Consider the following 144,179-nt stretch of genomic DNA (forward strand, 5'->3'; position numbering starts at 1 on the left):
CAGGCTTAGAAATAACCTCTAGGAAAAAATGAATTTGCCCTCATAATTCAGACTTCAGACAGATCTTGCACTTTTCTTTGACTTGGGTCATGGCACATCCTTCCTCTAATAAGGAGACCAGCATGTTTAATAGAAGAGTTTGACTGTTTATTACAAAATCATAAATAAAAAATGGCTTTTAAGCCTCACTGACTTTGGTGACAATTCATCTACCACATAGCGCTTCTCCTCTTTTATGCATTTATGATAGTTGTTCATAAAAGAACTCATTTTCACAGTACCATGAAAGATGAATCCGTAGGACAGTTATTTATTTTGTGGTGTCTTTTTTTTTTTTGATAGCCTTGTGAAAGAAATAGTGAAACAATCTCCTGAAAGCTACATTAATAATGGCTTGTCATGAAGGACAAGTAGTTTAGTATGAAAAGGTATCACTGGTGACAAATGCAAAAATTTTGAAAATTAAATTTAAGCTTAAAAAAAGAGATATTATTTTTAAAATAGTTGTAGTCCTTCTAGATTTTCTACCCTTAAGGTCTGTGTCCTCAGACTCAATACACATTTATTTATATATATGCAGTAATGTAATGGCTCAGAATAATATTTCCTTTTTTAATTTTTTTAAGGTTTTAGCCAAGATCTGTATTTGTATTATATATTTGCATCAGTCAAGGGGCACAACAGCATTAATCAAGCACCACTAACCTGAAGTAGGAAGACCATGCTGGCCTCTCTAAATGCAAGCACTGTCATGTTACTGTCTAACACAGCACTTCCGATAACAGAATGCTGGGATAGACGTTTTCAAATTCATGAAGTGTGTTGTAATCATACAGCATTCAAGTATGCCTGCTGTATTGTGAGCCCGTGAAACAGTCCTGCAGGACAGGAATGGAGGTAGACACTATGGATTGCCAGCCCCAGCTTATTACTGTGCTCAAAGGCCAATGGTCACTGTCTAGGAGTGGATTTCAGAGGCAATAGACATAATATATATCAAAAACCCCAGCTCACTGCATTTACCTTTGGCTGGAGTGCTCACCTATAGGTGATCAAATATTCCAGTGACTGTTGGCCTGTTGCAAGCTCTGCCCAAGTTGCAGAGGCCCAGGAGACATTTCCTGTCATCGGTCACAACATTCTTTATCCCTTTTCTCTCTTCAAGGCCAGAGTAGCAGTGTGTGTAATAGTTGGGGCGTTTTTACTGCACACAAGGGTAATAGATACCACGTTTGGGAGCGGGGAAATGCGTGGCTTAAGGAAACAAGAAGAAGTCAAGCAACAGGAAGGGAGATGCCTCCCTGTAAGAAACAGCTGCTCTCCCTATCAGCCGTCTGCTCGGAAGCGGAACAGACTCGCCGGCTTTACCAGGGCAACAGCTTTTGTTTCTGCTATTCGCAGCCATTTAGCTAACATGTTTGTAAACACCAATGTGTATTTTGTAAAAACTTGGCGTTTCACAAAACAACGTTCATAAACAGCGGAACCCCCCACCGCTCGCAGCAGCGCTCTCCGCAGGCCCAGCGGCCTCCCAGCAAGGCGGGACCTGCCCGGCCCTCGCCGCGCTGCCGCCGCAAAGCCTCTCGGGAGCTGAAGTCCCGCACCCTGCCTTTTCCATGGCTGGCCCGCGGCTTGTGGACTCCGTGTCCCATGGAGCGCTGCGGGGGGCTCGGCGGCCGGCCCGCGGCCCCGGCAGCTGGCGGCAGGGCGGCTAGTTCAAGTTGCCATAGCGGCGAGGTGAGGCGGGCGGAAGGTGCCCGGGACGGGGCGGTCTCGCCTCGGAGCGCTGTGCGGTGCGGGCTGGGGGTGCGGGAAGGGCCGCGGCCAGGGCGGTGTGCGGGAGGCGGCTGTCCGGCTCGGAGCGCCGCGGGCGGGCGGGCGCGGATGGCAGCGGCGGCGGGAGGCGCCGGGTGCGGCGGCCGCGGGTTCCTCGGGACGCTCCGGAGGCCCGGCCGGCGGCGAGCCCGGCCCCGTTCTGGGCCAAAGAGCCAGGAGGCTCTCAGAGCTGGAGTCGGGTGTTAGTGACGTTCCCTGCGTGCCCGGCAGGAGGGGGGTTTGCAGAGGGCATTCCTTGGTTATGAACGGTGCGAAGGAGCCGTTTTCTGTGTTGTGCTGCTGAAGAGCGCTGGGAGCGCGGTGTGACAAATTGATAATAACATGTGCTACTGATCCCTGAAAGCACGATGGTGCAATGTCACCATATGGGATCACCTTGCTGTGTTTTCCAGACTCAAATACAAACACTGAAGGAAAGGGACTTTCAGGTGTCATGTTGTTCCTTTCTGAAATTATTATAATTTTTATTTTTTTTTGTCGTGCTCAGTCTTAACTATGAGGCTTCAACCATTCCTTTAACACTAAGTTAGTTACCTAGTGATAGATTAGCCTGTGTGGAGCTGAACAAATAAAACACTTGAGGAATAATCAGATTGTGTACACTTTATCTTTTGTTTACTTGAGCTGAAGAGCTTGACATTGAGATTGTCAGCTCTACTTCTTACCTGACAGATTTCTTAAAAAGTCATCAGTGAAACTGAAATGCCCTGCTTCCTACAGGAAAGGAAAATACTGAGTATTGATGCTTTTCATCAGTTCAACAAAGGTTGTGATCTGCTTGGGTAGAACTAAAAACCAGTAAGAGCCAAATGATTCTTACTGTCAAGTAGGTCATATGTGCTGAAATTAGTGTAGCTTTTTGGAAAAAGTGATAAGCTTTTTTTTTGTTTGTTTCAGTTGATAGGCAGTTTGTTTGTTTTAGTTGTATATGGAACATTTCTGTAAATTTCTACTTCTTTGTGATTTTTATTTTTTTGACCTAAAGTGAAACTTGCACAGTTCCTTTAAAAATGAGGATATTGCCTTATGTGAAACAACTTCTTCACCTTAAAAGTTCTTGTGGTTCCTTTTAGGTTGCTCATGAGAACAAAGAGGAATGCTTAACCATAAATAGTAAGTTTTCTTCTGACAAAATGTCCTCCTTATCCCGTGCTTTCTTTTATTTTTACCTTGATTACTGACCTTTCTTCTGTGCTTTGGCTAGTATATATCTTAATGAGCCTATTTTTGGACAGCTGAAAATAAACCCATTAATCTTTCCTGCTGCAAATCTTTATTTCCCTTTTTTCCCTTCAGTCGTTGCTTTTCAGTAGTTGGGCCTCTTATGGTTGAGTCTACTTCTTTATTACATTTTGTTGATTTTTTTTTACTAAATTACAGTAAAACAAATATTATTCCATGTTATTTGTACCAGTGTTTTATTTATTTTATTTTTGTCTCTGAAAATATTCCATAATTTCTGTTTCCCAATGGTTAGTGTTTAGTCTTTTTCGGTCTTATTACGACTTCATTGCAGCTGATTGGAGTGAGGCACTGGAATAACAAATTCTGATACTGTTAGTAAAAATGTGTCTTAGTAAGATGAGGTTTAGAAAATATAAGGAATACTGATGTACTTGAGCACAAACTGAGCACGATGATTTGCTGTTCTTTCATATTTGAAAGGTTTTTATCCAAGTCTGGGGGACACAAATTTGCAACCTTTTGAAAATTAAATATTAAGACTTGGAAAAACATCAAGTTGCCTCCATATAAAATATAAGATTTTAATCCATCTATGGTTTGTTTTGGCAATTTCAGCTCTCATGGGTAGAAGAATGTCATCTTTACTGTGACTTTTTTTTTTGTTGTTGTTGACTACAGAGGTTCAAGAATTTGCCAGTCTATTTCTCCTTTCACCAAGTCATTCCATGACCTTAAGGCAAACTGCTGCAGCATGTAATAGTTTAAGAAAAAAATTCAATTTAACCTACCTTTTGAAGGTTGTTATCTTAATCAGTTACTATGTGACTTTACTATACTAGGCACAGCTGTCTGTAGTTCTTAATAATTTCACCCATCTGATGATTGTTGACCTATTTTCCTTCTATCTTGCCATCCTTGAGATTTAGCAATCCCCATTCTGAAGACAGCTTAGTGAGTAGTGTGAGATAAAGGAGGGTGGTTCTGCAGACCAGGAAGATGGATAAAACATTGATGTATCCACTCTCTGTTTGGGGAGGAGAATTTGCTTTGGGCAGTGATTTGATCATGAGTACTGAACATTTGGAAGCAGTGAGATTGCGTATTTTGAATTAATTTGTTCCAAAGAGGCTCTGCCTTCTGCATCTTGACCCTGCTTCGTAGTGTGAGCAAAGGTAATAACTGAGGAGCAGCTGGAAGATCTGCTTCAAAAGTACATCCTGCTGACCCACACCAGAAAGGCAAATGTAATCTGAGTTTATGAAGTTGCTTTGGGAATGTTGTGCAAGACTTCAGTTACAGACAGGAATTAACACATATTACTTTTTCTGGTCTTCCTGCCTAGGCTTCAAGATACTGATGGCAGATTCATCCAGTGATTCAGACAACTTATTTACGGGTCGGACTGGAAGGCGGCCCTTGAGAGCATCCCACAGCAGAGCTCAGAACTATGGTGCTGAAGAAGTTACAGAGAAGATCCATACTTTAGCAAGCACTTTGCAGGTTGTTAACAAAATACAGTTTTCAAGTATTTGTAGAGCCTACATTTCTGTAACACAGGGTCAAATTTTCATTTCTAAAGTTGGGGAGTGTATTGTACAGTTGGGAAACATTGCTGTCTGTGCAAACCAAAGATGGTTTTGGGAAATAATTCATACTGCTTTTGAGCTGAAAGTGTGTGGCTTGTTGCATTTTTATACAGCTGCTATTTCAGACAGTAATAGAATGTTGTTAGAAACAATGATGTGGTGGGGAATACTATTTATAAAGTTAGTAAACTGAGTAAGGGCAAATCAGTTTTGTTAGATTCTCACAAAAGGCATGAAATTTTATAGCAGAAAGTTTCAGCCTTGTCTTGGTTGTCTTTGTACTGTGTAAAATTTCAAAATTCCTGATAAATATGTAAGTGGTCAATTCCTTCAGGAGAGAGCTTACATTTCAAATATTTTCTAGATGTGAAAAAGCACTGTGAGAAGCATTAAGAGAGCAAGAAAAAGTGGAGGAGGCAGAGGGAATATCTGTTTTGCAAATGGGAGGAGATATTTAGCTATCCTGACACCATTAGTGCTGGAGAATTTATTCCCATTCTTCTCTAGTTGACAGTTCTGAATACCTAGAGTGAGTGGGTGGGTGTTTTATTACTTATTGTTTGGCTAGCAACTTTTTTTTTCCTTTTAATATATGAGAAGGGAAAAATCAATATAGAATGGTAAATTTAAAATTCAAAACTTCTTACCTGGAAAATAATAATAAATCTAGAAAATAATATAATAAGAATACAGTCTGACTACTTCTTAAAAGGGATTCTTTGGTATTCTGATTATGTCCAACGTCTTTCTAGCTGCTCTTCTGAAATTCCAATTTTAAGCTAATTGCTTTTTATGGACTGCTTTTTAGCACATCTTCCATGTGATCCAGGCATTTATCTGGTCAGAAAATATTCATGCAGTGACCTTACCTAGTGTGTTCACCTTCAAAAACTTGTTATTTCTCAGATAACTATTCTGTTCTACAAGCAGGTAATGTTAAGATTATTGGATTAAAAAGATTTTTCTACAGAAACTTGAAAAAATTTTGTATTTTATGCTGAGGTCTTACTGTTGTACTGAAATTATAGAATTTGGTTTGTTTTTTTTTCTTCTTCATTTTGCTCCCTGTAGCCATACTGTAGCCCTTCAGATTCTGGTTACTTGAATAGGATTTTGAATGTTTAGACCCTTTAGAAAACATTTGTGTTTTTAATTTAATTTTAGAAATTAATAAGAATAAAGACAACACTAATGTTTGATTAGAGGAGGTTTCTGTTTTGACTTTTTTACTAAAACTTTTTTTATTTAAGGATACCAACAGAAATCTAAGACACGTTGACCATTTGCTAGGACAATACAGAGAATACAACAAGGAACAAACCAAAGCAATAACAACTGTAAGCAACTTTCAGTTTATCTTAACTTTTAGGTCTTTTCCATTAGTAGAACTCATAGCTGAAAATGTGGTATTAATGGATAGAATACATAAGCATTTAAGTAGCTTTAAACAGAAACTTTTAATATTTATTTGAGCATACTAAATCATAACTAATGTGTTATATAATGAAACTCTGACAGGTTTTGTAAGCTCATTACTTCTCTGGTTTATAAGCACCCAGTAGATTATGTTAAGGTACTATTCAAAGTACAAGATGTGTAGCTGAAATAGAGTATTAGGGAACATGTTTCTTCTGCAGGAAGAAGTGGTAAGATAAAAGCTGAATTACAGCAGGGAATGCGATTGTGATCATGCTGGTGTAGCTTTTTTTCCTGTCATTCTGCAGCAGTTTCTGGATGTTGACCAGCTTGCTCTAAACTGCAGAAAGGATGAAAATTCTAAAATTATTCTTCTCATTTTAGAAACTCAAAACTCAAACTTCTACAAACTTGAAAACAGGTGTCTTAGAGAAAACAAAACAAATTAGTGCTGCTAGGGTAAGAGAGGTTTACAATTTGCTTACAAACAAGCTGCAGCAGGTGCTGCTTTAAAACAATACATATGAAATGTTGAATATTTTACACGTGAAGGTAGAGAGAGTGAAGAAGCAAATGTGTAGAAAAGAAAGCTTGGTTTTTTTTAGAGAAAGAGATCCAACACTATATAATTCTTCAGGAGTAAAGCATCAATTTAACCATGGTTTACAAGCTTCTCTTAGAAAAAGGAGAACCTTTAGCAACTGATGTTTTGTGGATTGTCAAATAAAGGTGTAACAAGGCAAGTGGCTAAGATCCAAAGTTAACAAATGCAATTGTAAAATACGAGATGTAAGTTTGAAAAATGAAGAATTAAGTTTTGAATGTAGCTAGTTCTGTACTCTTAAATTGGGAATGGCTTCCTTTTCCTGGAAGTGAAACTTCTAAAAATAGGGGTTTCTGTAAAGCTGTTTAGGGAAATTTGATAGCCATGTAAAATTGATTCCAGGCAGGGCTGGTGGAAGAATTCCAGGAAAAAATAATTTCTTTGAAGTTATTTTCTGAATTTTGCAGAACTGTTAATGAGCATTGCTGGCAAATAGTTCTTATTTTGGTTGTAGGAGATAAACTTTTGAGTTTTCATGGTGGTACACCATGTGGTGCACCAATGTTTTAAGAAACTTGATATTTGAAGCTGCCAATGTTGGAAGCATGTTTTGCTATAATTACAGGAACGTGATATATGAGATATTGAAGAAAAGCTGTTATTAATTCATAGTTGTACTTGGCTTAAAAATAGCTTTTATTCTCTTAATGACTTTTAAATAAATAATATTTTCCATGCTTTTTAGATAACAAGTTTGTGTTCATATTTCAATAAATTACAACTCTTCTACAGTTAAAAGAAACACTGGAGCAATCTATAGGTCAATTGAGGAGCCAGCGACTAACACGAAACTCTGGAATGAGAAGTGCATCTCTCTCAAGCTTATATCCCAGTGACCTGGATGGAGAAGGACCATCAGGTAAAATACTTGAAGGGCTTGAGTATGCTTGGATAATGTCATATGGATGTGTTATGCAAAGAGGACATTAGGAAAAATGTGTAGAGATAGCCTTATGGAAAGTCATCATTGATGACTTCAAAGAAACTGAGTTTAAAAATCTGGGAGACGTGCATTAAGTTATGCAGTTTATTTTTCCAGCTTTGTGTTTCTGTTAGTATTTTCTGCTGATATCCCAGGAGATCTAAATGAAATGTTGATTCTTTCAGCTGAGGAAATTAATTTTCCACTGCATGAGTTGTAGGTACATACAAGTTAAAGCTAAATCCAAAAGATATTGCAGCTTCTGAAGCTTGTTTCACAGCAAAAAGGGAATTTAAATTTTAAATGCATGAGATTAAGGATGTTTGGAAACAGTGGAAAAGAAAAAAATCAGAAATTATTTATGACACACAAAAGAGTAGCTTTTTTCCTTGTATGTCTCACAAAATTCATTGTGTTTTGGGAAAAGGTATGTTTGGGAGGAGTATTCCTTTGAGAGGTAGTATTTAATGTATTTTTGTAGAAAGCTCTAAAAATTTAATTTCTGTGTAAAAGCTGTGAAATATAATAGTTTGAAGCTCTGATAGATTCACATGGAGGAAAAAGCAGTTGGTTGGGCAAATAAAACTTGAGGAAAAACTACTCCTTGGAGAAACAATTCCTCTTTCTGGAATACTTGTATGTCATGGGTAAGAAATGTGAAGAAGAATCCTGGGAAGAGCTAAGAGTTATAAGCATGATATGTAATTCAGTAGTTGTTTTGTTCATAGTGTAACCTAGGAGGACATTGTCAAGAGGAAATAAGCATTTTTCGTGAAGCAAAATGAAAAATTTCCCATACAAAATTTTGTTTTCTTTTTTTTAATCATATCTTCTGCAGGCAACCGCCACTTTGTGCCCACTTCTCCTCTCAGGGATTATGGAGACTCCCAGGGCAATAAACACCGAAGGTCTAGATCTGCAAGTGTTCGGTTTGTCAGTGAGGCAGATAATGTGGAGCAGGTACAGAGCACTAATGGGAGTTGCTGTTCCAAACAGACAGTATGTTTGCTCTTTGAGGGTCAAAGAGTCTCAAAGACTCTTTGCTTGTACATTAAATGAGGTGATTGTGAACATGCAGCTAAGAATGTTTCAGTTATGATTTGTGCTTTCAGTTGTTACCTGCTTTTTTCATTAGGTAGTCACCTCTTGTATCTGTCATGAAATTTCATGCAAATCATTATAGAGAAAAAGCTGCAGATGGTCGTGATATCAAAAGTAAAATATTAAAAAGATCTCCCTACTTTTTAGGCTGTCTAATGACAAAGAAAAATAATCTCTGAATAGCTTGTTTAGTCTGGAGAAGACTGAGAGGGAATCTCAGTAATGCATATTAATATCTCTAACATGGATGTCAAGAGGATGATGCCAGACTGTTCAGTGATGCCCAGTCACAGGACAGGGAGCAATGGCCATAAACTAAAACTCAAGGAGTTCTACCTCAGTGTGAGGAAGAGCTTTACAGTGAGTATGGCAGAGCACTGGCACAGGCTTCCCAGGGAGGTTATGGAGTCTCCCTGTCTGGAGACATTCAGAACCCACCTGGACAAATTCTTGTGTCACCTTTTCTAGGTGACCCTCTCTTGGGAGGGTGTCACCATTGTGTCAGGAATGGATGAATGAGTGATACTCCAGATCTCTTCAGGAGGCTAATAATAATTTTATTAGGAATCCATTCCTTTTTATACATTGTTCAGACACATGTGGACCTGATTGGTCCTTTAATCAACACACCTCACATAACTGGCTAATAGAGACACCTTTTGGTAACCATCTTATGGGAAAACAACTTTTCAAAACACCAGCTGCAAGATTGTCTTAATTCTTTCTCTCAGCCTTCTCAAAACTCCCTAGAACAATTATTGGGAAAGTTTATCTGGCTTTCTCTCTCTGGCCAGGTTGTCAGTATCCACAGCAGGGGGCTTAGATGGGATGACCTCCAGAGGTCCTTTCCAGCCAGTTAACATTCACCTTCAGTGAGGCTGTGAAGGGGATTATTCTGCTTTAGTTAATGGTGTAGGGTCTTAGTGCTTTTGCTTTTAGTTTAGTGTAGCTTGACTTGATTTTACATCCAGTCGTTCTTCCTCTTAGTTCTTGGTCTCACCTGTGAGTGGGATAATTTGATCCTGTATTTCAGGGAGATGATGGGAGAAGATGTGTGTGCCACAGGTAATTCATATCCCTTAACATGCTTGCAGACTTCAGAAAAAATAAATTAATTACCTTAATTGATAAGATTGTAGTGTTTCTGTTATCCTACAGGTAGAAAGGAGATTTCACTACCTGTTTTTACTTCTTTCAGACAGGGTGGCTAGACTTGCTTGAGTGAATCTGTGTAGACTAATATTAATGAAGCTGATTGTAACGTATTCATATTGACTTTATTAAATCAGTCTCAGCTTCCATATAATTTTATACTTAACTACAGCAAGTTTTCTCAGATTACTTTTTGGGAAACTAGAAATTTTAGACTTTTATTTAGCCCTGTTTCATTGTCTTTTCAATCTAGTTCTCCCCCCATTCCTTCCTCTCCCAAGATAAGTGTAGAAAATAATCCTTGGAAGGAAATAATATTATATGGAAGTCTTTCCTCCCAACCATCCAAAATGCTTAGGACTATTTTAGATTATTTCTAGATATTCTATAAATATCTTGGAAATTTTATTCAAGGGAATTCCTGCAATGCATGCAGAGTTCTTCATATTAAGTAACTGTATAGGCAAATAGCTTTTTTTTTTTCTGGTTTTGATGATAACTGCTGGTTTATTCCTTATTCTTGCTTTTCAGTGAGTGAATGTGGCTTTTTCTTTTCATTAACTATTTTTTAAGAAGAGTATAGTGCTTTGAGGAATGATGAACTAGAAGTAGCCATTGATCATGATTATAGGTAGAAATTACACCAGAGATAAAGCTGTACTGCTTAAGTAAAGTTGTGGCTTTTTCTTTTTTCTGCAACCACTGTCTGTTTATTTCCATTCTGACTTTTTCTGGCTGAAGTAATTTTTCAGCCAAATGGTCTTTTAACACATTTAAATCCCTCTTCTTAGCACATACGTTTTGAAAATACAATTTGTTATTTCAAAGTCTCTTGGCTCAGGTTAGAATTTCTGGTTAATCACACGGGGGAGGTAGTAGTGCCTGTGTCTGAATGTTGAGGGCAGTCAGCCTGGTTGTGGAAGATCCAGGTTTAAGTCTAGGGCACAGAAGAAAGGAATATTATAAATTAGGGTTTTTCATAATGATAATCCTGGCCATGGAATTGTTGACAGCAGTAGGTTGCATTAGGATGTATTAACTTTCTGTCCCATGAACAATGAATGACCTATTCATTTTTTTATTTGCTCCCTAAAACTTCAATGATAAATTGGGAGCCTGCTGAATGGGGAAGATGGGAGGTTTTTAAAAAAAAACAAACTCCTTTTTCAGAAAGTAGATGTGTGGTGGTTTGTGTGGTTTTTTTTTTTTGTTTTGGGTTTTTTTTTTTTTTGTGTTTTTTTTTTCCCCCGCAAGCTCTGAAAAAAGTTAATTCTCGGTAGTTCCTGAATATATTATACTGTTCTGCTTGTTTCATTTCAATTTCCTATGTAATCTATTTGTAGTAGCATATATAGCTGGGCAGAACTTTGTTTTACCAATACTAGTACCTATTAACATGAAATATGTCTCTCCTGAACATTCATTTGCAGCTGCATTCTTTCCACCAGTCTCTTCGAGATCTCAGCAGTGAACAAGTTCGCCTGGGAGATGACATCAGTCGCGAGCTTTCAAGAAGAAATCGGTATAAACAGAATGTAACTCCATGTGGAGAACAGTGTGGAAAAAAATTCTTAAACTCTTTTATTTCAAAAATAATTTTGGGGAGAATGAGTAATTGTGCAACATGTAGATGAAAGCAGGACTATGAACTGCTTTTTTTATGTCAACTGCTGCAGTATTTATAAATGTAAATAACACCTACTGGTTCCAATTTGTATAATATATTGGGCTTTCCTCAGTTTTATCAAATATATACACAAAATGACAAGGTATAGAGGATTTCTTTTATTATAGCTTTGATCCTAGTTTGCTCTTGTTACTGAGTCCCTTCAGGGCAAGCTCTCCTGCAGGCCATAATGTATAGACTTTCTCAACATGTGGTGCTTTCTTCAATACCAATAACAGGAGTTAGACTGTTAATTCCTAGTAGGAAAGGACTGTTTGAAAGGACTGCATAGATGTGCCCATAGTTTTTTACTTGTTGAGCTGATACCTGGCTGATACTGAGATGCTCTGTTTCTTCACTTGAGGAATGGGAATGCTTTTTACCATGAATTTTCCACTTGAAGCTTGTTTGTCATTATGCTATAAATTATTATGAATGGGCTGTAGTACAGAAAATACTGGGGGGGTTGTTGCTGCTTAAAATTATCATGGGTGTTACTTAGCTTTTGCACTGTAGAATATTGTCTTATTTATATTTTTCTATGAAGGACTGATGCTGAATTAAGAAAGACTCTAGAAGAGTTGTCTGAAAAGCTCACTGAGTCCCAAAGACAAGAAACGGTGAGTGTGACTAACATGAAAAGGATTATTTAAATCTAGTATTTTAAACAAGATGTGAGCTTCTAGTCTAACATAGGTGTTGGTGATTGGTATGACATTCTGATATGTATATCTGAACATGGTCTTATTTGGGCTGTTATAGGTTGTTGAAATGTTACCCTTCGATAATGAAATCAGCAAGACATGTTGTATATTTCAGGTGTTTGAAATATACAAGTTGTATATTTCAAGTGTTTTGCAGGTGTGTGTATTGTGAATTTTTCTGTTACAAAATTTACAGCCTTGGAGAAAGCTGCTCTTTAACTTTGAGCATTGGTTTGAATGCTGTTATAATTGTTGAAGGTACCTTTGGAAAGATACAAGCTTTCCCATGTTGTGATGATAAATACTATTGTTTCTTCTCCCTCCCTCCCTCCCTCCCTCCCTCCCTTCCTTCCTTCCTTCCTGTTCTTTTCAATCCTTATCATCTGTGTAGCAAAATGGGAGGAGTCTGTTTGGGCTGTACACTTCTCTAAAGTCTTCCTGACAAAATGTAGCAAAGGAGGCAGGACAGCCATGACAGTCTTTTCTTTCTTGTCTTCTGTATTTGCTGGAAGTAGATTGACTGCACTCTGTATTACTTAAATCTGAAAGAGATCTGCTACTGAGATCAAACTCAAACTGTAGGAACAGGGGAAGATGAGAATCACCCCAGTGATTAGTAGGTGAGAATTCTGTATGTAGTTCTTGACACACAAGACTTGAGTGTATGATTAATGTAAGCATTTACTGTGGTACTAGTAGCAAAGCTGACTTTTCAGAGCAAGTGTTATATGTGCATAGTTACCTGTAGGTGGTTCATCTTGCTCTAAAATTGCATGAATTGGTACTAAATTCTCTGTCAAGGGCCGTACTGATATGTTTGTCACCGATAACAATATCGTTGGCATGGACCAACGTTGGTATCCAACAATGCTGCTTGGTACCAGCAAACTTAATAAATGTACTTGTGTAAATTCGTGTTTCTAGATTAAATTGGACATTGATTCAAGAGACACTATCTGTACCAGTTCTTGATGTGATAAGGTCCATCAGGGAAAGAAGACTTGCCTTGTCATCCTTTGTAGAAAAATATGATGGAGTTGTCTTTGTTAGAATGTTAATTTTGATTTCTCCTAGTGGCCTGGTAGGATAAAGTAAATTTATCTGATAAAGAATTCTTGATACTTGGAAAATGCTGTGTTTTTCCTGTAGCAGACTTCTCAGTATACTTATTTTTTTTCTCTTTCATGTACTAGGAAATTAGCAAACTCAGTTTTAACCAAGGTGGTTCTCAAGAAAGTAGCTGCTACAGCTGTCTACATTACAACTGTTCAGTGCCATTGTGTGAGAGAAACAAACCTTCCTCAATCCTCTGGAATGGAGGCATCCACTGTCTGTTCATTAATGAAAGAAATAACTAGCTCTTTGACCTCCTACAGTAGGGTTTCAAGATATTAAATTGAAGGTTACAACTTCTGACCTGAAAGAAGCAAAAAATGAGAGAGGTGAGGTATAACAAGGAAGTCTCCTGTAGTATATTAATGGTAAGGGCAATATCAGAAGAGTAAGTTTCTTATTGGGAGGGAACATTATAATGCAATAAAGCTATGAAAATTGAAATATTTACTGATATTCTTTTAGTGAAGACACAAATGCTGCAGTAAGCTGCAGTGAGATGATTTTTATTTGTAGCACTAGTAAGAACTCACCTGTGATATTCTGCTCATTGATGATTTCTGACTTTATGAAGAACATCATAAAGCCAGATGGAAAGAAGATTGGAAAGAGGAGAGGTGAAAAAAAGAAAGAGGGGAAAAATAAAAAAGGCCACTAATTCAAAGGCTTCCTGGAAAAGATAGAAGAATAGCTCGGGTTCAGTTTGCAGAAGAAATAGGTCATTAGGAAGGATCTAGCCATGTATGATGAATAGGCAAAAAGTGGAAAGTTACTGTACGATATAAGAACAGAAAGTCATCTAATGATAATTTTGTCCAATAAGAAGTCTAATCACTTGTGAGGAGCTTCTTAGTCTGGAAGTGATCTGTCTGCTTTCTGTACTGAGAAATATTCACTCTGTGGATTTATTTTTTGGAACTTGTCCAGTCTTTGTTATAACTTGCATATCTTTATGCTCTTATCTTATAGCAAGGGGTTCTCAAAATAGATTCGCTTTGTTGGTGATCTGCTTTTTTGGTTATTTTGTGTATATGTGTTTTGGTTGATGTGTTTTGTCTTGGGTTTTTTTGTTAGTTGTTGTAGGGTGTTTATTTGTTTGGATTTTAAATCTAATTTTTCATCCCTAATTTTAATTTGGGAGGTTGTTCAATTTCTTCAGAGGCTTTTCAGAGTGTTACTTTTCAGGCCGAAAAATTCTGACTTAATGGACTGTTGTGTCCAGCCAATTCCCCATCACTTGAATAGCCCAGTGGTAGCATCATTGTGTACTGCTGCTTTACCAGGGCTCTCTGATCCTAGGTGTGGATCCCTTGCCCTTGTTCAAAGCCTAGTGATCTCCTATTACTTGATGAGGCTGGCAAAATCAGTGAGATGAGGTAAATGCAAAAAAGAGGGATTTAGTATGGATATTACAAATAAAAATAACTCTCATGGTATGCATAGCAAAGCGTGTGATTAGAGTGCATGTAGAAACTAGAGTCTGTTATTGTAGATATTTGACATCCTTTAGTATGTGTATGTATTTAGGAATTCTTCTAATGAGATTGAATAAGGAAGTTTTGAGAAAAAAGGTATTATGTCCTATTCAACTCACTTGCACCAATGACTATCAATTCTGAATTAAGCAAAGTTGTTCAGGAACTTTTGTCCTTAGTGCCTTTGGGCTTGGGATTGTTTATCACCTCAAGCATTGCCATCCTTGTATTTATATTCTGCTGTATGATTCTTGGCAATAAATTGTCAACTTGAAATCTTGATAATGTCATGGGATGAGCTCATGGTAGAAACATTTTTTTCGGTTTAGTGTCCTTAAGTCTTTTATTTTTTAGAGACATATGTCTAAATTCTTACAGTTTGGTATATTTGGGGCTGTTTGAAAATTGTCTGTTTGTAGATTTGTGATGATAATGGTCTAAGTCACTACAGTTCTTCTGAGTCACTACTTCAGAATTTATTTTTGTAAGGGTTTATGATTCTTAGAGCTTTTTTGATGCTGCATTTGAGTACTTTAGGATTCACACATCACAATCAAAGCACCATTTTTTACGTGTAAAGAGAGCTTTTCCATGCCAATATAAAAAACAGATGACATTGAAGGTTGCATAGTTGGATGCCTGTTTCTAGTCAAGTACTCTTCATGGCCTTTATGCTGTTATAAAATGATGGTAGAACTGTCTCTGAAAGAAGACAACAAAGTCAAGTGAAATGGGTCTTACGTGGAGTTACTGTGGTTATGATACCTCAGAGGCTGGGATTATTGTCAGATAATGAACTGTCCCTCAGAAGATCTGGTATAAGGAATTTTGGTGCTGCGCAGGTGACTTGTAAAAGGTATAACACATATTATCATTTACCATGAGGGAAAAGTTTAACATTATTTAAGGATATATCTCTGAAAAAATTATGTTTTTTTGTGATTTTAATACTCCTGTTTTGAGTATGCATTGATGATAAAACGGGTCATAGCAAGAACAGCAGAAAATATCTGTTGAAATAGATTTCTATTAGCAGGACTTTTGCACTAGAAATTACAAAAAGCTGAAAAACAGGGCAGAAATTCAATAAGTAGGATGGTGCTTTTTGTACAGTAAGCATGCAGCATCTTCCACGAGATTATATTTAGCTGCATGACTTAAATGTCACCCTAGTTTTAAAAAGGACATTCTGTTCTTTTTATTTAATTGTGGGGGAGGGGTGGAACTTTTTGATAGCAGCAAAATCTATGAAAACAGATTAAGCTGCCTGAAACCTGTATGTAGAGACACAGTTCTAGTGTCATTATTATTTTTCAGATAGTCTGTGTTGCTAGAAATGCATGCTTGAAATCACATTCTGATATGTTCCAAATGCAGTAATTTAGTGCTAGCATTTAATGTCATTGTGTAGAGCCTCTATATTCTTTGTACTGTCCTTTGGTGAAGCATTTGTCTACACTAAGATTTTTGATAACAGTCAGAGGTGAATACTTTCATGTATTCTGAGTCAAGGTCATTTGGGACAAAGGAAGACAAGTATGTTTTTAAGTTTCATGTACTACTTAATAAATTAATTGTTACTAATTTTTTTTTTTAATCCCTACTGTTGTATGCCACAGGCTCTGTGACAATCTTAGAAGGGTCAGGCAGGCTACAAAAACAGGGAACATAATTCTTGTGGGTGGTTAAAGCCTTGCTGAAATGCCAAGGTGTTACCAATACCATACCAATGTACAAAGTATGGGAAGCAAATAGGAACTTTAAGTAGCATCAAACTGTTTGGCAGTTTGTGTTGCTTGTGGGGTTTTTTTTGGTTAGTTTCTTAAAGAGAATTATGTCTGTAACTGAAATTTCCATACCTTGTTAGAAATAGTACAACTATTGTGTTCTGGAATGAGTTGACAAGTCACAGGCAAGGCAAATCACCTCATAAAGTTACTTTCTTACTTGTTCTGAGTTAATGATAATTTGTAATGAAATCTGAACTTTGCAGGAATCTAAAGCCTGTCTAGTGATGCCTTTATGTCATATTATCTTCTGTGCATGCTAGACCCATGACAGTGAAAAAGTTACTGAACTCTCCTTTGGAATGTCATCTTTGGGGGTGATGTTACTTTTAAATCTTCTGTGAAGTCGAAATTGTATTTTTCTTTCTTAATAGTGCATTATAATTAGTGCACTAAATTAGTGCTTAATAGCGCTAAAGCTATTAAGGCAGTGCTTCATTGAAAAAAGGTGCATGAGAGAGCTGAGAATGCTTCTGAAGACAGAAGCTCATAGTCAAAACTTTAAAAAAAATGTTAAAAGATAACTATTTCATTTCTTTATTTTAGATATGTATGGGGGAAAAGATGACTTATTTCCTTGGTTTCAGCAAAGATATAACAAGTTTAATGACAGTGTTGTTTTCTGTTCCTACTACATGGTAACATTGTTTCTGCTAGCTGGAGTATTTTATGAATTCTGAGAAGTAACGCTAAGCGGTACTTGTCCAAACAAACATTGCGATGTGGTCTTTATCTTTTTTTATACATTAGTTTTTAGTAGGTAATTTTTCTGGATTATGGCTGCCGAGCTTTCATATCTTCATGAAGTGTGTGGTTTGACGCAGTATCAGTCATCTCCTGATGGTTTTAGGAAAAAAATACAATATTCCTGTAAGCTGACTGTTCATCTGGCTGCACAAACAAAAAGTGTTTTCAGAGAGATGTATTCTGTTGTAAAGAAAACCAGTGTTTTGTTCATTAAGCCTTGTGAAGCCCTGATCATAAGTGTAGCCTTAATTGTGTTTGTGTTACTACTTCTCTTACCATTAAGAAAGCTTGATGTATAAAACTTGCTACATAAGTTGTGTTGCTCATGGCAAAATTTTCTATCTGGGCATATGCCTAGTGCTAATAGAAGTGTGCTTAGCAGAGAAAGATGAGAACTTACTCAACTCCACATACATCAAAAGCTAATGGTTGAATGGTATTTTATTTTTTTATCTCTTTTTATCTCCATCTTTCTCTTTTTATCTGATTATAATTTGGTAATGGATATATTGCTTTCTAGTGGTTTAAAGTAATTAGTTTTAAGGTAGGGAGGAAATGATACATAAGTATTTATCTTACTAATCTTTAACAAAATAAATTTAATTTGCTGCCTCAAGAGGGTGCTGTCTGCTAGCAGCTTGAGTTGCAAAAGTGAAGTAATTCCAGTATTCTAGTCTGATTGAGCTTTTATGTTCATAATAAACACCTGTTGTTGTTTGTATTAGTTTCTACATGAATTCACAAAATACTGGGAGAAAAGCTTAAAGTGATGTAATTATTTTGTGTTATTACAGTCATTCTCAGTTATTTAGTTCTTGTTTACTACTTCTTACTCACAGATTTTGGATCATGAAAGAGGCAAACATTGGTCTGTTTTGCAGGCTGGAGATGTGAAAGAAATGTCCTTCCAGAGGTTCATCAGGCTTGTGACAGGGAAGCTAAGACTTTTGTGTTGCAACTTCACATTAGGCTGCTCTAACCTTGATAGCGAGATATTTAACCCTTGAGTAGAACCACCACTGTAGAGAAAAATATGCATTCACATAAAGGAGAATACTGCTGGCAAGATAACAGTTTGGTTCCCTGCCTGATACTTCTGGAGTACTGACTTCTATAACTAGTTATTTTCTCTACCATTCTAGATCTTCTTTAATAAAAATACAAATTATGTTCTGTTTTCATTTTGCCCCATAATCTGGTTACGTTTTTGCCATTGATATTTTCACATGTATTAAAAGGCACGCTAATTTCCTACAGCATGTATTTTTTTCCTTTTGAAGGTATCAGAACGGGTAGAGAGAAGACTTCAGGAGATAGAAGAAGAAATGCGTGCTGAAAGACAGCTCGTAGAAAGGCGCCAGGACCAGCTGGGCCATGTGTCTCTTCAATTACAGGAGGTATGCAAACAAAAGCTTCCCTTGTATTTAGGATTTAGTTGCGTTTGTGAGCCTTTGTCTGTCAAATTGGCAAAAGTGCTCATATCTTGGGCACGTGTTTTAACTTTCAGTCCAGCTCACATTGATTTGATGACCAGATAATACCAAGCACAGTCTCAGTCCTTCATTATATTGTCTTGACTATGTTTCAACCTTTTTGGTAACTGCCACAAATCTTCTAAGAACTTGACCCCTATGCCCTTCCTGAAATCCTAAGCAAACAAAAGCAAGTTGTTAGCTGGGCTTTTTCAATTAAAAGGTTTTTATTTTCTAAAAGGTAAACTTTGGTTGCTCAGGCAAATGAGCACTTTAATTTATTTCAACAAGGAGTCTAAAGCTCTGTAGTGGCCAGACAACTTTTCATTGCTTTTCAGTTTTATTCAACAAATACCTGATGAAATAAAAAATACTGTTTAGAAGACAAATAGAAATGTTAAGAATATAAGTTAAAATTTGAGACAGGTATTAGCTTTTTTTTTCTTGTTTTAGAAAACATATGAAAAATACTTATTTCTTTTTGATTTGACTTCTGCTTGGAAAATCTGTGTCTTAACATAGTGTGACTTATTTCACTCCACTTAAGATTTGCAATGTTAACTCTATCTGTGCAATAGGTTACCATACTTGAGAAGAAATATTAAATTCCTTGGTTTTCACTCTTAGTGTTTGCAACATAATTTTTTGGAAGGCTTTATACTGTGCAGTGATACTGAGGAACCTTGCTCATGATGCTACGTATTTCATGTAAAGCTATAGTCTGTTCAAAGATGTCATTTTTTAGAAGATGAGATGCTTTTGTTCTATATAGATAAAAAGTAACATTTATCAAAAGGCTTGGAATCCTTTTGCCAGTATTTTAGAAAGACTTATTGTTTCATTTTCTCTCCAGTTCATGCCCTAGTGGGTGAAAAGAACTAGAGTACTGAATTTCAGTTTTCATTGCTCTTTAATATGCCTATGTCCACTTCTAGATTCTTCAGTTGTGTCTTCAGACTGGGGAAAGGATGCCTAATGCAATGTATAGGTGTGATTTGATAATGTTATCCGCAGAATGGAACAATCTTATTTTATCTTTTTAAAGGGATGATACCTTGTATTCTCTAAAGATACATTGACACTGCCATAGTTTCCTTAGAAAGAAAATGTGATGAGTTCAAATGTAGTTCAAAGAATTTTCATATGATCTTTCATAGGTCATATGAATGATCATAGTCTATGTGATCATGAGCCTCCAGGCTGGGTGCCTTTGTTCTTGATAGCTCATCTTCTGAATTTCATGCAAAAAGAATATGAAATACTAAGTACATCCTAGACCTTCTATTCCCCTAAGATGTCCAGCTGTGAACTAAAATGGTTTAGTAGTTTCTTCTGTAAGTTCTACTTTATTTTTGTAAGTTATTTTTCCTGAGGAGCCCCTTTTTAAAATACAGTTTAAGTTGCAGTGTTTTAAAAAGCATGTACTTGAACTGCCTTGTGTACTTCTGCGTAGCCTTGTGAGAATAAAGTAAATAAATATTTTGCTACAATTGTTACTTGGATGAAATGTTTCTGTATAATTTTGAGCTTGTTATTTTGTTATTCTGTTTCTTGTCTTTGTAATTCAAATTGTGAGTGAGATGGACTCTAAAATCTGACAGTGGCCTCAGTCTTGCAGTAATCATTGCACAGGCATAATGTTCTATTGAAGTCTACTTCTGTTTTCATTTATTTCTCCAAGATGCTTCCCAGGTACCATTTCTGGAAAGGAGGGTAGGGTTTGGACTGAGTTTTGAAATCTTGTCATTAATATGGTCTGAATGATTTACAAAGAAATACTATTTAAAGCATTTGTGGCTGTTTAATGATATAATTTTTTCATTGGTTTGCATGTTGCACATTTCAAACAAAAACAAATTTTACTTTTGTGTGTTATCAGTAGTTGCTCTAATTAAGAAATTGTGTGACATTTGTGAGGATTAACTGCTTTTTTTTCAGTGAAGTGCAGTGCCTGTAACTGACCACTGCTTGTCAGTGTTTTACCATCTTAAGCGAATCACCTTCCTAAATTACAATTATTAAATTATATATTTTTAGGATCTAACACAACATGATGATACATTTATTTTGGCCTTTCTCTTGTCTGTCTTTTCTTTCTCTCAGTTTTTTGTATAATGTGCAAACTTATTTGTACTGTAGTATTACATATAACTATAATCATAGACTGATTATGAATCAGGAAGATATCTACATGTATACTGACCATTAAGAAATATTGACGTATAAAATGTTGTATCTTTAAGTTTTGAATTTGCATATTTGTTTTGAATCTTTAACCTGTCTGTGCTGTGTGTAGTTGTAGAAAAACTTTTCTGCACACTTTATGTCTGTTTTACCTTAGTGTGTATTGGTACGTTTAATCAGCAATTACTGCAAATTAGAAAATAGCAATTAGCGAACAAATTCATGCAAATTGTATATCTTAATTTTTTCTATATTCCTGATATAAGCATGTTTCTGGTTAGAAAGAAGAACAAATATTCTTTTCTTGCTGAGGGTATTGACATGTATATGTGAATTGCTTTAACAACTGCATTTGTTGTGTAAATGGAAACTATTTAGAGATACTTCAGTGCTTCTTTTTCTTTGAATATAAAGACACCATCACCTCTTACTTTTTGTTTGCATTTTTATATCTATTTTCTAAAACAAGATCAAGTATCATTCTTAAAAATGTTTTCTTTGCATTCTTTTCTGTGTGTTGGATGTCCTGGATGGCTTTACAAAATTCTGTGCTTGGCTTCCAGGGTTTTGGTGAAATGTGTCCATGTGTTCATGCTTGGCATGCTTTAGGTAAACGGAATCATCATTTTTGAACCTTTTGAATCCACTGACTGTGGTGAGGCAGTGACTGCAGTTATGTCTTAAGCTAGCAACTTGGGTAGGCCAGGAAGCGTTTTATAACTTTCTCCTTGTGCAACTGTACACTTAGATTCTCTTTGCCTCCTACTACAAATAGCGTGAACTGCAAGAAGCTGGTGGACAGAGAGTGGGGTAAACTGATGGTCAAAACTGTTATTGAATATTGTTTTTTGCATATCGTTATCACTAATCTCTTTAGACAAACATAAACTTGATCTGTGCTCTGAGCCACCTGGATATTTTAGTGCATTGTTGATACTTGCTCTTTGGCTCTGTGCTATGCCACCTGTGGCCAATGGTTTCTGTTTTGATTGTAGTTTGAATCTGACTCTTGCTTGGAGCATGAGCAAGTCTCATACATATCTGTCACTGAAATAGCTAAGTAGTCCCTTGTTAAATGCCTGGCTGGTATGTTTAGGTAGCATACTTGGAGCCATGCTAATCACTAATGTAGTAAGTTAGGGAAAGTATTTTCATTCAGATTAGGATGTGGTACATTTTTGCCTTACTTTAAATTATAGCTTGAGGCTTTTCTGCTTGTATGTTTGTGATAGTATGAAAAACTTACTGATCAGTCTCACTGAAAGAGCAAGTTTCAGTTTGTGGTCTGTACACAGCTTTCAAAAAGTCTGGTTTTATTTAAAAAGAAAAAACAACACAGCAAAACCAAACTGAGACCAAAACCCAAACCCTAAGAAAGTTAGTAGGCTTAAGTTGCTGTAAAAGTTATGATTTGCTCTTGAAAGATTATCATATGTTGGAAAGATTGAGTTGTTTGAACTTGAGTTGTTTCACAATCATTCCCATAGTTTTCGTCATGTATAAGAAAAATTAGTCTATGAAGCAGTAAGTTATGATTTTGAAGTTTTGGGGTTCAATAGATGCTCTGTGTATGTGGATGAGGTATGCCAGTTACATTTGTATTCTAATGCTGTCTTATGCTAGTGAACTCTTTATAAAGACCTGTAAGAATTGCTCTCCTTGGTCGAATCAGAAGTTCATCTAGGCTGACCACCCAGCAGGCAGTGGAACGTGTAGCTGGTCCTTCCCAAATCCATGCTGTGATGACCTCTGTACATGGAAGTTCTCTGTCTTCTTGTGGCCTCCTATATACCTGCCTCCTTCAAGGCCTCATCAACCTTGTCAGTCTCTTCCAGACCAACCCAGACACTAATGCTTTCAGAGGAGGATCTTGGTAGGAGAATCCTGTTGACTGTAGGCCTGTTCCCATTCCTTGGTCCTTCATCTTCTCAGGGCAGTGTCTGCCTGCTCTTTGGGAGCCATCAGGGAAGAGTGTGTGCTTGAACTGTTGTCCTTAGCATGCTTTTCCTAGTTCCCATTTTTGACATTTGACTTCCTCAACCCCTTCTTTGGGGACAACAAATGAAATCAAAGAATCAGTTGGATCTTTACTTGTTTTGTTTGGTTTTTTCTTTTACCCCTCCCAAGAGAAAGCTTATATAGTGATCTTTAGTGGAGAAAAAACGAGTGTCGCCCAAAACAATATGAGAATATTATTTAAAAAGGAGTACAGAAAGGAGGCGAGACACAGAATTAGCTTTTACCTGTACAATTTCTGAATTGTTAGTAACAGTTGACATTTGTCTGGGCTGTGGATGACCTGGTGTTTCCATTTCCTTATGACATTTTGATTAACTGCTTACCTGGCACCTACTGGTACAGTGCATGTTTCATGGTCTGAGTAGTGCACATGTAGTATGTTTCATTTACTGTAACATTACTTCTTTTTTGCAGTATTTTAACACTGGGGTATCTGTCTATATCTCTCTCTATATATGAGCTGTTATTTTCCTTAAAATGAGATGGCTACGGGCTATTTTTACAATATGCAGAAAATAAAACTGAAGGTTATATTTATAGTATCAGTTACAGTAAAGGATGCATTTCTGTTTGAAATTATTCCTATTTAATAGCCTGAATATCAGTCAGTGAAGTTGAAATGGCATATTTATTTCCATGGTTTCTTTTGGGAATTAGGATTACTGATGCAGAGACATTTTTTGGTTTCAGCAGGAATAATCTTTGAAAATTTTACTGGTATTCCTGAATCCAGCCCAGCTGTAATATTTTCTTTAGGATTCTGACCTCTCTAGCCAAATTTGTACATGAAAACATGCGTGTTTGGTACTATGTTAATTATTAATTTAGTGCCAAGAGTAAAGTTGGCCTAAAGTTGACTGTCTATAACAAAGCTTCTATTTTTGCTAGTAAAACTGATGGTCGATTTCAGTTAATAGACATCATATATTCCAAGTAGGCTGTTCTGAACCAATACTTCTGGTCATTGAAAATAAACAAAGAAAAAAACACAATCCAAAACAAAAACCCAATGAACTTGGGTAATGCAAAAAACAGCATTAGCTGAAGAGACGTTCTTAGGCTTTTGTTCATGTTGCTTTTTGGGACTTCTCCCAGGAGCCTTTTTGAGTAAAATGTGTACATTGTTGAGTTTTATAGTTGACTGGAATGATATATTTAAATCTCTGAATACTTAGGAAACTACCTTAAATGTGTTACAGTATTCTATTATCTGATTAGGGATCAGTATGACTAAAAGTATAACTCTTTATGTGGCATAATATTTTCATTGGCATAGTTATGATTAATGTCTTCCATGGTCTCAGATTTTAATGTAAGCTGTTCAGGCAGAAGAGTAATCCAAACTGTACTGAAACCCTTAGGTTTTCTGAGGTGAGATTGTAAGAGGGAGGTAAGTATATAAAGCCATTTATTTTCTCCAGAAAGCTACTTTTAAAGCCAAAACTTGTAAAGCTGAATGCCTGGCTTCACTGAAGTTGATTAATATGTTGTATTCTGTTTTCATACACTGAAATTGCTCTTCAGTGTACAGTGAGGAGAAAATGTTCAAAAATTGAATGAAATAGCACAATTTATAGGGACAGATTTCAAGGAAGATAGGAGGAGATTCTCCTATAAATGTAAAATGAAAATGTTGCTTGGTAATGACAGACTGGGAAAAAGAACTTTATTTCTAGAAAGGCTATGTGTTTTTGTTGTTGTTCTTTTGTTGTTTTAGTGAGTAATTATGGAAAGAATAGATGTACTTATGCTTCAAAATATGGGATGAAAGTAAAAGATTTGTGCTCAGGTACCTAATTAATTGATTTGTGATTAGTGTGAAAAATGCTTGGTCATGTTGCGCAGATAAAAACTGTGATTTATAAACAGTTACAGAAATTCATGGCAAATTATCAGTATATGGCTACTGATCTCTTTCAGCTGATGTTTCCAAGTGATATTTAAAATGACCCAATGATGTTACCATAGCTTGAGATATCTAAACTTGGTATGTCTGTCATGTCTAATACTTCCTTTGCCAGTGATTAGCTGTGTTTTGCAAATAGTGTTGGTTTGCAGAGGGACAAGATTTTGAAAGTGATATTTAATGCATTTTATTTTTGTAAGATGGTTTATAAAGTGTACACATGTGATTTTAGATACCTCAGTCTGAGAGGGAATGGGAAAAGTCCCCATGGATTTGTTTTATTTTTTTGTTATTGTTGTCATGAAAGGCACATCAGTGTTGGTAGTTTTTGATCAGGCAAGTTTCAGTTGATTCAGTTGTAGTTCTACGGCTTTAAGCTTCTGTCCAGATTCAGAAGAAATAACCTTTTCCTTTTTTTTCTTTTGACTTCTCACACAACCCTATGGTAGTGTTTTCTTGACTACAGTGCATTGAATTTCATAACATGCACACTTTATGTTAGAGAGTATATTCTTTTTCTCTATATGTGCACAACTAATCTGTAGGGGATCTCTTGAGCCTTTTAGACCTTAATCTAAAGGTGTTTGGGGTCAGCTTGAGAGTCTGGAGCTCTATACATCGGAAGGATGTTAGTGCTGCTTTAGACTTTGTGTTTGTCCCTGTTCTCTGCATGGGTGTGTTTATGTATGCATGAACTTATATTTATCTTTTCATAACAATATACATTGGCTTTACATGGAAATGTATTAGATGCAGACAGAAAGCATTTGTCTAGATCTTCTTTCTTAAATGCATCAACAGATTCTTTATTTTAACAACCTTGGAATGATGGCTTCTGTAAATTTTGTGATGAAGTTTGCAATATATTTTTCTCCTCTAAAGGTTTTAAGGAAGCAAGATGTTAAAGCAGATGAAACAGAACTCATGAGAAACAAACTTGTGAAATATGAAAGCGAAAAGCACCAGGTAAGACTTAATTTTTTCCTTTTTGTTTGGTTTTAAATGAGTGTAGTATAGTGTCATCTGTTACAGTATATGCTTCTTTTTTCTGAGAAACCAGCAGAACAAAACTTACATTACTCTTTAAGAATTCAAGTTGTGGGATTATTTTCTGCATCAGAGGAACTGTGAATATAGCTATGCTCCGCTTGTGTCTCTCCTTCAAAGCTCTTCAGTTATAGTATGTTACTTCTAATGACTCTTCCATCCTTCCAGGCAGACAAATTTATAACTTGGGCATTATCCTCAATTTCTTTATATATTTTGTCTCTGAATTTGTATGTAGTCTGCTGTTGCTTATTTGCAGCAGCTCAAAGCAGCTTTTCTTCATCCCTGCAACTAACTCACGCTGGCTATTTTACACCTTAGTTATTATTAATACTCTTACTGAACTGTTGCCATATTTCACTCTTTCTTTTCAAAGAAAACAAAATTTCTTGTATTTCTATTCTAGTAGGATGCTAGGGTTGTGTTACGCTTTCCCTGTTTTTTTTTTTTCCACTTGCATCAAGTTTAGCATCTTTCAAAGGTATCTCCCTTTATTCTAAGTCTTCATGTAGTGTAGTGTTTTATGTTATGTTGTTCTCTTCATTCCCTTAATGTTGGTCCTGTTTACTTTGCCCATTTGCCAGGCTTTCAACATCCTCCTTGAGATTGCTATCTCTACAATAACAATTTCTTCTGTCAAAACCTCTATTTATTTCCAAGTGGATCTTTGAACTATTTATAGAAGAAGTCAAAAAATATTTTAAAGCTTTTGCTTTCGTGTTTTTTTTTTTGTTTTGTTTTGTTTTTCATGGTCATCAGTTTGATGACTGTTTCTGGTTACACATTTTGAATATTATGTTTTTAGGAAAACTTTCAGTTTTATGAAATTTAGGGCGCTTCCAGTTTTTAGTCATCTTGTTTCCAGAATAATTGAAATACATCCTCTTGCACAACACAGAAACCCCACAGATTTTACCAATTACAGTTCTGCCAATGCATGTCATCTTTAACACTTCTAGGAATAAACTATTTACCAAAGGTGGCTTAAAATGTTAAGTCATTATTAATTTTGAGTTTGAAACTGTGTTTCAAATCCAGGGACAATGTTTTTGAAACTTTGTTAAAACTTATCTTCCATTTTTTTACTTTAAACCCAGTAAAAATTTGCTTTTGTGATTTTTGTTTTGGGTGATATAAATTATTTTATATCTTTATATGACCTAGAATATTGTACAAAAATTATAGCCTGTAAGTAAAATTCTCTTTATGTAATTTAAATAAATATTGCAGGCATTTAGTACAAATGAAGGTTTGCTTGAAATTTTGGACAAAAATACTGTTTTTATACCACATTTTAGATAGATGCTTATAGATGAATTTGTGTCAAAATTAAATATTAAAATACGCTTTTATATTATGATACCTACATTGCTTTTTTTTTCTTCATCATCCTCTGAAATGAAAGCTTGAGCAGGAATTGGAGCAGTCCCGGAAAAAGTTGAGTGAATCTGAAGGCAGTAGAGAAGCTCTTTTGCATCAGGTAACTGCTTTAGTGTGGTAAAAATCCTAAGGTTTTCATATTAGGTTGTGTATGAGTCTTTTTATTTAATATTCTTATCTCATACTCTGATAAAATTGTTTCATGAAGGAAGACATGAGGTATAGGAAGACAGGTTTGAGTGTGTGCAATATGTGGATTGAGCTCGTTATACTTTTTCTGCTTTCCAAACTTTTATGACTATATGTTCCTGTGTATTAATTATAGTAGTAATAATAATGGTATATTTTCAGTACATAAACACATTATGTGAAATTTCCTTTCATAATATGCTTTAGAACTACTCCTGTATTAGTAATCATTGTTCTGCAAAGCATGTGCTATAATTGGTGTAATCAGATAAATCAATGACCTAGAAGTATTTGCTACTTTGTAACATGCAATAAAAGCAAATAAATACCTGAAAAAGTATCTAAAGTATGCTTAAAATAATAGCTATTGATGTATGTATGATTAAACTTAAAATTTGTAGGAATTTGGATTATAACTTTAGAAAAAAAGTCCTTTCTCCTAAACATCTTTCCTTTAGAGGGGTTGGAAAAAAATACTAAAATGACTAGGGAGGGGGCAATTGTCATTCTCATCTTTCAGCATTAGTTGTTTGACTTGTGTATCTAACAGAAGTTTGAGTTAGCTATATTACTGCTTTGAATTAAATAATTGTGAATGGAATAGAGAGTAATATGAATTAGAGGTATTTTTCTTCAATTCAACTTGAGCATGTTGGATTTTCTCTATTTTCTTACACTGTCATCTTTCTAATAGTATAGTATAGTGCTACATATGATAGAAAGGAAAAACATGAATAGCCCCTGTGTTTCTTATGAATATATACATTCTATTTTTAAGGAGTACAAGTTAAATAAAACATACTGTTTATTAAATTTGTACAGACATTTTCACTAGCTATGTAAAAAGACAATTGCAGCATATAATATGGTGGCATTTTGTTTGGTCTAGAGAAATTAATGCTCATCGGTGGTCAACATAAATTTTTTCCTTTAATTTTGAATAATCAAATTGTGGCCTGTAGGAAGTAGTTTGTCTTTTTGTTTACCATCTGCAGTACTCTCAAGATGTATTTTTATAAATGTTTTTTTGTGTGTAGTATTTTTTTTAGCATTTAATAGAAGTATGGTATTTATTATTTTTGTTGTGTTTTTCATTAAACTTTTGATGTTTATGCATATATTAGATTGAGGATCTTCGATCTCAGCTTTTGAGAGCAGAAGAAGACCGTGTAGAATTGCAACATCAAATCTCATATGCTGCTATGCGTCGCCAGAGCTATCAGGATGTACAAGATGATGACAGGAGAATTAGAGCAGGTACAACTAATATTTTGCACTGGAGACCTTCAAGCTAGTTCGTAGGCATGGACATTAGTTTTATCTTAGAGCTGCAGTCTAATTCTTCTATTGCTTTGACAAAACCAGCCAATTAATTCCTCAGATTTAAGTTAATATGTATTGGCACCTGAATATTAATAGACAAATAGCAATGACATTATGTGCATTATGGTACAATGTTTTAATTTGCATGGTTAAAACAAATGAGACAATTTTAGCAAACTGAATAGTGTTTTTACAGAAGAAAATTGTGTATTATTTTTAAGTAAAAATTTTCCAGAAAAGTTGCATTTCAGTCCATTTGCAATTTGATTTCTGCCATCTTGAAAATCATAATAGGAATCATTTATTAGGTAGTTAATAAGGCTGATGACTTCCTGGTAGAATTTCTAAGCCACCTGTCCCTGAATGGTTAAGAAAATTTTTCTGTATGATACAGTCAGGGCTTCTGTTTGCACTATGTTAGAGTTTTAGAGTTGGAATACTTTTATTTAAAAGATGAATGCTTTAAACAATTTCAAGATATAATTGCATATTAAATTACCACTTTAGCAAGGTCTGCAATTAATTGCGTTATCTATCTGTATTTAAACTTTTCAAACATAATCAAGTAGATACAGACTTTCTCTAATGACTTTCTTCTTATTACCATAGCACTGTATTACTTAAGGTAATAGAGAAATAGTGACTCTACTCTAGAGTCCAGTGTCTATGGGACTATTTAATTGCTTTGGCTAATGACATATTGTCGTATTCTTGTACTTCACCTTCTGAATTACTCGGTTTTTAAAACACACCCCTGACTCTGTGTTTTACAAACCTCATACAGAGCACTGGAAATGTGCTTAACTTCAGAAGTATAATGCAAAATAATAATCTCAATAGTTTTTTCTCCAATCATGTTAATGTATCTGCTTAGTAGTTTATTTGAAACAATATGCCTTTCATATTAATAAAAGCATATTTTAACTTTCCTATTGATCTTATAAATCAAAACAGTTTTAAAAATATGAAGAAAACAAAAATGTGAGGTAACTGTTAAAATACGTGCATACATTTATATAATTTGGTTGTTTCACCTTGCTGTGTTATTCCTGTTTTGTCAAAGAGATATATGTAGAAGACAAGTAGAGATTTTTTTTTCCTTTTGCCTGTAGTAGTTATTTATGACTTAAGACCTTTGAATTTCTGATTGAGAGAATTTATAGCTTACTCTTATCAAAATCTTTGGTTGTAGTTTCAGGATTCAGACATAAAATTCGCAGATAATGTGACTTTCAAATTGGGAGGTATTACTCTGGTGAGGCAAAAACTTGGCCTTGAAGCTGATGGCCAAATTTCATTTACACCAGAACTTGCCCACTGTTTCTTCCATCCTATTTGATTTTATTCAGTTTTGCTGCAGCTTTGGTTGTTTTGGTTGGCTTTTTATTTGAGGAGAGCAGCTGTGTGCAGGGGGAAGAGTGGAAACCCCTATAAAAAGATGAAAAGTATTGTTTTATTCTGTTATTAAAATGTTATTAGTTTATGATACAGGTATACAGTTTTTTCACAGATGTTTTGATGAAAATCAGTAGTTGTAGAATAGTCTCAAGTGGAGAAACAAATTGCCAGAAATTGAGATAAAATTAATATACCATGAGTTTGTATTTCTACTGAATGTGTTGCTCTCTTCTTACTGTTTTACAGTAGCTGAAAAATATGAGAGAGAGAAGCAAGATCTAGAGAAACATATTTTGGACCTTAAAGCAAAGCTGAATCACAGTGCTGTAATGTCAGAGGTAGAAGACCTGAAGAGATGTATAGAGCGTAAGGACAAGGAGAAAGCACAGCTTGTAATGCACATACAGGTAAGGTGGGTTTTGTTGGTTTTTGCTTGATAGTGTTTTATTTTTTAGATAATTTTTCATCTGTTTAACTTTAGGTGATATATCATGGATTAAACTTTGAAGCTAAGAGTAACTGTCATGCTCATTATTTATTGTGTAAAAACTTTGAAAAATTATTTGAGTATGCCAACTTTTTTCTGTCCCATGTAATACCAAAAAATGTATTTGCTATTGCCTATGGTTTCATGGTTTGGATTACTTCTCTTTCCCACATGGAAAGAAAAGTTGATCTGATCTTATCAGCACTTACTGTTAATAATGGTTTTTGGAACTACTTTTATAAGGTAGTACTTACTTTCTTATTCCCCATTTCATCATTCCTCAGAACTGAAGTTCAACTTTAAAACTTGAAATACCTTGTTCTCTGAGAGAGTGTAGTAGAATAACAAAAGTAGGTCACAATTTTCCTTTTTTTAGTAATTAAATTCAATATAGTAATATAATCATAAGTAATAGTAGTCTTCCTTATGGTAAGCATATCATAATGTTTAATGTGATTATCTATGAGAAGGATAGCAGAAGCCATTTGTACTGAAATTTTAGTTAGAAGACTTTGACCATAAAATGAGATCTAAGTAGGCAGTAGCATTCTTATTTAAGATGGGAAGTTTCTATATTTCTTGTTCTTGTCTAGATTTGTCATTGATAGTAGAATGCCTGAACAGTACCAATTTTCTTCTGTCTTCTGTAACTGTCAGGAGAAAAGAGTTTGTTTGCAAAACCATGTGTATTAATTCAGTAGTCAAGGACTTCACTTTTAGTATTTTGGCGTTCTGTAAGCAAGGGATTTTGTATTTATTTTCCTGATGAAGATACTTATCTATGAAATGATACTGCATCACTTTGGAAATTCAAATGTAGGAATTTATTTTTTTGTCTTCATGGATTTTCATAGATTTACAGGACTATACTCCTCAGTTTACTTCTGTTGCCCCTTTACCTTGTCAGTTTCTCTGCTGATTTAAATCAAACTAATATATCAAATTACATTTGGAAAAAAATGGCCATCTCAAACTAAGTTCCTACATGCTTTATGAAATTTGGTCACTGAATAAGCTTAGAAAGACCTAAAGTGTTTCTGCAGAGGGTAAGATGAGCAGAACTCATTTCCTGGTGTTCATCAGCATTTGTATTCTAGCTGGTCAATAAAACCCATGACTAACTGAAAACATTCTGGATTTTTATTTTGTTGTGCCTGAGAAACTATTTTGGTGACAGGAATTAATGGGGTAAGAACCCACATAAAACAAATTATTTTAAACTTCTGCTTGTAGAACATGCTTTCTTAAGGGTCAGAATGATTTTATAATACTAATTTCCTGCCCTGAAAATACTCATGCAATAGTGCTCAGCTGGGGTCATTGTCATTTCTCTGAGTTAGAAATCTTTGACTTCCCTCATTTTCTCAACAGAAAATACTTTGTACTTCTTATCTGCTTCCCACTGCCTTTCTCCTACAGGGACAGTAACAGGAAAATAACTAGTGTGTTTTTCTTTTAATGAGACATCAAGGAATGCAAGGATGTGAATTTCTAAACTTGTGTACTAACAAAGCATTTTGTCAAGCTTGTTCTAACAGCTGCTCCTGTCAGATAGTCTGATTCCCAGTTGGAAGTGACCAGTCATGTTTGACTTGGGTGTGATTTATCTTTGTTTAGTGGGGAGAATCTAACTTGCCTCTGATGTACATGTGATACTAGAAATTTCTTTTGATTTATTAAAATGTCATTGTTTGCAACAATTTGAGTTGTGTGAATTGTACATTTAGCCTCCAACAGTTGCCATAAAATCACAGTGTGATCTAAAATGGACAGGATGAAAAAGGTTAAAACGTATTCTTAAGCTCATGTTTAGAAGTGAATTCAATCTTAAGTTAGTTTTAAAATCGAATATTTATTTCAGCTACTCTAGTTTATGTAAGGGAGTGGTTGTGAGATCTTCCAAATGTATATAACTGCCTTAAATACATTTTTCTGCATGAAGCCAAATAGATACGGGGCTGTTATGGCTAACTATTAAGATTGAACTATTACAACTAAGAAATAAGCAGAGTACACAAATCATAAAGATGCAATACCCTACTTTCTCCATAAGTGTTTTTGGACTCTTTGGAGTGTTTTTGACTCTTTTAGCCTGGGAACTTGTTTGATTTACTAATTACTCTTCATTTGGATTTGGTGTTAGTATTCTTACAGTATTGCCCAGTACAGCAGTCAGTTTGTCAAAATATTTCAGTTTTTCTGAGGGAAAATTATTGATATGTTTAATTATTGTTAGAATTCTTCAGTAATATAAGTCTTTCTGTTTTATAAATATTGATTCATATTCTCACTAAAATTTACTTCTACTTTTTCTTCTAAAAATGATGCTGTTAGCCAATTAAATGCCAGTAGCGGAAGCCCTTTTAGATCAGAAAGAATTTTGGCAACTGCACTCATGCTTAACGCAGAGATTCACATTTATCATACATAACTAGGAATTCAAAAGCACAGATCACTACACTTGGGTCTCCTGTTTTGATACAGAAACAGAGTGTGGAGATAGTTCCTCTGTTCACTTGCTTTACAGGGTTGGCTTAATGAAATGTTGACTTGCTGTGAAGCTGTTTTCTACCTGATTTCAGCTGTTGGGTCTGTGCTGGCTTAACTCTTTTAAGAAAAGTGCAAACTCTTTGTTAAGGTTTATCTAATTTACACATATGGTAAAAATAAAATATTAAAAGTAATTTCATATTGGTACATCTATGTCAAAATCCAGTTTTCCTCCCCATGCAAATAGCTCATGTTGATACATTAGTTGTGCTTCAAGGTAACTATCTAAAACAAATGTTCCTTTTTTTATTATACTGTAAATCAATAAATTGGAGGTTGATTTACTTCTACACAATAAGAGGAATGTTTACAGTTAATTGAACATTATTTTCTGTGTTTAAAATCAGACTCATATTTCATTAAAAAGTTTGTGGGAATAGCAGTTTTGTTAATGAAGTGTGTACTCTGGGGAACTTATAGATAACTATTAAATAGTTATAACTATATAAATATTTTTTAATGGTGCAACATTGAGTACTACATCAATTTAGTCTGACATCCTCTATGGTGTCTCCAGAAAGACATAAAATAGGAAGGGATAATAGCATGTGTAATCACATGACTGAAAAAATGATGACCCATTTTAGAAAATCTGTGGAACAGTAAATGTAATATCTGATTGTATTTTACGAGGCTATTTTTAATTTCTGCTATACTCAATTTAAATCTTTGTCTTTAAAGAAATATTGTAATCTGTTTTCATTGGAAATTAAGCTTGTTTTGATTAAAATTTTTCTAGTTATAGCTTATGAGCTTGATTTGGTTATCTTTTTAGCACAGCAAACACTATCTTGAAGAGATTGGTACAGTTTACTGCCTCCTAGGAGATGTTGGCCTGGTTTGGAAGGAGAAAAAAAACCCCAAACTGACAAGGAGAGAACCCTTACCAACAAACCCAACTCTCCCTCCTTTCCCCAGCCTTGTGGAAGTATCTTTGTCTAAATTGTCGTTCTATATCTATCGTTAAAGTTGTTCATTTTTTCACAGATTCCCTTGTCCATTTTGCATTGCAGTCTGTTTATTTCAGGCTGCATTTGCTGGGTTTTTTTCAGTCATTCTGAAATGTAATCCTCTTTAAAATATTTCAATCCCCTGAGGCTTGATAATATGTTTGACTGGCTATAGATCAGGTCTGTCAAATTTATCTTTCATTAATGAAAAGGCTGAATGGTATGAAAACAGTCTAAATAGGCCCAAAATGCAAAATATTAATGTGAATTTCTGTGTGATGATCTCAGTAAAATACATTTTTGCTAGTGTACCTTCAAAAACTGGTTTCTGAGCATGTCATTTCAGAAGGTGTATGGTCAATATTATTCCTGAGTTTCTTATGAGACTGTTCAGAGAAATATGATTTGAGAAATGCAGCATCTTTTATCTTTAAAAGGTGTGTTTTGAATTCAGTTTTGAAAGGCTTATGTGTGCCTCCTACGTTTTCAAACGTCTTTGTTCTAGAAGCATTTACTGAGCTGCTGTATTTTCTTTGTATTTAGTGCTATCAAGTATACCTTTATTTAGCACATTATTTTCATAAAGGGAACCAGCATAAAACTGGGTAACAACTAGCTCATAAACTATAAATTCCAGTGGTTGTGGTGAATGTTGTTTTGTCCTTTCTGGTTCTCCTTTTCCTCTCATCTGTTTACATTAATCACCTTATGTCTTACTATTGGGTTTATTTCCTATTTGTGTAGTGTGTAATGTATGGCCAATGATTGATCTCAAACTTACAGTACAGAAAAGTAACAAGAACAACCAGAGGAGGAACAAATGCAGAAAAAATTGATTAGTATGTATTTTATGTCTTGTGTTGGCATTCTTTACCATTCCAGAGGGAGAGATTCTCTGGGCTAAGAGGACTTCCCTTGATAGTCAAGAAGATCTTTATGCTGTTCATATTTAATAAAAATGTGATTTAATGTTGCTGTATGTTGTTTGATAAAGTTTCATACTGCATATCTTTAGAGAATGTTTGTATTTTGCTATGATGATTCCAGGTGTTAACTTCTGACCTGGAAAACAGGGAGAAGCAGCAGGAAAAAATGCTGGACCAGCTAAAGGAGATACAGAACTGCTACAAGGCTTGTGAGAATGGGCGCAGACAAACTGAACTCCAGGCTGCTGAGTTAGCTCAACAGGTTGAAGAGAGTACCAAGGAAGCAGAACGGTATCTCACTGAATTCAAGCACTCAGAGGCACTCAGGCTGGACATTGAGAAAAAAAGAGAAGATTTGAAGGTGAGAGCCCAGGAAACCATCCGCCAATGGAAACTGAAGTGTAAGAAGTTGGATCGTGAGAATGAAAAGCAAAATCAAACTATCAGTGAACTGACGGACAAGAATAGTCAGGTAAGATTGGTTGATGTTTTTTGGTACCCTTTCCCTTTGTTTTAAAAATGAAGAGAAGGAGTTTGTTTATGCTAAGTGTGACTTAAACTGCTTTCTGCTTTAAGTTCTGGACCTCTTCTCTATAATTTGCAGAACTTTTTCTTTGAAAAATCAATTTGAAAATTCATTGTGTAACATTTTTGGGTTTTTCGTTTGTCTTTGTTCTGTATGGCAGACCATTTATTCCTCTCTTTTTTCTCCTCTAGAATTTCTTAGGAAAAAACATAGGTTTTTTTGGGTTTTGACTTAGAACTATTCCTTTATTTGTTCAGCTGCTGACACTGTTTTAAAGACAAGCACTCACATCAGTGCTAATGTTTATCATCCTGTATTGGAATAATAGTAGAAACCACCATTCTGTTGGCAATGAGTCTGTGGGTCCGTATTTTCCAGTGGCTGGATCAAACGTTGCTTGTTTCCATAGTGGCTGATATAGTGCTTAACTCTATGCGGTGAGCTTTTATCTTGACTTACATGCCCTGCTGGTGCAGTCTATCATATTGTATGGCTTTTGTTTTACAGTGCTGTACCCTCTTTTCATGTGTTTTCTTATGGCATCCATCCGGTTTAGGTTATTGAATATGATGGGCTTGAGATGGCTCCATCCTCTGCTTTGTCTTGCTCAAAGGCTGAGGTTCTCAAGGGCTAAATGGGATGCAGTATGGGATGTCTATTAATCCTGTGTTGTTTTTGATCCAATGATCTGTTCTGAGATTGGTACATGAATACGAGCATGGTCAAAACACAGGAGAAGTCACAATGGGGCTATTACTGAAATTAATAAACTCTAGAAAATCTAAACTGTGATTGCTGGTGTTGCTGTTTCTCTCCTATTGCCTATCATATTCCTTACTTTTTATTATTATTTCCTCTATCCAAGTTGCAACACTTCATTCTATAGTAATCGTGTATTTGTTAGCCCTAGCACTTGTCTGGAAAAGTAAGATTCTCAAACATTTATGAAGTTGGTCACTCTGGCCTAAGAAAATGGAGGTTGTAAGGAGAGGAAGAAAACCTGAATAATTTCAAAATCATGGATGTCTGTCAAATGGACAAATGAGAAGCAAAAAGTAGAGACAAATTGTGAATAAGAAGCAGTAGCTCCTGAAAAGGTTCTGGAATCACTGTTCTTGTAAACACATAGGTTGGTCTTTATAGAAGCACTTGATAACACTGCCCACGTTGAAGTTTTCTTTGTTATGTAAGATTCCTTGATATGGATTTTACCTCTTTTTATGTGGCAAGTATGTTCACATGCTAAATGCAGTGGTTAAACTTTGGCTTAAGCTCCATTTAAGAAATGCTGTCAGAATTTGTTCTTACTTTTAAAGTTGTGACCATCCTGCCAACAGATTTGTGGTAATTGTCACTGGTGAAGAAAGTTTCTTTATTTTAAGTTATAGAAGAACAAAGAAGCTGTTTGTCATTGTGAAGGAGAAAAAAGTGCAAATCTAGATACAGCATTTAGTATAAGCTTGAGGTAACTAGATGAACATAATTTAACTAGCTTTGAAATACAGACAATTAACATCTGAGACAAAAATCTGTAAAAACAATAAAGGAAGAAATGGCAATTTTGTTGTCTTTGATTTCTGTTAGAAGACTTCAAAGGGTTGATGGAAAAATTTCAAAATAGGGTTGCAGTCATAGCTTGCAATTTTGAGATTTTTGAAATATTGGCAGACAATGGATGTGCTATAGAAGGATTGTTTAGGTTTCATTCTTTTGAAGTTACTGGGATAATTTGGTTGAAGTTTTGCCCATGTAGTTGTCCTTAATATTGTTTGACAGTGGAGTTTCTGACATCTTTTGAAACATATGTTCTTTAAAGTATGTAATGTAGAAAACATACACAAAACAAATAACTTATGGGTTGTAGTTTGAAATTTTACTGGAGTTTTGTTTTTGTTTGGTTTTTGGTGGTGTTTTGGGTTTTTTAAGCCAAATCCTTTGAGTAGAATTACAAGATAGGTTTAGGAGGGTCTTTTTGTCTGGTGGGTTTTTTTTCTGGAAAAACCCATGATGGTCATCAGTCCGTGTCCTCAGTTTATTGTATTTGCAATTTGCGTTGTGTTGCTTGTTCTTGATGTAATTGCAAATTGTTTTATTATTTTTAACTGTACACTTTTAACCCTAATTGCCTTTTTTTTCCTGGATTGTTTCAAGTAATTTTGCTATATCCATAAGAAATGTGCATTGCTTGTGGAATTGGTGAAAATGCTCAGTAAAATTTAGTATAAGATTGAAGTCAGTATAAAGAATCTGATATATTGGAACAGATTGCCCAAATTTGTTGCATAGTTTCCCTCACTGAAGTTATTCAAGAACCATCTGGATGCCATCCTGTGCCTGTGTTCTAGGATAAGTCTGCTTGAGCAGGTTGGACCAGATGACCCACTGTGGTCCTTTCAAACTTACATATTCTGTGATTCTGTGTTAATTTTAACATGAAATATATCAATCTTGGAAAAAACACCCAAGCCCTGAAGATCCCAGGAAAACTCTGGAATTTTTGTTGCTTTATTTCACTTGATTGATTTCTGTTTGGGAGATGATGTCATTATTTCTTGGCTTTGATGCATAAGTGAACCAAGATTTCAACTGCTACTAATTCATCTACTGGGCATAATTTCAAAAATAAGTTAAAGTTAGTATACTTTCTGGGTAATATTTTAGAAAATAAACAAAATAAGTCAGCATATGGAATGGACTGTAGGCACGGTGTATATGTACAGTAGTCATCCCTGTATGCTGCTGCATTACTCTATTACCTCATTTTCTCCATCTTGCTATTTGGAGGAACCAGTAAGGAAACACTTGTCAGTCTGCAAAGAGAGAATATGAGAAGCAGAGAATTAACCAGAACTATCCTTATTTAGAAGGTTATATAATTTAAGTCCAAGTTTGAGATTGCACATGATCTGTGTGTAAATTTAAAGAAACACTTGAACTTGAGTACATTTGAACTGAGTTCGTAGCAAGCAAAATTTTTATATTTTTGCTTACATATGTTAATTGTTCCATAGACATTCCTGATGTCTAAGGATATCCTTCCAACAATTGTCTTTAATTACTTCAGCTCAGAATAGATTTTTTTTTTCCTTTTCTAGGCCCTTAAAGAAAAAGATGATCTTAAAAGTCAGCTTCTCTCAGCTATAAACCAGATAGAAAACCTGCGGAAAGAGCTGAATGATGTGCTTACAAAGAGAGCCCAGCAGGAAGAACTTCTCCACTGTAAAGAGGTAAAACTGAATGAAATGGAGTCACACCGGGTATCTCTTGAAGAAGAGATCAAAGAAGTTCAAGGTACTGTAAAAAAATTGGAGAATGAGTTGAAAAATCAAGTCTTTCTACAAAATCAAATGCAAGCTGAGAAGGAACACTTGAAGACAGAACTTGTGAATATTAACTTGTTTCATAAAAAAGACCAAGAACGACTCCTGGAAATGCAAGCAGATGTAAAACATTTAAGCACCGTACGTGTGGAACTAACAAACAGAATTGCAGAAGAGGAGAAAGCCAAAAAGGAATTACTTAAGAGGCTCTCAGACCTCCAGAAACAGCAGGAATCTAGTCATGAAGAGATGATTTCAGCTAGCAGGCAGCTGAAGATGGAAAGAGAAATTCACCAACAGGAGTTGGCAGATCTTAGATCAGAATTACAGAATGTGAAAATCAAACATGAACAAAATGTTCAAGAACTCACGAAAATCCTTAAACAAGAAAAAGATGATGCAGAGGCTCAAATTAGAATGCTAAAGGTACTCATTGTGAAGAATTCCATTGTCAGACTTTCCCCCTCCTCCCACACACTCCACACACAGCCCCTGCCCTTGAATGATGAAGGTAATAAAGCATGGGCTTTAAAGCACTTAACACATGTTATTGAAAGCCATTGTAAGAGTTTAAAGTTCAGGGTAAAAGTATTACAGTACCAGTTTTAGGTTAAAATCTTTGTTCAAAAATGTTAAAATACATATGAACAAAATAAAAGGAAATTAGGGTGCTGTAATGTTTTAATGTGGCAGACAGGTGAATTCCCAAGTGACTAGAAAGGGGGAAGCATTGTACCATAGAGTTACTCCAGGACACCATCTTTTAAAAGAGTAGAAAGGAGGACTGTGGGAGCTCTGACCTGTCAGCCTTCTCTCTTCTCCTGGGGAGATCATGGAACAAAACCTTTTGGAAGCTATGCTAAGCCACATGGAGGACAGGGAGATGATTTGAGACAGTCAGCACAGCTTCACCGAGGGCAAGTCCTGTCTGACCAACACAGTGGCCTTCTCTGATGGAGTGACTACATCAGGGGATAAGAGAAGGGCTGCAGTTGTCATTTATCTGGCCTTCTGTAGTGTTTGACACAGTGCCCCACGACATCCTTCTCTAAATTGGAGAGGGATGGATTTGATGGGTGGGCTGTTAGATAGATAATAAATTGGCTCAATGGTCACATTCAGAGGATTGTGGTCAGTGGCTCAGAGTCCAGATGGAGTCCTGATGTACAGCAGTGATGAGTGGTGTCCCTCAGGGATCTGTGTTGGGAGCAGTGTTTAGTTATGTAATGTATCATTCATGACTTGATAATAATTCTTAAGCAATTGGTAACATAGAAACCTTTAAGTGAAGAAAGCAATAAAAACCCCCTAGGTGGTTGTTAGTAGACGGATCATTAAAATCAAATGTTTTGACAGCAGTGCTTAACTTTGGAGACCTAATTTTTAGTGTGTATATCATTATTTAAGTGGTCTGTCCAAAAGTGTTTTTTTCTTTGGCAATGACATTGAAATTAAGAGTATACATTTGATATCAAGTGGAAAGAAGGAAAGTATATTCTGGATGCTAATAAGAAAAAATAAGTTGATTGTGACTTTGTTTTTCTATGAAACAGCAAATCCTATAGTTAGGACCTTTTTATTTTTACTGATTGTTGAACCTAAACAGAGTATTAAAAAAATTCACTTTGATATTTCATTTATAGTCCCATGACTTCCCCAGAATCGTAAACTGGCATATATTTAAGAGCAGAAGGTTTGAGGGAGGTGAATTTTCCAAGATACTAGGGTAGGCAAATTTTTTATAAGTATACACAATGATAATGCACAAGATTCTCTTGATATAAGAGATTGTAGATGAAACAAAATAGAAAATCATATGCATCTTTAGGAAGATCTGATGAGAACATGTCATCCTGCAGGTGATTTGGTTACTTTTTGTCTGAACTCATCATTACATTGCATTTGGATTTCAATTTTATGGACATACTTTTCTTCCAAAGTAAGGTAAACTTAACATGCATTTTATCTTCCCCCCCCCTTTTTTAAAGTATTGTATTGTTAGAATAGCGTTTAGGGAAATCCAACAGAAAAAATTGGGGTTTTTTAACCTTTTTTTTTCAAGCTGCTAAGATTTTGTGTCTAGCAACCATCTGTCTTTTACTGTTACAGTAATAATTGATCTTATTTATGCCTCAGCTGTGTCCAACCTTTGTAACTGTTTTTGGAAAGGAATATACATATCCTGTCCAAAGATAGTTAAAGATTTAAAAATAAAGGTCAGTTGAGAGAGACTTGAAGGAGTGAAGGGAAATTTAATATCTTTGTAGAATCCAAAGCCTTAAACTTAGAGGATGCATTTATGAGTTACTTCCAGGAAATCAAGGGTAGAGAGTCCTGTGTTTAGAGAACTAACTTCTGCATAGACTGTAAAAAGAAGTGACTTCCGATTTTAGTTGTTCTTTCCTCTCTTACCTCCTGTGTATGGTACTTTCTGCCTGATTTTTGCCTTGTTTTCTGTAGTGCAGCACTGGATTGAAAAATTATTAAGTAGTTAAGGATTTTTCTGGGTAGTAGGGAAGGTACCATAAAAATATTGTATGATGCAAGAGAACTGGAGAAGAACATAGAGTTTTTTGAGATACCAGTGTTAAGAACGTTTACTGTTTCATTACTGAGGTTCTGATGCTTAAACTTTTAATTTGGTTTCTGTTAGAACATCCTAGATCATTCCAAACCAATGCCTCTTTGATGTCCTATTTGGTATTTAAAAAGGTTGATACACTAGGTATAGGAATTCACTAAGGTTTGCTTAGTGATCCCCATTTGGCTTTGTGCTCAGAAACTCTGGATCTGTCGCCTAATTTTAACACATACCCTAATTTGCTTTAAAAACATGCTTGTTTTCTTAGAATGATGACACAAAATTTCTTGCTGCCTGACAGTATGGAAGTATTTGAATTATTAATCTTTAATCTAAACTTATATAGAGATATGTATCTATACATATAAAATTGTGTATATGTGTATATTTATTTTTACATTATTTTCTATACATTTTCCAATTGTGCCGTCCATTTTTTCCTGAAGATTATTAAATGTTGAATTTGGGTTCAATAAATATCAATTAAATTATAGTCATATCTACCTTGTCTGTACTGGAAGTTCAGTATTAACTTTCTCTTCTGTGTCTCAAGGATAATATAGGTGAGGAATTTTTTCTTGGATTGTCTCCATCTGCATAGATATTATAACGCAATTACCTTTAGTAGGAACTGAAAACTTGATTTGTATTCACAGAAAATGTTTTGGGCATTGCAGGCTTGTCTTTGTGGTCTTAAGACTTTGTAGACTGTGGATGCCAAAGTTCTTTCTCAAATTGTCCTTTGGAAGAATTTTTGTAATCCATTTAGTGTCTAAATTAGCATCTAGATCTAGTGTCTAAATTAGTTCATAAAACTTCTCTCCTTACCCTTCTTCCTCATAGAAGTTGCATTTGTAGTGTAATAGGGAAATAGAATTGTTGCTTTTCCTCAGAAAGAAATATACTTTGCAAGTTTATTTTTGTGTTTAACTGCATCCCACACTTCATCTAATATGAAACTGGTTTTGAGGAATGTGTGTGTTAATTTTCTTCTTTGTTGTGTTTTTTAAAATTTTCTAGATATTGTAGAGCATTTCTCAAATCTTTCATTTTCAGTAAATTATTTTTTTCACTGGCAGCACATAAACATTATTTTACTGATTGTTTTGGGGCTTTTGAGTTCATTACATGTTTTCTTCATTTTTCTCTGCAAAGTTTCATGAGTAGCATTAATCGTACAAAGTAATAGCACTAAACCCACACAAATCTAGAGCTCAAAAATACTAAATCTTTGCTGTTGTTTCCTTACAGATATAAATTTAGCATTGGTTCCTGAAATTAAATGAGTTTTAGACTTTCTGATTCCAAATTATTTTAGTAATGGAAAAGCTGCATAAATACTAGGCTTCTCGGGATGATGTAAGCTGATGAGTGTAGCAGAGCTGAAATGAAGAACCTGAGACTTCTATTTTCTGCTTTTAGAACACTGTATGGTTCTGCAACTCTGTGATGTGTTTTTCCATGTTCAGATAAGTAATAGCACTTAGTAGAGCTTAATTTAATTTTTTACATTTATCATTTGGCAATAGTGTTCAACTATATAAACTCTAAAGTTTTAGAGTTTGGGTGTGTTTTAAAATAACCCATACAGTGACTTTGTAATCTTTCTTCCCTTTACCATCAGATGGAACTTTTGGAAGAGAAAAACATAGTCAAGGCTCAGTGTCGACAACTGGAAAAAATAAAAGTTGAGTGTGATAAATTGACAGAAGAATTAACACAGAATGAGGAAGAAAATATAAAACTAAAACGGAAATGTGAGTTTGTAAAACAAGAACTGGAGAAAAAGGTAAAATTAACTGATTTTAACCATGATTTGTTTCTCTGCTGATAATAAATACCTAAAATAAATGCTGGATCATAGAAATAGATGGTAAACCTAAAAAACCCCAGCATACATGTATTAAAGAATACACCCAGTTGTGCCACAGTACATGGTTTCTTTATGAATGAAAGATGACAAAAATGCTTTGGCTGGATCATGAACTGAATCCCTCCAAAGACTTGCTAACATTATTTAGGACTAGAAATACAAAATCTTGTTGTTTGCTGATCTCTAATATAGCTAACTAACAAATGTTTAATCAGCCACTTCTAGTTTTCTTCATATTTTTCTTCAAGATGCAGGGAACTATGAATTATTTAGAGGTAATTTTAAGTAAATATGCAATGTAAGCATAGTAAAAGAAATTTTAACTAATGTTGGGGTGGAGGATTTTTGGTTTTTTGGGGTTTTCTTTTATAGTGTAGGGTTAGAAAAATGTTAAATCTGGCATTTCTTTAGCTTGCTAAACTATCAGGAAGTGGTTTAAAAGCTCAACTTAGACTAGTAAAAAGTACTTGAAATGAAAATTCAAAAATGTGGTTTTTCTATGTTGGCATTTTAGTTGTATAATATCTGTTATTAAGAAAATGTGTTTATAGGAATGCACATGGGCTTCTGTAGTCTGTATTAGCTTCAACCTTACCTAATATTGGGAAGGCACTCTTTTTCCATCAAAATAATCTTTTATCTCTAAATTGAAAAAGATCAGAGAAGGTTTTAAGCATGTGATCCTGTGGTCTCAACTTTTGAAGGTAAAGGCAGATAGCTTGCATTAATGGTTAACTCAAGAGACTATTTGCTATTTTGGTTTTGTGGATTGTCAAAAGGGATGTTAGGATGGGGGAAATAAAACTACCTCTTGGGAAATCTCATGCTGGCATACAGTTGTGGCAACACAGCAGAAGCTTATTATGTTACAATGTATTTTATTTATTTTCCATGCTTTTTATACTTTTAATATTCTGTTCTTAATGCAAATACTAATTCAAAGGGGCATAGGTATTATAGCTAGCCTAGATTTATTTCTTTTCATGAAAGGTGAAGGAGCAGAGCATAATGGTTGGTTTCTTTCCTTTTCTTTCTGTGCACTTCTGAGTCATTAGTGACTTTTTTTCTCCTGTAGTCTCTGGATGTAGAATGATAAGGAATGTTGGCACGTTCAGAAAATCAAGCAGATAAGAAATAAAAAAATAAATTATGTGTTCTGTTTTAGTCATGATGTTTAGGAATGAACTTTGACATGATGGAATGCATTCAGTGAATAATGAGGTAACAATACGGATACTGGAAATATATACAATGCAATCTTATTGCTTTCAGAATACTAGTCTAGGTCAAAACTGTTATTTCAACTCCCATCTTTCAACTCCCATCTTTATAGTACAGAAATACTGTAACCTGTCCATCTTAAAAAATCTTCTGATTTCTTCAGTTTGAAATAACTACTGTCCCAAGTATTTTTGTATTAAGTGAAAAAATCAGACTGCTTATCAAGTGTTGGTATTTCACATTTGTAGGCCACCTGCATTAAAAACGCCTGTTTTGCTAGTAGAAATAAACACCTATACATATATATGTATACAACCTCCTCTAAGGAGGTAGCAAGGTGGATGTTGGTCTTGTCTCCCACTTAGCAAGTGATACGACAAGAGCAAATAGTCTTAAGCTGTGTTAGGGGAGATTTAGATTGGATATTAGGAAAAATTTATTCAGACATTGGAACAGGGATTGCTTAGAGAAGTGGTTGAGACACCAGCCATGGAGGTGTTCAAAAGACATGTACATGTGATGTTCAGGGATATGGTTTAGTGGTGGACTTGGCAATATGGGGTTTTTAGTTGGACTCTATGATAACTGAGTTCTTTTCCAACATAAATCATTCTGTGATTCCATATATATCCCATTCATGGAACTTGGGTGTTAGCATTACGTAACTCTGCATTGGTGTCTCATAAGAGCAGTGTATGAAGATTTCCAACAAGTAGACTTCAGACAGTTGTACCTTGTCATTGTAGAGGTCCACAATTAATAAATTTTTGAAATATTTGCTCTTTACACCATTCTTTTTGCAACTCACATACATTGGAATTTGCCTGTTAAAGTGTTTGCCCTTTGTTGCATTATGTCCTCCTGATCTCAGCAGCAGACAGGTGTGTTTCAATTTCTCTTATTCTCACAAGATAGTTTTTTCTGTATTATTTATGATGCATAATTCAATACTTTGTGTAATCTAGCAGCAGGTTTGTTTTTTGGTTTTATGGCAGCTCTATGATAGATATAAAAGAAGAGAATCTGCATTTTAAAAACATGTAAGAAATTTAATCAACTTTTTGACATTAGCTGATAACCTAAAATACTTTCCTCTGTGCCACTCACTCTCCTATGAGATATCCTTTGAGTAGTTTTCCTTGAGGGTATACTGACTGCCAATAAAAGTTTTCTTCTGGGATCTCTTTTCTGATGATAGAAATTAGATGCCTAGAACAGATTCAGGGTAAAAGATAATAATGGGAGTATTTACTCAGGGCTCTTTTTCTACTCATGAGGAAATTTGTAATAGAACATCTGTTTTTGACTTTGAAAAGAGGCTTTATGATTGTTGAGTTTGGATTTGGTAGCAGTTTCTTCATAACTGATTTACGGGATAATAAGGAGAACCAAGGGAGGAACTTAGAAGTGCTATTAGAAGGTATTGTTTTCCATGGCAAGGAGTTGAACTTAACACGACTGAGTATGGTCTGATTATGAGATTGAATGATACATGGCTGATGACATATGTTATATTATTAATGCAATTACGTATCTTTGGTTTGTTTTTCCTTTTTCACTCCAGGAAAAACAGATCAGCAATGAAGAAGATCATTTGAGAAAGATGAATGAGGCCAGACTGCAGTTTAAAGATCAACTGCGTCAATTAGAAATGGAACAGCAATCCATTCTCTCCATGATAGGAAGTGAAATTGATGCTGCTTGTGAAATCTTTTCTCGTGACTCCATGGAGAAATTAAAAGTAATTCTAAGTTTTAAGTATGCTGCAGGTTTTGTTCTTTTCTTGATGAAAGTTAGTAGTGGAACTTGTATGCATGGTTTTTGCTGTTGCCTAGGTAATCATTCTAATATAATTATGGATATTTAACTGGTACAGAAGGACATTGCTGTGTATAAGAATGGGATACTGTGAAGGACTGCCATGCATTAATTGATACTGCTTTCTTTTTTTTTTTTTTCTTTTTTTGAGAAATGGTTCTCTTGCTTGTGTGAAAGGACCTTTTATTATCCAAAATTTTGAGGTAGGTTTTCTTAGGCCATGTTCCTAGAATTGGAAAATACTTAAAAAGGACCTAAAATGCTTTTAAAATTGGGAGAAAATGAAAGAAATTTTTTTGTTAAAAAATCACTTGGATGCTTTGGTTCTTATGTAGAGAACTGAATACTGAAAATGAAAAGAGTTTATAACCTCCTCTTTTGAGGAGCAGGTCCTTGTATCCAGAAAACTCAGACTCAAATTTTCAGGAAACTGGTAGCTTGCTGTAACTTTTTTTTTACAATTTTAATACTTCTCTTGCAACCTCTGTCTCCCTGTAGCTTTTCTTCTGAGCATGTTCATTTGCTCGCCTCTTCCTCCCTTGATATGATTCTACGTGACTGATTCTCTTAAATCAACATTGTACATTTCTGAGAATATAGAGAACAGACTGTCTGACTCAGCTTGTCGCCACACTTACAAGTGCTTGACCTAGTGGCTTTTTAGCCTTAGCTGCAACCTGGAGTATGCTCAGATTACATCTTTTTTTTTGTGTTGCTGTTTAAACAGAAAATACTTTATAGCTCTTCGTCATTTGACTGGGCTGGGATGCTTTTGAAATAAATTTTTTTTCACCATTGACACCATTTCTCCACTTACATGTGGAGTAGGGGTGTTGCAGCACAAAACTAGATGAGAATTTGAAGAGAATGTATTTGACAAACAAGCTTCCTCCTCTGTATCCTTACAGATAGGTCTTTTTGTTTTATTGAGTTCTATAATCTGCTGTAGTTGCCAGATTTTTGATCATTGAGCCATGCCTTCTTGGACTTGTTCCTCACCTTGTGAAGGTTTTTTGGTTTCTGGATAAGGTTTTGCAGATCCCTGTTTATACAATTCTCTTTGGTTTTTTATCACAGGCCAACTTAAACCAGTTATGAATGTGAATTTTTGACTAGACAGTTAATGTGAAAGAGAAAGTTAGCTTTGTGGTCCTGGTATGAATTTTTTTTATAAGGTAAGAATCTTCCTTTATAATATTGTTCCTCTGCCCAGTACTTCAGGTATTGCTAAGGTTTCTAAAACCTTTCTTTACTTCAAGAACTTACTGCTGCAGCTTGGGTAAGCAGGAGGAATTTGATGGATAAATAATTGTATTGAGAGAAGTCAAGCACTAGGCTTAATCTTCCTTGATAAGAAATGCATTTCTTTGATGAATTTCCAGTAAGCAGAAAAGACTTTCTTCCTTCTATGCCTAATTCCCATTTTATGTCTCTTTCTTTGTCGCCTGCTTTTTCATAGGCAATATCCCTTACACCAACAGTACTGAACGATCCTCATCGCTGGTTAGCAGAAACAAAGGTAATGGTGAAACCTCCTGAAATTTTACTGAGTAAGCTAATATTCAGCATTTGATGGTGTAGTGGGAGGTGTCCCTGCACAGGTAGGGGCTTGGAACTAGATGATCTTTAAGGTCCTTTTCAGCCCTAACCCTATATTATGGTTAATCAGGGGGTGAGTCTGTGAAAGGATCTGATTTAGTTAAAAGCCTATTTAAAGTGGCACTTCAAGGGTAAAAGGAAAAATATAAAAGCATACCTTTGGCAATTATACTGATATTTCCAGACTGTTCTCCAAATGTTTCTATCAGCAAGAAATAGCCATCTTTATGGCAAAATAAGTAGCAATGTTGTTTTCACAAAAAAAAAAGCCATTGAAGTAAGAGCAGTGATAGCGTTTAGATCTGGTTCACATTTTTTCAGACAAGTAAAGCAGAGGATGTAGTCAGCAGGTTAAGTTTCTCTTATAGCATTATCACAAGGCTAGAAATGATTTTAAATAAGGCTGATATTTATCAATCTAAAATATATTAGATTGGATTATTGAAAAATGAACGATTTTTCTTTTCCCCGTTGAAGCTTTCAAATCCTCTCTTGTGGGGGCACACATGCTTGAGAACATCTTCAAGGTGATGACTGTAACTCATAAATCTTGCCTTTCATTTTGCAGCTTTCCTCCAGCTCCCTCAGCTCACACACTTAGCATGCTTCTTACCCAGTATCTTCTAAAAGAAGTAAATTTCTCATAATCAAAATAGATTGCAAACTGTGGAAAGCAACTGGTGTTTTTTTCATATAGAAAGGTCAAAGCCACAGGAGAACTGACTTAAGGAAAAGTAATTGCAAATGTTTGCATATAAGAGAAGGTTATTCCTGGTGTGTGGTCTATGTAAGACTTGTAGACCAAGAAAGACTTACACTATACATAACAGAGGTAGGATTGGAATCAAAGAAGAAATGTTATGGAGGAAGTGTTTTCTTCATTTGAAAAAGTGACACTGACATATTATTAAAAAGAACTTTCAAAGAGCACCTAATAATACTTTGCAAATCTAAGTTTGTTTAGCTGCTAGAGGGAAGTTTGGAGTGAATGACTGCTTAAAATGCCACTTTTGTTTTCTTTTGTTTTAAATAGGCTGTGTGAAAGTTTCCATATCATATTCCATTTGATCACTTCTAGATTTACTAAATTGATCACAACCAAAAGATCTCAATGAGATCTTTTTCTCCTCTGAGTGAAGATCTTTTTCTCCTCTCTTTTTCAGAAAGGGGAAATATTTTAAATTCTGCCAACATAAAATAGAAAAAGGTACTCTGAAAGGAAGGCCTGTCTCTTGGTGTCTGTGTGCACTAATTCAATGTGAATTTCCATATCTACCCTAGCAAATTCATGCCTCTGATTTAAAAGAAATAAAATAATATTAAATGAAATAACTTTTCACATATAATTATCAACCAAGATATGTCTTTTTGATCTCTTGAAAATCGACTTATATTCTCTTAATATATCTGAATGCCCTCTATTATTATTTTTCAGATAGTTACAAATGAGTAATCTGTGACTCCAAAGATAATTTGGTCAGTGAACATTTATGTTCTCTTATTTTTATTAGAATTCTTTACTTTTTATTGTACCTTTTGTTTTAAATGTAGACTAAGCTTCAGTGGCTGTGTGAGGAGGTAAAGGAAAGAGAAAGTAAGGAAAAAAAGCTGCGATGCTACTTGCTGCAAAGCCGAGAACAGCTCAAGCACTTGACACAGATAAAGGAGACTGAACATCAGTCTCTCTTTAAACAGATAAAAACCCAAGAAAAGCTTTTGGAAGAAGTTCACAGAGAAAAAAGAGGTATGTTATGGATTCCAGTTTTGTTAATAAAAGGGAGAAAGAATGTAAAATTATATTAATTATAATTTATATGGCACGTACATTTTATCAACTAGTTACTGCCATGGGCTATTGCTAACCAAGAATAATGTTTCATTTGTGGTTTTTTTGTTTTCCCTTGCTGACAAAAAAGGCAAATGCAATCAGCCATGTTTCAGACCAATACAGTGACTGAGTAACACACGAGTTTACATCATGCACAGTGGATATAGAAGCTATTTCCCAGCTGTACCATCTGGGACATTGCATGACCTGGGCAAAAAGGGATTATACAAGAGTCTGAGGCGGTCTGAGTTAGATTTCTATTGCACAGCTCACTGTGTCATGGTACAATCTTTCATTGTTTTCTGTTCCCTCCGTTTTGCAAGAAGGGTGTCACCTTTTAGATTGTCTTCAGAAATCTTGTTCCGGCCTTTATTCAGGACTCCATACTGATATAACTGGGCAGAATAAGTATTCTCTTTCTCTATTTTGTTCATTGTCACTTTGTCCTGATTGACGTAGATTCAGATAAGAGTAAACTTTTAGTAAGTGTAGTTAAAGCTTCTAGTAGTTAACTTATTGAAAATGTTTTGTGAATTGCATCAAAAAACAAAATTGCTTGGTTTTGGCAAGGACAAAGTTAATTCTCTTCCTAGTAGCTGAAATGTGCTGTGTTTTGGATTTAATATGGATACTAATGTTGATAACACACTGATGATTTAGTTGTTGTATCCTTAGTCAAGGACTTTTCAATTTTCCGTGCTCTAATAGTGAGACGGTGTGCAAATAGATGCAAGGAAGCATGGCCAGGCCAGGGGAATTGGCAAAGGGATATTCCATACATTAGAACATGATTCCCAGTGCACAAACACAGGAGAGTTGTCTGGGAGGAGCCAATCACAGCTAGAGAAGGGGCTTGGTGGTGAGCAGTGATACTGTACATCACTTGGGCTATTTTTGGTTATACTTCTGTTTCTTTTGGCATGTGCATGTCATGACAGCGCATGTGACAGTGTATGCAAGATTACAGTCTCCCCATGAATTTAATTGGTTTGTTTTACAGTCATGTCAACTTAGATTTTTCTTTTTAATTTTGAAATTATTACTTTCATTATATCAAATCAGTTATTTTCTAAAAGTTGTAGAAGGTAGAGAAATTTTTTATTAAAAAGGGTGCAAGACAAAGTCTGACTGTTTTTATATCTTGAACAAATACTCTTACATACTGAGTGAAAAGCCCAGCCTTGATTATGATGCAAGTAATACAAGAATGTACATGTAAATAGTTTAATGAATAAATGACTTGAACATGAAAATTGGAAAAGCTACTTTCCCAGAGGGAAAAAAGAAAACACAGATAAAAGCATAAAAAAGGTGTTAAGCCAAAAGGAGAAAGCAATCCATCAAAATGACAAAAAATTTAAATTAAGGACAGAGAATGCTGGTTGGCTTTTCTTAAACATAAGAAATGGAAGGATTTACACAGTCCTCAGGCACCCAGTAATGAAATTATGGGCAAATCCCAGATATAGGAATAAAGCAAATGAAGGCAGAATGTATTTAATTGATAAAAAAAACCCTTCACTTTTTTTTTTTTTAACATCAAAGTATCCTTAAAGATACTGCTAAATAAAGTAGATATTTAGTCAAATTTGATCAAACGGATGAAAATATTTCCTGCTGGAATGATGCAGATTTTAGATGGAGTATTTTATGAGATTCTGTGAATAACCATGAGTATCCATGGATGTGGTTGACTGTCCCTACTGACACAAACCACTTGTCTGAGTACCTGATATAGTCTGAAAATACTACATTGATTTAAGTTCACATAAATCAAAACTTATGCAAATGAAACAGAGAAATTGTATTATCAAGAAATTGATTTGTTAATTTCCTTTCTGTGGATCTGTTAATGTAATTTACTCATGGGTTTTTTTGGGGAGAAAGAATAAAAATAGAGATATATGGTGGACATATCAAAAGTAGGTGGCATAAATATTTAAAGTGCTTTGTTGATGACTGTGATTAAAGACGTTTTATTAGCTTAAACAGGTCTACTACAACTTTTAACTATGTATTTTTTTGTCTTTTCCCTTCGCCAAGGCATTTGTAAATACCTGGGATATTGTAGGCTTTTGAAACCTCCTTATGATTTCTGTAGAAGCGTTAACATTATCACAGTGGTACCTGTGGTGGTACAAACTGGCTGTCCACATGGTATAATCCTGACAAACACAAGTAAGCTAACATGGAGATTCATCCATGGGAGAATAGAGAATGAAGCAAAATACCGTTGCGAAGCGCAGAGTTTCAGGATTGTTTACAGAACAGCAGAAGTTTCATAGTTATCTGGTGGTCCTTCAAGATCAGCTACATTTGTCTTCCATTGTTGATGAGAGTTTAGAAATTCAGAAGTTTAGCAATATTTATGAATATAGAACTGAAGAGGATGTGACTTCTGATTTCAGGTTTGCAGATTGGATGCAGTTCACTACTGAACAAGGTATTTATGTAGCATGCTACACAATGGGATATTTCAGTAACAACTTGGATTCTGTGTTTTATCTTAGAGTGATTTTGGTCTTAGAATCAAATTTATTGCACTAGATATTCATTATGTTAGCAAAATAGACAACGGTCTGAGGAAATAAAATGCATAAGTTCCAGTTTCTTAACTATGAATTTAATTTGCATTCCAGAATCACTGAGCATGCCATGGTGTTCTTAAGATCAATTTAAAAATTAGTTTAGGTAACAAGAATTTTATTTTTATTATTTTTTAATGCCATTGTCAGCAATTGTACCTGGCACGAAATTTCTTTCATTTATTTTATTTCCATATGATCTAGCCTGACTGTGTATTTTGAAAAACTCATCATTCAAATCAGTGAAAGTCTATATTTGATCCTGGGTGGACCCAATGGTTTTATAAACTAAGATTTACTTTAATTACCTTTCCAAGAAAATCTTGGAATGTACTGACATGTATATAAGCTGGGCATAATATGTTATATAGTGGTGGAAATGAAGTCTGCACAGTTCTTTTGTTTGAGGATAATATACTGCTACTTCAGAGAAGACACGGAGAGTCAACAAATAAATGTTTAGCAAAATGAGACCTGACATATTTGCCAACACCATATCTGTTCTTTTTTTTAATGAAACGATGTTAGTATGGCTGTAGTGATGTAAGAAGAGGAGGTGCATTGCTTCTGTTTACAAGACTGGTTTAATTTATCTCAAAATATTCTGCAAATATTGCTTTACACCAAGTCCCAGGTGATGAATTCTGTATCAATTCTCAGTGTCTACTGAAATAATGCTCTACAATCACATTTGAATTATTACATATTTAGAATCTCTTACATAGGCATATACTGCTATATATACTTATACTGCTAAGTAAAGCTTAGGAAGGTAACAGTTGTAGTCCTGAGATACGATAGACTAATGCTAGATGCTTTTGTCAGAGGCACAAAACTCTTCTGGGCAAATGTGTGGTGTTTTTCTTTATGTATTAAGTTTATCACTCATGCCTTTATTATTGTGCATTGTCTTGTATTTGAGGATACAAAAGTCAAATTTTGAAAGACATTTTAGCTGGTTTTAGTGGCAGTGTCAGCTCTATCAATCATACAAGTTTCCTCTAGTTTCATCACTTTAAACAAGTAAAATTTACAAAGATTTTGGGATGCGATTCCTGAAGCAAGACATCAGTTTATTTTAATTTCTATTTTTTCTGTTAGGTTCAGTCAGGATTATCTGTTATTCAACTGCTGTGGATAACATAGACTCAAAAGAGCCTGGTATATTAAATTAGATTAAAAATGTAGGTAAAATTTTGCTTTGGCGAAAGTTAGTCTTTCAAATTATATTTCTGTTTTTTCTATTTTAAAGTCAGGAAGTCCAATTTTTGTTTGAGTCAGGAACACTAAAGCAGAAAGAGTAGAGATGTAAAATAAGAAACATAGAGTACATTGAATGTAAATATACTGACACTGAGCAATCTCTGCTATTAAACTGAGGAAAAGGATGAGATTGGAAGCCAGTGAAAATCAAAACTGTAAAATCTTTCTATTGTGACCTATTATGTTTCATTACATAGTAAAGTACATATGCTGTTTTGAAGACAACTTTAAGCCTTATTCTGCCCTTTCAGCTTTGATTCTTTCTTTTTCATTACTTTTTTTTTCTCATATATTGCATGATATTGCCCTTGTATCAACAAGAGTCCTTTCTGTGGCAGCAAGCATCATCACAAGGTATTTTCAGGTCATCTTTTATTGAACAGTGAATGGGAGCATCAACTAGAGAAAACACTCTTTTAAGCATACATACAGGAAGGAATCTGAAGGATTTCAGAGAAGCTTTTCATAGTACTTGGTTTTCATAATGAGCTTCAAAATGCATAAAGTTGAAATATCATTGCTATTAAAATAATTTATTTCTTCTTAATAGTGTTCTTGCCCTTTAAATAATGCTTGGTTTTTTTAATGTGATGGGGGAAGGAGGAGGGAGGACTTCTAAGTTATTTTAAACTTTGCCAAAATGAACCTGCGTTCAGAGTCTTAGAAGAATGGAAATAAACCCAAATCATTCAGAAATCTTGCCCTGTGGATTTTTTTAAATCAGAAAACTGGAAATATCTGACTGGACATGCATTGCTGTAATTATTTAGTAGTTTTCTGGAACCATTTTCATTTGACATTATCTTTTTATGCACTCATAAAAATATGGCTGCCATTGTAAAAAAGAGAAGGTAAGAGATGGGATCAAACTGTAGCTAAGATGTTTTTAAGACTTCCTTTGATTTCTTTTTTCTTTCTGAATCACATACTTTAGATGATTATCTGAAACTTATGTACAGTTTTTTGGTGTGGAAAGCATGGTGAGTCCTTTAAATTAATGAGTTTGTACTGCTCATTAACAGTAGGAGACTATATTTATTAGATTTATTTCTTGGTTTACCTGCACATACCAGAAACTAAACCAAAATTAACAAAAGTAACCTGGGTGATGGGGATTCAGTGTATATTAAATAATTAAAATGTGTTATTTAATTTTTGCTTTCTTTTGTGAATTATGACTTTGTTCTTTAAACCAAGCTAAAATAGCTGGTGTTCTATGAACTAGTGGGTTTTTTGGTTTTTTTTTATGATGAAATGATGGCATTGGACTCTGTATAAGCACAATTGCAGCTTAACAGTGATTTAACAGTGTATAATAAAGAGAATCTTGTCATCAACTTAAAACTTTATCAGAACTCCTTGAATTAATATGAAAGGTGCTGTCATGCTTTCAGGTTATGTACTATGTTTCTGTACCAAACTGATATCACCATTTTATAGCTATTAAATTTAAAAAACCCAACCAAAAAAACCCTATCCCAAGCGACACAGACACTTCCACACTTGTCTTGAATTCAATATTTTTCTGAGAAGTATGTAACAGAAGCATGCTATCTGTAATTAATTCTTCTTTAGGTAACAATGACATCCTGAAGAAACTCTTCAATATCTCAGAAGATGTCAGTTTATTTAAACAATATGCTGTCTTATAGGAAATAAAACTGAACCAAGGGCTCTATGTTCCTCTCCTGTTGTGCTTATTCCCTTGGTCAAAACCATCTTAGTCTAAAGTACAGATGAATCGTGTTGGAAATTTGAACAGAAATAAAAAAAATGCTGTCTAAAATTTAGCATAGTAAAGTTTTTGAAATTAAAGATATATTCAAAATCTTGCATCTTGCTATGTCATAGATTCAATGTCTTTCAAAATTAGTGCTTGTTCTAATGGTTTTGCCTAGAATTTTTCAGGCTGTAATAGAATATGATTTTCAGTGTAGTTCATTGCTATGTTAAAATATTTTATATCCTTTCACCTGACATGATATCTAAAATCCTTTTTTTCCTAAAGTGAGTCCTAATGATATGGTGTATTTGGAAAATTGAAGTTTAAGTGCTACATCAGTACCAAAGAATTCCTCACTTGGAGAAGAATTGGTCATCAGTAAAACCAATTCTTAATGTTGACTGTATACAACAAAATAATTTTAATTACAGAATATGCATTTTATGTGAATTCATGAAAAAGAAAGGAAGTCTAGCTGGTTTTGGATTTTTCTATATAAAGCTTAAATTAAATAAGTGATATTTAATCTGTTTGCTCATTTTTTCCTTCTAGTGTGTTAAATATGATAAATTCCTAGGTTGAATATTTACTCTGATCAACATGTTCAAGGTAATAACTGTCTATATCTAACATATTTTTTTACCTTCTTGTTTGTTTTCTTTTTTTAAGAAAATGGGATCCATTATTCGTACTTCTAAATGCTTTACATATTTTGTAGTTAAAGGGGAAAATCCTTAAAAATGTTTTAGAGACAAGCAAATTAACTATACAGCTCATACAGTATTAGTGATTAGAACAATAAGCTAGTAATTGTTTTTACTAAATAACAGGTTCCTCTATGTAATTTGTAAAAACTACAGACACATAATAATGGGCACATATATATGAATGTTCTTTAGAGTGGACAGAGAATCTTACAGTATTTTTCTTGTCTACATCTATTATGTCTCTAGGATAAAGTCATAACACACTCAAGAGCATGATTTGGATACTTCTGCCTTTTTTAAAGGACTTGAGTTGCAGGTCATTAAGCACTGTTAGTAAATTTTTGTTGCTGTAAAGTTTTTTTTGCTTAAACAGGTACAGTAGCTGAGTCAGAGAGAAGGTGCTTTTCCCTGGTTATGTATTAAAAAAAAAAGAGAGAGCTGAGACTAAAGCTTGGTCTCCTATTCCTCAGCTGGTTTTCTTAATTCTACACCACCTTGCTACTCTAAGAATTATTTTTTAGAATACACATGTTCATATTGCAGTACTTATTGTCTAGTATTTGAGTAGTACCTTTGTGCAACGTTATTTATTGCTAGTACGTAAATCTGTGTTTAGTGGAAAACATTTAAATGCAAAATTTATCATCTTTTGTTTCACAATTCTAACACTTATGATTTTGTTGTGGATATTTTTTTATGTGGTTTTTTTTTTGTTTTAGTATACCTGGTGAGTTGAGGTGCCTAGGACTAAAAAAAGAAACCAAGAAGAGAGATTAATTGAAATATCTATGTATGTATTTCATGCATATGCACATACTGCATCAATGTTGTACATACTTCAACTGCCAGGACAAAAACTTTGTCTTTCTGATTTTAATTATATTTGATACCTTGGCTGTAGAGCATTACTTTTTGATTGGATTGAAATTCTAGGAGCAGCATTTTCTGAAAATAAGGCTTGAATGTTGTCTCTATGGAAAACTGCTTCTACTTGTAAATTCAAATGATCAGACAGTATACCATTTCTTGCAAGACACTCTATAAAATTAAAAAATCCTAGTGAAATTATTTTGTTCTAATGCAATGTGCTTAAAATCCATGGGGCACATTTTTATTAAGGAAGAGCTAAAAGGACAGAATTAAGTTAGGACGCTATTGAGTATAATGCAATGACCCTATAGCTGTTTGGTAATCCACACTTTTCCCTATTAAGTTCTTAATGCCTATTTTTTTTAGCTGAAGCGTATTTAAATTGGCAGAGAACTTAGTTTTTCAGATGCCTTGCTTCTGTCAAGACATGAGCTGTGAGTCATGGAACTTGGGAGTAAATTTGTTTTGCATAGATTCATGTCATCCTAATGTGTGAGGAAGAAGGGACTTTCCTCTCCAAGCTGATGGGAATGTTAAGCTGGTGTTTCTCAAGTGTATTAAAGGGATTATAAGCATGTTGGGCTACGTTTTATTATAGTGGCTTATACATAAGAGTGGAATGTGAATATTCTGCTATATATATGCTTATTCTCTTAGAAGCTGAAGAAATATTAATACTTTGTCCTTGGTCAATGAGATTTATCTACACAGATTGGTTTAATGAGTTTGTACCATGGACTATTCATATATTACAGTGAAATAGAGAAAATAAGAAACAGTAGAATAAGATCTGAACTTTAAGGTTGGAATGTTTGTAACTTGTTGCAAAAACATCCCAAATTTGAAAATACAAAAATACTCTGTCCTTTCTGATGTATACAATATGTATATAGTATAACATCTTCAGGCTGGCTTCTGATATTGTGGGAAGATTGCATTATGAGGGGAATAAAAACTGAAAGCCTTCTAAGATTTCTTTTTTGGCCATTTTAGAAATGATTTTATTTTTAAATCTAATGTGTTTACAGTACACTGCAACTCCTATTTTGATCTGATCTTAAAACACTTCAGTGTGTGACTTCCAAAATACTTGATTAAAGTAAGTATTTTGTAGTCTTGCTGCAAGCAACAGATTATTCTTGTTATCTGGAAGGAATTTTTATTTCCAAAGAATTATTTACAATAAAGACAGTGTTATTACTACTAAATTATGAAAATTTCCATTGTTACTGTAATTGAGAATCAATGGTATGATTATGTGGGCTATTCAGCTGCATGATTATGCATTTTTCATTTGTTAGTTTGTTCTTATTATAAGAATGGCAACATAAAATGCTTTTAGCTCACAAAATCAGCATTTCGTATTTCCTGAAGTGATAATGTACAAATATAGTGTGATTGAATTTGAGCATTCTATTTGTTGCTTACTCATAAGGTTTTTGTAATTAATTTCTTTTTGTTCATTGGGAATTTTGTTGATGATGATTCACCAACTTGTAATAATCTAACTTACTTGAGTAGTATTGTAACAGTATTGGACAGATCCAGGAGCCATGCTTCATCCGGTTAGGAGGAAATGTCAGTACTCATAGTGTCACTAGGATCCGCTGTAATCAGGCATTTTTACAGAGCTATATAAGCTCTGTAAATATGTGTGGTCATCAGAAGCTGGGTAGTTTCTTTCTCCATCTGAATCACCAACATGAATAATATTTTGTAATGCCAGGTCAAGAGAAAGTAGTATCAGGTGTCACGTACGTTAAAATTTGTTGCATATGTACTGTTCTCATCTGATGAGAGTGGAAGTATGGTGTGCAAGTTGCATGTGTACTCTGGTTCCAAGTTACACATCTGACATTATTCTTTTTCCTGAGCAATGGTTTTAATCTGTCCTGTAAGAGATTACTCTGTTTTTTTAAGTTGCTTGAAATACTTTGTTTGCACTGCCTTAATTTTAAATTGCTCTGTAGACTTTATTTGCACTGCCTTAGCAGAGCAAACAAGATCCAAGAGAAAGAGTTTATTCCAGAAGACGTTGTAATATTGTTGTATTTCAGCTCAAGTCAACTGGTCTACTAGCGTATAAAATACACATCAAGACAACAAAAGGACACACATTTACAGTAAAACAAGTTTTTATTAAATGGGAAAATATCTGTTACTGATCATGCTAGTGCCTTGGGACAAATGGACTTTGAGGATCAAGTGTGTAGAGGAGAAGCGCAGTTGTGTGTTGCACTGCGACATTATACTCCGTGTTAAGTGTAGGTCTGGAAAAGATGCTGTCAGAAAGCTTGACAGAGTAGAGAAACCCAGCGTGATTAATTTTAAATACTACTTTGATACTGAAGGTTGTCTATGATTAATATTTTATTGTCATTATTGAAACAGTAGGTTGTCATACAGAAAAAAAATCCAATCCTTACATCAATTAAAAGGCGTTTTCAAAAAAAATATGCTGACAGCAAATGTTCTTGCAGCAAAAGAAATTATAGTAGAAAAAGGGGTGAAATTATAGAAGCTACAGAAAAGCATGCAAACTTCTGGGTAAGAGGTAGAAAAAATTGCTGAAAAGCAGACTTAGATTTTCATTTTGGTTATTTTCTTGTTTTCTGAAGGAAGTTTAGAACCTTATTTTCACAGTACAAAATATATTAGTATATTTTACTTTTCATCTCAGGAGTTTTAATTTTTGTAATTATATTTTGTTATATGTAATATAATGACAAAAGGGAAGAGAAATTCAGCCATTTTTATAAGATTGCTAGAGGGTATAAAAACCTTACATAAACAGTATGAATTTTCAAAATGGGGTGTATATTAAGAGAGTAGTTTTTGTTGTTTTCTCTGTTCTCAAGAGGCATTATAATCTATGTCTCTTAGCAGTTATGCCCTTCAGGGGCATTTCCAGGGAAGCACCTTTACTGTTTGCTTGGTACCTCTCCATTCCTAACCTAGGGGATGATGCCCCAGCAGGTTTCTTTGTGCCAACATAGCCTATAAAGTCTGCTGCAAGAGACATTGTATAAAAACATAGCAAACATTTTAGCACTTTAGCAAACTTCAGTTTGTTCCTTGCATTTGCTTTGCTGAGATTAGGCAGATGTGCAACTATAATGTAAATAGGTAAAGGATGAAGTATATAGAATATTCAGTGTATTCTCCCATTTACAATGGCATTTGTGTGGGATTTTGACAGTCATTTTGCCATTTCTTTGATTACTATTTGAATGTCTCCACCTGTAGAAATCATGTAGCATTGGGAGAATGGGATAAGCAGTACTATAATGAGCATAATTTATTTGTAGCTCTTATCAACCTTATAAGATTTGCAGTGTGCTTTTATAACAAATAAAATTTTTTAGTACATTTTTTATACTGCTCATACTTTAGATGCATGTTTCCGTGTAATCTGCATTGTAAGATTAATGCCTTCTTACCTTTTTAATCAGTTACAACAGCAGTATAATTTTGGTTTTTTTGTGATCAGTCTCCAGGAATTCTGTTGACTTTCTGAGAAACAGAAAGTCAAGTGTCAGTTGAAAATGACACATACTCCACTGCACAAGAGAAAGAAAAGAAAGCATTGATGTTGCTATTCAGTTATAATATATATATATAATTTTCCCCTTAATATTCTCTTCTCTTTTGGAGTATAGGAGAGATTTCTTCCTCAAATCTATGTATAAATAGTTCTTCTTGAAAAAATTTACTAGACTTGTACTGTGGATTATTGCAATTCCTCGTGTGGAAGGAATAATAAGTTAGTGCATTTAGGTAGTGTAATTTTCAAGACAGATGTTAAGCAAAATGTGCCATTCACTGAAAGTTGAAATATTTGCCAGCTGAGCTGGTAAGTCTCAGTTTTATATCATCAGTTACCATGGGCCAGTACAAAACCAGAATTGTCCCACCAAGGAATAAACTTAAAGCCTAACTCAGCTTAAAAAATTAGAAGTAAACATTGCTATTATGGCTTTCTTCATAATTGCCAGCTCAGTTTATTGCATCTTCCTCTGTAGCATGTGTAATAGACAATTACATAATTTCTAGTAGCATTGTGTTGGGTGTCAATGAGACATACTGACATCTGTGCATATGTGTGTTGGTTGAAGTGTGTGTTTTCTTAGAAGCTGTTTACGTCCTAGTGATACATAGGGCCATCTAGTAGAATTAAAAGCTTTTTTTTAGCATTTATTGAGGAGTGAATCCCATGGAGATAGGAATTTTTTTTATGTGCTTTACTCTTCTGACAAAACATCCAAGCTGCTAAAAGATCCCATTTTTCCTGAGATCGATAAGGAAACTTAATTCCCAGACCAGTATCTTTGAGCTTCCCACATTATCTGTTCTGCTATGCTGTGAGCGTTGCAAATGGATTGTTTAGTTCTGATCTTCAAACAGCCCAATTAAGAAATGCACTCCTAGGCTTGGGAGAATTACTCATCTCAAGTAACAAGTGACCTTGGTTAGAAAAGCTTTCTGTCTTGCAGCTGTTGGCCTCCTTTGGTTTGCCCAGTTACTTAAATTCAAATGAGCTGCACTAGCTGCTTCAAAAACCTGGATACCCTTAATCATTGACCATTCCTTAGCTGCTAGGTCCAAGATCAGTTCTGTGTGTATTTGCATTAAGATCTGTAGCTGCCTTTCAGATGTAGCCAAAAGGAAATTTGCTGATATGCATAAATATGGTTGGGATGATAAACATCAAAACAAGAAAATCCTAGGATATTAAGAGAGAGCTCACTGGAGCAAGTGGCATTCAATTTCCTGTTTTGTCATTTATATATGCCATACCATAATTTTTGTATAGCTACCATGCCCATAAACATATCAACATAATTTTCTAAAACAAGAAATGACAAATTATCTTTCTAGCTTGGAGTTGGGAAATGAAAACAAATTAAGTTTCAATTTCTTTCTCTGTGTTCCTGGAAAATTTTATTCATTATCAGAAAGGAAATGTTTCTCCATTCAGGAGAGAGTTGTAACAATTATGTATTATATGCAGTGATAAAAGTGTTCAACTGCATTTTCTGTTTAAAGTGTCACCTATTATGACGACCTTGCTTTGAGGCATTTCTTACTGGTTTTTCTTTTATATAATGCTGATTTTTTTTTTCTTTCCAGGTTATTTAATAGGTTTTCTAATCAAAACTATGGGAGAAAATGCCATTGTCAGTTTCCTTGCACAGATCTGTGCTTACAGACAGGTGTGATGATAGTCACACACACAAATCCAAGCTAATAATGAGTTAGTGGGTCAAATTGCAGTTTCCCATTCATGGAGACATTTAATATCACTGCAGACAAAAGGCAGAGTTCTTATTTCTGTTTCTCTCACTCCCATTAGTGCTGCTTTCTCCATCCCTTGTTCCATGTCTCCTCCTCATTGGACCCCTCTATAATAATATATTCCTCAATATTAGCCACATAGGACTGTCTGGTTTTTGCCAGTATGCTGTTCTTATTATGAACTGAGACCTTTTGGAGGTCCAGGTTTGTCATTTTTCCAAAGCAGGACAAAGTAAGCAAGAGCAATGCACAACCAGAGGCAGGGAGCAAAGAGACCTTCCTCCATTTTGTCAAATGCAGCTGCAAATGCCATCTGTGATGTGATCTCAGAACATCTGGTAGAACTGGAGCACTCAGTGCTAGCACCATGTCAGCTGGGTTGGACTGGCTTCTGTGGTACATAGAGTAATTACATAGCCATTAGTACCCAAACTAGCTTATTTGAAGCTATTAGTAAAGAATTTCATTGTAGTATAAATGTGCTATTAGATTGTTAGGGTTGGAAATTGATGGCTTCTCAGCCAAATTTGTGAAGTAAAATCTGAAGTGTTTATTCACAATCATTGTATGTTAGATTTTTTTTTTTAAAGTCTCGAGATTTATTTCTGCTAGGAACATTATTGCCTGCATTCTAGCACTGCTTGGCTATGTTACTACTACATGAGTAGTCAATAGCTATATATACAATAACAGTTTCAGCTAGAAGTAGAATCAGGTAATTGGCATTTAAGGCCTTAGAAACATTAATAATCATCTCACAGTACTTAGTGGTATTTCTGAAATTCAGAAAGTCACTATGACTTGTGTTTTGTTTGAGTTTCTAGTGTCAGTGAATTTCTAAATTCAGTAAATCTCAATTATTTCCTCAATTATCTTTATTTTTAGGGTTTTAAATATTTTTTTTACTCATAAGAAATTCTGTATAGTTGTAACTGAGAAGAGGCTTCTGTTAGTGGTCAAGTCATGCCACCCTAATGATAGTCTGAAAGAAGAGCTGGAGTCTTCTGATAGATGTTTCAGTAAATAGTAGCCAAAATAAAAGCATAGCAGCATACTCCAAATGTACTGCTTAACTGTTCAAATACCGTATATATATGTGTGTGTGTGTTAACAAATTTTCTATGGAGTATGTCGTTGATAATAAGCAAGATGAAATTTGAAAATACTGTCTCGGTTACTGAAATTAAATTAATATTTTATTACTACCTTTAATGGCACTAAAAATTTTGCCATGAGGAAAGTTGGTCTTGCAGTTAAAAAAATTTTGCTCTTTTTGCCTGCAAATAAAAAGGCATAATGCAGAATCTGTAATGACTAGAGGGATTTCACCCTTGGTACTGTGTGAGGTTTGGATTTTGTGTTTAAAGTGGAGTTACAGATAGTGTTTCTTACTCATGTAGGAGGCCACAGACAGTAACAATGCTGACTTTTCCTACTATGTTCTTATCCTTTTTTTATCCTTAAGCATGTAAAATGGAAAAAACCCCTGTAATGTTGGCACAAAGGATGTTACAAGATGAAGGTAACTTTAGTATTGTTTAAATCATTAATTTGAGCAGATATTCAACCAACACCTGTATGACTTGTTTTTAATTTTCACAGCAACCTTCTGGTTGCAGCGGATTTGTGGCTGTCATTTTTATAACTAGATAATTTGTAATCAGAAAATGTAAACACCCTGAAACTCCCAAACCAGCTATCCAAGCCATTAATTTTAAAAAAATAGGGAAAAAATTATCAACTGCATTTTTGGTATTTAGTGTGTCCCATTTTAATTTTCATGGCAGAAGCCATGCCTTTCAGATAAACTTTTTGCTTTACTGGATCGATTTTTCATGATTTTGTTCATTTTTGGGGTTTTGTTTTTGCTCATACAATTTTTGATATCTCTAGTTTTTGTTTCAGATAATGAAGTTCTTATTTCTGTCTAAATTATTAATTTAGTGTGAAATATGTGTATTTAAATGAATTTTAAAAGAAATTTTTAAATTAAGGTATAAAGAAAATTCTAGCCTGCAGTGGGTTTTTTCTGTCAGTAGAATCATGTCTTGGTAAAGGCTTCAATGAGAAAAGCTATGGTGGTGGCATCCTACAGCAGTGAAGCAGATTAAGGTCCATAGTGCAAGGACACTGATATTGAAGATTTAGTATTCCTGGCAATGAAATGTGGTTGCTTAAGACTGAGACAAGTTGATTGATTAATGAGTCTGAATTTCTAAAACTGAAATTCCAGTGGTCTGACTTTATATGCTTTTTATATGCTTTATGTCTCTGTAGAGAACAGTTGAGCAAATAATGCAAACAGAAGGTTTTCTATAGCTCTGCAGTTGTGACTCTCTGTGAGTTAATAGCTTTATTGCTATCCCAGCTGTGTTAATTCTGATGTAACATCTCTAGATTCTAGAAGAGACCCTTGATTCTATTCTGTCTGCGATTCAGCTTGCTTATTTGGACACTTTTTCGGAGAACAAGCAATACCTGTGTTACCAGCTCTGAATTTGTCATAGTGGCAGCTGTTTAGAGATGATGCTCATAAATCTAGATAAAAAAGTCTTAGTGAAGATTAATATTAACATACAGACTGTTCCTCATCTATGTACAAAGATGTGTTTGGCACTTCAGGATTAGTTTGTACCAATCACGTGTGGCTCAGAAGCTACAGTAAGGTCTCCAGATATGATCTGCTGCTTATAGGAGAGCCTCTATTTGAATAAAAGCCACACATTCTTGTTCTGTCCCTTTACTGTAAATAGTTCTAGTCCCTTCTTCTCTTCCTCATTCTTCCCACACAGTTTCTCTTCCCATAGGCACCCTTCTCATTAGACCTTTTTCTTACATGAACTTTGCTTTTTTTCCTCTCAATTCTGTGTGTTACTATGTGTGCTGCTTGGCATATAAAGGAGAAGGAATTCTGAAATTAGAGGCTAGAAGACACGTCAGCTTTATAAAAACTAAATGCCGAGCATGCTACCCTCATATATGTATATTTATTTATGGACAATCAATACATATGAATATAGAACTTGATCATAAATAAATATACACATAATTGTAGGTTCAGCCCCACAGAGCTAGAAGACCTGCCTTGATCACATTTTCATAATGAAACTCTCTTTGAACCAGAATGAGACAGTTTTATTTTATCACTTCAAGGTTAGCCTTCTTATTTGTCTGTGTCACTAAGTGTTTCCTAATGAAACTTACTGGCGCTTACTAAAGCATCTAGGAAGTGATGCTTATTTTGGGAATTTGTTCTTTAGTGATTTTTTTTTTTTTAACTAGAAGGCCCAAGGTCCCTCAGGAGCTTTTGGAATCTTCCACAGTATATCCACTGGTACAGAAGTGTCACTCAAAGGAAAACAGCTGAATGCTTATAGCTGTGATTCAAGATGTGTTAACTGCATCTGTGTTCACAACCCTCCCTCATACTCCTCCTACTGTAGCTTCAATTGGGAATCAATATGGTCCTAAACAAGTATAATGGCCATGATCTCTTTCCCAGCTCATACCTTAGGCAGTTGCTAAGACATAGTGAAGTTTTGGGCTGTCGTCATCTTGTGTATTCATAAGGAAGTTCATAGGAATATTTTGCATGGATTTCAGTGCACTTCCTTTGAGCTTCACGTCAGAAGATAGAGAAATATTTTCTTTAGCCATGTTCAAATGAAGCACAGAAAATTTCCCAGGAGTAGAGGGGAGCCAGGAATAGAACTAAAAGATCTCATGTAAGCTTTGGGAAAAAAATTCTCATTCTTTTGATGAAGGCCTCTTAAAAAGCAGCACGCTGGGACCTATAAGTTTTTGATTTTTAACCTTATAGTTTAGCTTTTTGAATATATTTAATCTCATATTCAGACAAACTATTCAATGCAATCATATTTGGACTGTAGAAGAGGTTATAGCAACTTGGCCAAGTATCTTGTGTACTTACGCTGTATATTTGAATATATTTATCCACTCTTGAACTTCTGAATTCACTGTAAGGCAGACACTGTAGTAATTCAGGTAATGACAGGTACAGAGATGTTATAAAACTGATGAGGAGAATTTTGGATTGGTTCTCGGGACAAGTAAAAAGTTGGAAGAGGTTTTCTAAATGAAGTGTGGGAGACATGCATAAGTGAATGATCTACATCAAATATCAATCAAAGTGAAAGGGAAATAACCCAGTAATGTATCATTCATTCCTAGAAGTCTTCTATAAGTCATGAGTATAACTTGAATATAAATTTCTGAGAATATTAAATAACACTTCTCTGTTGTCCCACACAGCCCCTAAATGATTACATTTCCCTTCTATAAGCTATCCTTTTTTCTTTTTTTCCCACAATAGTAATTAGTTTCTGTGCAAATAGAGAAAAATAGACAAGGCCAGACTGGAGATGAGAAGATTTAAAGCTTTGCTACAAAACATCAGACCTGCCTAAGCCTCAGGGAGTAGAAAGAAAACAATTCTGTTTCTTGTGTAGTACTAAGTCTCTTAGGGAATCTGAACAGTGAATTGTTTCCCTCTCTTTTAACTTCTGGTACCTTTCTTCTATTTCTTCTGTTGTGGTTAGGGGTGCTGCTTCAGGTTAGGGTAAGCCAGTGCATCACTGTAGGTTGAAGAATCCGTTTTGAATTTACACAGTAAAAATACAGTGTATACCTAAAAGTTACCAAAATAATGAATTAATTTAAAAAATTCAAGTTTTCTGTAAAGTATATTATTCTGAAATCTTGATTATGTAACTTGCTAACAACTACAGTAGCTAATAAATTGCTAGGAGCTGAAAAGGCAAGGAATATTTCAAAAGAAACTTCCTTTTTTAAAGGGACTTCCTTTTTTTAAAATGGTATTTTAAGTCTGGAGCTCTTTTTCAATGTGGATGAGAACTTTTGATTTAGATACAGATAAACAGCTGTTTTGGTCTTGGTGATCATGAGTATTGCATTGCTTGCAGTGGTGGGAACTGAACTAAAATCTTTAAAGACAGTGGAATGTGCTCAGTATTAATACAACAGTTTGCTAATGAACTAGGAAAGCTCTATTCAGTATTAAAAATCACTTGAGACTTACTTTTTGTTTTTTTCTTTCTTTTACTAAATTTTGTTTGGGATTACATAAACACATTCTGAAATATAAATAATGTATGGACCTTGTTCCACACTAGCAAAAATTCATGTTCTAGCCTATTTCTCTAAAATTCTTTCAAGATGAGAATAATCTGGTTATGTAGAAATTCCCTTAATAGTTTGCATGTGCGGCAAGTACTGTTACAATTAAAATGGTGTGAAGCAGGTGCCAGTGCTATTTTACATCTCAGTTGCTTTAGTGCCAGGGTGATTTGTGGTGTTGGGCCTGACAGTAGGAAGCTTCAGCCTCATTGAAACATCTTCAGTATTGAGTGTTTCTGGACTGTGACTGTGAAGCCATTCACCATAACCTAACACAGGTACAGGGCAAAACTGCAGTAGTTCTGTCTCGACTGGCCGTGAATGCATATATATAAATATTTATATATATATATCTTGTGAAACACTTTGGTCACACTGGTTCAGCTAACCATTTTGATTCACCTCCAAAATAAGGCCTTCATGTCAGATTCATTGTGTGAAGGGAAGAACTTGCAAGTGGTATGTGATTAAACTTGGCTGTGTAGATATGAGCAAGATAAGTAATTTCTAGCTGAGAGAAACTGATTTATTGAGCTGCTTGAAAATTCTTTCATACTTGATGGAAAGCTGCTTGGCTGCCTTGTGCATCTAGAGGAATGCTGCAGTATCTTTTCAGCAATTCTTGGGAAGCATATCCAGATGATGACTGAAAGTTGTAAGATGTGTATTTGAAGTGAGAGTGATGGGAAATACTTGATATTTAAAAAGCCTTAAAATTTTTGATCAAAGCAAATTTAAAGGTAATATGATCAGGGTGTCTAAGTGATTTCTCAAGAGTTTGATATTCACTTATATAACTTAAAACCTTAATGTCTAGGGTTACAAACTTTGGAAAATCCAAAATAGTTTTACTAATATATAACTGAAAGCCCTGACTTGTGTTTTGGAGAAGAGCTTTTCTTAGCTTGATGATGCAAAAATTATGCTGACAATTTTTTCCAAACTGCCATTCTTTTCTGGTAATAACCTGGATTTCTTGCTTTAATGCCACATAGTAACTGTATTTTTTGTATTGTGTGAGTTGTTCTTTATTTTCCTATGTGATCTGCAACTCACAGATTAGGGATCCATGAGAGTATTCAGTCACATCTATCAGTAGCCTGAAGATATCTAGGATAGTTTACAGCATATTACCTATGAATTCAAAACTGAATTGTTGTGTGAATGTACTCTGAATCACATTTTAGAATTTTTCACTGTATGAGTAGATATTTATGGCTATAAGAATTGACTCTGTGTACACTTCTGTATTTGTGCATTCTCCTTGGCTAGAACAAAATAAACATAAAAATGTGGTATTGGTCCAATTTGTAGATTTTTCTCTGGCATGTCAGTCTTCTCTGAGAATGTGAAGAGGAATGTTGTCTATCATTATCTTCAGTTTCTAAAATGGGAGGTCATGCAGTGTTTGAAAGCAAGAAATTGATGCTCCAGTTAATATAAAGTCAATGTCCTGTTTCCTACCTTTGTTATACCCAGCACAAAGATAAAGCAGTTGAACATTTTAGTTCATAAAAGGGTCTTAACATTCTAGTTAGACATTGGCATATTAATGGATCAGCTAGGATAAATAAGATAGTACTGTTGCATTTTACTCATTTCAATCAATAAATATCTGCTCCTAAATCTATTTTCTGATACTTTTCGCCAGCAGTAAAAATTACAACTGGGGGGTTTGTGTGTGAAAAATCTTTTCAAATAACCATTTTTTTCCTCACTTGTCTGTGTGGTATGATGGATATATAATCTTCATCTCCAGCTTGGTATTTGCAGTGTTTTGAAATGTACTGTGGTGGTTCAGTGTCAGGAAAACTGCAAGAGATAATGATTGAGACAGAACGTTTTAAATCATAACCTATATTTTTCCTGTAAGTTTGATTAGTCACATCTAAGTCACTGTAGTGTAGCTTCAAGGACACTCCGTTGGTATATACTGATGCGTAGCTCAGTGAAATATAATCTTTACACAATTTGGAATTTAAGCACTGTAAATAAATTGTTTTTGTATGGCTGCACAAAAGTATGATCCCTAATTTTGAAGACAATATTCTGAGCTTGCTGCTGATTTTGAGTTGTTTTAAACATCTGAAATATATCTGATTTTTTAAATAGTTTTAGCTTGTAGATCCTTATTGGATTGCAAGCTTCATATTTAGCTAGAAATCAAAAGGGAATATACTGATGAATATCTTTGTTTCTACATCTCATTTCTCTTGTTGTCTTTTTCCATGTATTAGTCATCTTTTGACAAGAGCCATCAGTGCCTAAAGGTGCCTTTTTCAATAATGCTATTTGTTCTAGTAAATTTATAAATTGATGTGTTCTGTGCCCCATGAGAATAATGATGTATTGATTTGAAAAATCCCCAAATAATCTGTGGTTACATTAGGCCTTGAAAAAAGATGACATCAGGATTGTTGTAGCAGTCCATGCCACTGTGCAACTTCTTTAGAAACAAAATTTTAATTGGAAACCTTAGAGGCTGTTCATAGGATGAATGAAAGGAGCTTCCTCTAGGGCCAGTGACCATCTTTACTCTGTTACAGACACAATGCATTCTCTGTCTTAACTTTATTGCAACATTATTTTCTGGCACATGACATAAAGCATAAAACAAGTTCGCACAAGAACTTAAACATGGGAGCTATTGTACAAATGATAAAATAAATCAACAGAGCTTTTCACATCAAGTAAGAAAAGTTATTCTGTCATGGAGAACGATGTTCAGAGGAATGATATAATATGCTATGCATGACTTTTTGTGTAGCTGTTTAGTATATATTGCCTTAATTTTTATTTTTTTTTTACTTCTGTTTTGGAGAAAACATGCCATTATTTTACATGGAATACTAAAATGAGTCATCAATTGAAATGCAAAACTTGATTTTTAAATACATGTTCATAAAGGATGGCTCCATACAGGTGTATATTTTGTCAGTTAACATGACTTGAACATGTCAGTTAACATGACTTGGAAATCTGTGCTTCCAGGGACAGAGTTTTGTGAAGCGTCCTGTGGGACAACTGATTTAGGCGGGGGTAGAATAAAGTAAATGGATTCTAGATAACCCTAATTTGAGATGCAAAGCTTTCAGATCTAGAGACTGTTAGCAGACATCAGTTCAACTTATTTTACATTTGTAGAAGATGTTTGAAAGGAACCTTGTAATAGCAACCTTTTTACTTAGAACAATCGTGTCTATACAGTGGAATCTTAATTAATGCATTAGCATGAAAAGAAAGCAAAGTCAAGTATAATAATTGTGGGGTCAGGTGGGACATAGGGATGAATTTTTTATTTCCCACCCTTTTCTCATAGACTTATTCCTTGCTCCTAAATTTTTTAAAGCTTGTGTTACAATACAAATTTTTATCAACTTACATATAATACTGGAATATACCCAAAGAAAACATACAGGGCAGCTACTTTTCAATCCAAAATTCTTCTACTAATGTCGATGGCAGTACATTTGGCTACAGTAATTTATGTGGCAGTTGGATCATTGGTATGGTAAACGCATACCAAAGTACAATCCAGAAAAACACAGATGCACCAAAAAAAAGTGAATAAATGGTAATTTTACTAATTTTAAGAAAGGATTTGGGAAAAGTGGCATAGAAGCTAAGAAGAAATAATAGCAAGTCAATTTCTCAGCTTGTGAAAGAATTAACTAAAATTTTTTACATGGCATCTACATCTCTTAAAGGACTGATGCTTGGAAATAAGTCTTAGTCCACATGCAATCAGAAATTAATAAACTATGAAAAAAGAGGTTTGGGGTGCTCACAGGGAGATTTCATAACAAGAGAAGGAGAAAAGATCAGAGATATAAAGGAAAGATGACTAATGTCAGTAGAATATTTTGTGTAGTTACTATTATAAGTCATTGAAGCTTATGTTTATGACTGTGTAAGTCTAACAGTAAACTTTATTACTTATGGAGGAAAGCACAGGTACTTTCAGTTAGCTGTTCTGTACGAGGATGCTGAGGGAATTGACAGTCAGAATTCAGTCCTCTGATGTTGTCAAGGCAGTTTCATAATCTCATAACTCTCCTGATTGCTAGCAAACTGGGGCATATCTGAATTCAGAGTCAGTCTCTGGCTTAGATAAAGCAATGCTCTTCTCTTGCAAAACTCATGAGTGAACTTCTGATAGTTGAAAGAACCAAAAGCCTGCAGCATGTTTTTTTTTTGTTTTCCTGCTCTTTATTAGGTTATAACTTTGAGGTCCCAGAATTCTAAATATGTTACAATTTATCAAAAACATGATTTTAATCATAAAACTATGTGAATGAAGTAAAAAGGGAAAAGCAACTCATGGCAAAAGCCACAGAATTCCAAGAGAATTAATTTCTAATGTGAAATGTTACATATGTGCATATATGTGCCAACGTCTATAACTGTCACACATGACAATACAAGATATTAGGATTTTATCTTGTAAAGACTGTAAGAAACTTTTCTAATATTTTGTCACAGTGAATTATTTTCTGTAGCAAAATTGTTCCATTTTAGTGAGAGGAGGTAATTATTGCCAGTCAAAATAGTCTACAGTATTCTACAGTAAGTTTTCATATATAATTGCATTGCTGTGACAGTTTTAATTAATTTTTAGACAGAATCTTTGATTTTTTTCACTAAATTCTAAAAATGCACCAGAAGATGTATTTCAGTATAGAAAAGCTTATCTGTGACTCTTAAAGCTCTTTTTCCCCCCAGTCAAACTGTCATTCTGTGTTCTTGAGGCTGTTTTTTAGTCACTTCAACAGCTCATGCTTGGAAACAATCATATCACTGACACATTTCAGCTATTATTTAATCAGCTGAAAAGGGGTGTTTTGAAGTCTGTAAAATAAAGAAACTAGATGACTGTTTTACACAGTACTTTTTCTATCAGGCTATGAGACAGGAAGTTGAATTTACAAGTTCAGTTTTTCATTTTGCAGAGCTACTAGAGAAGACACACAGAAGAGAAGAAGAAATGGGAGTTCTCCAGGTATATTTTCTGTTCAATTAACTAGCTACGTTTTTTGTTACATTTATTTAAACTACTGTATTGTATTAGACCACTATGTTCTTCTGAACTGCCTTATAGCTTAAATTTGGATTTGGAAACATATGCAGATAAATACAGAGCCAATAGCTAGTAACACTCACTGCTGAGTTTTTTCACTGGTTGGGTTGAATTCTCTGGGCTGTGTTACTTTCTTTTCTAAAACTGAATAAAACAGAAAGTAAAGTATTCCAAGTAAGTATTTAAAGCCTCCGAAGCACTGAATGTTCATAGCCACCTTTCTGAGGAAGAGTGGACCAGTCACTATTTGCTAGGACCCAATGCAATATTATAAATCCTTATTGTATATCATCTAGCAGTAAAGTTGTTTGTGCTAAACACTTTGAATTCCTGCTTAAAAACTCAGATTTACCCTAAGCTCAGCTTTGGAATAGTATTTAAGCATTGCAGTCAAAGAAAACACTCCTTTCAATTTGAAATGGCTAAGAAAGCAAAAACAGGCTGGAATGTCTGAATTGTGAGGCTCAGGAGCCTGTGAGGGAGGGTAACGTGTATTCAGAATACAGAAAGAACTAATTTTTAACAACAAATAGCTACAAACAATACCCAGTATGAACATAAAAAAAGTTGACATGCAATATGAAGAGTGTCAATGAGTCAGCATTCTGTAAGTGTACTGAAAGCAGGACATCTGTGAGGGAATTGATGAAGATAAGGCTCGTAAGGAAAATGACATTATGTATTGACCTGAGTTTTGACCATAGGAGTTTGTTTGAAGATAAGCCTTCTCTTCTCATTTAATAAATAGAAGGCATTTTGAGGGCTAGAGGTATCAAAGAAGTTCGTGTACAAACAGTTTGATCCCGTAAGAAGAGACAAGTTGCAAGACCCAAAAGTTGCACAACACACCAATCCAGCTGTTTCCTGTTCAAACAAAAATCTTGGCCTGGCTTTCTGGCAGCTCAAGTTCAACAAGGCTGAGGGCTTGTCTGCGTAAGCAGTTTACACAGGTGCATATCTGGTTACATCAATGTAAAAAGATCTTTCATGTGAAGCAATTCTGCATCTGCTTTCATGTGAAGTTTCATGGTTGACAAATTGTTCTAATGGTATTACTTCTGATTGAATGAGGAGTAATTTTAGACTGCAGGAAGTTGCATCATAGTAGTGTCTTGCATGGCTATATGTGCCTGCCTGTCTGTCATGTTCCTGATTAAATTGCTTTATTCCTTTCCCTAGCTGGCAGTTCTGGTTAAGTGTGTGAATTGTAGTGCTCTGACTGCTATTCTTTCATATTCAAATGCTTGATAGCAGTTTTTTCTCCCTTCAGCTACCCATGCTTTCACAGTCAAGTGGTATATAAATTATCCATGGTAAATTTCCTAATACATTAGATGCTAGTCCAGAAAATTATCTGCTGAGATTGTAAGAGTTTATTATACTTTTAGAATTTGGCAACTATATCATGCACTTTATTTAACGCATGAGTCATTTTGAAAACACTCTTTATTCTATTGTTGGAAACATCCTCACTCTAAGACCTTTTTTTCAAAGTAGTCCTCTTTAAATGGAAACAATTATTTGAATTGATGTTCATTATCACCAGAAATTTATGAGATATGTAAATACCATCTTTTTTGTCGTAATGAGTATGTACTTTGTTGCAGAATCATTAAATAAAGGTGAATGGTTGCCACTGCAATTTTGTGGAGGAGCAAACATCTCAGAAGAAAAATTTGAGTTTTCAGTATAATATTTCTTGTCATAAGTTTGTTCTGATGCATGGAAATACTCTGTATCTCAGACCTGCTTCTAAGGAAGAACAAAGATTTTAGCAGGTGATACACTACCTTGCCTGAGAAAAAATAGAGTAATATTTGAGTAAAGTAAGAGTTCCTGTAATGTCTTAATGGTCACGTACTCTAAATGTGGACTCACCTAAACACTTGAATATATGTTTTGTCAAATAACTTAAAATACCACACTTATTCAGGATATAGTACCAGAGTACACTATCTTGATTTTACTAAATTCATATTTTTCTTTAAAATACTTCACAATGGAAAAGAACGTTGAAATCTATACAGTAAACTAGTTAAATCTGGGTTCTCTGTATTCTGTGCTGGATTAAAACTGGCACAAGTTTGTTTTATTTGTTTGACTAATGTCATCCTGTTATTAATAAAACATTATTCAGAGCTATTTCTGGATGAAAGAATAATGATATAGAATTTACTTTTTAGTTTTCTAAGGAAATGCGTAAAAGAAAACTAAGCCGGGTGCTAAGATGATATGAATTCCAAATCATGCTAGGTTTACAGTCAGAGAAGATCAAAAAAAGAAATCATTTTTTGGGATATGAAAGAGTGAAATCACCAATACTGAAAACCTAATGCACTAATTGAAAAAATATATTATGGAGTAATTATTGTCAAATCCTTTCTCACTTTGTTTCTGGGTGGTTTCTTATTTCTGGGGCAAATTCTAAGTGGGATAGTATGATAAAGACATCCAATGAAATACAACAGTTCCTACTCATTGAGTTTTTACAAAAAAACTGTATGCATGAGACCACCAAAACCCCAAAATGAATCCTGTTCATCATTCTTTGACTTACACTGTGTTTATATTCTTCGCTTTCTAATGCCATCTTGTATTTTGCTTTTAGGAACGTATTATGGCCTTAGAAACGGTAAGTTTCTTAAATTAATTTCTAAACCAGTAATTTGTCTAAATTGTGAAAATATTTTTAATATATACTTTTTTAAAAGCTTGTAGTTTGGGGTTTTTAACTGTCATTTTACTTTTAAGAAAATATGTGAAAATTTTGCACTGCAGCTCTCTGTGTAGGTTTTTACTACAGTACTCATGTACTCATTATATGAATACAGTGTATTTCAGTGCTGTCATTTTTCCATACAGTTCAGTCCTCATCCCATCACTGGGAAGAGAAATACTGTAGATTTTAGCCCTACAAAAGATGTTATTTTTCTAACACCTCCAATGGTTGGTATCCATGTGATAGATCTAATTATTTCAGTGGCTACTCTCTGTGCTTACTTGTTTGGTCAGGGAGGTGCAGGACAGAATCAGTTCATCTGCCCATATCCACACTGCAACTAAAAGAGTAAAGGAATTTATTTTTAACCACTACTTAATATCATTTAATATGACATTAATTTGGAAGAACAAAACTTCATGCCTGTACATGCCATGAATGCATTTTCCAGATGTCCCAAGGTAGTAAGTCCGTCAGGTGGAATAGCTGGAATGAGTTTCAGCTTGCCCTATAATTTTGGAACCATTCTTCTTTCCCTTCATGTAGGAATGTCAAATAAGATATCACAAATTGTATGTATCAGGCCCATAGTTTCTTTTAATGAGAAATTCAGAAAATTTCATCTGAAGAAATCACTACTGAGTCAATATCGATGCTGCAAGTATAAACTTCTAAAATTTATTTGTGCAAATTATTACTTTACTCTTTCTGATAGTCTCTGCATCTGTAAAAGCAGTTTCTGATTTCAAAAATATATTTTTAATGTATTCAATCTGTTAAAAAAATCTTTTATTCAGTCATGAAAGGCCCTTTGGAAATCAGAGTGCTGTGCTGCAACACCTGCCTTGTGGAAGCAGGTAGCTAATGCTAGCATTCAGTGTTCTAACACTTCACATGGTGCTGTGTCAGGTATTGACAGGACATTAATTCTGTTCAGGACCTTCTCTTCTTCATGGTTTGCTTACATGACAACCAGCCAGGCATGTATCCATTGACATCCATTTCTCACAAACCATGAGTTAAACTGCCTGCAAATTCCTTTTCCTTTCTGCTCCCAGAGCTATTTTGACACAGGCAGAGGACAGTTGCTTGCAAATACTCCAATGTCATGCAAATTCAGTCCATATTTTGTGACAAATGTTTCTTTCTTTTTTTTCTGGAGCTTTTCTCCTTTTTATACTTCCAATGTCTCTAATTTTAGAAAGGAAGATTTGTAAGTTGTTTGGATAGAAGAAAAGGATGACCTATTTATCCTACTATCCCACTGTTCTCCCTTTCTCTACAATCTACTCACTTTTAACTCCTTCAGTTGCCAGTAAAATTGTTGTAGTGGCCATGAGATGAACTTGCGAACTTAGATAATTTAAAAAAAAAACAGTTGGGAAAGAAATGTAACATGAACCTTTCAGATTCCATTCAGAGCTCTGGGTGAATTAACCTTCCAGGCATAGCTTAATCTAACTCAGTGAATTTGTGGGTTGCAGCAAACAAGGAGGTCCCCTGCCTCTCTCTGAGCCCTGTCACCTCCTTCTCCTCTCAGCAGTCTGTTTGAGCTGGAAGCTCCATCTCCTGTGTATGGTACCAGGCAGTTTCTTGGGTCTTCTGTTTCCTTAGCCAGCTCCTGTTTCCAGAGGAAAGTGCTGTTATCATGAGCCTCCTTCAAGATATTACACATGATCTGATCACTCCCTTAAGGAGCCTGAGAACAAATAGTTCCCATTTAGAAGAAGCTTTTGGATATCTTGGTTCTTTTCTTCAATCAGGTCAATTTTGCTGTATGATTCGATAGATAGGTATGCCACTTCTTGCTCCAGCACATTGTGCGGGTTAGGAGCAGAAGCTGGAAGATAAGGAAGAACAAGGTTTGTTAGACAGACTCACTAGTGGATATAAAAGGAGCTGAAGAACCTAGATGTTTTCTTTAATAATCTTCCAACTCTTGAGAAGTGCCAGAGGAGCAACAAGTGTAGGCAAAACTGAGCTTTTGAGTATCTAGAGATTGTGGCTTTTTTGCTTTTTTATTTGGTTTAATGCCGTTAATTAAAGTGAATTTAATTATTTCGTACCTATTAACAAGTAAATATCCTAGTGACTTCAGTAATCAATAATTTAGTCTGACATCTTGAGAGAATTTACATGATTTATCTTTCAATTAAAAGAGTTATTTTATTCCTAAGTATACTTTACTTGTTGCATACAAGATTTGGCTCTGTATTATTCATAGAGAAAGGTGTATGATTTTTTGGGAAAAAAATCTGCATTGTATTCTCAGATAAGGCCACAATGGAAAGTGTATTTATTTCTTATAAAGATGTCAGGATGCATTTTGTAGGTGTACACTGCTACTATGCTGTGCTTGAGATTTTAGTGGGTTTCTATAGAGTATATACTGTTCTTTGTGACCATAAGCTGCAAGTTGTGTTCCTCTGCTTTACTCGTACTAATCTGATGTACAAGACTGCAAAAATTAATTTTAAATCAACCACATCCTGAAGTTATTCCAGTGAACATATGCATTATATATGCTTTGATCAATAAAACAGCTTGTTGCTTTCAGTAGAGAGCCCAGAATGAGGTTCCCACTTTCTTAGAATACTTGGATCAGACTTTTCTGGACACAATTCAGCTTTTTCTTACAATGTCCATAAATCTAGATTAAGCCAGTAATGCTGTAAGTATTCAGCAAAATTGTTATTTAATCTGAATTTTTCGTTCAGTATGAACATTTATGCGTTTTGTTTTAGTGCATTTTTATGTTCAAGAAAGTAAGGTTTTGAATACCAGTAAAACAAATTTCTGTCTGCATCCACTCAGCAATGTAAAAGTTATTAGATTATTCTCCTGTAGTAGCAGGCTCAAATTTGCATCAGTTTTATGGTTTATCATCCAATTTAAAAGAAGAATTGGAAGGATAAGAATACCAAATGTATTTTGTAGAGAGATTATGTGACTGCCTGACACCATCCATTTTTATGTGCTTGTTCTCCCTCTGTCTCTCTCTCAGTGTGCATTCCATCAATAAGTAAATCTTGCTGTTAGCTTGAGATTATTTAACGATTTTCATACTTTGCTTGTATGAATGTTGATGAAATACTGAATGGAAGGGTTAATACTTTCTTTTCCTCTTGCTTTGATTCTGTATTGTGTTGCCAAAACTACCATTGCATCAAAGGCTTTCTGGTCCTCCCAGCACACAGCCATTCTTTGATCTTATAAAAATGACCAGGAGCAGTTTGAGATCCTCTGTCCTGCCTGCCTCGCCCTTTCCTTTCCTTTCATCGGGGAGCCAGTGTGTCACTTCCCTTTGCTGAGCTTCCCAGAGCCTTTCCTCTGCTCATAACCATCAAGTAACTTCTGTGTCCTGAGGCTGCTGGCAGCTTGCTATTTCTTTCCTCCTCATGCTCAGCTTTCTCTTCCCTTCTTCCTTGATGTTATCTTCTCACCCTATTTATTGCTCTTGTTTATTACCCAGCTACTTGTCCATCCTCTGCCCCCTACTATTTGGTGTTTCACTTGTTCTTTCAGGATTTTTTCTAGTGCAATCACCTCTAGTTTTCTAGCCTCAGAGTGAAAAGCGTTTCCTGTGTTCAGACGGAACCTCCTATGTTTCAGTTTGTGCCCACTGCTTGTCACCGGGCAGCACTGAAAAGAGACTGGCTCCCTCTTCTTTACACCTTTCCTTCAGATCCATGTGCATATTGATGAGATCTCCCAGAGCCTTCGTTTCTCCACACTAAACAATCCCATCTTTCTCAGCTTTTCCTCACAGGAGAGATGCTCCAGTCCCATAAAATTTTGTTGTCATTTGCTGGACTTGTTCTTGTGTGTCTCGTTTGTACAGAAGAACCCTGAACTGGACCCAGCACTCCAAATGAGGGCTGACTAGAGGATAGGGATCACCTCACTTGACTTGCTGGCAGTGCTCCTAGTGGAACCCCTACATGCTCTAAGTTCCTTTCAAAATTAGGATAATGTGTTCCGCATGTTGCAAATGTTGAACATTTTTGCCAAAGTTTAATAAACCAACATCCTTCAGGTTTTAATTAGAGAAAGTAAAAATCTCAGGAAAAATCCTTATTGCAAAAGACTTTAGTTATCTAAAATTATTTATTTCAGTTGAACTGGGAGTAGTAGTATGCACTGTTCTCAATTTTTTTTTTTTAAAGTATTAGGTATATACATATAAATGTAACCTTAAAGACAGATCCTATGGGTTCCTTCCTCAGGATCCTCAGGAGAAATCAGAGAATCTTAGAATCACTGAGGCTGGAAAAGCCCTCCAAAACCGTCATGTCTGACCTTTGACTGAACACCACCTTGTCAGCTAAACTATAGCACCAAGAACCATGTCCTGTCGTTTCTTGAACAATTCCAGGGATGGTGGTGGCTCCACCTCCTCCCTGGGCAGCCTGTTCTAATGCCCTTTCAGTAAAGAAATTCTTCCTAATGTCCAACTTGAACAACAGCTTGAGCAGCTTGAGACCGTTTGTTCTTGTCCTGTCTCTTGCCTGGGGAAAGAGACCAACCCCCACCTGGCTACAGCCTCCTTTCAGTCAGTTGTAAAGAGTGATGAGGTCCCCCCTGAGCCTCCTTTTCTTCATGATAAACAACCCAGCTCCCTCAGCTGCTTCTTATATGAATTATGTTGGCCTTTCATCTGTGGAATATGTATCTGAGTTCTTCCACAGAATGTAACTTGATAAGACATAGATTTGTACTTTATTTTTCTTGATTTGGTTTGTACATCACAACATAATTTAAATTTAGTTTGACAGTGCACTATTGACTAGATGTTTCCAATGTCCTGCTACATCCTTCATTTTAGATTTAAGTGCTTTCTGTTTGATCTAGTTACAACCATAGGAGCACAGGCATCAGTTACACCTATTGATGCCACCACAGATTTTTTTTTTCTTTCATTATTGTGAAGCTTTTTGTTAAAATAGGGAAATCCATAAGGAAAACTCCCAATTCTTTTCCTACTCTGACACTGATTTGTTGTGAATCCTTGTTTAAATCACTCTTTCTATTTTAATTTTTCTCACTGAATAATATTTCTTCTTTCCCATGAAGGCTGTGTTATAATTGAATTTTTGCAATGCTTTCTGGAAGGCTTGATGAAATACTGTTAGCATGTAAAACTTTAACATAAATTGCATGTAAAGATTTTTAGCCTGCAATGCTTCTTAATGTTAAAGATGAGCAACAAGGAAGTCTTTACTTACACCTTTTGAGAATGTGTCCCACTAACATTGCATTACTTCACACACTCTACTTGTGTTATATTTCTTTTAGTTCCTAGGAATTATATCTGGATATGTCTCTGGTCAAAATCTTAGTAAATGATAAAGAATGGATTCTCAAAAACTACTCCTATGGACTCAGAGTACTAGGAGTACTGATGATTCACAGAAACCTAGCTTGCCAAAAGACAACAGTTTCCTCCATGTTTCCAGCTGCTAGTATGCATCAAACAATTGCAAATTCATAAAATACTTTCCTAATATTTTCCCATGTAAACGTTCCCCTAGTTAGCGCAGGGACGTCATGTGCTCATGAATGAGAGAAAAGACAGTCCATGTCATTGCAAACAGGAAAGGAAGCATTCATGAAGTTCCTTTAACTAAAATGTGGTCCACCCCATACAAAAACATCTGGAATCTAAATTGAATGTTCAAATAGTTTGACATTGGCAATGCTTTGTTAGCAAAGGTCATTTGTTGTCCATAAGTGTAGTTTTGCTTAAAAAAATCTTACTTGTTAAAACTCCCATGAAAAAAATGTAATACAGAAAAAAAAAGCCAATTGAGCATTGAAATTGTAATTTGATGAAGTTACATGTGTTGCCTACTTTTGTATAGGTAATTTGACTTCTTGATGTGCTAAAATCATTAAAACAGTGGTATAATTGGAGTCATGATATATGTGGAATATAAAGATATAAAATACATTTTTTTTGTTTTCTCTGAAAGTTCCCTCTCTACATATGATGTGCTATTCACAGAATGTCCCAGCTATTGTGGAGTTCGCCTGGCATATAAAAGTCAGCAGAACACCTCAGGCCTCTCAAGCAGAATCACTTTCTTAAAAGAAAAGTATATGATTTATCAGTGGAGAGCTGGGGATTGAAGCTGATAGTGCTTAGTTTTACAGATCTTAACAGGGAAAGCAAGGGATACTTTTAAACATGCTGCATGAATCCTATTCTTACAATTTAGGTATTCAATACACTAAGGTCATTTAAAAATAAGTCATTTTAGGTCACCTCTAATACGGTATTTTCATTTGAATTATAACTGCCTGCTGACATGCATTGCAGCCAGTTAAAATGACATTGCATTTAATCTTTTTATGGTTATTCTTTTGGGATTAGCTAACTGGTACTTAAATCAACTCTAATTTAAAAAAAAATATCTGTGCAATACAGATAGCCATTTGTTTTTACCTACCTCAGAAAAGAAAGGGTACTTGAAAGTCAATGAAGTTTGGTTTCTGGTTTATGTTTATGTGTTTTCAATATATTGACTATAAAGGCAAACTTCAGGAGTACTATATACAAACCTGCTTTGATTTATTTGCATTTAGCATTGCAGCTTTGAGACTAAAAATAAAATGTGTCTGATTTTGATTTAGATCTGTCCCTTGAGACAGTGTGAAACCATCTATTACCAAGAACACATCAGTATAGGAGGATTAACTGTTCACATGCAGTTTAAACATCAAAGTGTTTGTATGAAGTAATGGAAAATAAGTAATTTGTTTTGTCATTCTCTGTGAAAACATAGAACACCCCTTTTAAAAGTAAATAGTCTTTATTTTAAAAACAAAGATTAGTAGCATTCAGTCTATCGAAGAGCACTGCTGTTAAGTAAAATGCCATTAATACTGCCTCAGACAGTACAACGGGTGTTTTTTCCTCTTATCAGTACCATCAGTGCACTGGGTCAGTACCTGCTGTTGCTTGTTATGCATAAGCAGACAGATGTGATTGCTGTCTTTAGGATTATTTTTATGCAGTATGGCATACAGCTTTCTGATTTCTGGGAAAAAAATTAACAGTACTTAATTGGCCTCTATATCAGGTGCTTCTAAAATCCTTTTCCTCATTTTATCTGTGTGGCTAAATCTATCTTTTTAATAGGATAGAGTGTAGTCATTAATGATACAAGTATGGCATTTGAACCATCTTGAGGAGGTTGCTGTGATTTTCATTAATTACCAGACCACTTCTGTGGACCAGCTAAAAGCTCTTTCATCATCTTTCCCTCACATTCTTCAATGTATTTCTTCATTGCCATCTTCCTTACTGAACCTCCCCTAACAACAAAATCTGGTTTTTTTCTGTTTTTATTTGCACATCACTACCATTTTTTAATTTGTTTTATGGAAAAGACACACATTTTTGTCCCTGAAAATGTTAGTGTGTGAGTTATCCTATTCAAGTCCCTCAGACTGCTCAGAAGACTGTGAGAATTTTACAATATAAAAAGAACCATTTTGGTCAAGTCCAAAGGTCAGTCTAGCCCAGCTATTGACATTGCAACAATGGCCAAAGTAAAATGCTTAGGGAAGACTGTATGAACAGGACTGACATGCATTTTGTTTCCCAGTCATTCATTCTGATTCCAGCCATTCAAAGCCCAAAGGCTTCCAGACTTAGATGTAGTTTCTGTGAATTTGAAACCATTCTATGGTCTTCCTCATTCATGAACTTGCCCAGTTTTCTGCTTAAAGCCATATAAAATTTTCGATCTTTATGTGACTTCTGATTTTATACAAATTGGCAATTAGTCTTCTCAGGCATCTCTCTTACTGGCTGCAGAGTCCTATTCTTTAGAGTATTGTGTTTATCATTTCTCACTTGGAAACAGCATGCCATGGCTTTGAAAATTCTTGTTCAACTTTTCTGACCTTTCTCTATTTCCCTTTTGAAATAAAAATCCACATCTGCACTCAGCAGTCAAGATGCAGTTGGATTAATGATTTGGGACAGTTATGCTCTCTGGCTTTTTTTATCCTTTCCTGATTATATTGAGTGTTGATTTTGGTTTTCTGATTGATACTGAGCACTGCAATAGCAGATTCTTGGTAATATGCATCACTGCCCCATGATCTGCTTCCTGAGCAGCAATGGTACCTTAGAGCTCATACTTTTGAATGTGAAGTTAGATTTAAACTTTAGAAGTCTAAAATATCTTTCAGAAATCCAAGTAGCCTGTACCATTCTTTATCCACATGATTCTCAACAAAACCAAAAAAACAAAGACTGAATATGCATCTAACCCAAAGGCTGGTCTTCTGCTTTCAGGATTATATTTAATAATATAATTGATAATGATTAGCAAAGAAACAGCTATTTTTTTTCCACTACAAAAAGTGCATGAAATAGAGGGGATATATTTAGGAGACACTTTGGAAGAACAGATGATTAACATCTTCCTTAAATCCATTTACAGACAGTGTTGACATGAGGTCTTGGCATTGAAATTAGAGAAGGAATTGAAAAATGAATGGCTTAAGGCATAGGCTTACACCTAGGGCCTGAGTTCTTTTTTTTATGAGAACAGATCACAGGTCATCTGTATTAAAACAAGGTGGGTAAACAGATAGATATCTAAATACATAGTATCTTTGCATACATATAATTGCAGAAACAGAAGAATGAATCTTATATCCTCTATCTAATTTAGTTTATTGGTTTTGAATATTGACTACAAGTTCAGTCCAAGTTAGCTGCAAATGAATCCCATTGTTTATAAAATTTGACCTTTGTTTGTTATGAATATTTCTTAAAACCTTAAAACCAGAATGTTTGGAACTAACAACAAGGCAGACATCTGCTTTTAAACAGATGGTGTGTCTTCATTTAAGTTATCTTGTTCATTTCTGATTCTCCACTCCTCGCTCCTAGTCTCCATCTTTTTGAAGTTGATACCACTTGTGCAGAGAAGCTCCCATTGATTTTTCTTCTCCTGTTGTGACTGAAACTTTTAGTCTCTGGGATCTAAATGGAATGTTTTTCATGGTGGTCAGATTGAGATTTTCCAGAACTAGTAACAGAGTTTTTGTAGTTAAGAGCAAGTTAACTTGGTTTGCACAGGCTTTACAACATAATATTTTATTTCAGGATTTACGGTTTTTATTTGTTTTAAGATTTTGCTTTAAATTACCAAGCTAGTAATATGCTTAATGAAGTCCATTACTGGTAGATTGAATACCAGACTAGCAGAACCTTATCCAAAGAAGTGTGATTTTGAGAATTGTGGAGGAAATGCTAACTGTTGTTCAGAAAATACAAACAGTTCTGGTTTTACTTGCTCTTTGACAAATAATAGAAGGGCATCCTTTGAGAAGCTGCAGAGGCATCTGACCTGTGGGACATGACTGTTCTTTGTGCATGATCAACCAACTTCATCTGCACACAAAACCAAAACCATATTTATTTTTTTCAGTTCTTTGCAGTTTGCAATAGACTGCATTTTTTTGTGTGATGGGTGTGAATGTGAAATCTTATTGTTGAGGCTAACCCTAAGTCTTCCTAGAGTAGTAATTAATTTTTCAGTGGTACATACCATATGCCTCATCTGAAAATAGGAGATTTGATTGTTATATATTTAGCTAAGTGCTTACTATATATACTTTTATTAAAAATAAAAATCATCAACTCACAGAATTATACTGAGTTTGAAGGGACTCCTCTCCTGTCCCTGCACAGCACTATCCCCAAGAGTCACCCCATATAGCCAAGAGCATTGTCCTAACTCTTCTTGAATTCTGGCAGGCTTGGTGCTGTGACCACTTTCCCTGATACAGTGCCCAACCACCCTCTGGGTGAAGAACCTTCATCTAATATCCAAAAACTTTCCCTGACACAACTTCAGGCCATTTCCTCAGGTCATTGTCTCCACCAGAGAGAAGAGCTCTTGCCAGTGCCTGCACCTACTCTTCCTCTCATGAGGAAGTTGTAACTGCAATGAGTTCTCCCCTCAGTCTCCTCCAGGTTGAGCAGACCAAGTGACCCCAGTCACTCCTCACACGGCTTCCCCTCCAGGCCCTTCACCATCTTCATTGTCCTCCTTAGGATGCTCTCTAACAGTTTAATATATTTGTTATGGTTTGGTGACCAAAACTGCACGCAGGACTCAAGGAGGTCATGAAAGGAAATCAGGTTTGATAATAAGAGGACTTTTCCTGTTATGAAATCAAGATGGCTGTGAGCAATGGCAGTGTTGTCTTACAGGTGTTTTTCAATACCTCTTAGCATAATCTTTTCCATAACTTTACCCTTTACCAGGCACTAAAGTGAAACTGACAGTCCTTTAATTCATGGGGTCCTCTTTCTTGCCCTTCTTTAAAATTGTGACAAGGTTCACCATCTTCCAGTAAGCTGGAGCTGCTCCAGATTCTCAAGACCACTCCAAATATATCAAGAGAGGTTTTGTGATGACATCAGCTTTCTCTTTGAGAAGTCTTGAATGAATCCCTTCATGCTTCATAGACTTGTAGGGATCCAACTGAAGTAGCAAATCCCACACAAGTTCAGGGTTGGCTGGGAGTTTATCATTCTCACAGTCACGGTCCTGCTGCTCAGGGCACTGTGATCCCCTTAGTCAATCATCCATGTTGAAGACAGAGGCAAATAATGCATTAAATGCCATTGCCTCATCTCTGTCCCTGTTTGACCATCCTCATTCTTTTAAGGGATGAGGGTTTTTTTGCACTGCCTATTGCCATGAATATATTTTTAAAAACTCTTTTTATTGTCCTCCACATTTCTGGCCAGCTTCAACTCCAGTAGAGCTTTGGCCATACCAATTTTCTCCCTACAGGGACAAGCTGTACAGTGACTCTGTATTCTTCCCATATCAGTAATGTCTCTTATTCTAGTCCCTGGAGACAGATGGGTCCAGTCTGCATAAGGAGGCCCTCGATTCTCTTTAGAAAGGTGTTTCCTATTACAACTACCCTTCATTTTCCTGTTAACAGAGGTCTTGGTGCAGAGTATAGGTGGTGGTGTTTTAGGAGGCCACACTGTCCCAGAAATACCTTCACCCACCTCATCAGTAGTCTAGCCTTCTGGTTCCAGAGCCTCACATGTATTGTAGAGGGTGCCAGTCCTACCTGTTGAATTCTGAGGAGGTGAAGGAACCTTCCTCCTAGTACATGCTGTGACCTGCTTCCAGCCTTCATCTTTGAACAGACCCTTGGCTAACAGTCCTTGGACTAATTAGTTTGCTGCATTCTGAGTCCATCTGCTTCTCCACTATAATGGATGTTCATGACTCCTGAGAGTCTTGAGACTGAGACTCTGAAAATAATCAGTCTTTTGCTGCTTTGCTCAACACTATGTAGGCTGTTCACTTCTTCCTGTAGCTGGTGGCCAGCTCCTCAAGCACAGCTCACCTTCTGTGAAAGAATGGTCAGCCTCAGGCACTCGTGGCAGCCTCTGACCTGGAGAGCTCCATCTCCCATCAGCAGGTTTGGCTGGTTGGCTGGAGCCTCTGACATGGCTGCTTCAGTGAGTCCCACAGCTACTCGTGATTGAGCTTTAGGGCAAGTCAACACCCTAACTGAGGAAGCTTGAACTAGTATGCTGATAAGACTGGTATTTGTAAATGTGAGATGGCTGAAAGAATGGTTTTGTTTTTAATGTTTTAACTTGTGTTCTGTTCTTTAGAGTACCCGAGTAGCTTTAAACCACCTGGAGTCTGTGCCTGAGAAACTGAGCCTGTTAGAAGATTGCAGAGATACTGGAGTGAGAAAGATTTCATTTGACTCTCTCAATACTTCTAAAATATTTGGTCAACTAATAGTCTCTATGAATGTACAGATAAGTTGTTTAATAAGATATTTACAGTTGCAGATGTATGTATTATATAGACAGAAACATACTAAAATTTATTTTCATGTTTATATGGATCTTTTTGAAGTTATAAATTTAGTTCTAATTGTTAACACTTTGCATAATGTAGGCAAACATTGATAACTGGGTATAACAGGTCATGTGTTAATTACTGTTTCAGAATATTTTTATGGAGTGGTAAATTCTGATACTACATGTTAAAAAATGAAAATTTTATATTTAAATGAATTATGCCAGTTGTTTAAATATTTAACAAGTAAAGATAGATGATCTTTACAACTTTTTATTTTGTTTTGACATAATGACAATACTTGCTACTTATTTTTGCAGCACCACTATCCAATCAAGATGTGCTTGGACACAGTAGGACATAGTGACAGTAGTGGTGACATACTGTCAAGAGTGATAAGGTTCAGATTAGATTTTCAGTGGCTAAGTGGCTAAGCAGCTGTACCATAGTTAATTTCCATTTATGAAATGGGTGGTTTAATAGAAAAGAATTTGTAACTTCCTTACACAATATAAATTTTAAATCAGTATTAAACCACTGATCAACAAAAACATAATGGTTTGCATTTTATTTGATAAGTAAAATTTCTTAATCTGTGGTTGTCATAAACATTTCAAAACATACTTGTTTGGAGCATTGTTTATTTTGTGTTCCTGCACAAGGTCATCAGTTAGTAATTCTACACCATTTTATTGCTGTCATCATCAACAGATTTGGTAATGCAAGTTCTGCTTAAAATGTTTGGGTTTTTTATAAACAATATTGTTGAGATGTATAATTTTAATTTCACATTCCAGATATCCCCAGAAGAGCTTTTTTTTGCTCTGACAGAGGTTTATCTTTACCTTCTGTTTCTACTAAAAGAAAAATTTTTTTCTCAACAAGCATCTGCAATCTCCTTCACACTTGCCCTCTCGCACTTAACACTGGTATGAAATTACACTGTAGTTTTCTGGTTTGCTCTAGTTATAACTTAGCCAATATTTGTGAGATTGAAATGCAAAATCTTTGGTTTCAGTTGGGCTTTGTCCTTCTCCATCACGCTTAATTGTTTAAAGATGGTTTTCTGAAAATGAGTCCCTATCAACACAGTGTTTTGTTTAAGAAGTAATTTATTATTCAAGAGAGCTAAGCTTTATGCCTTAGCTTTGAGAAAGATGTCAGTTTGGAGCTTCTTTACTGTTTCTATTTGCAAATAGCATATTGGAGTTTTTTGTATAATAGCTGGCAAGTTCTTCCTTCAATGTTTTCATAGGAAGGGAGAAGGCAAGAGGAAGTAAGTTTTGATAAACCTCTCAGGTTGTCTAGGAGGTTTGTTAATTCAAGTGAATCATTAGCTAGTTCAGTGAGAAACATTATGCTTTCTTGTTGAAAATACTGTTTTGTCCATATGCTCAGAACCATTTTTTCTTCAAGTGTTTGTTTCCATAGTGTTGAAATTAATTTTCCACCATTACAGAATTTTTCTTAGAAGGTATGATATTCCTGAAGTTTGGAAAGTGTTACAAGAAATCATTCACCAGTTAAGGATAAGGCCATTTTCATTTTGATCTGCATGTATTTTAATATTATTTCTCTGTACAGAACATTATGCTTTTGTATGGTGCCTGTAGTTCAGCCTCTGAAAGTTAGTTCTTAATTTGTTCTTGCTGTGGTGAAAATCCTTGATGATACCTGCGTTCACAATAGTCAGAATTTCTATCTGCTTTTCACATTATGAAATCATCTAAATCTTTACATGCATTTCTAGGAGTCCCATTGCCGAAGGGAGATGATTGAGGAGAGGTATATGAGATATAAAGACATAGTGACTTCTTTGCAGCAGCAGCTGGAAGATTCCAAGCAAAGAGTCAGGCAAGTCAAGGTATGTGTGTATACTCCACTTCTCTGTCCCAGTTACTTTCAGCAACATAACCTTACCTTGTTAACTCCTAGTACAAACACAGACTGAAATCATGCATGAATGTTTCTGTTTCATATAGCTGGCATGGCTGATGGCATGGCAGGTATATTGACATGGCATGGAATTTGATGAATTAAAGGTTGCCTTCATTGTAAGTGCCATGGATACTTTCCAAAAAATCTTTCAACTTTCACAGAAAGCTATCTTATTGTGTTGTAATACTCTGAAGTGTTTACCTGCTTTGTCAAATTACTGTCTGCAGCAATTTTGTCATTGTTTAATTTTCTCTTGTCCATTCAAGTAAAAGATATAGAAACCTGTTTCCTCTGTAAAAAGGTTGACTAATTTATAAATGACATGTAGTAATTCTTCAGTAGTTGATATTTCCATTCTTTGCAAACAATTATGTATGATGTCTCTTTCATACAGAAATGAAATCCAGGCAAACAGCAGGGAAGTGATTTGCTAAAGGTCACTCACTGGACTTACAGCAGTGCTAAGCATGAATAACTAACTGCCTACAATACAAATCCAGTGCTCTTCTTTAGAAACTTTGCCTGTAATGAGTTCAACTTTCCAATTATTAACATGCTTTCTTTCCTTTACTAGCTTGTTCATTGTCATATTGTCATTGTGATAGCAGCTAGCTTCAGCAGAACTACAATTTCTTATGGAAGTGTTTGAAATAAGTGATCAGACCTGAAGAATCATACTAGTATTTCTGCTACATGTCTCAATCAAATCAGTTTCTTTGGCAATGCATCATGCCTGTGTCTCTAAGCAATTGAGCTCAAATCGAGGATCACACACTATGAAAAAGATGTTTGTGTTCCCCAACTTATATGTAACTGTTTTCCCTCTGTAAAATGAGGACATACTTATAGCATGTCTTTTAAAAAGTGGAAAAGGTAAAATAAATATAGAATGCTATAGCTTGGTAAGTTGCTGTTGTCAGAAGGTATTAAGTTACTTGAAAAAGCCATCTTGCACTTCTGTAAGAAAGAATTGAAAGGAGGAAACAGGCACAATCAGTATGCTGCTGGTAATAATCTTCAGTATCTTGAATTACTCTTCCTTCCACAGAAGCGTTACTAAATCAGTAGCTACTGAAATTTGGAAAACATTGAAAAGCTAAGTGGAATGCATCAGCTGACGGTAGAACATAACATTGCACTAAGCTGACTGAACTTACTGAGCTTGTGTGACTTGAACTCAATAATCAGAATCCAGTACAAAGCTTATTCCAAAACAATTCTCTTTCTTTAGACAACCGAGAGCATTTAATGGTTTCCATTTAGTCAGGCCTAATTGGGTTTTTGCATGACATACAGTACTCTGCTGTCACGGCTGTTGCAAATAGAACAGAATGTTCAAAACCAAGCAACAGACGGGTGCTAATCTGATTTCAGTGATCAGGCTAGCTTAGAGTAAAAAAAACCTTTTTAATGCTTGCCTTTCTCACCCTCCATTGAAACTAACTCAAATGCCATTTATTTATTTATTTATTTTAGTGTTTGTCATTTGGGAGTCTCTAAAATTGATTGCTGGAAGAGTAGAGTAGGTTTGAGAGTAGGTTTGAGAACACCAAAGTTGATTCTTTCTGATTTTTTAGTTCATGCTGTATACATAGTGCCTCTGCTATACAAAGTAGACAGGTACTTGTTAGGTGATAAGAAAATCCATGTTTCTTATAAAATTTTTACATTTATCATTTTCAATGAAATTACTTCTGAAATTAATCTTTTTCCTCTGTTATGTTTTTCTTTCTAGCCTTTCTTATAATGCACTTGTTTCAGCTTGCTTGCCAACATTGATCTCAGGCAGGCAGTATCTAATCTTGTGTCCCAGTCTTTTTTCATTTTAAGGAGGAAAAATTAAACCAAAGTTGAATGTTTCTCTAAAAGCAGGTCTTTTTCTTTCTTTCTTTCTTATGATTTCTTTTGTCCCCACTCAATCTTCCTACTCTGCTGTAATCTTGTCAGATGGCTTTAAAATGCCTGTTGCTTAGAAGCCCAGAAAAATCATAATTTCTTTTTGTATGTTATAAAATGGAAGATTTCCAGTAGTAAAAGTAGGCCATAGGCTGGCAGAATACCATCAGGTACAACAATCTTGATTTTTCAAATAAGGAAGGGCCAAATAACAGTAGATAAACATGAAATTGGTGGAAAACCCCATAAACATAACACATTAAAAGAAAATAGCAACAGAAGAAAAATCAAAGCAGAAAGCCAGAGGAAAACTAGAGATAAACGTTTTGATGTAGAGATACAATATTTTAGAAAGTTTCCCTGCCACACACGATTGACCATCTACTCAAACACAACAGATGTGATTGCCAATGAAGCATATGACAAAAGGCACATTATATATTATACATTAATATTCCTGTAAAAAGAAAGCCATTTTGTATTGCAGGTACTGTTAGAGGCACCTTTCTTGTTTAAAGCTCTTCTTTTAAAGCATTTCTGGAAGCAGAATAGAAAGACAAAACCTTTTTTTATTCTTTAAAAATTGTTATTGTGCTATGAACACTTTAGCTATTAAGTCTCTCATCAGCACATAAGGGGATTAATATGTATAATTCCCATTAGTCTTAACAGGAGTAAATCCTTCTTCAGTGATGGAACAAAAGCTTATTATATCTCTAAATTAATGTAAATTTTTTTTGTTTAGTTTTCAAATCTTATGTATCAACATAAAATTAAGTATCAACATAAATGATAAATTGCAAGATGTTTTAAAATTCCCGGAGGCTTTTTATGATAAGAATTCAGCAGTAAATTGTGTGTTTTATGAATTGATGCATTTATTCATTATTACATAGTCTCATTTCAAGAAACTGAGTAATTTCGATACCAAGCCAAGCTTTTAATCTTGTTTTGGATGGTATTGTAACTGGGGACTACTTGCTGCAGAGCTAATAGAGATTTTTCAGGGATTTTTGTTTAAATGACCTTTTTAAATTTATCTTCTCTTTTTAGCTTATAGACCAAATGACTTTCCTCACCAAGAAGTTATGCTGTATGTGTTTAGTAAATAAATAGTAACATTGTACTTAAAACTTTATTTTATGGTTTAACAAAAAATTTCGAAAGCACTTTTAGGTATTTTGATATGAGAAATCAATGAACTTTAAGTTTCCTCAGTGGCAGAGAAAATAGATTTATATTTATTACTACTTGTGGAACTTCAGTGAATTAGTGTGAACCATTCATTGATGAGGAAGTCATTATTCACTGATGTCTGCCCTGCTGATATGGTATGTGCTGAACTGTGGATGTGATGTGAATAGGAAAGAGCATTTTTACAACATGCTGTAGTGGCAAAGATTTGCAGTGCTGCCAGTGCTTTTCTCAAGGCGAAGCAGTTTTTTGCAGACATTTATAGTGGTGAAGTGGGGATAAAACTTGTAAGCAAATTAATTTGAACCTAAGTGCAATACTGGGAACGCAGTGAATTCAAATCAGTCTTTTCCATTGTGTGTGAAATCACAGCATGTGCCTGTATGTGTGCTACTACTTTTTGTTAAAGTTTGCAGCTGCTTGATAGTAACAGATAAAATTATTTTTATTTGGTTCCCATAGGATGTGAAAATGGATGCTGAAATTTCTGATGTAGAAGTGGCTGCTCACTCTTCTAGTTGGAGAACTCAGAACAGCTTTTTGTGCAGCTCACCGCTTTCAAGTTCAGGTTGTAAGTATTATATCACAGAAAAAAACTCTATAGGTAACATATATTTTTCTTCTAAATTTTTTTTTTCCCGGATGAGTGAGATGCTGCTTTTCAAAAAAGAAGTGCTGGAACCATCTTAAGTATTCTTCTGTGTTTTAGGTTTTTTTGCCTTTACCTAGGTAGTACTTCATTGCATCCCATGACAGTTGTTTGGGTTTTTTTGACTGGGACATTTAATATATTTTGTTTATCTATGCCAAAGAAAAGAACTGCCCTTGAATTCTGAATCTCTGCTTAATGAGTCATACCTCTGTAAGCTGTGTAGACCCTCTGGTCTTCTGAGGGACCAGAGAGCTGTGCTCAAACATGGATTCTTTCCAAGATCTTTAATGTGTACCAGTTAGTCTTATGCTTGTGTAGCATTTTCTCAATGAAAGTTGAATTCTCTAATTCTACTTCAATAGTTTTTTTAACTGTTTTTTTTTTTTTCTACTTCCTTGTTGCGTATACAACAACTTGTGTTCATGTGAAGTCATGGGATCTCTGATACAGCTGGGAAATGCTGGGAAATGCTCAATAAAACATAGGGCATATAGGTCTTGATTGGGTATGTAGGCACACCTTTCATGAGTGTCAAAAGTAACTTAAAAACCAGTTTTTAAGGGGGTTTTTAAGCATATCAGTACATGGATATCAAAATACTTCTCTTCAGAAGGGTATCGCCTTCCATTTATTTTCAGTATAGCCAGTTTGTGTACTGGGAACCTATTTAGAAAGTTACATTCTATTGAAGCCTATTTCAGGCTTCATTGCACTTTGAAAGCATTGCCTCTTAAAATGAGTGCTGTGGTACATTACTGCTCATCAGTAAGTCCTGAGCTGATCTGATGAGGTTAAAGGTAATTGGTTTCTGTTCCTTTCAGAATCTATGCATTGGGGTTACTATCTTTTTGCAGAGCACCCTGAATAACAATAGTGGGAATAAAGCATAGGAGCTAATACCTCTGTATCATCTGCACTTCAGGAACACTTTACCTTGACTCTGAGTTGATTTTTCTGTTTTCCCAAACCTCATCCCTATCAAAGTCTTAAAAATCGAAGTACAGCTGAACCTGTTTTGGGTATAGAAAAGAAGTAACTGATGCCTCTCAGAATGTTCAGATAAATGGCCTCCAGCAGTCCCTTCCAGTCTCAAGAATTCCAAAAGTGGTCACTGCAAAAATTTACTGAAATTTAAAAATGCCGCTTAAAAGTTCTTAAAATATTTCAATGTCTTTATACTGCTTTAATCTGAATTAAATGAGCTAGGACTTTGTTGCTTTAAAACTTTTTAATAAATTTTAGGCAGTTTTAAGAGAAATAGGATCCATGAGATCTGAATACCAATCTGATGAAACAGTTGTGCATATTTATTCTCTGATTCAACTGTTTTTTACCAGCACTAAGTACTAATTTTCTGGAAATAAAAAAATAAATGATTAACAAAAGACAGTGGTCAGTTCACTACTTAGTGCTTATGGCACTGAAATATGTGGATTACTCCACAGACTTTGGTTTTTGACTGATTGTCACTTTATGCTGAAACTGATTTCCACCAGTCAAATGTGTATTTTGAAGTTGTTGGTATAGTTCTTGAGGACAGTGAAAATTCTGCTGTGGTATTAGCATTAAGGAAATTTTTCAGGGAGCGGTAAATGAAGTCAGCTACTTCAGTCATGATAGTCACAGAAACATAATGAACTTCAAATTTCAGTAATGATATTAATTAATTATCATTTGAGACTTTGACAGTGAAGTATAATTTGACATCTTTGCTCCCAAACCTACTGTAGCTTTTAATAAATCTTCCTATACATGTCATCATCTATTTTCTGTGATTAATTGTCTCCTTCTTCAGAAACAGAAGGATGGAATTTTTTTTCTTTCATTTGCCTTTTGGAGTAGTTTGCAAGCCTTTGTGATTTATATTCTCCCATTCCGTCTCTGTTCAGCTCATGAGGCCTCACAGAGTATAGATTCAATAACTAGTACTAGAAGCTTTCTTCCCAATGTGGGTCTCCTATGACTTGTGGAGAGCACCTGGAAGGAGAGCAGACTCTTTGAAGTAATTTAACTTATTTGTGAGGGAGATAGTGGGATTTAAGTTTAAAATTGGTTGATGAAAGAAGGACAAGTAGTTTGGAAAATAAATAAGAGAACAACAATCTGTTTCCATATATATATGTTTACAAAAAATTTGCCAATGCAGCAAGCAGTTAAAAGGAAAGTAATTAACATCAACATTGTGTTTTGTTTCTGGTATAATTTCTGCAATTATAACAGCTTTTCCATTACAAACATATTTTAAAATATGTTGAGGGAGCGCACTTTTATTTCTGTACCCATTTTCTTAGAAATTAAGAAGCTGAAATGAGAAAATCATTTATTTAAGGAAACATTCACTAGATGTGGTTTGCAGTCTATATTATTATCAGACCAATATGGTTGGTCCAGACAGTCACTACTAGTTGTTATCTAAAGAATAATCCTCAGAAACTGTTTTTACAGCCCCTGTATTTTCCTGAAATTTTGAGTACAAAAGTCCCTAGAGTTGCACATGCTTCGCATTAGCTTTGTGAATTGAGTCCTGCTTTTCTCTTTGCACATTTCATCACTTTGAGGTTTTAAACTGGATGGTTTCCCAGAAACCATATGTCTTAGAGGCTTTCTATTGTTGTTGGGAATTTATGCTTCAGGACTTCATAAGTTGTGATGGACAACACTCTTGTGTCAACATGGTATGAAGTAGGACTGACACCACAGCAGAATAAAACTGAGTTGTCCTGAATGTAGGCTTTATTGTCAGAACAATTAACTTTTGCACTGTATTGCTGGTGCCTGTCTTTATCCCTCTATGTACACTTTTTCATAAGTTCTTAAGACTGTTTTAATTGGCATTCATAAATAATGTAACATACTTAGAAGTAAAAAGACATTGCAACATCACTATGCTGTGGGCACCCTTCTAGAACAAAACCTAAGGCTGCTTAAGCATAAGAACTTGGAATGACTGGAAACTTGACATCATCACTTAGAAAAATGCAAATTGAATTAGTTAAGCAATGAACTTTCTTTATGATTTTTCGCCTTACTTTCAATACTGTCCACAGGAGGTACCGCTGACATAGTGTACAGCAGCAGAGCTTTGAACCAATTCTGAAAACTTCATGCTGAATACTTAGAACTCACTGTTACACCAATGTTCCACACACAGTGATTTCATTCTTCTGAAAGTGAAAACATCTCACCCCTCCTAACCAAACTGTGAAGTCTTGCTCCTTATTAAATAGCTTTTGGTTATGTACTGCTACAATTTTACTGGATTGTTAAAAATTGCACTCTGGATATTCAGTAGGACAACTTTTCTTACATGCTTGTTCTATAAAGGCGGCCATTAGAAGAAGGGTATATTGTATAAGCTGGTAGTCACTTTCCTTCCCTTAATTTCTACCTTTTGCTAAATGTTTGGATATTTGATTTTTTTTCTTCAGCATTTTATGATAAGATGTTTTGTCAATTCATATTGTTTGCATTTTGATGCAATATAATATATTTATAAAGATTCACTATATATGTACCCTGCTGTGAAGGTATATACACAGTATGACATTGTATGAGCACTTGTTCAGTGTCACTTGGTGACTTAAGTCCATTCTGTTGATAAAGATATTCCTTCACAAATTTTTGAGAGGTTTGTTTTACCTTATTTAAACAAAAGTTTTGGAAAAATAAGTGGAAAATATATCTTAGTGAAAGAATCAAATTTTTTTAAACAGAGTCTACATTTCTTATGTATAAGAAAGCTCATGGCTATGCCTGTATTATAGAGTATTAAAATCTATTTCTCTAGAAAACAGAGAAAATATTCTCTTCTCACTTATGAATATTGAATATTTATTACTTGCTGAATAAATTATATCATATAATGAAATACATGTTTTAAATAAAAACTAATGGCTAGTCAACCAAATTCAAGAATCATAGATTTGAAAAGGCCTCTAAGATCCTTGAGTCTAACTGACTTAATGTATGATTCTGAAGATGCTTAATTACCTTTTTTGTGTGACTTGTTTCTAGCACTTAGGAAAGGAATGGTTCCTTTGGATACAAGTGGCACCAAGGAAGATTCTACTAATGTTGCTGTTAGTGAAATGAAGCTGCAAGCAGACGGAGGAAAACAGTAGAATATTTTATGAAACCACACCAGTTTTCTCTGTGGTAAATTCCATTCCACTTTTTTTTTTTTTTGGTTTTGAACAGTAGTAGTTCCATCTGCTGTAGGAGTGATGCACCCTTAATGATTCAACAATTGCCAAACACTCAAATGAAAGAGCACCAAGAGTGATTCTGATGAACTCTTTTGATAATTTAGGTGACTTGCACACCAAAGGCTTTCTGAGATTTTGCTATTCTCTTGTGTTTGTTTTTACCGTCCTCTTAGACTAAATTTATTGTATTCCTGAAATACTGTGAATACCTATGACATTAATCTTTCTATGAGCTTATTTACCCCTATACAGGAATTGTTCTGACACTTGTTTTTTAATTATGTTTAGTAACATTATTAATAATGAAAAAATAATAGTGAAATTTTTTTTCACTATTAATTCATTATTAATAATGAAAAAAATCAGAAATTGCCTATTACTATGAGACAGAGTAATTATACAGTGTTGTACAGGCACATTTGTGATTTTAGGTCCCTCTGTTTGAAAAAATCATTTAAGAAAGAAGTAATAACACGAAATTTTCTCAAAATTAATTTTCTCATAATTCATATCCTGGCTTGAGGCTCAGCATATATGTGTTATAAGTTTCTAGAATTATTCTTCTGGCCAGAACAGTTTTATAAGATGGCCTCAATCAGGCACTTTAAAGAATCTGAATCTCTCCCATCTGTATCAAGAGTGTTAAAAGGCACTTCTGTGTGGCTGTGAAAATTTTAAAAGCAATGTTTAGTGTTCCTTTATTTATCCTGTTTTGTTCTCTGTTAGAGAAGATGTGTTATATTGATTGTAAAATACTGTGGAAATACAATATTGCATATTTCTATTTGTTCAGATATCACTATTCTAAACAAATCAGACACAATTTTGCATTACAGGGGTCTCAAAAAACAAATCAAAGAAGAATTTTCTAAGAATTCTGCTGTCTAAAGAAATGCAAGTGTTTCTGATGGCTCTTGTTTTATTCTCCTCTCAGCTACTTCTGGCTTGATCACTGCTACTGTGCCTTAAAAGATTTGCCAAAGCTATCAGAGTACTGTAGCAACATTAACACCTTTCAAACAATTTTGTTTTGCAGACTTCTGTCATATTTAGGAAGCCTATTTCTTCTCTGAAACACTGTTATTTTTTAGCACTGTAGGTGTCTCAGGTATAATTCACAGGCCATCATGTGCCATCTCAAAAGAGGAGGACTTTTTTTTTTTCCAATACTCTGATGAAGTGTTCTGTAGTCCCAGTGGGTGCTCTGGACAGTGCACTTCCTTGACAATCACCTTGTGTTTAACCTTTTTCAAGCAGAACAACATACTGAGAACATCAAAATCAGACACAGAAATGAGAAAAAGATAGAGTTTATTCTATGTTCATATTCCATGAACTTAAATTTCTTAAAATTAAAAAAAATCTGACATGGTTAAAAAGTTTTCTTTACCTTTTGTTGTGTATTATGCTGTGCATGGTAGCACTGGCATTGGCTTTTTGCAGACTTCTGGCACATCACCTCATTCAGAGGGTCAAGAAAACAAAACAGGCACATCCATCTGTTCTGATCTCAATGGCTATGACAGGAACAAGAAAAAAAAAATCAACAAATAAACTTCTGCTCTCTACAAAGAGTGTGGATGTCATGAAACAGTGTTTAGATCGAGCCACAGCTACTATAAACTAAACTTACTTAAACTGGATCCAAGATTTGTAATTTATTGTTTTTATTAGATCAGAGCAGAGGTGGAAATACGTAATTTAAAATATTTTAACTGGTTTGGTCTGCTGAAACTTAAAAACTTGCAAAACTGAATATCACCATAAAGCTTGCAGACTTTATGGTACCTACAAATTAAGGCTAAAACATAGAAAGGTCACTTTAAAATATATTAATAATCAATAAATCATGTTCTCAAAACACCTTATGTGGGAGTGAGGTCTGGTGCATGGATTGCTGATGGATAACTCTTTTACCAAAGTTTAAATGTATTTGTGACATGGAAGTAAATAAATGGGCCTTTGAGAGTCTTAGCTGAGCAGTAATACCAGAAATATAATGTCCTCTCTTTTTCCTAAGGAATTTGTAAAAATCGTACCATTCTATGTGTTTATACATTTTTTCCTGACTTGTAACCTAGAAATCTGAAGTATGTATTCTTAAAACAGGATCACTACTGCTTTATATTGTTAGAAAGCTAAGGATAAGCAGTCTGATCTCCCTCACTATTACATCAAGTATTGAATCAACTTTTGTTCTGTATAGGACAGAAGTTACTACTGGGTGAACAATTTTAGCTTTAAAACTTTAAGTATGTTCAGTGCTTAGTTTATTTGCCTTTGCCCATGTGACTGGATTTTCAGCAGTTTTATATCCTTTTATAAAATTTTCTAAAAGGGGTGGAAGTACAGAAGAGATGTCAAACCACACACACACACACACACACACAAATCTTATTGAGTAGACTTATGGACTCCAAAGCCAGGAAACGCCTTCTTAAATTTATCCTCTTGGCATGGCAGTCTAGATAGCATGTAATATTTGTCTCTCTTCCACCTTTGATAGAGGTTCATATTACAAAGTGAATTTTGTTTCGTCTTTACTGAAGGCTAAGGTTCCGTTCATGACATTAAATGAAACTGTCCCTTTGTGGTTTAAGAAATAATATTTTTTCCATATTGGTCTGAAATAATACTCTTCTGCAGTTTCAGTTTTTAAAGTAGAAAAGCAGATAATTTTTAAATAAAACGTTTTCTATATTTCACATCTTAAAAATTGCTGTCCCTTCTGGTAGCCAGATTTTTTTTATAATTTAACCCTTTAATGACCGGTTACTCAATTCTTACCCAAAGCAGTGGTTTTCAATAATCAAAAATGTGGTATCGCACACACAAAAAATGATGGTTTAAATCTTTTTTCTGTTTAGCATTTGGTAAATCAAGCAATTTTTAATGTGTGTACTAGGTACATACAGGTTTTATAAGCTAGTATCAGGTATTCTTTTTTTTTAATGCTGTACTGAAATACAGTGCTTCAATATTGTGCTTTCAAAAATGTGTTGGCCCTCTATTTTAGCATCAAATAGCTGTCACATGAATAAGCTATAAATTTTATGCCCTTCAGTTCCTAATGTTTTACAGCAGACTTGAGAGTACTTACTTTCCAGATCATATTTACTAAATAGCCAAATAATTTATTTTTATTGTACAATTACTTCATCCTAAGAAGAAATGTCAAAATAAAAATTAAAAATAAAACTTTACAGTGCAAGACAAAGCAATTTGCTTACATTTACTTCTCAAATGTTTGATGAAAACCAGTCTTCAGTGATGGTGAAAGTACTCCTTGGTATTCAAAGCTCAGCCACATTTTTGCTAGCTATTACAGCAAATTAAAAAAAAAAAAAAATATATTAAAAACCCATACAACAAAGAAACTACTATTCTAAAATCCATTTCTGAGCTAAGGAATCTTCATATCAGTTCATCTCTGGCTTGCAAGGCATAGTCTCTGCACTGGATAGCACTGAATGGTTTTTCATGAATGAAAATGCCAGTATTACTATGAAAGGAAATCAGTAGGTATTTTTCTTACACTCATTGTAATTTTTATGGCTAAAAATAAGAAGTCTTCAACCTGTATGCCTTCTCATATCTATAACATGGAGAAAATTTTTTTCATAAATTTTTGTGGCACTGCTTGTTACAGTCCAATTTTACAGTATCTGTGTTAAACTCCTTGTGTCTGCAGTGTGTTAGTAACAAATTTATCTCTCTCTGAGCCCTTGTCACCCCACAGAAGAAATTGATGCTGAAGTTAGTGTGAGCTGCAGGTCAATAGCTAACAACACAGCCTTGTCAAAAATGGATGTGCAGGAGGACATCACACAAAGTCCTGTGATTTGGATGTAATTGTAGAATTTAGAAGCAGTTGTAGATGAAAACTAACAGTAGAAGGGATGAAAAGCAATTAATGATTAAATTAAAATTTCAGCACATTTTTATTCTTGTTGCCTTAGCTTAAAAACTGCCTTATAGCTAATATTTACATCTGAATGAAAGTGATCCCTAAATCAAATTCTTTATTGGATAATTTTTTTTTTCATGCTTAAGTACTTTCTACTCTAGCACTTCTTAACTCTTTACTGTAAGCAAGTCTGGGCTGCTGTGAATATGAACTTATTTGATTTTCTATGGAAATAAGTAAATTAAATTTTCAATCTGAACAATATTTTAGTGCTCTGTACAAGAGTAAAACATGGCAGAATCCAATAACCAAGTAATTCAAAAATCTGCAATGCTTCTGGGAATGTTGACAGCAAAAATGAAGGACATTGCTGTGGTTAAAATCCAGCAACATCCAACTTTTATCATTTGTGCTAACACCAATAGCTCTCCTGTTTCTAAAGCTGAAGTTGCACTTCTGTCATTTTTCTGTCTGAAATAATGAGATTTTTTTTTCTTTTCCCCTAATAATGACAAAATCTGTAGTGTGAGAATATGCAGTGATATTTTTTAATTTCTAGTCTTTTTTTTTTTGGAATCTACTGCGTGCTATTTGGAACTAAATATTTTTGTAACATGTTTTTGTTAAATTATTACATTTAAAAACATGAACTCCATGGAGATATCTCTTTTAGGATAATTTTACTGTCTGTTTTTAGGGATATGGCTCCCTGATAGGTGTTTTGTGTGAGTAAGTACAACAGTTATTCTTGAGTAGTCTGTTATTTTCATCTCTCTTCAGACCAGAGTTGTTTTGATGTTAGACTGCTTTTCTCATCTGCCATCTACAGTGCATTAGCATGTCAGAAGACATACCATCATTTCTTCATCTACCCACTGTCAATAATTTTGGTAGTTTATGTTCCTGTGGAATTACATTAGTGTTGATGGCAGTTGTTTCTTCTAAGCTCTTTTCATATGAACTCTGACACTCTTATTTGTTTCATAAAATAAAAGCTGCATAGTAAATGGACTAACATCAGGTCACATGCTGTCTAATTTTAAAGATTATTCCACAGGCCAAAGTAAATGTCTCTTACTACATTTGTCTAGATTTTTTTCATTTTGCCAGCATTGATTCTACCATCAGTTTGTAGAAGAAAATGGTAAAGGATAGACTTTGTTGCAAAATCCCTGAAATATTATTGATTTGAGAAAAAAATTAGACTACAGCAAATTTAGGACATCTGTCTAAGTGCTTAGTCTAGAAGTTAAAATACTCAAGTTAAAAAGTGTATGTCTTCAGTGTGTTAATATCAAATAATCTTCCTTACAAACAGTTGCTAATACCGAAAATATTTTTGAAAAGTGATACTGAAATTTGCTAAAGATGATTAAAAGGATTTCTGTGTCACTCACAATTAAACAAGCATGGAACTGGGAAACATCCCAATATATGTTTCTGGCATGAGGCTCTTCACAGAAACCACCAGGGATACAGTAGTGTACTTAGTGTGGAAATGATGAAGATGAGCTGTGTTTTGCTGGTGGCCAAGGGACCAATTTGCATCTCTGGCTGTTTGGTGTAGGGAGCTCAATGTGTGCACCATTTTTATTGAGGCTTTCACTGCCTGGTGCAGCACTGACAGCACCCTTTCACTCAAACAGCTGCAACCATGAAGACATCATGGAGTTGGCAGAACTTTTGTTACATGTTTTGACTAAGAGAATGTCAACAAGTCCATCAGAAACCTTGGAACTGTTTGTTTTGTGTTCACTGGAGCAGTCTCCAGTGCAGTCATAAAACTGGAAGATGCAGAAACCTTTGTTCAATGTGAGCTACATCAGCAGGGAGGCTTGCTAGCCATGGAATGTGACTCCATTAGTATGTTGTCCATTGATCAGTTAGAGGTCTATAAATTAACAAAAAACTATTCTAAAAAGTGAGACTATTTTTAAAGTGAGACAAATTATTCTTATATAATAGTCCAAAAATCTCTGCAAATATGAAAAAATGAAGTATCAAAGTCAAGAAACACTTCATTTTTCCAGAATGTAAATGGTTAAATTTCAGTAGAGTGACAGACTGAAATGAAGCTCCTGAAGATGTTGATCAACAGACATCAACCCACTTCATATAATCTCTTAATGTGTGAGACTTGCTCACTTTGATTTAGACTTAACTATATTCCATACTTAGGATAAGTCTGTTATGTGTGCTGTGCACTGTGTAGCAAAGTTGAAATAATTCCACTGGAGGCAGCTGATGTGCTTCAGAAGGAATACTGGCTCTTGCAGTGTATTTTAACAAGTGTTCACATTTCTGCTGTGGTGTTACATTACCTGAAGAAAGCAACAAATAGAAAAATACTTGAATTGTAGGTGAAGGTGTCAATACAATAACAGTGTATTACTGAGGTTTTGAAGGTGTATCATTTTTAAGGCTGACATTTCTATATGTGCTTATTAGAAAATGCTGATATTTTATTTTTTTTCCCTTGGGGCATATGAGAAGAGAATATGTTATTTGGTTTTAAGTCTGGAACGTGTTTTGCCATTGCATGCTGCCAGTTTCTGTTTAATTTGGGGTTAGCCAAAAAAACCAACCATTTAATTCTGATACTTCATTACAAGCACTCCTAATTAAGTTAGTTGATACATGAGTCACTTTTCTCCAAATCTTTTGTTTTCATTTCATTTGAATGAAATACAGTGGTTTTTTGCCCCTAAAACTGGGGCAAAATTATTCTTGTGATCTAGTATTTTGGTTGGGACATTCCAAAACTAAGATTGCCCCAGGCAATTCATACATGTGACACTGAATATATTGCATCATATTTCCCAGTCAACTATTGTCACTGCAGTATAAAGTAACAACACAAAATCTGCAGAATTTCAACAAACAATATGGACATGAAATGTTTCTATGCTTGGTTTGAAGTCAGAAAGGTCTGTTTAATACTTCTAAACCTTATTGTGATAGAAATAGGCATAGTGGAATGAAATTCCTCAACATTGAATTATTTCTTGAGATAAAGTCCTTGAATGTTTAGCAAGGAGTACAGCTCTTCGTACTTGTTGAGGTTCACCTTAGTGTAGTAACTAGAACTATTGCAGTTTCCTTCAGACTTGATTTCTGAAAGGTAAAGCTCTGTTCAGACTTCTAATAGCTGTGTAGGCATCAGGTATATCCTGTCCACATAATTATGTCTCTTTCCTATAGACATTGACATGTATGACCATGTTCATACAGTGTAAAATTTTACTGCTCAAAAAGAAAGATTGCCTTTTATGCTTGGACATCCTGACTGCAGTAAAGCTAGCAGAGGTCTTGTCTGTAGTATCAGTGGAGTGACAATTTTGTGCTGAGTTTTAGAAAAGGGGAGAGAAATATTTTCTTTGTCTCTTTTTTCATTGCATTCTGAAGGTCTGCAAATCTACCATATGTGTTGGTCTGATGAACAACAAATGCTTGCTAAAAAATACGTGATCTTATAAAAATCATATGGTAGCAAACTCCAAAACACTTGGAATAATGTGATACTGTTTCATTTTTATATTTTAATATTTTTCAGAAACTAGGAAATGAGATTTTGAGTTCATTTAGGTTCCTGTATTTTTTTCAAGAAGTCTAAATCAAAGTTATATAATGAAAACCGTAGTATTTCTGAATAACATCAATCTAAGCTTATGAAATTTGAAAAATTCTGAAATGTTGCAGCTCTTTGTTCCACTTTTATGTGGTCTACTACAGCTTTTTCAAAGTGATGAAGCCATCTCCAAGGAGAGATGGTTCATCTGTTAATATGTGTCAATTGTATTTCACACTTGTGACTAAATGTTTTGTTTCATATTAGTTTTTCAATTGATCTAGTAATTCAGTGAGTACCAAAATAGGGATTTTTATGTGTGTAGGGAGATGCTAATTATATCTTGCATCTAAATTCCAGTACTGTTGGTATTGCTTTTTAACAAGACTCACAAAATAAAACCAGTTTTGACTTTTTTGTCCTATGATATTTTAGTTCCAGGATAGCTTCACAAGGTATTTGCAGTCCATTTTTTTCCATTATCTGCCATCTTCAAGAAGGGAAAAAATTCACCTTTACTATCTTGAGTAGTATATAATGAATTTTTAAAAAAACTAGAATCATAGACTCATTTAGGTTGGAAAAGACCCTTTAGATCAAGTTCAGCCAAACTACTGCTTGACTGTTACTTCCTGTAAATTGCATGGATGCACATAAAAGTAAGTCTACAGGTTGGATTTTCAGAACACCTCGTGCAGGTTTAGGAGCAATGCATTGTAGAAGTATGAAAGGAAGAACTGTTCCCATGTTGGTTTGATGCACAAGTCCTTACCAACCTGTGAAATTTGAGATACTTGGTTACACACGAGCTGTGACTCATGTCACACCAATTTTATTGTTTAGTTGCTGCTCTGACTTCAGAACGCCTGTGCCTGATTTATACCAATATGAAGCCAGAATGAAATCTCGTGCATAAAGCCTAAGTACCAATCCAAGTACTAAGTGCTGAGATCTTGTCAAGTGACTGCAGTATGAGGTATATGAAAGCTGTCTTTTGTGCTCTGAGTATGTTGCTGCAAGCTGAAAGTTTGGAACAGTCTGCAGGTATGTTTAAGTTTGGTTAAGGCTTTACTAGGAAAGTTCATATGTTAATTTAACGTCAACATGTGTACCTACTTTCTGCAATTAGACTGTAAAATGTTAGCCAATGAGGCAGTAACAAAAATATCAAACTGCATTGCACTTTTGCTGACTTGGGACTTACTCCAAGCAATTCCTGAAGGTAGGGTTGCAAGTCTTCATTGCATCTCAGGAGATAGTTGGTACCTTTGCAGGATCAAAGTTGCTAGCTGTACTTGTAATTTAAAGTATAACATAAAAACTTGTCATTTTTGTAAGCTGACATAATAAACTATTTTTCCAAGCAATGCATAGCATCTGTATTCATTTACCTAACATTGCCAAACTTATGTAAAGGGCTGTTTTATGTGATCTTTTTTAGTTTTGTGAAATATAGATGTGTGATATGGAGTTACATTGCACAATTTTCTTCCTGTCTCTAGGAGATAAAATAAAAAATTGGAAGTTTTATTTTGTTTTCTTTCTCCTGCTGTAATATTTGTTTAAAAACTAAGATGATGAGAATAAGTAGTTTTCTTCAAAACTTTGTATTCAAAATACATATTTAGGTCAAAGATTTGTATGCCATTAAGGACCCAAAAATCTGGCAACGTATTATGGTGTTACAATAGGAATGGGTCTTTACATTGGCCATTTACTGACAGTGTTTCCAGAGGTGCCCTTAATTAGGAGAGGCTGCTGTGCCTGTAGTGTCAAGGAGTGTCAAGATTCATCTGCTTGAGCTTGAGTGTGGACAGAACACATGCCTCCATCTAAATGAACCTGCTTTGTAGTCAAGGGGATCTGTGGCATCCTTCATCTAAGCCCAAAGTAAGCAAACAGGGTTTGATCAAATTGTGGTGAACTGCTCTAACTACTTAGTTTAAATCTCCATTTAGTAAAAAGGAGAATCAGGCATCTGCCTTAGATGCTTATTGCTTGCAGTATATGCACCGTGTCCACCCACAGAGTGGGGTCTATCCATGTGTGCTTTATCTGGGTTCCAGGGTAAATTCTTTATTACCTTAAATAAGAGACACCCCTGGAGGCAGTGAAATGGGATGCAGATAAACAAGCAATGAGATTGAGCCATGACAGTATTTAATGAAACAAAAGTCATTGTTGCTGGGAAGTCCCACACAGCTAAATTTCTATGGAAGCATTTAATGGAAAACAAAGCCTTGTGTTGTATTTTAATATACAAAGTAAAACATGAACAAAACAAACCAAAAGGTATTGCATAATTGCATATGATGAAGTTTTCTTATTCTGGTTTCTCACAACAAGCTGGCCAAAATATAGTTTCTTTGTATACTGAGCAATCAGTTACTGAAAACCTGTAATTTTACTAATTTCATTTCCCTCAGTTACATATTCCCTCGCCTTTTGAAATTAAGAGGTTTTGCATGTATTTTACATAGTTTTGTGATCTGCAGTTGTTTTATGGCAAACTTACTTTTCTTTGGACCATTTTTTTTCGCTGATGATAACAAGAGTTGTTTATTTCACACGTGCTTATTCGTCTCTTCCAGCAGCTGTTGCACAACACTTTTTCCTCCTTCTTAAATCTGTTATCCCAGAGGCTCTACCACCATTGCTTTGGCCCTGACAATTGAGCTCTTGTGATGTAGATAAATACCCTACAGGCTCCTTAACAAGTGAAAACAAGGAGTTTATTCCAGTTTCCTTTTGGATACCTTCCTAATGTGATCCTTAAGTAGAATTTTAAAAGCAGTACATACTACTGTCTGGAAAACTGCCTGAAAACTACTGCTGGAAGCATCAGTGGTTCTACAGGAGATAGGATGCCTATGAGGACAGGACATCTCTAATGCTCTTGGCAATGGACACCACTACAGCTCAAATAACACTTCTCAATGGGTAAGGAAAGTAGGTTGATTTTAAAAAGTGGACAGATTGGTTTTATAGGAATTTTAGTTGTAGTATCAGAAAAATGCGTTTGATGAGACCTCAGATAAAAGTCCCAGGTGGCCCTTAGATGGTGTGAACCTTAACTTGTGCTTGTTTTATACAAAAGATTCCCCAAAACTGGAGAATAAGAGCAATAGACAATGATGAAAATTACAATTTGGATTTTATCTCAGGAGCTGAGAATTTTGAAACAGTCTGTGTACAGCAAAGTGCAAGCACAATCAATTTTATATAGTAATTTTTAATAGGCAATTTTGTGACAAAACTTCCAAACAGGCAATGAGACATCTAACACCGAATCTGGCATAGACCTGCAACCAACAACAGTGATAGAGGCCAGCTTATGGTTTCCTTACAGTCCCTTGGAAAAAACGATACTGTACTAAGAGATGGTCCCAAAAATTCTCCAACATATTATCCCACAAAGAAATGTAGTGTTATTTCTCTTAGTTTATTGTAAACTCTGTTTTGTGGTAGAAATAGAATAAACTCAACTTTTAAGACATCCACCAAATACAGGTGGATACAGACATACACCAAAATAGCAAAATTTGCTAGCATAATGTAGGCTAGGAGAATATATTTTCAGACCTTGTAGCCAGGTTTTTAGTCATTTTATCAGTGTTCCTGAGAGGTATTCTCTTGACATCCCTTCTGTTGATCTTACCCGCAGGGCATATGCAGCCTTCCATTTCCCAAATCCTTTTGTCTTGTCATCCCCACACAATGATTCACATTTGCTTTATTTGTTTGAGACTGATGGGGGAACCTTTGAAAAAAAGGCAGGAAGATGACTTCTCCCCAAGGAGTAACTCAATGTGCTTAGGCAGAAAAACTTTCACTATGTGAGATGGGGCACTTGGACAGGAGAACTCAGCATTAGGTGAAAGTAGGACTTTGCAGAGAGGAGAGAACAGATAATAAAGCTATACCTGAGTGGTGATTGAAATTATAATTCCTGGGGACCTAGGAGGCACTGTGCAACATTGATGCATCTCAGAAAACCATCATGTTGTTAATCTAAGACCAAGCGTGAAAGAAAGGACTCATTTGTGAGCAGGAGAAAATCTTTTTCCTGATACTTTTAATTTTCCTCTGTTTTGCTTAAATATTTGTTAGGATCCACCCCTGAGGCAGGATAACTGAGGTTTTTGTTAATAGATCCATTGGGCTGCATTAGAGTGTGCAGATATCTATTTATATATCTGTATGTATATATTTTGGGACAATTTGGTTGCAGTGGAAAGGAGCTATGTAGCCATTTTGGTTATTGTCTGTAGTACTATAAAAATATCTAAGTATAAAAATAAGGAAAAGAGAAAAGTAGAAAGAAAGGACAAGAGTAGAGTGTGAGAGGAACCCCTAGGTCCACAAACAGTACTTGATTGATGGAATTTAGATATCTGTAGCTCAAAGTGATGGTCACTATCTTGACCCATTAGGAGTGGGGGGAGCCTGTAAAACAAAAAGTTCAATGGGTTCAGAAGTTCAATACATTCATGTTCAGGTAGGAACACCCAGGTACCTGCCTTGCTGGGGGAGTTTTACACTGTCTGATGCTATGGATCATGCTCATTTCTCTGGTGGAAAGCTCCAGAAATGAGTTGGGAGGGGTCTTTGGTGGTTGATGATCCCTTCTAAGACATGGTGGCTGTTTCTCACACCTGCATAGTTGTGCCTTATCAGAAGGGATGAACATCTTCAGACTTTAGCGCAAGTGTCCCAATGCCTCCGCAGAGGTGGGAGGAGGGAAATTTTATGCCTGAGCCCTGTGGGGAAAGAGGACATTGGCATGATAAAAAGCATTTTCCCACCTTGTAAGATGTGCTGCTTATCAACCTTTTCACTTACCTGGCTCAAATCCCAGCTTGTTGCTAAACAAAGGTTAAGGTTTGTTGTGATCAGCTTCTGGTGGTCAGAGCAGCACCCTCTTCTGCAACTGAGCTGTTCTTATGCAGATCTGAGGTTGCCACAAGACAAAAAACTCTCCTCTCATTTGGCTGGGGGGTGCAAACCTGGCATTAGCAAAGCACCTGCTGCTTTTACAACATCCAATTGTTTAAGTCTTTTAACCTTTAACATTTCTCTCACAATTACAGAAGCCTTCTGCTCAGCAGGACTATTTACATGCACCTGTCCACTTATATTTTTGTTCCTGTTCATTCCCTGGCAGCTATTCTAGTCTGTCCCCTAATTCTCCTTCCTGTTTCCTGTTTTTAGTCCAGCCTCTGTCCTTGGAGGAAACAGCTACTCTGGTTTTCTACCAGAAGGCTGTTAATTAGTCACAAGTTGGCTAGAGATTTTTCTTCTTGATATCATATCCTTACTTAACATGCACATAGTAAGGAAGCTTCTTCCTAGTCCTTCCTAGGGCAAATTATATCCTCCATCTCCTTTGGGATCTTTCCAGTTAGACTCACGAAGGAAACCTTTCTTGCTCATTTCAAGCCATTCCACATATTCCATTACTGCCAAGTTGAAGTATCTTGAGGCTATGGCTGCAGATGTCACTGGCTGGGAGTAACCCCTGATTTAGCCAACTTTCCCCGTATTTTACTGGCAAGCACAGAGCTCAGAGGAAACTGCCTAACATGCAAATGCTATGTTAAAAAGGAAAAGTACCTGAATGCAAATTAAGCAATATTTTTGGGGGTATGTAAACCCAGAAACAGTGGTACCATTTCAAACAAAATTTCATCTAATCTAGAATTCTGTCTCCAGATATCAAGAAAGTATTGAGAATTTTGATAATATATGATGTGGGTTTTTAAGGGTATGTTTCCAACGTGTAACAATTTTTGTTTCATGGAATTCCTGAACCTGTGGTGATAGTCTTCTGGATAATGATAGCCTTGAGGTTTCTTTTTGCTGCCATGAATTTGTGCTGATGCTTTTACAACTTGTACGAGTTTTATCATCTGTAAGATTCTTTAGCAGAGTTCTGTGACATAATCATGCAGTGTGGATGTGGTTAGCTTTCTGAATATGCCTCCTGCAAATTTCCAATTCAAGTGACCTAATTCTTAGTGCATTAAGAGAATTATGTCTTCTGAAGACCCTTCTTTTATAATGAAAAGTGTTCTTCTAAAAATAATGTGGAAAATCAGAGATTTAAGTTGTTTCTTTCATCGTCAGTTTCTGCTGTGGCTGCCTGGTATGTTGCAAGTGCTTTAGCAGCAAGGATCCCATCTGGATGGGAATTTTTTAACCAGGAAGAAAGATCTGTTGGAGTTGTTAGCTACTCAACAGAGGTTGGAATTTTCTGGTTTTATTCTACAGCATTTTGAAGACAACATGTGAAACAGATTCTGTGACCTTTAATGAAGGGTATGTCCCTTAGGCTCAACCTAGTTTCAAGAGAACACCTTTTCTTTCTGAGAAACCAAGGCTGTTCTGCTGAACAGATAAGACTGGCTAATAGAATAAATGAGATTAGCTCATTGTGGTGGTCAAAGGAAATGGATAGACAGGAGATACCTGAGGCATAGCAAAACTGCTTTCTTCAAAATGGAGTTTCTGATTGAAGTTGGGAAGAATTAATGTTCCCTGTTCCCTCAAGTAGCCTAGACTAATCAGGTATAGACTAATAGCTGTAGCTGTGTCTTTTTGTCTCACAGCAGAAGATTATTGTTCCGTATTGGATTGGTTTCTTGTACTGAATTTCAAAGTCCATGTAATCTTTTGTTGGATCTCAGCAGACTGCTCTAACACAGGATCATCAAGAATCATAGGATTATTAAAGTTGGAAAAGATCTCCAAGATCATCAAGTCCAACCTTGTTCAATCCTATTCAGAATGTACCATGTTACAAGGTGTTTCTGCAGTCTCCTAGACAGTAAATATCATATTTACTGTGATTTAAGATAGAAAGTTTAATTTACAGCTTTTCAGAGCTAATTTGGTAATTTCAAAGCTGGGAGCAAGCGTGTGTTACTCCGTATTACTATAACAAAGGGCCATCTAGCTCAGTGTCCTGTCTCCAACATGGGTAAGGAATAAATTGATGGGCAAGAGTTTAGGCAAGTATCTGGCACTGCCTCCTCAAACTGTTCTCCCAGCTTCTGGCAAACTGTATCTCAGAAACCTCCTAAACCGAAACTTGCAATTTTGTTCTGTTTTTCTGGTTAGACTTGTGTGGGGAGGCTGCTGCTTTTCTGCAGCTAGGAAAGAAACTTCTTCCCTGTTAGATGCATGAAGGAATTACCCTTTGTGAGAGTGTACTGAGTGCACGCAAACCTAAATTTTTTTTTTCAGGCACACACAAAATTTAATCTGCAGAATAGCAGCCACTGCTGCACTCAACCAGGCTCTTAAATCAGTTCTCATCTCTGCCGGTCTGGAAGTGTTTTCTGGAAGGATCCATGTTTTGTCAAACTTAATGATTCTGGGGAAGTCCATTGTTTTGTGGAATATAGAAGGGTTTCTCCTTAACAATTCCTATGACCACTGGAATCTTGACCTACTTCTAGCCATGCGTGTGCTGCAGGCAGCAGAGAGGTTATTGCAGGGAGGGGCTGTTCTTTGGTGAAGTCAGTGCTGACAGCGGTGTCTGCCACGGTGCCAGAAGGACTGATGTGGGTGACTCAACAGGGGTTGTTCTTCCATTTATTTCGGTACTGAAACAATGTCACAGCAGGATGCTGGAAGCTACACGGGGGAGGAGATGTAAAAGCCTCCTTTTCAATACTCCATTACTCTATTTTGTGTTTGCTTGCCTTTTCTATTGTGTATTTGATGAAGTTTTAATTATTATTTATTATATTGTTAATGCTACATGCCAAACAGTGTGGATGCAATGGAGATAGTTGGTAAATAAAATAATTAGTATTATGCTCGAGAATAATGGCCCCTTGCATAGTGAATGGCATGAGTGAACTGGTACTTCTGCAAAATGTTTTACTATTCATCATCATTCTGTACCTTTTCTTCCTATGTGCCAAGTCTGTAGTTAATCCTTCCCTCTTGTTTCTCATGGTAGATAAGGAGTTGTATCTACTTTGAATTTTCATTTTAATTTCCAAGTATGAAGTGTGTCTTGGCCAAAGCTGCAAACTTGTGGCTAAAAAGGGTCCTAGTCCCAATCTCCTTGCATTATCTGAAAGACTCTGCAGTGATCTATTTAGGTATTTATGGGTTAAAGTCTTCATCTGCACTAAAAATGACAGTAAATAATCTAACAAGTTGTCTTTGTTAGAGACTAAACAGAAAAAGAGCACAGTGGCACTTTTTCATCACAAACTGTAAGATATCATTCTACTCTCCAGTTCTGAATTTTTTGAATCTGGCAGGAGCCTTGAATTGTGTCTGTTGATTTTGCTTTGGTCAGTTTGTGTAAGTGAGCAATTGAGAGTAACAGCCATGTCAAACACAGAGGAGAATTAGATATCAGCTGAGGGAATAAATCAACACAGGAAGACCTTGAAAGCAAATGCATGAGTTATGGAAGGAAAAAGAAACACTTCAAAAAGCAGGAGCCTGTGATTGTTTACAGCTGTCAGGAAACATCTATACTGCTCCCAACCTTCTTTGCTATTTAAGGAAAGAAAAGAAATATGAAGAGTTTAATTTTAATTATGTAAAATAACATATCAGGGAAGTAAGCCATACCAGGGCCTACTCTGTGTCTAATATTTCATATAATTTGCTTGCTGTCCTGGCTAAGAGCTGCTATACCTGCCTGTCATGTGAATTGCAGTTCCCCAAGGCTTTGGGATTATTAAGGTTTGTGCCATAGCACTCTGCTGCTATTGCTTTAAATCTGATTGATGAATTGGAAGTTGAGTTGATTTAGTACTTCAGGTACCAGCATAAAATTAATGGTTGCAGAAACTTGTTGAGGTGTTTTGTTTTTTTGGGGTTTTTTTTTGTTTTTTTTCCAGTAAATATTGCCTTATTCACCCTGTTGTCTTTGAAGAAAGGCAGAGAAGGACAGTAGGTTAAAATTCAATATAACTGTTTCATTAAGTTCTGGAAACTCAGATGCCAATGAGGGGACAGAAACTGAGTGTAAATCACCCCTCCCAAAAAAATTTCCAGGCAGTGTTGGAACAGGTACTTCAGCTGCAAAGACGTGCAAAATTGCTTATCTTTTGTTCACCTTCCAGCTAGGAAAACATTCTCTCTCCGCTTAACAACAGCAGCAGCAAAAAAATACAAACAGACAAACAAAAAAATCAAGGGAATGATCAAGGTCTGCCCAAGTAAAGAGCAAATACCTCTCCTATCCTCCTTGGGGCATGTCCTGCTACCCTGGTACAGCCTGAGAACAGGAAGGGTGCCTGGGGAGGCAGCACACCCCTGATGCTAAGCCAATGTGCTACAGAGCAGTACTATGTTTGCTCTGCCCCCAGCTTGGAGAGGAAGTTTTTTTTCATCTGTTCTGGCAACTCCACAGTTTCCTTTGTAAGCTCCTGAAACTGAGCTGTGGTTGTGTCACATGAGATGAAAAGGGCAGGAGAAACTGGGTTGGGATCAACAGCACAAAGATCTGAAAACACAAGTGAATCTAAAGCACTACCAAGCATTTAAATCATAGGATCATGAAGATTGGAAAAAATCCTGCCCTTTGCAAAGGTGCAGCAGATGAAAATCAGCAGTCAGAAAAGAAAAGCTGCTCCAAGAGCACCAAAAGTGTGCCATTGGGATAAACTACCAAGAGGTTCATTGACCTCTTCCTGGGAAAGCTGTCCATGTCTAAACCTACCCTATGATGATGCCGGCAAGAACAAGAAACTACAAAGCTACTGCCGCTGGAAAACAAAGCCCTCTTCTAACCCTTTCTACCCTTGCGTGTCCCTGCTGATGAAAGGAAAAGGCAACGGAGTGTGTGTAAGGTTCTGCATGGTGCAAATTAATAAAAAGGCGACATTATTGGGTCAGACTCTGTTGGTTTTCAAGGATAGTGGTATGGATTTTAGAGCTTCAGGTTACTGATAGCGCAGTATTAATATGTTCTAAATCTTGGGTTTGTCATACAGATTTAGCACATCTAGTGAATGGAACTAAACAAACCCAAATAATCCCATGGGTTTATGTGGGATGATGTCTCAGCTTCCGATGTTTCAAACTCTGGGTGTTCATTTCCTTTAATATGATCTCCAAAGGTCTGCAGTTCAAAGGCAAAAAAAAAAAAAAGCTGAGCATTTGCAGTTAAATAACACTTTGTATTGTTTATTCTATTAGTGATAGTGATCCAGGTGCTTGTATCAGTCTTTCTATCAAAGTTTGACATTTGTATGTCTATTGTTGGACTGGCAGATAGTTACAAAAGGCTGTTGCTTCAGTCATTGCTTGAAACACTGGAATGAAGCCTGGCCCTCTTGGACATTTTAAGTAGCTGGTTTATTTGTCTTTCCAAAGCAATTTATCTAAATAGGCCAACACAGTCAAATTACATGGGATTCTAAATACATTCCACTGCCCAGTCTGACATCTTAATTAGAACTTTTAAAAAATAATGATTACCTTTTGGCTCCCAAAATTTCACTAACCTCTCTTAAAAATTGGCCAGTGAATATCACTAGCAGCCACACAAAACTATTTGTTTTTTAAGTTGATCAGACTTTCCATTGGCACATATCCTGGCCAAAAAAAAAAAAAAAAAAAAAGCTGCAAGAAGAAATACAGTTTCTGCTGATTCAAAAACATGAAACCAGGGAATAACTGACAGTTCCAGTTGTAATCTTGATCTTGCATAAAACCTTTTTTTTATCCACCTTTGTCTGCTTCATAAAACCATTTATTTTCCAACATAGTGTAACATGCTTGTGTTGCACAATATTGTGAATAATTTAAAATACCACAATGATTGCATTGGCTTTCCCATGCTGCTTCCAAATTTTTTTGCTGCAGGGACTGTGTAAGTGGAGCTATTGCTGTTAAGTGTCATTTTGAGTTTTTCTATATTCATTTATAAATTACTTAATGTGTCTCAAAAATGGACTATCATCTGTGAATGAAGGAGGATAAATATCTACTCAGAGAAGAGACTTTGGAGTGCATGAAAGACAAACAGCATCAGAGCTCAGAGATGAGGGTTTAACAAGATACTGGCTAGCATTACCACTTCCTTTCATTTTCTGTGGGTTTTTAAAGTGAAATGAGTTTTAGTCACTTTACAAACTTCTTGAATGCAGGGTCAATTAATTTACACCAATCTTTCAAATAAAACAAACACCACCATCCCACCTCTCCCTAATTTCAGGTGTCAGAATTGCAAATGGTTGTCTTAGTATTTCCAGGTGCTTGTCTAGATACTGAACTGGAGAGATTGATGGTTTCTTTAAGATAATTGTACCTGAACACAATTTACATCAAAACCCCACTAGTCAAAGTAAAGTGAGTATAGTTTTCTAGAGTTTAAAATAAATTTGTTAAATATTAGTTCAGTTATCAGTTTAGGTGCATAAGAACAAGGCTCCATTCAATGGAAAAGAAATTAGAAGTTTCATTCCACATGCCAAATGCAAAGCAGCCTCTGAGAGACACCAGCAGCAGGAACTGAACCTTGAGACAACTTCAAACCATATTCATAACCACTTGCATTCTAAGTGATCAAAATGAACCTAGTCTGACATGAAATCCCATAAAAAGCAGACAACTGAGATGTGGGAGCTTCCAAACACACTGGTTTGATCTACAGATTCACTTGTATTGTTCGGTAATGCAGACAGCTTTTGTGAATTTGTGAAGTTTCAGCTTTCTGTGAGAACTGTTTAAAGTAGTTGGCAGTATTTACTGTTTTCTTGAATATCACTTTCACCTCCACAGGTACTGTCAATTTACAAACTCTCTGAAGGAAAACAGCTGGATAAACATGTGATGTGTGAGCAGCTGGATCACAGGTTGAGCACAAAGGGTTACAGTGAATGGGGTAATATCAGACTGATGGCCTGTCACTACTGGGGTTCCAGAGGGTTCCATCCTTGGCCCTGTGCTCTTCCACATCTCCATAAATGACTTGGATGCACAACTGGAGGAGAATACTAAGCAAGTTCATAGATGATACAAAACTGGGAGGCGTTGTTGACTCCCTAGAAGGCAAGGAGGCTCTGCAGAGAGACCTGAACAAATTAGAGAGCTGGGCAGTCACTCTCTAATGGAGTTCAGCCAGGGAAAATGACTGCATCTGGGATGGGGCAACCTTGGGTGTATGGACAGACTGGGGAATGAGAGACTGGAGAGCAGCACCATGGATCCTGGTCACTGGCAAGTTGAACCTGAGCCAGCAGTGCCCTGGCAGCCAGGAGGGTCAGCCCTGCCCTGGGGTGCAGCAGGCACAGCACGGCCAGCCAGACAAGGGAGGGGATTGTCCTGCTCTGCTCTGCACTGGGGCAGCCTCACCTCGAGTGCTGGAGGCAGTTTTGGGTACCACAATATAAGAAAGATATTGAACTATTGGGAGCATCCAAAAGTGTGACTATGGTGAAGGGCCTTGAGAGGAAGCTGTATGAGGAGTGACCAAGGTCACTGTTCAGCCTGGAGGAGACTGAGGGGAGACCTCATTGCAGTTACAGCTTCCTCATGATGGGAAGAGGAGGGGCAGGCACTGATCTCTTCTCTGGGGTAACCAGTGAGAGGACCTGAGGAAATAGCCTGAAGCTGTGCTGAGAGAGGTTTAGGTTGGATATTAGGAAAAGGTTCTTCACCCAGAGGGTGGTTGTGCACTGGAAGAGGCTCCCCAGGGAAGTGGTCACAGCCCCAAGCCTGAAAGAGCTCCAGACACATTTGGACAGTACTTGGGCATGTGATGTGATTCTTGAGGCTGGTGCTGTGCTGGACTAGGAGTTTTCCTCAATGATACTTATGCATTGCTTCCAACTCAGAATATTCAGTGATTCTGTGATTCTGAGAAAATAATGAGCTTCAGAGGATTGACACTGTTTGTGTAGAGATCATAATACAAGTCAGTTGCTATATTCCTTACCTGCTTGTTGCAATTCTGTGGACATACTACTTTTATTGTACTAAAGATTCATGCTACATTTCCATTATCACAGCTAGCATTGTGTTCAGTATTTTCTATTAAAATTTCAGATTATTCTGCAGTTTAAGACAGTATGATTTGAATCTTATGATAGATTATATAACATACAGAAGAAAAAAAGTCAGTACCATGTATCTCTGTGATTTCTGCCTTGTAGTTTAGTTGAGCCAAAAAAAGAAACTGGTAAAGAGCCAGCTTCTTAAGCAGAGCACTCACTTATTTCAGCTGGAATGGGTTCTCATCCTGCCTTATTCACTACAGTCAGTCTTACCTGCTTTACTCTCTCTCTATGAAGAGAGTAGAGAAATGCAGTAAAAATCATAGGAATCTGCCATTGCTAATAAAACATGAGCAAAAATTGACGATGGATGGATGGACGGACGGACGGACGGATGGACGGACATCCAGCAAGCAGAATAAAGCTATCAAACTCTGAGGAATGCATATAGGAATCTGCATGAAACAGAGCAGAAAGAATTAGGAGGATCAGAGACTTGTAAACAGCAGAACTGTTGGCAAGATGGCTGCAAAAGGCTTGTTGAGGAGACGGTGAAATAAGAATTCATCAAATGCAAAGTGAGAACATGATGTTAAATGAGAGAAGACAGAGGATGTGTGAGGACAGAAATTCAGCTTGATCACCTAAGAATGTCTGCTCTGTGTACATCCATTGTCTTGTGTTTGTGCAGTAGTTCTAGAAGCTGTGCTTCTTGCAAAGGAAATTGGAGCCAGGTGGGAGTTCTAGGAGGGAAATTTAGAGATGAAAACAATGGTACCAAAGTGAGAAGTCCTTGCTAATGCCAAGAAAATATATTTGATACAACAGGTAGAAAAAACGTCACATTGTCAGTGATAGAAAAGAGAGTAAGAGTGACAGAGCTAAAAAAATATGAGTGAAAATTGAAGTTGAGTAAGATGCAGAGAAAAAAGAAGTAAGAGATTTAAGATCTAATATAATACATGACCCAATACAATATCTCAGTCAAAAACCAAACAGAGCATGCTGAAATTAATGAGATTACTTAAGGAAGAAATATTGATTTTATTAGGAAGAGGAAAAAGAACAATTAGATTGGTTTTTATCTTCCAGAACGAGTGAAAATTCAAGTGTGCTGAGATATAAAAAAAAAACACTGCAAAGATGATTTTGTTTATTGGCAAATAGGTAAGTGATAATGCAAGATTATGACTAATAGATCAAAACAGTTTGCTGTTTATGGAAAGCTTTGTGAGACACAACAACCAGAGTTGTCCTGGGAATGAGAAACTGTTTTAGACACTAAAATACCTTCTCTCATACTCCTGAACAAGCCAACCTTCTTCAAAAACACTCTTAATGAAGGACAATGCTTTGCTAGCCAGCATAACAGGATTTTCAATTTATCCAGGGTATTTATAATCTGTACTTCTGCAGCAGGACTTCTTCCCAAGCAATGTAACTCAAAGCTTGTCTTAGTTTCCTTTCTGAGTAAAACAGCCTTGCCCACAGCCATTGAGTTGCTGGTAAAAGAAGAGCAGCATTTATTAACTGAATTGTTCATCTTCAATGGCATACTTTAAGGAAAAAATAGGACTGGGTCAAAACTTTACTAACAGTAGAAGCATACCAATTTTCACAGCAGAGAATATGGAAGAGAAGAAAACAGTATTCTTCCAAGCATTAAAGATTTTTTTTGTTTAAACATTTTCTTTGGGAATTCCAAATACCTTTGGAATTTTGTCAGCTTAATCTAACCAAGCAGTGGATGCTTGCACAGGTACTGAATAAACACTGTGCTGGAGATAACTGCACATTTTTAGCACAAAGAATTAGAATTTCCAAGCTGAACAAATGTTAGTTTTCCAGTTGAGTGAATAAAACCTGATGTGCTTAATCCAAACTGATTAGGCAATGCTTGAGCTTGTACTTTGTGTAACTTCTTTATTAAGGTGTTTCTGTTGGCAAATGTTTTAAATACCTACTAGTTTGTTTCTGAGATGCTGGATAATAATTGACATTTGAAAAGAAGGGAGAGAAGTCTAGGAAATCTAGGTAGGAAGCAGAACTTCCACTCTTCAACAAAATTAGAAATTAAATGTGTTAGAAGCTTAAATCCTCTGCAATCTAAAGGAAAGCAAGATAGGCATCAAAGTTCAGTTTCTGGATGTCACAATGAGGGTGAAATCTCATCACAGTAAAGTACATTCCAAAATTAGCATCAATTTCAGGAAAGACAGGCAACTAGGATTCTCTTTCTTTATCTTGACTATACCTGCTTGAGCTATTGAGGAGCCTTTCAATCTCAGTTTTTTATCTGTCTAAATCAATAAGAAAGGAACCCTGACAGTTTTTATGTGCAGGATCTAGTGCACCAGGATCCATCTTTGACCATACAGGCAGGATTTTGGAAGTCTCACAACAGTAACATTAAATTCAGTTTTTCATGCTGCAATCTAGAAGCTATTGTGAAATTATGATATTTTGTTTGCTTCAAATTTTGGCTATCTTAAAAACTTCACTATTATTGACCCTGAAACCTTCCAAAATTCAGACATATCATCCCAGTTCCATTTTTGCTGATTATTCTGTAACATTAATATACATCTTGGGCTTATGTTTTTTAAAAAGACCTGTAAAAAATTTCACAGCTCTAAGTGGAACGGTCAGTCCTTTAGGACTCAGTTTGCAGAATTGGTGTAGTTGACTTTAGATGTCTTCATGTAATATTAGCAAAATTTTAATTCATTTTTCATAGCTTGAGGTATTCTGAATATTGTTATCAGTTCTGCTTTATGTTTGGACTGCAGTAGAAATGGCAGGGGGGTTTTGCCTTATGGAGTAGTTAGTTTTGAGAAGGACACTGAAGGTGGTTGGAAAAATGGCTGCATATGGTTCGAATCAGAAACAGCCATCTGAAGGGAGAAGTAATAAGCAAATCAGCCAGCCAGCTAAACAACAGAATATAATTCCTGCTAAATCTTTGGCACAGAAGTGCTCTCCCAGTGCCCCAAAGCATCTGGGAAATGAGCATGACATTCAAAGCCTGACAGATGGTGAGAGGATCCTGCATGTACTCAGACCATGCCAACTGAGGATACCTGGTCTTTCATGGCCCGAATTGCACTTGAATGCAAAAAAAGTTTTCAATCTTCTTAAAATTGAGACCATCTAGATGAAAACAATGTCTGGTAAATCTAGTTTTGCTGGTTTTGATGAGAAACAGAACAGGTTAGATATTGGAACAGAACACTAGAGGCTTCAGAGTGAAAATTGAAAGCTTCTCTCTGTGAAACTGGAATGTTTTCTGATCCATTCTCTTCCTTAAATGATCTCAGGTTAGCAATGGTGTGTTAGTGAGATATTAACTCTTTCTGAGACAGATTTTTAATAGAGGATTCTGCCAGTCCTATTTCTTCTGGAGAGCAAAACAATGTCCCTTGGGGCAGGAAACAAATTTAAGTGGTGTCCCAAGAAGTTTGGCTCCCTGGAACATGGTTGAATAGGGCTGTACTGAGGTTAAATAGGCTGCACTGAGCAGCCAAGAAACCTTTCAGATGGCTGCCACTTCACAAGGTGGGCAGTCTCCACTGTGATATTAGTTTAAAATTGGCATAAAACATGTCACTTTCCCATTCTTAAGGACAAAGTTCATATTAAACAAAAGGCTACACTGCATATGTGGCTATTTTGCTCCAAGGTTTTTTAGTTTTTTGAAAACTGTTTCCAACATTTATGTCTTCAACATGGTGGTTTTCATGGTATTTTTTAAATTTACATGAGTTAATGATTTTGCTTGGTTGGTTGGGGTTTTTGGATAATATTTTATTTTTCTGAATTCACTAATTATGTGTATCAGCTTTCTACTTGGCTATGTTGGTATAATTTTGCTTTGTCATAAGGCTTCCTAATAGTCAATGTGCATTCACCACGTGCCTGTTTAGGCACCTTTGGATAGACACCATACTGCTTGAAAGGTTCTGCCTCTCTTAGATGTTCCTTCCAGCTGTTTTTAAAAGAAAAATTCTTGGTCTTTTGTGTTTTTTACTTTTCAAAGAGATTGCAATAGTGTGGATTTTTTTAATTTGTTTTCTTGTGTTTTCTTTGGTGGGTGTTTTTTTTCTGTTTCATGGATGCTGAATCTAAACACGTTAAGGATGATGCTACAATTCTTTAATTATTAATATTTTAAATGTGGTTCTGAGTACTACTCAGTGACAACTGAAGTGCATCTTCTGTTGTGGGATCCTTAATCATTCCCGCATTAACCATTTGTTGATTGTATGTCTGAACATAGGACCAGAGTTAAAAGTGTGATGTCCATTCTATAGATATGGAGTGTGTTCAAGTCTAGAGCTGGCCCTTGCAAACATGATCAGTTGTCACTGTTGAGGCAGCAACTGCCACTTCTTTCAAAGAGCTGAACTGTCATTTACAGTTCATAAGTGATGCAACTCCGTATTTATAGGAAAGAAAGAACTTTGCTTCATGCTATAGATTCAGATAATAAAGACTTCAAATATTTCTTTAACCTTGAAAAAATAATTGGTGAGCACTTCTGATTTCTATTCCCAATCCACCTTTGAAAGCTTGAGTACTTTATCAGCTCTGCCATCAAAACCACTGGTATGGATTGCTGTAAAAATCAGGCCACCTTCTGAACATTATGAAGTCAACACTGAACATGAAAAGGTTGTAAGTTAAGAAGCAAACGTTCCTTTCCCATTATTATAATTTCTTATTTGTTATAATCTGAAAATATGGTACATTTCCCTTTTAGTGTGTGTACCTTTTGTGTAAATTGCATTTACTTTCTTTACCAGAAAGTTTATGGAACTGTTACAGCTTCTAACTAGCTCTGATTCAAGGCATGTTTCCTCTGTGCATGTGTACTTTTCAGCACAAATTTGGGACCTAGATGTGTCATCATGGCCAATGGCTTGCCTGAGCATGTTATACTCAACATCCCTAGGTTTGCATCAATAGTGACACTAAAAAATTTGATATTTGACTGATTCTGCCACAGTCAAGATTGTAGGCTGAATAGGACAATTAAACAGAATGAAAAATCATTGCTGGTAACTCTCAACTGAGGTGAAGAGGTATTGGTAGGGTGCACAGATATTTGTTTTATATTCCATGCAGATTATATCCTAAGTACTTTAGGTAGTAGTTTTCTACTTTCTGCTAGTATAATCTACTTTTAAGATTAAAAAAAATTACTTCAGTAATTTTGTAATGGAAAAAGTGCAAACTCAGAGGCAAGGAGACTCATATTAGTATGGCAGAATATGGATAATTTTGTTTGCATTTTACAGAAGAACTTGCTATTACAGCTTTTGCTATCCAGATGTATTTCTAATGAACAAGAGTCTGGAGACAAGTCTTTCCTCTTAATTTTCTTTGTGTGGAAAAGCTTTAAATGAAATTACAGCCTGCTTTCTGTAACTTGTAGGCCAATCTCCATTACCTTACATACTACCTAAGCTCAAGGCTGAAACAATAGTTGAAACTCTGAAGCTGAAAATAACTTTTACTGTGTGGCTGGTAGAATACATCCTGCTTATGAGCATTGTGTTTAATTTGCATTGTTTCATACCCTGTAATGGAAAGGAGTCCATAAGATCTTGGAATCTGGACCACAGTGTCTGCTTCCATTGTTGTAGAATTCAGTCCTGTGGAGACAAATGCAGTTGTCATCTTTGCTTTAGTATTAAACAGTTCTCCATAATGACATTTTAGAGCTACAGGCTCAGTTTTGAACTGTGGCTGCAAATTGTTACTTGGCTGGTAAAAATCAGTAGGGAGGTGTTAGAGCCATTGTCTGAAGTTTATTTTTTAATGCCTTCCATCTAAAAGGCAAAATGCCAATTTCCTTGTTCTTTTTTTTTCTGGGTTTCCCTTGGCTTCCCTAATGGATAACTGTTTTCTGATGCTGACAAAAATCTTCAGCATGTCTCTGTTTTGAAGTTTTCACTCTTATTTAAGACATGGTGTAGGGTCTCCAGCAACACACGAGTTTCACAAACACAATTATATATTCTGTAGGAAGGGATCTGATTGTACTCACTGATGAATTTGTGTTGAGGGAAGAAGAACTTATGCTAAATATCTCAGATTTAGCACATGTCTTTATTGTCACGTACCTGCAGCCACTCTTGATATTTATGCAGACCTTGACATGACTGATCACAGTTCATTTTTGAATATCACTATTCATTTCTTCCTGAATATTCACAGGGAGCAATAGTGCACAGCTGCCCCAGTGGGAGTAATTTACTTTAAATATGAAGTTCACAAAAATATTTTGTCTGGCTGCTTCTCTGTCTTCTCATCTTCTGTGCAGTATGTGCTTTCTTAGGCTAAAACATTTGTAGTGCAATACTGCCCTAGAAAAGATCCGTATCATATTGTGAATACAGTCAGTCCCAGTACTGGCAGAGACCTCAGAAGGATGTTATGTCCATATGCTAATACTAATGTAACAATATGTTGACAGCTAGGAATATTTTTCTCCTACTATTTAGCCTAAATTTGTTCATAAAGGAACACAAAGTTTAGTGTATTATTTCAAATTTAGGTAAAGAAATACAAATATATCTACATTTTGAACCTTTAGCTCTTGAAAGTAGGAAACACCTTTTCTTACTAATGCAGTCAGATTGTTTGACAAAGTAATCTTAGCTTCCTTGCTTTCAGTTTCACCCTGCAGATATTATTGGGTTCACTATCAATCTGTCAGCTTAAATGCTGTGTGCTAGTAGTGCCCAGTCTGATAAAACGTTAATAACTGACATTTATAATGGCATCCAAGGATTTCAAACTGTCTTGTGCCAAAGATTACTTTACTAGTCAATCTGTCCTTCATCTCCTTTAATACCTGACAAGGAGTTAAAGACATCAAACAATTACAGAAATTACAATGTAAGAACATGTGAACAGCCATTCCTTTCTGAGCAGTGATCTATGTAATTTATCAGCCTGTCCGTGACACTGCCCAGCAGAAAAGGCCTGGAGAGGAATGAATGTATTGAGTGAACTCTGTATTCAGTCTCCCTTAAGCAGTGGTTTAGAAACTGCTTCCAGAACACTTCCAGCAATGATAACACTTTCTATTATTCTGATTCCTGAACCCTTTTTATTTATTTATTTGGTACTCAATTCATTTTGTAATGGATTCCCCAATGTAATGATTTGTCGAGTGAAAAGTGGTTCCTTGTTTTTTGCATTAAAACCTTCTGCCAGATCACCCATTTTACTTCCCTAGCCTGGAAAGCTATGAAGAGCAGCAGAACAGGATCTAAAGGATCTCATCCACATCCCATTAGCAGAGGGACAGAAGGTCAAGATACCAAGAACAGCCGTGACTACCAGACTTCATGCATTGCAGTATCACTTGCAAGTGTCAAGGCCCCTTTGTGCTAGCAGTGGTACAGACTTCTGAGAGAGATTATGATGTGAAGAATTGATACTCCAAACAGAAGAAGCTGTCAAAGTGAAATATGAAAAAACAGGGTTCTCATTCTTTCTGTCTGTATGGAAAGAACTAGAAAGTCATAATTATTGCTGCTTCTGCCTAGACAGTAGGCTGGGAAATACCCATGTTCACCATCCTCCCACTTTTATTCAACTTTCTTCAGCTACTTTACACATTTCCTGCTTGGATTCATATCAGGAAAAGAAGCAGAAGTTATGCAAAAGAGTCGAAATGAAAATGGTTAGCTCAGAAGTGGTTCCCTCATATGTCCTGAACCTTATTGCACCAGGACCTCTGAGAAAGGGTTGTTAAAAAACCACCTGCTGCTCCCTGCACAGGACCAAAAGTAGTGCAGAATACAGACTTCAAGATGATAAATATTGATTGCTACTCAGGGAAGCAAGCAGCTGCAATGGGCAGGAGAAGGTAGAGAAAGTTCCAGATGAAGTATTCTTTAAAGATTTGCAACTACAACAACCTTATGCCCACCCCTATTATGTTGATGCTCCCTTGTACAACACTGCTATCAATAAAGGTGCATTCAGACATTGAATACTAATTTGTGATGCCAAGTATGAAGCTGGGTAAAATGTGAAGAAAAGATAAGAACAAGCAGTTATCTCAGAATCTGCAGCTCTAAATTTGTAGCATGACTGCACCAATGAATGTCTTAAAACCAAACCAGAAATAGTACATGTAGACAATGACAAGAGAAGCTAAGTATAGGCAATTCCATACTGATATTTCCCCAGCAACCAGGAGTCTACACATCCCTCTAAGGCTTCGATGAATTTCTTTTCTGTGGGTCGTACATTCCCTTTTTGAACCTGCATGACCTTTGTCTTCTATGGCCATGGGTTAAACAGCACAGTGATCAAGAAGTACCTCCTTCTGATATTTTTGAATCTAGTCCTTATAATCTTGCTGTTCTCTAGTTATTATAATCAGAAAGTTTACTAAAAATTCTTGCACATTTGACTCTTTTTCTTTTAAACCACTATTGTATTTCAGATTAAATGGTCTCAGTTTCAGATTGTGGAACCTTACTTAATTAATGTTTTTTTGTTTGGGCTCCCTGCACTACTAATACATGTCATCTCTTCCAATTCTTCTTTTTTTTGGGGAAGAGAGGTCAGACCTACTCACAATTTTCACAATACCAATGAGTCAGGGGGTTATACAGTGGAATAATCCTGTTCTGATGACTGCTGGTGTTCTACAGTCTTTTTCTGACTGCTACAAATGTTTCAGATTATGTTTTCATCAAATTATTTAGTAAATCCTCAAGATTTTCATCCTACCTTGAATTAGTCAGCCCAGAGCAAGAGTTTATATGTGAAGTTCAGGTTGATTTTCCCCGTATGCATTTATCTAAGCTGACTTTCAACTGTCATTTCTTTGCCAAGCCACTCATTATCATGAGGTTTTTCTGAAACTGCCTCTCTTCTTTATTGCCTTGAATAGTTTAGTGTCAGCACCATTCTTTGTCACCTCAGTATTCTTCCCCCTTTAATTCATTTATGAATACACTGAGGGCCTCAGGTCCCAGCACAAAACCCTGTGGGACTCCACTGTCTTTTTGTTATTTGGCTGTGTTTCTGATGGCCTAAACAGTTCTTTATCCATCCAAGTACATTCCCATGTTGTTTAGATTGTTTAAGAGTCTTTGGGTGAGGAACATTACTGAATGCCTTTTGAAAATACAGCTAGACCATATCAAAGGGATACTCCTTGTTCACATTCTTAATTGCTTCTTTAGAGAAATTAAATAAATTTGCGAGGCACAAATTTTCTGTAAAAAAATCCACAAGAAAAAAATAGTGTTGACTCGTCTCTATTCATATTTATCCACATGTCCATTAATTTCAATATGTAGAATAAATTCCAGTAACATTTCAGAGGGCTGGGAGGCTCATTGGTGAGGTCTTCCTTTGGTGCCTCTGAAACTTCTGAAAAAGAATCAGTGTCATGTTGGCCATCTTCTAGTACCAAAGCAGTTTTAGTTACAAGATGCAATATACCACAATTAGTGCCTCACTACTTCATCTTGAGTTACCTTAGAGCTTTAGGGTGAACAGAAGTTGATGACAGCTTATAATTAATTTCTTATGTCTTTTGCAAGTTTCTTACCATGATTTTTTTTCTTCTTCCTTTTGACTTGCCTTACTGTGCTATTTTTTCACTTAGCATGCCACCGCTGAAATTTTCTGAAGGGGTGCTTTCACACTTTAAAAGCTGGTTTTATTCTGCTTTCTTCTGGTGCTTTCTGAGACTTTCTTTATGTGCAGTACTGCTTTGTCCCGAGAATCCAATAAATGGTGGCTATTCCCAGCTGTGGTTGGAAGCTGCTTATAGGAGGAGTGGCTGTAGAACAAAACAAAGTAAAAAGAAAGGAGCAGTGAAGAGGAAGGGAATATATTTCCAGTGCCCAAGCAACTTGATGTGGCTCTATAGGACTGCAGGAAAATGTTACCTATGCTCCAGCAATGGAGTTTGGATAGACTCATGATATTGCTAAAAGGCATACAGGATGTTTACTGTAGAGTAGAAAATCGAATTCAGATCTTTAAGGTTCAGGACTGTCACACAGCCAAAGCATCAGATGGATCTCTCTTGCTCTTATAATTAATGCCATTGCTGGGATGATCTTAGTCCTATTAGCAAGTCACCATTTTCACTAGAACAGTGGCTTGAATAATATTACAAATGAACTATAAAGAAAGGAAAATAAAATCAGAGAGATCAGGACCAGTGGCTTTCAAGGAGCTTACTTTTTTTCTTAAACATTTTTCTTAAACTGCTTCAAGAGGCAGTTGTGGGAAAATATTAAATAGAGGAAATATAATAGATGCAACTGGGATGTATACAGCTTCTCTTGAGAAAGAAAATTGAAAAAATGTGTGAAAATATGTGGGCAAGAAAAAGTGCTTTATTCTGCTAGCTTACAATGTCAAAGAAAAAAGCCCTATGTCAATATTTTTGTTTATTCTGAGGATTTAACTTTGCTAGATGCAAATAATAGAAAACAGACATAGAATGAAGGGAACAAAATGTCAACACGCTCACCTAAAGAATTAATTTTATTTTAATGGACTTTAAGAACACTAGTTCTGTATGTGAAATTATGGAGCATTATAAAAAGTCAACTAAAGAAAAATGTGTACTGGGAGATGTATTTGTTCTTACCTATGGTTCTATGTGGTTATGCTACCTGCTGATTAAAAAGTGGGGTGCAGAATTAGATACTTTTCTTCTGCTCCTGCTTCAGGCTCTGAATAGTTTGTAACCTCTGGCAGGTTACTTTGTATGTCTCAGGTGTAGAAATAATTGGAAATCATAAAATGAAATATTTTTACTGTGTGTGCTTGTAACAATCTTACATTAGATGATTGGTGTCATAAGTCCTCAGGGCGTTCAGGTTTCAGTGTATGTTGTGTATGTTTAGTTTCCTCTTTTTCAGTAGTAAGTCTACATGAAGACAGGCTATCTGGACCTACTTTGACTTTTGTGGTCCATTTCCCCAGGAACTGGAAACTATCAATTACTATTTTGTATTCAAAGCAATTTCTTATATACGTTTCTGTTAATTCTGTCTTAAATACTACGGGTTGTATGCTTACTTTTAAAAGCATTTAATTAAAAGTTTAAAAAAGCATTGTATGCTATCATAAGTGTTTTGAAGTTATACATATTAAACATTTAGTTTTGATATAAAACATCTAAAAATTCCTCATACCCTTTGTTCAGTTTTGGATCTACCTTGCCTTGGGCCCTGCTGAAGTACAATGTAGGAATGGATAAGAAATTTAGATACAACCTTCAGATATACAGAATTGTCTTTAAACCCTTGCCACTTGTGCCATCTCTGCCTCTGCATAATACTCTTTAGAGGAGAAAGAAAGATGAAAGAGAAAAAAAGAAGGTATTTCAGGTAATTTAAATATGTGTATTTTTGCACTACAAATATGAATACCATTTTTAGTTGTTGCTGTAACTTGAAAATGATTTGTCAGTTGTAAAAAAAACATTTGTATTGAAGACAGCTGAGCTACATATTTTTCTTTACAACTCAGATCTCAGAAGCATGTTTTTAAAAATTAGTTTATTCCTGTTTTTGGAGATTTATTGTGACATTTTATGAGTTACCAACTTTAGTGTAGTGAATTTGTAGTTACAATCCTCTTTAAAAGTTGCCAATCCTCAAGCCATCAGAAGCAAAGAAAATAATTTTACAGTACCTGGCAACATATCATATTCAGTTTAACTTCCATAATTTTCTTATCCTGAAACTTTTAAACATGAAACATTTGTTAAATATGCCCCTGGCCTGAACAAAGTGATAAGGTAATACTCTGAAATGTTGGGACCTTCCAGGTTTTCCCAGATAAAATATAGGACTTTCACCTCTTTCAATGTTCAGAATACGACTCTCTTGAATCTATTCCAGAAATGTAAAAATAAATAAAAAATCAATACTTCCTGGAATATAGTACAAAGTTTGGAAAAGCAGCAGAGATAAGATAAGCTTCCCATGTGTGAAATCCTTTCACCTCTATAAAGGCTTTCCTGTGTCATGAATTTCCAGAGAAAATAGTATCAGGAACTGATATAATGTCCTGAATGAAATGGAGTAGATGCCTTTTCCTCTCCTCATTTCACAAGCCTGTCTAATGGACTGTGCTATTCTGCACACTGAAACCCCTGACAATATGGGAGTTGGAAGCAGGAGAAGCACAGCTATGTGGCCTTGAAACTCTCTGAGGTTCCTGCTGCTTCTGACAGACAGAGCACACTAGGATGTTATTCTTTCTTCAAAGCTCTGGACACCAGCCTCTTGGATTAGATAATGGACCTACTATAACATAGAAACTTTTAAATGGAATAAAAGTGACAAGAGAGACAAATTAAGACATAGAACAAAACATCTAACATAAAGGCCATAAATTTAAAAGTATTTTGGTGCTTTCTTTTTGGATGAGCTCCCAACAGAAAAAAAAAGCCAAAACATCCCCAACCTAATATTTAGTCTTGTCTTTAGCTATGTAACAGGAGAATGTGTTGCATCATTTGTCTGCTGCTTCCAGGTGCTTAAAAAAGCTCAGTGGTTGCTCTCACTGAAACTTGAGTGCTGTCCAAATGTTAAAATCGGTTTCTAAAACGCGTAGTTCATTCTAGAAGGCCATGCCCTATGGGACAAAAACCAAAGGACCCACTGCCCGACTTTGTTGCTATCATTGGCACTTCCCTCTCAGGTTTGTTAGCAGAAATCTTTCTGAGACCATTTATTAAACTGGATCAAGGGCTGAAAAAACACCCTTCTTTTCTGATGGGTTATTTTGAAGCAGGATAATTTATCTTTTTCAGTTTAAAATGAAATACTACAAACACTTGTGCCATCAGTGGTGAAGGGATACTACACCTCTTTCTAGCAGTGAGTGGTGGAGATGGAATATGTCAAACTTCATTAATTCTGGATGGAAAATTTATTCTGATCTAGGCCACCTGATCACTGCTTAGATAAAGCTGTTGTACTACTGAAAGACCACAGAGGGCATATAGGCACTAATATCCTTCATGTATTGAGTTCAAGACTTTCCATTTCCCCAGGGAAAGGACATGTTATGATGTCTTCAGAAAAGCTGTGCATGTTTGTTAATAATTTTTAAAAAACTGGAAAGACATGTAAATAGTGGTCCCTCCTCCAGAGACTTCAAGTACAATTTGGAAGAAGGCAAAATGAATGTAATAATTAGAAAGGGAATTATAGAAAAAAAAATAGTTTTGAGATCAGATCCTGGTAAACTATATCAGGTTGTTGTATTCATAATCCATCAAAGAAGTCTGTTGTGGAATGGTGCTTTCCCATTTAGTGCTCCCACAGAGATTCTCTAAACCAAGGTGCTGCTCACTTGCTCGCTCCCCACTTTCCCCTGTTCCTCTCCCCTTCCAGAGGCTGAAGAGAAGGATTGGAGGCACAAAAGGTAAAGATCACAGGTTGGGATAAGGACAATTTACTGGAAACAGCAATGAGATAAGAAAATGAATAGTAACAGCAAAAATACTAATAACAAAGTATACAAGGCAGACAAAGGATTGACATGTGATTGCTTGGAATGGTGTTACCTGACCCTCCCTCTGCCCACTGCCCCTTCCCTTGGCAATGGTGTGAGAGAGTGAACAATACCAGTGCTGTAAACACCAATCCAGGCTGCATGTTGATGATTCTTGCTCAGCTTTGAGAGGTAGTGGTGAATAAATATGCTGAAAATGTATGTATACTTCATATTTCTAATTGTGTTTGTTCTTTTTTCTGATAATATCCAGCATTCTTCCAGGGCAGGGAGCAGGCCTGTTGGCAAGAAGCTATGGAGTAAGCTTTCAGTTCAGCTTCCTACACTGTACATGTTCTATGAATAAATAAAGCTTCACTGGTTTAGTGAAGCTAAACTTTCACTGAGAGAATTTATTTGAGATTGGTCCTAGTGTTTAAATTTTGGATTTTTTAGGGTCTGTAGAACAGATGATGTTGAAGGGAAGTGTTATGAAACAGAACCCGGACTTGTCTTTTGAGGCTTGGTCTTTCCCTCCTGATCGTCACATCAATTAGCACAGCTGGGGTGTGGTACTAATCAGATAATCCCCCCCCCTTCAGCAGCACAGCTGAATGCTGTTAATCTTTCAAACTGTCTTTAACACGCTTCTTGGTTAGCTTTGCATATGCTTCATTAGCAACCAAGTGCAGCACTAGTGGAAGAAAAGACTAGTTTTCTTTCCTTAGCTGAGAGAATTAATCTTTGAGAAAAATGTGAAGTTGTGATGATGCTGATTCATGTACCACCTAAGGTATGAAATTCAAGTAACTTGCTGGAATTTTTTTTTTTCATCTTTACTAGGCCTTTAAAGAATATTAGTATCTAACTCAAATGACTGGTGGTTTAAGAATACTGAATGGGGTAAATTTTTAATCTGTGTAGGTCCTATTTATGGTTTGGCTGTTGCTATATGTATAGCATATAGCAGAAGGAGCTAGTCTGGTGTACACATGTGTACCAGACAAGTTCCTCTTGCTTGCAGGCACACGTGCATCTGGAAAATGGCTCTGAATAATAAACGTTGAGTAGCTGTTGTTAAGTATGAACTGCTCTGCAGTATTTGTTCCTTCACATTCCCCTTTGTCCTTTTCTTCTTTCCCTTTTCATATGTAGTATAGTATTTGAGCCAAATTTCAAGTACAGTAAGTACTCTGATGTATATCAGTGCTGATAATGTGCTAAAATTTATGAATTATGTCTGTAAAGGCATCCTGCTTGAATGTGTAAGCCAGTGTTTGGTGTTCAGTTCTGACAGGTTCCTGGCTGTACTCTGTGGACTAGATATTCTTGAAGAATAGTTAATTACAGTCTGATTTTCCTCTGCATTTTTTGTTTGTTTCCTTTATGGTACTGAAGCTCATCTCTGCTGAGGCAGGCTCAAAGAGACAGACTTGTCCTATGTTATAAATGGACTTTTAAGATGAAAGGCTCTTAGTCAGAAATTTCCCAGATCTGAGGTCTTTACCACAGCTGTTCTGCAAAACTTGAGTCTGATTTCCTTGTACTATAAAGCATTTTTTATTCCTTCAGCTTTTTAAAAATATTCTCAGTATGAACAAACAAAATTCCTCTCCATGGTCTCTTACTTGCTTGAGTGGCATCCTTAGCCTTAGACTCCATGACAGCTTAAACCTGCTGTTTATTTTATACTTTGGACTCAGGGACTAGGGTTATGTTAAAATTTTCACCAAAAATGGAAGCAAGAACAGAAAATAATACAGATGCAAACGTAGCTAACCTTTTCATTGGAATTTCCTGATTTTGAAAGTGGTTTACCAGACTTGGATCAGATTTTGAAACATTTATGCCTCTGTATAACTTTGTATATACATGGATAACATTAGTCATTAGATAAATGTCTGCAAGAACAAAACAGTGCATTCACTATGGCTTTTTTTCATTTAATTTTCTAGATTTTCCTTAAGATAAAAGAAATGCTTGAAAAATCTCATAAAAGTACTCCAAGTAGGATTACCAAGGCTGAAGGAGGTCAGTAGATGGGAACTTCCCTGAGACTCATTAATCAATAGGAGACAAAATAATACCATGGACAGATGGCACATGACTGTCCTGCTGTTCCCTTGCCCCTCACTTATTTCTTGCCAAGCACTGAATAGTGGGATAAGGGAGACTTAAAGTCCACAGGATGAATTCTAGACAGGGAGAGGAGGACTGGGGCCATTGGAAGTGTTAAATGGAAATATGTTGCTCCAGAAGTTGGAGTTTGTATAGCATGGGAAGAGAGAAGACTCACTTTAGGGAACTTTCAGAGGCCTGGATTGCTATGGGAAAGGTTACTTTTTGCTCTTGTGAGGACAGCCAAATTTATCTATCTTGTCTCGGGTGAGCTGATCAATTTTCATCTTTTTTGTTTAGAAATTTTGGGAAAAATTAGCCCTTTTCCTGTCTCCAAAAAGTAATTTCTCTTGCAAAGACTGGATCATTTGAAGAAGCTGACTAAAATGGAAAGGTTTTACAATTGTTTTGATTATGTGCAGCAAAACATATATTACTGACCTGACTTTTCCATTACTGCAAAATATATTTTGTGACTTTCCTTTGTCTCAAGGCTTCCTTTAGCCCAGTTCTTCCAGACACTGGAAGATCTCTCCCCTCTCACAGCAAGAATTGTGTAGTAAGGTCCAGTCTCCTTTTCTTAACAGCTGCTGAAGCTGTTCTTTGCTCTGAGATCCTCAGATCTCAAAATGACCCTTTGGGACTGGTAGTAGCAGGTGTTAATTGGAACAATCTTTTGGCTGCTATGATGCACTCTAGGGACAAGCTGGGGTTTAAAAGCTGTATGCATGCGTGCCAGATCTGAGTAGTTAAAGCAGAAAGTTTGTTTCACATTTCAGGCTTTCTCATGTTTCCCCCTTGTACTGATTTTTAAATGTACAAATGGAATTAACAGGAATCCTGGGCAGGAGCCATGGGTTCATTCACTTCAGGGTATTGCAGATAACAACAGAAATAAGAAATAGTTTATTTTTCTCCTTTATTAAAGCTACTAAAAAAATAGTTATCATGTATTTAGAATAAATCTGCTTCTGTGTCTTTTCAGCATAGTTTGGATAAAATGGGACTCACTTGGGCACTTTTTCAAAGACATTACTTGTTCTTCACTTATTATGGTAGTTCACAGCCATTTAGAAAAAAAAAAATATCCAAATTTCAGTATATTTCATCATACTCCCAGTACCTCCCTGCTTGACTGCTATTGAATAATGAGAACTTGGTACTTTAGTTTGGTCATCCAGCATTTTTGCTTTCTCATAGAGATACAAAGGGATGTGTCTTGTATTCCATCCAATAAAGATTGGGTTTTGACTTATTTTTGGATGCTGGCAGGAGATCTTCTGATGGAATGAAGAGCATTTAAATATGCAAGTCTGGACTTTGCTGTTCTACCTCTAAGCAAAACCTTTTAGACTAAATGTCACTGTGGAGCCTAACCCTTGAGGTAGGCCAGGAGATGACCAGTGCTGGAGACTCTTACACCATAGGCTTTTCTATAGCCTAAGAATCTGATAAGAATCTGTTTTTACTCTAAGGAACAGCTACATACACAGAGTAGTAGTGAAAATATTAATTTTCTATGAAAAAAGTTTTTAATAAATAAGCTAAATAAATCAGAAAAGTAAAGCTTGAATTTTAAAATCATTATGTCAAAGGTTTGATAATCAACAATTTTTCACCAGAGAACTTTATGAAAATTTTTATGGTTGTGTATTTTGGGAGTCTTTGGGGTGTTTTTGAGTAAAACACAGAAAATGTTGATACAAAAGATTACTATTTGTGGAAATTTAATTTCAGTGGCAATTTGTTAAAATGTTATTTCTCTTTTAATCTGCATTTAGTGTAAGCATAAATTCACCACTTTGGATGTTTTGTTTTGTTTTGTTCCCCCACAGATATAAATGGCCAAATAAGAGCAAGAACTATTTTCTTGTACCATTTATTATTTGTGATTTTCCCTATTGTATAGCTCAGGATAGGAATATCAGACTTTACTGGAGACAACAGCACATTCAATACAGCATCAGAAAGCAAAAAAAAAGGGAAGAAGTTAATCTGCACAGCTATAAAATTACTTCAATCTTAACCCTCACCACCTTTTACAGTTTCTTTTCTGTCTGTTTACCATGTGTGCTAACTTTTCTGATGGAGTTTATATGGTTGAGTACTCTAAAGCAGATCTCACAATGAGCTCTAAGCCTTTGTAATGTCCACAACTTTTGATCAAGTCTTAGAAGAAGAAGTTGTGACCATTTTATGATAAATCATTTACTGGCATTCAAGGGTCCGCTGGGCTTTGTTCCCACTCTTTCATCTTCAGAAACTTTCAGCACAGAAATAGTTTTTGCTCATTAGAAGTTCAGTGCCTTTGGTGGCCTTTTAATTTTATTATTTCTATTTTTTTTTTTTTTTTTTTTACCCCCCTTGTAACAAAGATGTTGCTGAGTTGATGTTGTAGATTGCAGGGACAGAGAGTTAAAAGTGCTTAATGTTGTGTGGATTTGCAGGCTGTGATCTGTTAAGCAAGCAGGAATGACTTTACTGTCACTGGGGTTACAAAATCTTGGCATCAGGCTACTAGAGAGACTTTGCCCATCCCATCCTGTCCCCTATTTCCAAGGTGAACTTTGGTTTGCAGAATTTGATTACCTCATAACTGCAGAACAAAACCAGCCTTTCAACCATTGCACCATTTACATTTGCTTAATTGTCTTAAGTTAGCACACTTATTTTTTTATTTTGCTTTTAATGTGTGCTATGAACTCATGATTTTCATAAATCCTGAGATATTCAGAAAGTTAAATCCCTAGGGGACAGTGGTGGCCTATGATTTATGATAAATTTTCATTGGTCACCTTCTTGTTAGTCTTGAGGTGGTCATTTCTGCAGACTTGTGTTGAAGACCACTGTGAGCTAGGGCTGTGGGTCAAAATAAACAGATCCGACAGGCACAAAGATTAGAGACTGGTCTCCCTTTCTTTCCCTCTTCACTGCTGCTGTGTTAAGAGGAGTAGGGGAAGCAGTCAGCTTTCTCTGGCATAGTGATGCTCTCTCAGCACACCTCCTATGTTGGATATTTTCCTGCCTCGTGCTTTATACCAACCTTAGACGTGGAGATTGCAGCAGGGGAGAGGGAGAAGGAAACCTGACCTTGGGGTGTTGCAGCAAGTCCTGTCCAACATGGGGCTTTGGTGAAGCAGCTGGTATGGATTAGAAGAGCCCTTGGATTGCTTTCATCTATGGAAGGGCAGGGCTGGTGAAAAACTGCCCCCAGGATAGGAGAAATGCATTGGTTTTTCATGGATCTCATCCTCAGCCTCCTCCTTAGTTACATCTAATGAACAATGGTACAGCTGGGAATGTGGCCACACACAGTTTGGAGAGTTTCTTTTTGTAACTAGATCTTGGGAAAGATTTCCCTTCAATAGAGAATTTCATGGATTTCCTTTGTGCGAGTTGCGAAAATAAACAAACAAACCACGTCCTGTAGTTGGAATGTTTTGGACACCATGAAATGAATTTGATTTCCTTGTCTGATGTTATACCAGGGGCACTGATTGTAACAGATGCCCTAATGGAATCCAAGTGCATTTAGGTGTGGTTCTTGCAGTCAAGTATCTGGAATGGAAGTATATACTTAGTATGTGATGTTAATTCTATATATTTTTAATTTTAATGCTTACATTTATATATTTAAATATTTCTTAAATTAATAGGAATTTGGCCACCAGAGCTAACTTAGTGGTTCCTGGCACCTGTTTTTAGGAGATTACCAGCTGTTTACCCTTTATTGTCCACAGTAACTGCAACTGCTCAGACCTCAGTGTGTTTCCCACAGCTTTCCTGAACTGACTGAGCCAGTTCTGCAATACTGAAGTGGCACTGACAAATGTTGTTACCTGATTATTACACCTTGTTCAGGCATAGCAGGTTTGCATACTTGTATTTCTTTTACTGGATTAGCAAGAATTTATTTATGGTAATTTAATTTGGTGTCCATCTCTAAAGTTTCTTTCTTTAGAATGACTTTGCCAGCTGGTCTGGTAATACAAATGTAGTATTTTCTTTAGCATGTATAGTGTAGAATTGCATGCTCCCACTCCTAGGTGTGACAAAATATTTATGTCCACAGAAGATGCACAAAAGAACAAACACAATGTTTTGAATATTTACTAAATATGAATAATGCCAAATATTACTCCACCTTTTGCAGTCATGAAGGTTATTCTAGTGTAATAAAATGCCCTTGGCAAAGAGAGAAAAAAGAGGAAGACAGAGATTTGAGTATGTGTAGGAAAGTTAAGTGTACCAATTCATGAGGTTAACTCAGTTTTGCCCCAAGGCCCCTCAGCTTTTTATATTCCTTTTTTCCCTCTGTCAAACTAGCACACAGGGATTTTTTGTAACCTGTCAATAACCAACAGTATAGGGCTATGGAGCAGAAAGCCTTAAAGAAAGTCACAGGATGGATGTATTTGAAAAGAGGAAGGACACAAAGAGGGTGAGGTTTCATGAGAAGGACCACAAGCCAAAAGGGCATACAGTGAACACAGGTTCTTATTTTTCAAGTTCACAGAACATCTCTGAAAAGCATCAGAAACATCCAGAGACAAGAGACTGGGTGGCACCATGCAGGTGATAGTAGGGAGTAAAATGTAGTATTGCTTCTTTCAGCATCCTTATCCCACTGAATCAGCTTAAATATCTAATGTAATTTTAAGTAAGGGCATAAGAGCACATCACAGATAGCTGCATGCTAGTGCAGAGCTGTATTACCTTTTCCTGTTCATGTATACCCTGGTCTGGTCACAGACCATGTACATTGTCATGTACAACCTTTGAAGGATGTCTGAAAGAATTTCCAGATATGATTTGACCTTCATCTGTTTCCCATGGCTTGGTATAAAGCATGATTTTCCAATGCTTTCTCGTTTTGATTTGTGGTCAGGCCAGTGAGAAGATTACACCTTCAACTTCCTGCTTTAAAATTCTTATTTTTTAATGTTTGGAAGGCGAGGTAACGTGGAGAACTGAAATTAAGAACTTTCCTCAGAAGCTTGCAAATCATACTGGATACCAAGATCACAGTGTGTAAATTAAATACTGGCTTCAGGGGTGACTAGGGAGTACCAGACAACATAGAAGGATTAGGCTGTTCATTTGCAAACATGTGCATATACACTAGCACCAAGCATGAACTTCAGTGACACAAGTTTAGACCCTAATTTATCTCTACTGCCGTTTGCTGTTATCTAGTCTTAAAGGTGTTGCTGGGAAAATTCAATCACCACTGTGGTTTAAAATTCTCATACACAGAGTAAAAACTAATCCTGTATCTATAGATAGCCACAAATAAATCATATGTGCTGTAATGCATTCTTTTGCTAACTTACTAGTTTTCTGACTGGTTTTGAATGGCTGAGGAGTCCCTTTCTAATGTTTTTAGATTCCTTGATAGAGAGGGTAGCTTCTCCCTGACAATTCCACTGTAGTCTGTGACAATGTTAGAGCTGTTTTAAAACAAAAAGATGTACTGATGCCCAACTGATGCCTGCACTGATGTTTTAGAAGTCAATGTCACACCTGAAAGATAAGCTGAAGGGGAAGACCCTCACAAGGGGGTCTGCTCTTGCTGTTCTTAACACTTTGAGCAGGACAAACTCACTGAAGTACCCAGTAGGTCTCCTACATGGTTCTTATGGAGACTGAAACACAAACCACTGCTTCCGAAATTATGTCCAAGTTGCAGCCACTCTCCTGTTTTCTCCTTCAGTGCTTTAACCTTGTGGACTGCATCTACTTCTCCAGTGTGACAGTTGAAGTTTTGAGGCAAAATCCTTTAAAATTAATGTGAGTTGTTCTTCTGGCTCTTATCAGGCTTTCTGTTCTTTGGTGTTATGGTAACGTATGACCCTCAGTTGACTTGTAATTTTACACTTGAGGAACAACGAGAGTGATAGAATGAAGCTGATATTTCATTCCAGTAATAAGCTGACTGAATTGGGGAGGATTTACTGCAGCTGGCCAGAGCTAATGGCTGTGAGTATTGCGGTGACTGAAAGTTCTCTCTCATGTGTGTGGAAATTCTGAGGAAAAACTGACTCCACCAAGACCAAAACATATTTACTAGTGGGAATTAAAGGGACCATCCAAAGATGTTTGTCTCTGGGCTGGGAATGCTTACAGACAAGAGATGAAGAGCCAACTTATTGGATGGTTGGGTCAGGACACACAAGCTGCTGCTGAAAGGGCCTGTCTACAGTTGTTTTCTGCACATCTAAACAGGGGATCTCCTCTAAGATAGAGATTTATTTTTTTTTTTCCCCATTACATTTTCCCATTGCTGGTCTTCAAATTCTTTGATTAGGTGAGCAAAATGGGGACCTACTTACATGTGATGATTGGTTTGATCCTTTCCAAAATGGATTTGGCTCTGGGAATTCCCATTGAAAACTCTCTACAGTGTGAGTGCTGTTTCCAGCATGCTGCAATCCCTTTATTTGTATTGAAGGCTGGAGTAACTTAAAAGCTGCCTTGAAGTTTAATAAAACAACACTAAACATGTAAGCCTCTGGTCTTCATCCACTGTAGGTTCTATAATCAACAGTGATTATACAGCAGTGTGTGCTTTTCCCCTACAGGTGAAAATGTTAACTATGCTGAGGCTGTAGACTTTCTTTGTAGATTTTGAGGTAAATGTGTTTGATATGTATGTCCATGTATATTTGTGTTGCAGTATCACCTAGTAGTGACAGATCTTTTTGTCTGAGATACACAAAAGAGAAAGCCTCAATGCTTGCACATTTACAAGTCCTATATTTATTTTTGTGTTTATTGTAGCTTTTCTTTTTTTCTGTCTCAGATTGAGAAGTAGTGTAGTAAAATTGAAGCATCACAGTATCTGTTTTTTCAGTGAGGGAAGGAGTAAGAGGCAGAAAGGCACATGAATCCACATACATAAGCATATATGGATGAATATCCATATACCTTGACAGACAAATACATTGGATATGTGAGAATTTAAGAACACCAAATATTCTATAAATCATATCTGTTCTCCATGCAGTACTCTATCTAGGAGGCACATGAATACTTGAAGTATAGAAATCTCCTTTAGGTAACTTGTTGCTCCTTTGGTACTTTTACAAAGCAGGTAGCCCCAGTAGTTGTGGATGTGCATCATTAATGGACATAGTTTTTTCACTGCCTGAATCTGAGATAAATGACTATTTGAATGAGGACAGCTTTCATTCAGATAACATTCTGAAATGCTACTTTGATTTTTGAATGTTAGCTTTCATTGAAAGTGGTATTATGCTGTCGTTCTGTTCCAGCCTCAGAATTTCCCATGAACAAGAATCTTGCTTAAAGCCAAGTTCAACTCTCATAAACTCCAGAGATTAATTTGGCTCATTATGCTATGGGCAATTACTGTTATATGGATTTTTAATCTGGTTTCTTCCTCTATACTTTTTTTCGGGTTGGACTTTGTTCTTGGACACAATCTCTTTAGTGTTCTATTGTTACAATTCAGCTGTAGTTACCTTTGGCTGCTTTTATTTCTGATTCTCATGGATTTAATTCAGAAAAAAAGAAACTTGGTATACTATGATGAATTTTGTCACTAGATCTATTAAATATTAACACATGTATGCCAATAATGCCATGGAGTAATTTTTAAAAATTACTACATGCAATATAAAAATTAATTTCACAGCTAAGTCAAAAACCAATCTCTATAGTTATATAACCCTGGATACATTTTCTTTTAAAAAGTTCAGAAAGAAATCTGACTTGTTCTTTTATTTAGAGCTCATTAATGGTTCATATTTAGTTCTACCTGTGCGGTTCTTCCTTGTTTTTTATATTTAACATTAATACTTTAATTGCCAATAGCTGAACAACAAAGAGCTATTACAGTCTGAGGATTCTCATTAGAATTTCTCTTCTGTGCAGTAATCTATTAATTTTAAACTTGAAAGAAGGAAAAAAATGAGTATGGGGTAGTATCACACTTCTTTGATTGAAGTAAGGTAATTCCTTCCTTTTCACAGAAAATCTCCTGACTGATAGAGCTACTAAAAAAACCAAATACCTCTATCAAAGTCATCCTTAGGATCCCCTGCATCCCTCAGTTGTTATCATCAGTTTTGAAGAAAAGTCATTTAGACAGATAGAATTGGTACTCATTCTATCAGGGCAGAATTTGGTTTTTAATTTTGAACAAGAACCTTCTGTTGGAGAGTTAATTAGAGTAAACATTTTGTCATCTCAGTGGACTGTCTTTCACATTATCTTGTGGCATGGTGTTACATCAGTTTTTTATAGAATATACTTGAAAATTCGAAGTATATTTTGTTTCCCATTTTGCTGTTAATGGCTGCAGAATTGATGTGCACTGTACTTTTTCACAGAATGATTTACTTTTCTTTTGCCATTGACCTAATCTTGAAAACAAAATTATTTTTACACTGAAAGTGAATGGAAGGTTTAAGAGCTTAGAAGAAACCAGAATTTTGTTTTCTGTTTGATACTTCTTGCTTAGTCCATTTTGTTTCTCCACATTCTCAGCAAATACACAGCATATCTTCTACACAAGAGCTTTTCCTTGAGACCTGCCTTGCATGTATTTTTTCTTCCTTTTTCTGGTATTGCTCATGCCCCACTGAGCAGGGACATTTATGGCACAGAAGTAGCTCATACAGGAGGGCAAAGTCTGCTTCCTGAGATATCAATGACCTGGGAATAGCATGGTCTAAGTATATTTTTATGGCTTCAACCTTCCTCTAAAGATAGAACACTTTCTCTATCAGCTGGAGAGATTGAATAGATACATCTGCTCCTAATCATGCAGGTGGTAATGACCCTGCCATAGCACAGCATTTTCTCCTTTCCTTTGCTTTCATTTTCCAATTCTGCTTGTCACTGCTTGAAACGAAAGGCATTTAATGATGTGATGCAACTTGAAAGTAGGCAAGGAGCACCTGTCCCTAGTTTGATCTTTCTGCAGTACTTAATAATGGAAGACATGGGCAGTTCATTACAAAATCTAAATTAATGCTTTATCTGTAAATATGCTGGGAGTATATATGAAGCTGAACAAGGAAATGAGAATCTTTAGGAAACACCATCTAAAAACTACTGGCCTCTTCTTTGGATTCTCCAAATGCTGTATAAGCACCATCAGTGGCAGACCAGCAAGGGGATTGCACTCAGTGTATGGCTACAAGCCCACAGGAGTGGGTAGGTCAGTCTGTTGATGTTCCTGAGCATGCAGATGCTGTGTTACTGTTTGGAGCTGCTAGGTCAGCAATGTGCACTATTTAGGGGTTGTATATTGTGCTAGATATACTGAGGGGACTAAAGAGAAAAGCATACAGAATTTACATCTGCCTAGAATCAACTGGAAATCCTTCTGGAACTGAACTGTGGCACTAAATATGAGAAGAGAGCTTCAGATTTTCAGCATAGATGCTATGTAACCACGCTGAAAGTAATTGCACTAGATTTGCAAGAAAGGACTCAAGTAAAAATCTGTGTTGTTATAATTTACAAATGTTCAGAGAGTGGGTCTGTAACGTCACTTATTTTTCTCTAAAGAGAAAATTATTTTAATGGTGAAATATGATAGTTCTTTCATAATTTATTCTCTGAACCTGGCTTGTGTCTGTGCCTAATATGTTTTTCAGTGTAATAGAGGAAGTTAAACTTGGCCTAAAGTACTTACAGAAGACCAAAAAGTGAAAATAAACAACAGACATGGCAGTTTTATAGAGTATAAAACTTAAGTTTTTCAAACTAACATAAAGTGTTGGTGTTCAGACTCAGTGTCTATTTAATGCAGTCTGATACTTTAAATTCAGTATTTGTCAAAGTCACACTGCAGAATTGTTGCATAATTTGACTTTTTCATAACCAAAATAAACTGATTCTGAAATCTTTTAACATCAAATATAGTTCTGCTGTTTATCCTCATCTTCAAAATATAAGCAATATGGTACTCCCTCCCTCCCTCACAGATGTGCTAGGGAAGATGTGAGCATCAGTGCAGAAAGGCATCCTCTAGCAAACACAGTTGCTGTTGTCTTTTCAGGGCCCACCTAAGGAGGTGGATAAGTTTGCAGCAGTGAGAGTTATGTGTCAGGAAGGTTTGCCTAAAACAATCAGTGAAAATCTCCAAAGTAAGTTGAAGCTGGGAAAATTCTCACTTGTTAGGGCACTTAGTCTACCCTGGTTTTTTGTGTACCTTCAGGGAGCAAACCCGGGAAAGGTTTAGCATGACAACAAAACATCCCAAAGAGCTATTTGCTTTTCTTTAGTCTCCACAAGAAAAGACAAGAGAGGTCCCACCCTTAAACAAGATTGAGAGCCAGACCTCATTTTGAAGATTGCTTGGCAAAAGAAACACAGACAAGAAAGTTTCCTGCAGCTAGTTCGTTTGAATGGTGACCTTTATCTTTCTCCAAACGAAACTGAGAACTCCTCCTACACTGCATGACCTCCAGTGAGATTAATCAGTTGCATCATAATGAGATGATGTTATATATCATCTGTTTCTACTGTGTCCTTTTCCCATATGTGGGTTACATGTTAAGAAATTTTCTTTTTTATCTCTCTCCCTCCCATTTTTACTCCTTCTTAATACCTTTATATATACATATATATTATACCTTATCTGTCCTCTCACTGCCCAGAAGTGTGGAAAGCTATAGGCACAAGAAAGGAATGAATACGCTTTTGGTTTAGGACCAGTTTAATAATCTTTTGGAGTTTAATGGGTTACCTCTGCTGCAGGGGACCTCTGCAATAACTTTGCCAAAACTGCAACAACTTTGCCAAAACTGCAACTGTTATAATGGAATTAAATGAATTTCAAAATTGGCACAGAAAGCACAGCTTTACATATGTTCCTCCTAAGAAAGGATCAGAGAATGATTTCTTAGTTGCAGTTGGTTAGAATGTTGGCTAGGAAAACATTAACTGTCCATTAAGAATGAATAAACTTATAGTATGAAGTAGCATGCCAAATTCAAGTCCTAAATGTGATCTTTTTCCCGCATTCTCCCTCTTAATCTAGATTTTTAGTTAATTCTTCTTTCTAGTAGCTGTTTCCCTTGGAAA

General features: G+C 35.7%; 1 protein-coding gene across 8 annotated transcripts; it reads left to right on the forward strand.

Moving 5' to 3' along the window:
* Positions 1-1,632: 1,632 nt before the first annotated feature.
* Positions 1,633-100,270, forward strand: CEP128 (centrosomal protein 128). Of its 8 annotated transcripts, XM_064423695.1 has the most exons (27): positions 1,633-1,737; positions 2,910-2,949; positions 4,364-4,521; positions 5,858-5,944; positions 7,360-7,486; positions 8,388-8,509; positions 11,233-11,324; positions 12,016-12,088; positions 18,575-18,691; positions 25,758-25,841; positions 27,328-27,402; positions 28,616-28,748; positions 30,459-30,619; positions 35,247-35,597; positions 38,747-39,482; positions 40,831-40,910; positions 43,177-43,341; positions 46,211-46,387; positions 47,924-47,983; positions 49,615-49,807; positions 72,441-72,490; positions 75,177-75,200; positions 86,965-87,042; positions 87,958-88,089; positions 88,911-89,024; positions 92,651-92,759; positions 96,855-100,270. In XM_064423695.1, exons 1-27 carry the CDS (start codon positions 1,651-1,653, stop codon positions 96,959-96,961), a joined length of 3,732 nt encoding a protein of 1,243 aa, XP_064279765.1. In that variant the 5' UTR covers positions 1,633-1,650; the 3' UTR covers positions 96,962-100,270. The 8 variants fall into 8 exon arrangements, 5 of the variants coding, with proteins under 5 accessions (XP_064279765.1, XP_064279768.1, XP_064279766.1 ...); XR_010364352.1 differs by lacking the exons at positions 87,958-88,089; positions 88,911-89,024; positions 92,651-92,759; positions 96,855-100,270 and adding exons at positions 52,300-52,334; positions 56,015-56,071 and having other exon boundaries at positions 86,965-87,004; XR_010364353.1 differs by lacking the exons at positions 87,958-88,089; positions 88,911-89,024; positions 92,651-92,759; positions 96,855-100,270 and adding an exon at positions 52,300-52,334 and having other exon boundaries at positions 86,965-86,992.
* Positions 100,271-144,179: the final 43,909 nt, after the last annotated feature.

This window comes from Passer domesticus, chromosome 6, assembly GCF_036417665.1.
Source record: "Passer domesticus isolate bPasDom1 chromosome 6, bPasDom1.hap1, whole genome shotgun sequence".
NCBI classification, from domain to species: Eukaryota; Metazoa; Chordata; class Aves; order Passeriformes; family Passeridae; genus Passer; species Passer domesticus.

What these genes read in the sequence shown, in the direction of transcription:
- CEP128 (XM_064423695.1), top strand. Translation starts at nt 1,651, where the DNA reads ATGGAGCGCTGCGGGGGGCTCGGCGGCCGGCCCGCGGCCCCGGCAGCT. An exon ending in CCTGCCCTTGAATGATGAAG is followed by an intron (nt 39,483 to 40,830) that starts GTAATAAAGCAT and finishes GTCATCCTGCAG; the next exon opens with GTGATTTGGTTACTTTTTGT. An exon ending in AACAAGAACTGGAGAAAAAG is followed by an intron (nt 43,342 to 46,210) that starts GTAAAATTAACT and finishes TTTTCACTCCAG; the next exon opens with GAAAAACAGATCAGCAATGA.